Consider the following 142,886-nt stretch of genomic DNA (forward strand, 5'->3'; position numbering starts at 1 on the left):
AATAACAATACTGTACTACCAATTACAGATGCAGTTTACTGGTGAAGCCTTGGGCTGCGTTAACACAGGCAGCCCAAATGATCTTTTTCCCAATTACTGGCAAAATATCTGATCTGGTCAAAAGACCAAATTAGTGGAAAAAAGATCACCTGTTTGTTAGTTTTGCTCTGCTCAGTGTAAAATTTCACTCTGATTCCATTTGAAAGAATTTCACGCACCGCTCACGCCGAGAACACTTGATTTAAGTGGCCTACTCTTTACGCGTCAAGCTAAAATTACATGTCCAGGGTAGCAGGTAAAAATACCTACTGTTTTCCTGACGCACTAGTGTCTCTCCCCAGTTAGTCAGTTCACCTGTTTGTTAGCGAACACAAGCAGCACAGCGTCTCTCAGCTCGTCCTCAGCCAGCATCCTTGTCAGCTCCTCCCGCGCCTCGTTCACTCTCTCCCTATCGTTACTGTCCACCACAAAGATCAGACCTGAGAGTAGCAGAGGGAGAGAAAGGATGGAGGGTGAGGAAAATATGAACATTTACCCGGGACAGTCTCAACTTCACTGTTTCTGACTTTGAGATGGTGCTGAGGGGGTTCTGGTGATAGTGTCCACTCACCTTGGGTGTTCTGGAAGTAGTGCCGCCACAGAGGCCTGATCTTGTCCTGACCGCCCACATCCCACACTGTGAAGCTGATGTTCTTGTATTCTACCGTCTCAACGTTAAAACCTGAGAGCGAGAAAGATCAGTTACATCAGCAATCTAAGACACTAACATTCTAAGAGGCTGTGTGAGATGACATATCAGCAATCCCAAACAGGCAAGCTAAGTCACTCCCTTAACACAAATGTCTGTATGAAATGTCTTTGCCCGAATGTAGCTGCAAATTAAAATGTATATTTTAATAAAATACAAAAAGTGAATGAACATCTACTGGAATATGAAATGCCATCAGCCTTGTGTTACATTCCTATAACGCAACATTTATTTCAGGGGGGGCTGTAAAGCTCCATTCATTCCTATATTTAAAAGTCACTTAATCCCTATGACAACAGCCACACTGCAGGACGTTGCCTGCCTGCGGGAGCTCTGCAGCTGATGTAGGTAGGCTACACAGTGCCCGACCCACGTCTCCTAATGAAATCCATGTACAGGCAGACTGTTGGCCTTAACAGGGGCCCACTCATTGCTTCAGAGCCTGAGGGCAGCTCACGGCAGCTACTCTGGGCATGTGGGCAGTGATCAGGGTTCGGATGAGATGGGGACATTCATTTCCACTCCCCTACAACTAAACAAACAGGAGCCTAGATCTCATGAAAATCACATGGAGCAAGTTATTGGAGGAATATTGGGGAGCATTTCAGGAGGGGTTTGTACCTAGGTGAGGGGGTGTGTGATGACAAGGAGTAAAAGGGATAAGGCTAAGCTACTCACCGATGGTAGGGATTGTGGTGACGATCTCTCCCAGTTTGAGCTTGTACAGGATGGTGGTCTTGCCGGCAGCATCCAGCCCCACCATCAGAATCCGCATCTCTTTTTTACCAAAGAGATTCTTAAACAGGCCTGCAAACATGTTCCCCATCTTGGCTAATCTGGAGGAAGGGAGACAGAACCCAAAATGGTTAAGCTAGTAGTCGTAAAACATTCATTATGCCTAACACCAGGCTAAACCGGCCGTGTGTGTGTGTGTTCACGTGTTCGGTAACACAAAAGCTCGCTGACGTATGTGAGCAGTGTGGATGAAAAGATTCATTAACATGAAAACGTTGAAATATTCTGCACTGCTCCCGCATACAATGTGGGTGGTGTCGGATCGGTGTAAAAAAATACATTTTTTATGAATCAATTTATAAATGTATATAGAAGGTACCCATCCTTGGTAGTTTCATTAAGATTTTTGACCTGTGAGGGTAATAATGTCAGGCTAAACTTCCTTATCGCTGATAAAGGGCAACCACAGAGATTAAATTCATGAGCGGGAGAAAAAGTGCTGAGAAAAGCATTCAGTCACTGTCTGTGTTTATTTTGCGTCTTAACAATGGGCCCTCACAGCAGCGCCTCTGGGTCTCACACCACACACGAGCAGGACTTGGCTGATGGGGCTGCAGGTCGGTGTTGTTCTGACTGGCAGGCAACTGTTTACTCATAGCCAGGAGCAGAGAAGTGGATCACATGACTGGCAGAGCACTGACCAGAGACACGATCCAGGGGTAGAGGCTGGTTACAACATAGCATCACCTGAACACGTATTGCCCAACACCCACCAGGCAAGAACACAAACAGGCTCTGTAACAGCAGCCACAACGATTAGAATGTAATAGCCTAGTCAGTCCCAAATAGAAGCCTACATACATGTCTAACACAACACCATAACTAATTCATGTTTTTTAAACTTAACTTTCTCACTGTTGAAATGTGTTTCTAAATGTACACGGGTCTTTCCATCAATTTGGTGTCTTTTGAGAAGTGTAACTTTCACCTAATTTCAATTTAATGAAAAAATAAAAATCCTCCCTCAAGAGTTTTAATAGTGCCTATTACGTGCAAAATAAAGTAACAGGGTTGATGATTTCTTCTGACATCAACCATAAAATTTGGGGCGGCAGGCAGCCTAGTGGTTAGAGCGTTGGACAGGTTGCAAGAAAGATCGAATCCCCGAGCTCAAAAGGTAAAAATCTGTCGTTCTGACCCTGAACAAGGCAGTTAACCCACTGTTCCTAGGCCATCATTGAATATTATAATTAGTTCTTAACTGACTTACCTAGTTAAATAATGGTTTAATAAAAAATATATATATATAATACTATCCACTTGTGACAGGGAAACTGTCACAGAAACATTTGTTCAACCGGGAGGGGCAATTGAATGCAAGCTTCACACAAAAAAAATACATTGTTACAACATTTCTAGTCTATGGGTAACAGGGTTGACATGTAATGCTCGACCCACTCAGTTTTGCACCACAAAATTGACAAAAAGAGTAGAATCAGCTCATCTGCTTTTACTCTAAGATATTACTATTAGATGTTCAATGTTTTAAAAGACAGTGTCACCATATTAAAACGAGAGTTCAGTTCACATAACAGGGTTGACATACATACATACTTAAATGAATCACATAAATAATCATCTTCAGAAATAACTGTCTAGCAACAAACTGACTAGGGTTTTACAATGATGCTGAACCTTGGAGAAGTTTAGGGATTAAGTGGGTTAAAATCTTCATAGAAGTGAGAGTTGACAGAGGGACGTCAAAATGCTGCATTTTGGCACTTTAGCAGATTGATTGAATTGTCCATGTTGTCTATAATATTAAAGGGCACCACATTTAAAACAGCCTTTTAAAATCCAATATTGGTACACAATTTCTACTTAAAATATCGAAGGGCACTCTTTCATGGAATGACCCACAAATGTATCAATTGTTAACTTTCATTTTGAATTAGGCAAATTCATTGCAATAACAATCCTTCCTGTTATTCAGTATATTGCCAAGCACATTGCAGAATCATGTGATTTAAGACACGGCTTATGATGAAACAGGCTCACTACATCAGAAAAATAGTGTATCTAAACACCATGACAAAAACAGATTCATATTTGAGACAAGTTAGCGGTCTTAATACAAACTGGACAAGAGTAGGGGACAATGGGACCGCATTATAAAAGACCCATACAAGTGTTGTAGGTGAAACGAAGAGCATGCAGTCTGAGCTCAAGTAAAAGCACACAATGAGGCCAGTGATGTGGCGAATATAGGTCAGCGCTCAGAAGAACCAGAGTACTAGAGGCTGGATATGGGAGAGGTAACAACACACCTGTAAGCAGAGACACACTGCTGAATTAACCAGGAGAGAGACAGGGAAACAATGATCCTGTCAGGGCAAATAGGCTATTGAACACTCAGGTCTTTCTCCAAAGGACAGGAATGACTTTAAAATAATGGAACACTATGACCTTGAGCAAATCCCTCCAACTAACACATGGCTACAAATGATAGCATAGGATAACACCAACACAGTATTATTACACTCCTTCAAGACAATTGTGTTGCAAATGGTATACAAATGAACATAATTCATAAAGGTGTTCTTTGGTGAAAACATGCTGAAGCCATTTAAATATGACACACGCCTTGGCACTTCTGAAATAAACTACACAATAACCGTAGGCAAACAAAAGCTAGGAGGGGTGTGATTTGAGTTCTAACATCATGAACACAGGGAGTTGTCAGTTTCACAAAGTGCCTTCCTGGATTCAGAATGTGACAACGAATCTAGCTCTAGCCAACAGGCATTCCACAGAGGGGAGTTCCAGAACTAGAAAAGCTCATAGCTTGCAGATTTCTAATGACATCACAACAATGGCAGCTCATTTGAATCAGGATTGTCCACCCTGTTCCTCAACTAAAGCAAAGAGGAAGTGCTCTGAATGCATCCTCCTCTGAGGAAACAGGAATAACAGGGGAGGGGTATGGGAGGCCAGCAGCAAGTCATCAGAGAGTAGTTAAGTGAATTTATCACAGTATGCATGTGATATAGGCTGCCTGAGGTGGAGTTTTTTGGGGTGCATTGGCAGTCAGTGTTAAGGGGTTCTAAAAGAGGTGCCAGTTACCAAGAGATGCTCATAAAAATGTCAAAAGAGCCCATGTGGATTAATAATTGACATGCCAAATGACAAGGGGGTGGAACATGTGATGTACAGCCTACTACATGCAGTACACACATTAATATTGAGGGAACACTAGGGGCATCAAGGGGGCTCACTTTCTGGTTGGACAGGCAAATAGTGGACATTTTTCTTTTAAGTCTAGCAATGTTTTTCCATAAGGGAAAGTTAGGTATGCTGGGGTTAACCTGCTCCACCGGTTGTTTGATCAGCCCCTCATCAGGACCTGAACAAAGTATGAAAATCTGCCAGATTCCTGGAGAACTGTTTGAAAATGGAAATGTATGGAAGACAGAGACATGGGTGTCAGTCATAAATAACACAAAGATGTGTATAGCTTTGCATGCATCTCACACACTATTTTGCTTCAGTTGTATGTCCATTAAAATGATTTGGGCCTAACATAAGGGTTTAGCTAGTTAGCTACATTAATTTGTAACACTAGCTAGTGACTAACCATGTGTGACGGGTTCAGTTTGAAGACTGACAACAGTTTCCAAAACCAAATCTAACCATCCAATACCAACAGTTACGCTAGGTAAAGCTTCCCGGCACAGTTTAGTTACCCAGCTAGAAGGCCGTAGAGACCACCAAGTCACCTTACCGTTTAACCCACATGCTGGTTAACTACATTCATTTAGAGAGGTGTTTAACGTTGGTTAGCTAGTTAAGCCGCGGACGACTCAAATCTCAATCCACGTAAATTAACGTTACGCAGTCAGAAAATAGGCGTAGCTAGCTAGCTAACGTCAATTTTGCGAAGCGGCTCGACATAATGCCTCCAAATAGGAGGAAGCTGAATGTCCAATCACAATGACCAGCGAATACTTACTAACACAATTTCAGTAAAATTAGCGGAATAATGTTCTCACGACTTTTACAGGTCGTGAGAATATAATGCCGGGCGAGCTAGCTAACGTTAACTAGCTATTGACGGCAGATGATCCTCGTTTGGTTTGAGTCTACGCAGGGGGATTCGTTGTCAAAGCTTGCGTTCAACCCGAAAGCAAATAAGCAATCGTTTGCATTCCAGATCCTGAAAATAAAAAAATACTACGAATTACATATATTATATTGCTACGTTGTATACATGTTTTACCTTTTAGTGGCGGTTTCTCGATCTTTCTTTTACGCTCCTATTCACCGCTAACAACAAAATGGCGTCTTTCACAAGTGTCAAGAAAGCCGCGTCATGGACGTTGCACATCGTAAGATCGTCACCAATCATGTTATCCATGCAAGTTACAAAAACGTACCCTGCTGCTGCGGGCCAATCGATGAAACAACATTTAATGTTGAGGGCGGAGATTTACAGAAGGCCCTCCTCCAGTTTGCCCTACAAACTGAAAGACCAGTCAAGCTTCCCGTAGGATCAAGCATCCCCGCCTCTTCCCCGCCCCATATTTCCGACTTCAATGGAAACCGAAATTTGCCACTGGCCCAACCCATCATCATTGGGGAGGATAGAAAACAAAACAAACCGGTTGCAATGGTTCAATCCAGAAGAAAAAAACGTCCGGAAAATACAGGACCATGGGTGTGTATAGACTTATGTTGGATATGGCAAGCAAGTTCTGCCTTATATGCCTTATAGCTAGGCCACTTACCCATAATGTCATAGAGATCATCATCTCAATCAATAAGCAACAGCCTACAATTTACATTTCTGATCAAAGAATTCCAGCCTGTTTCTGTCATTCATATTTTAGTTAAACAGCCTGAAAGAGTCAGAGCCAACACCATAGAAATAGGAATTATAATACAAATTAAGTAATTTAATGGGATCTCTATGGCCAACACTAACATGCAAGGTCTACAATGACAGCTCGGTCTATAGGGCCAACATGTAGGTAAACTGGAGTTGGGGGGCCCCTGGAGGTGGGCAGAGGGGAGAAGTGGGTTGCGAAGTTCAAGGTGCATCAGGGTTCAAGCGTTCATCAAGGTTGTTGGGGTCATCGTTAAAGGCTCACAGTGTGTGTTGTTCATATTACATCCACTAGATGGGGCCGTCTCCATGCTGCAGTCATAATGTCCCAATAAATCCAAGCCAATAGTTTCCGTTTCGTGCTTCCTTTCCATAAATCAACCACTCTGAAATTATAGACATATGCCTATGTGAGTGCAATATCATCAGTTGGAAGTTTGTCCACCTTTCTTGTGTTTGTGCTCATGGTTAGCTAATTCAGGTGGTTGTCCGGTTCCCTCAGTTATGCAGGTGTCACACTGAGCAGACAGCTAGATCTTTGATTACCCATTCATCCACATGGTGATTGTAAACCAGAGTTGTTGTTGTTGCTGTTGGACATGAAGTGAATAAAAGGGATTTTATATGAAAATGGTCTATGGACTGAGACATCATGGGTGGTAGGCAGCTATATCTACAGGTGTCATGAAGCACAGAATATCATTTAATTAGGGGGTATAAGCCTTGAGATGCATTACATTCAAATAAAAGCTTATTGTTGATGTTTGTCTGTATGTGTTGTTGTACAGTAATTACTTATTCACCGTGACTAGGCAGTGGGCATGCCACTTGTTATTAGTTTGTGTGTTGTCTAGGGCTGTCTATCCCACAATGTGTTCCTTCTCCTTGCAGGTGTTTGGTCAAGCGCCCACATGAGCATAAATATATTACAAAATAAAGATGTAATTCGTTTGAGTACAAAAACGTATTTATAGAGGTTGTTCCTTGCTGCTATGAAACAGTAAGTAAGAATCAAAGAAAAAAACACTGTTATGTAGAGAAAATTAGATTGGAGCCTTGGTGGTTTGTAACCATTATGACCAAAATTAAAATAGAGTTATCAAGAAGGAGACAGACCATCAGCGAGTCTTTGCTGGCAATGGAAAATAGTCAGCAAGCAATGGTGGAGATTCAACTGTATAAAAGTATGTATTGCTTAATAGATGCCTATGTAATCCTATACCTATAATCCAAGATCCATTTTTGCAATAACAAGTGTATCTACATCTTTGTATTTGTAGGCTATGTCTACCTTCTCAGGCAGCTACAGAACTTATTAAAGGAGCACACTTGGTTATAGTCAGCCACATCCTATAGCCTATAGTTATTCTGGTATATGCCCATACACTTGCCACTGGTGTATCCCCCATAAACATGGCACAGTAGATCTGTCAGTGGGTAGAATGAAAATGCACCAGCAAGTTTGAATATGTGGCACAATAATGACAAAACCCAGACGAATGCTCATCACAGCCAGGTAGATTTGCTACCTGTCACTGCCATCTAAGTGGGGGGCGTTTCCATGGTTGGGGCGGGACGACAAGGGAGTCCAATGGGCGTGTGGCACGATGATGCGCTCCCCAGAGGCCTTGCCTCCCTTGGGACCGCGCCTGCCGCAGTGGACCGAAGTTTGTGTGGGCCACTTAGGAGGTGAGCCTGCCAGACGGCACAGACTTTCCCAGTGCAGAATCAGCGAGATGAAGAGCAGCGTCGACCCGTCATCATGTGCTCTAGGCTCCCAAGGACTGCCTGCCTACTGCGACTCATTGAGCTCTGTATCCTCCTCTCGCACACTGCAGCATATTTTGGGTCAGCCACAACTCTTTTACTGTTTTGTCTCTGAAGATTTATGGTCTTTTCCTTACTTCTAACATATACAGCAGATCGATGTCTGTAGGAAATAATGCATGTGATGCGACGTACATTGCCTGCCTATATGATGGAAGCCCAGCGTTCCATGACTATCGTGCGCAATTACGCACGAAACCATAATGTAGGACTGTAAATGTTGACTTGTTTGGATGTTCAAGTCCACAGAGATTACTTATGATTGCATTTTTCTGCTATCTAAAAGTAAACAAAGTAGGCTAGTTTCCAAGGCTGTGTGACAATTTTTCAAATAGGCCTACATCCTTATGACACCTCTACAAATTGTAATAATATTATTGATAATTATGAATTTGCCAAATACGTCTCAGAGCAGAATATTTGAATATTTAAGATATCCTTTGTATGATATATGACTTGCTGAGAGTGTGAATGGTTTCTCACGGTCTCTTGACCTCTCGAGTTTGGCACTACCTCAATTCTCTCACTTTTTGGCAATAGTCGAAATTTGTATGAGGGAGCGAATTTCATGCATAAACAGATTTGTTTTAATATTTTATTTTAAAATTAGAATCCTACACTCAGTTTCCTTTTTAACATTATTATGTGGTTTTATTAGGCACATGTGGGTAGGACAGACGAAGTCAAATATAGGCCGATATGTGCGTAATTTTACTTTGGAAGCAAATTTAGACATTTTGATATGACGTTTATACTTAATTGCGCGTATACCTATGTATAGTGTGTTGTTAAAAGCTTGTAGTCAGCAAAAACGATACCTAATTGTTTCTATTTATAGGCTATGGCTCTATAAACAAAATGTAATTGTTATGGACACATGTTATAGAAATGACTCTGGAACAACATGTTTTCTTTATTCCCAGGAACACCAGAACGTTGGGTATTATTTATAGGTATTATAGGTTTATAGGTTTATATTTTCTTGATAAGATTATTTATATGACATTTTCCTTTTGAATTTGGTAACGTCAGTGATAACTATATCGCACTGAATGTATACATTTGTCTCCTTTGAAAGGCTGACAGGCCGAGAGCCCTTGGTCTTTTTGCCTGCCCCGTTCTCCAATGAACCCCCAACGGGAAAAGCTCACCTAAAACAATGCGAGCAGATGACACTGGCCCGTAGGCAGAAACGACTGTGTCGCCGTGAGCCGGGTTTGGCGGAGACGCTGCGTGAATCAGTGCGCCTCAGCCTCTTGGAGTGCCGCTATCAATTCCGGAACGAGCGCTGGAACTGTAGCTTGGACGGCCGCGGAAGTCTTCTGAAAAGAGGTGCAATAATATGTCATCAATTCACAGAGTTCCATGTATTTACACACAGAGAGATATTAGGGAAATATTTCCATCTGGAGGGACGCATCATGGGAAGCAAGTAAACAGGCCTAATAGCTTAGACTGATGTTGTGTTGTGAATATCGTAAGGTTCAAATTACTACTTCATGGTGCAAAGGATTTCTCAAGTGCAACAATGCAATCGATTGAAAATGTAAGTATATTGAATTGATAAATTGACTGTTGTGGGGGTAGGTGAGTGATCTCAAAATAATGAGCCAGGCTAAACTCTAGTCTATAGCCTACAACAACAAAAAACTCCACCCCTTATAAAATCATTTTAGAGCATGCTTATGCTATCAGCACGAAGAGCCATGAACAGGTCAGCATGGAGTTAATTAAGGGCTGAAGAGCCAAAAAGCCCGGTGCGGCGGGGCCTACGAGGGCCCAGTGGTTATTTATATCTCGGAAACCCGCCCAGTTACCAGAGGAAAAGGGCGGCGTGATTACTCACTTTCATCTGGGGGGGAAAAATCCTTCCTAGTCAAAATAAGAGTTAATTGGATTAAAATACATCATAGCGATGTCTCTGGGCTAAGCAAATAAGTGCGAAACCAAACCACCGGGAACAGTCAGCAGACGAATCATGACACAACTCTTTAAATGGAACACTGGAGTAGAAACATGGGAGTAGAATGTAACCAAAATATGTATCTCGTGAGCTTGGATGATAGTCTAGACTTTGCATGTCTGGGCCTAGCCAATTTACGTGGAGTAAACAACATTTACATTTTTTTTATTGTAGACTATTATTAATTGTTGATGTCATTTGTCTATTCCAGGCTTCAAGGAGACGGCCTTTCTTCTTGCGGTGTCTTCAGCGGCATTGTCCCACGCACTAGCAAAAGCTTGCAGCTCAGGCCGAATGGAGAGGTGCACGTGCGATGACTCCCCAGGAATACAGCATCGCGAGGCATGGCAGTGGGGTGTCTGCGGTGACAACTTGAAATACAGCACCAAATTTCTCAAGAAATTCTTGGGCCAGAAGAGGGTCAGCAAAGACCTGAGGGCGCAGATCGACTCCCACAACATTAACGTTGGAATCCGGGTGAGTGAGTGAGTGTTGACATGTGCATAAACTCAAGCAAAACAACAAGAAGCCCATTAAGCATTTGTGAGTGACACTATTGTGGCATAAGTACATTTTTTCAAAAGAGAAAGGTGTAAGCCTATGCCAGTAGTGAGTAGTTTCCTCCCAAGCATCATAAACATATCAGCCAATAACAGCTCAATTTTAGACCTACCAGCAAAAGACAACCCCAACACTGCTTACCATACAATGCACTCTTCAAACAGAGGCAGCAGGGACTGTGTGACTTTACCAGGTCTCGTACTGACTCCTTGCCCATATATCTCATCCAGTGCCAGAAGTCCACTCCCCCTGCATGGTGTCTCCCTTCCTGTAGCCCTGGTGGATAGATAGCTACTGGGCCTGGGCTGGTTGAGGCTGAGGGAGGCAGCAAGTACCAGGGATAGGAGAGGAGACAGACTGCTGTCAGATCCCTGTAGCCAGGTGTTCCAAGGCAGGCATGATAAAGCTTGCTGTGCGGGCCCACAGAAAATTAAAGGTTTCCCGTCAGAGAGAACAATTATAACTGTTGCCTCTTTTAATATACGAGCAAGCATTTTTTCCACTTACTGTATGGCGCTGAACTGTGCTCTTCTCCATAAATCCACAATGTTCATACGGTAACACTATGTGTGTATTTCTGTGTAGCTTAGAAACAGCCAGCCCCAAGGCTCTTCCCCTTTACCTTTCAAACTGAGGCAGCAGGCCCTTCAGAGACGAGAGGGAGAGAGAGCGAGGGAGAGATAAAAACAACAGGATGAACTGAAGTAGTCTATCTTATCTTATCTTTATTGAGTGTGGTGTTTTCCTCACCTTCCACCTATCTGGCTCAGTAGAGACCCGGAGGTGGTTGTTTTTTCACAACACCCCCCCTCTAACCCTCATCCCTCAGTAATGTTCTGAGATGCCCCTGAGGGGTTCATACCTGTGTAGGGCGGAACTCGGCAGAACTCTTCAACCCTGAAGTAGCCCCTGGGTCTCCCCCTCCCCGTAAGGATGACCCCCATGCCGCATGACCTGTCTCTGGCCCCCACCCAGTTAGAGTCTCTCTGGCTGAGTGCCTCAGCGCTGGTACCCCCACCCCACCACCACCAAGCTCAGTGAACTTTTGAACGAAGGCAGGACACCATCCTTTGGCCTTCTAACCCAAACTCTCTAACTATTTAAGCTTTTTAAACTCTTATGATCGTTTTCCGTGCACACACACACACACACACGCACACACACACAAAGAACAAGGTGGAAAGATTCTGCTGTCTGTCTGTGATGCCTGTCTCTAATGCCCCAGGCTTCATAGGAGAAAGAGAGGAGAGAAGCAGTGAGAAAGAGCTAGTTTCAACACATTGAAAAAACGAATCCGCAGGCGCTGTCTAAATGCGAGACGCCAGGTGAATGAAATACTGCATGCCGAACAGTCTCCCTAATCCATCATCTCAACCGTTCATACTGAGTTAAACTAAATGATGACTAGCCCCATACCATCTGACCCCCGCCCCACCAACCCACCCTGCAGGAAACTGTCCAGATGTATTTATTTATATATATAAAAAACTTTATTTAACCAGGTAGTCCAGTTGAGAACAAGTTCTCATTTACAACTGCGACCGGGCCAAGATAAAGCAAAGCAGTGCGACAAAAACAACAACACAGAGTTACACAAACAAACAAACAGTCAATAACACAATATAAAAATCTATGTACATTGTGTGCAAATGTGGAAGAGTAGGGAGGTAAAGGCAATAAATAGGCCATAGAGGCTAAATAATAACAATTTAGCATTAACACTGGAGTGATAGATGTGCAGATGATGATGTGCAAGTAGAGATACTGGGGTGCAAAAGAGCAAGAGGATAAGTAACAATATGGGGATGAGGTAGTTGGGTGTGCTATTTACAGATGGGCTGTGTACAGGTACAGTGATCGGTAAGCTGCTCTGACAGCTGATGCTTAAAGTTAGAGAGGGAGATATAAGACTCCAGCTTCAGTGATTTTTGCAATTCGTTCCAGTCATTGGCAGCAGAGAACTGGAAGGAAAGGTGGCCAAAGGAAGTGTTGGCTTTGGGGATGACCAGTGAAATATACCTGCTGGTGCACGTGCTACGGGTGGGTGTTGTTATGGTGACCAGTGAGCTGAGATAAGGCGGTGCTTTACCTAGCAAAGACTTATAGATGACCTGGAGCCAGTGGGTTTGGGGACGAATATGTAGTGAGGGCCAGCCAACGAGAGCATACAGGTCACAGTGGTGGGTAGTACAGTGGGGCAAAAAAGTATTTAGTCAGCCACCAATTGTGGAAATTGGAGAACTTAAATACACTTAAAAAGATGAGAGGCCTGTAATTTTCATCATAGGTGCACTTCAACTATGACAGACAAAATTAGGAAAAGAAATCCAGAAAATCACATTGTAGGATTTTCAATGAATTTATTTGCAAATTATGGTGGAAAATAAGTATTTGGTCAATAACAAAAGTTTATCTCAATACTTTGTTATATACCCTTTGTTGGCAATGACAGAGGTCAAACGTTTTCTGTAAGTCTTCACAAGGTTTTCACACACTATTGCTGGTATTTTGGCCCATTCCTCCATGCAGATCTCCTCTAGAGCAGTGATGTTTTGGGGCTGTTGCTGGGCAACACGGACTTTCAACTCCCTCCAAAGATTTTCTATGGGGTTGAGATCTGGAGACTGGCTAGGCCACTCCAGGACCTTGAAATGCTTCTTACGAAGCCACTCCTTCGTTGCCCGGGCGGTTTGTTTGGGATCATTGCCATGCTGAAAGACCCAGCCACGTTTCATCTTCAATGCCCTTGCTGATGGAAGGAGGTTTTCACTCAAAATCTCACGATACATGGCCCCATTCATTCTTTCCTTTATACGGATCAGTCGTCCTGGTCCCTTTGCAGAAAAACAGCCCCAAAGCATGATGTTTCCACCACCATGCTTCACAGTAGGTATGGTGTTCTGTGGATGCAACTCAGCATTCTTTGTCCTCTAAACACGACGAGTTGAGTTTTTACCAAAAAGTTATATTTTGCTTTCATCTGACCATATGACATTCTCCCAATCTTCTTCTGGATCATCCAAATGCTCTCTAGCAAACTTCAGACGGGCCTGGACATGTACTGGCTTAAGCAGGGGGACATGTCTGGCACTGCAGGATTTGAGTCCCTGGCGGCATAGTGTGTTACTGATGGTAGGCTTTGTTACTTTGGTCCCAGCTCTCTGCAGGTCATTCACTAGGTCCCCCTGTGTGGTTCTGGGATTTTTGCTCACTGTTCTTGTGATCATTTTGACCCCACGGGGTGAGATCTATTTTCCACCATAATTTGCAAATAAATTCATTAAAAATCCTACAATGTGATTTTCTGGATTTTTTTTCTCATTTTGTCTGTCATAGTTGAAGTGTACCTATGATGAAAATTACAGGCCTCTGTCATCTTTTTAAGTGTATTTAAGTTCTCCAATGGGAGAACTTGCACAATTGGTGGCTGACTAAATACTTTTTTTGCCCCACTGTATATGGGGCTTTGGTGACAAAACGGATGGTTTCCAGTTTGCTGAGTAGAGTGTCGGAGGCTATCTTGTAAATGACATCGCTTAAGTCAAGGAAAATAGGAAGCCAATTCTAGATTTCATTTTGGATTGGAGATGCTTAATGTGAGTCTGGAAGGAGAGTTTACAGTCTAACCAGACACCTAAGGTATTTGTAGTTGTCCACATATTCTAAGTCAGAACCGTCCAGAGTAGCAATGCTAGTCGGGAAGGAGGGTGCGGGCAGCAATCGGTTGAAGAGCATGCACTTAATTTTACTAGCATTTAAAAGCAGTTGGAGGCCATGGAAGGAGTGTTGTATGGCATTGAAGCTCGGCACCAACGATAGGCACCAATGATAAGAGCCCAGCTAATGAATCAGACTGAATAAACTGACATCTCACTCTCTTCCCCTCCCTCCTCATCACCCTCCTTTCCCCCCTCCTTCCTTTTCAGGCAGTGAAGAGTGGCCTGAAGACTACCTGTAAGTGTCACGGCGTCTCCGGTTCCTGTGCCGTGCGGACCTGCTGGAAGCAGCTGTCCCCGTTCCACGACACCGGGCAGCTGCTCAAGTTCCGCTACGACACGGCCGTGCGTGTGCTGAGTGTTACCAACGAGGCCACCGGGGAGACGGAGCTGGCGGGGGCGCGTCGCCACGGCCAGAGCCACCGGTCCACTGACCTGGTGTTCCTGGAGGACTCCCCCAGCTTCTGCAGGCCGTCACGCTACTCTCCCGGCACGGCCGGACGCTCCTGTGCCAAGGACACCAGCTGCCAGAGCCTTTGCTGCGGGCGCGGCTACAACACGGCCATGCACCTCACCACCCTCTCCTGCCACTGTCAGGTGCGCTGGTGCTGCCATGTAGAGTGCCAGACCTGTGTCAGGGAGGAGGAAGTGTACACCTGCAAAAATACCTGAAAAGGGGGAGAGAGAGAGAAAAAGATGGGGAGAGGAAAACGGCAACACACTGAGAGAACATTCAAAATGGCAGGGCTAGAACCACTCAGACATTACTCTTGATAAATTGAAGGGTTTGACTTTTAAACATACCCTTACCTGCCTGTTCTGAACTGATAACTGTTTTGGGAAGCATGGGAATGGAACAAGGTCATAATGTTGTTGGTAGTTTGCCACTTGTTGGAATCGAACATGCGCTGTCTCCTCAGATGAGGCAGTATCAAGACCACTTTCTGCTTTGCTCTTACTGAATGCACTGACATCACAGACCGTAAGTGAGAGGGAGAGAGGGTTGCCTTGCTGGACAGTTATGGGCAGGGAATGGGCTCTTCACAAGGTACTGGAATGAACAGTAGGTCGCCATCATTATTTGGCAACATCATCTCCGTGGGAGCGCTGACAGTTCCATTGGTCCTGTCCTCTTGTCGGTCTGTTCCTTAGTCAGTTTGTCTAACTGCTACTATGCTGTAGTGCTTATATCAAGATTTAGAGCATTTCCAAAGCGCCAGAAAATGCCAAAAAGGAATCTAGAGCCTCTTGACTTCTGTCTCCGTCTGCCTGGCTGTCTCATTTGCTGTTTGCTGGTCTCTTTATTTGCTGTGAGAGCAGTCTAAGGGTTCATTCAATAGAAAAATGAAGCACTTATGTTGGCCATGTTATGTATAGTACTTTACTCCTTTGCTTTAAGGTGAGAAATGTATCTGGGTTAATACTGATATCCACCACACACCTTAAAAAGTCCCATTGAATCACTGGATGTCTGAACATGGAATGTTAGTGCCGGTTGCCTATAATCATAGCTAGTTAGTATGTAATTTATGACTAAATGCAGTCATAGGGTTATTGTGTGGTAAAGTAGACCTGTTGTCTCTTGTGAGAATGTCTATGATAATACTACATGTTTGACATTGTTAATACAGTAAAGGAAAAATTCTAAGGAAATTGCACTCAAACTAAGGGAAACTCCAAACACTGTACATAAAAACGGTTATGCAAAGTTCTTCTCTTGCTCACACTGTAAAGAACTTTGCTCTATTTTTTATTTATAAGTGGGCATGTCTGCACGCACTGTGCTGTACTTTCAAGTGTGTTCCCCTGACCAAATCAAACAGTTTTCTCTACAGTCTAATTCAGGCACATCTTTGTTCTCTAATGTCTTTGAAATGGCCCAATCATGCTGCTTGTTTTCTCAATTACCAATCAGAGAAAATAGCCGTATTTGACTCCGCCATTCCTCCAGCTCTCCATGCCAGACCTCTGTGTCTGTCCGTGGGTTAGGGTTGAAGGTCCATATCTGCCCCTAGGGCTTTTAGGCACCCATTTATGTTTCCAATATTTTACAATCGTTTCAGTTCCCTGTGCCAGTGTTTATTTTCTTGTTTATGCAGAGATACAGAGTTATGTACATGGATATAACTCATATCAGGCTCAAAGCATATTAGACAGTGGAATCGTATATATCTCTACCTCATCAGGTCTTTGGGCAATTATCATAATGATTTATTTGCCTTGCAAATACTTCCTTGTGTCTGTCATGAAACTAAAGTCAAACTTTTAGATCAATGTACAATTCCTTTAAACTTGGTCATAGCTGTATACTGTATCAATATTATTTACATTGTGACATACTGTATATTCTTATTTAAAAGCAATTAAAATAAATCAACATATACATTTGTAAAAAAAAATATTTGTCTCCATTTAATAGTTACTATAAGTAATGATCATGCTTGTTACCTGTTTCTATATGTGACTTTCTTGTCTTAAAATGAAAGAATGGGAGCTTTGTGGCAGTAACTTCTCTTTCTTTCATCCTGATCAATTTCTGTCTCCCTTTCCCTATCTCTGTATGTCTCTCACACACACACGCACGCACGCACGCACGCACACACGCACGCACACACACACACACACACACACACCAATCACAGAATCACAGTCACAAAAGCCACGGCCATACACCTGCCTTGAGCTCCACACACGAGCAGTCTCTCTCCAGCAAAACCACTTCCTGATTGTGCTGCCCTGCCCTCCTTTTCATCTGAAAGGACTGTGGTCTCAGTGCATCACTCTCAACCACCAACTGCCCAACACATGCAGGGGGAGGAGAGCAGCACGCACACATACAGGTGTTCTGCCTCTGGCACAACAGGCCAGCCATGATGACAACAATAATGATGATGATGTCAAAGATGATGATGCAGAAGAATGTTGTCTACAGAATGTTTTTTTCTCCCTTTGACCTCAATATACAGTGCGCCCCTCAAAGGGCAAAAGGTCATATGTAACACTGATGATTAGAAATGAAATATTCATACCTGTGAGAGAAGGCTCTCCACTGAGAACCAAATCACACAGAGGCTTATTGTTTGAGATATTGCTACATTTACAGTGTGTTGTGACCTGGAGCTTTTGATGTTTATCTCTGATCACAGTGATTAGACATGAGCCTTCTCTGCTCCAACATAATGAGCTCTGCTCTATTAAAACATCCAACAGGTCACAGGTTGACACGAGCAGACTGCTGGCTCATATAGGACCCCACCTAATGACTGTTTATCAATATTTACCCTTATTACATAAAATAAGAGGGGGGTGAAGAGGGAGAGAGAGTGGGAGAGAAAGGACGGGAACGCAAGGACAAGACGGAAGGATGTGTCGTTGACTTGCGAGCCGGACGAGGGGAGAAAGAGAGATATGGAGAGAAACATAAACAGAGAGAAGTCGATGGAAGGATGAGACGCGGGGGATCGTTTGGAGCCCAGGAGGCTGATCTCCTGCTGCTGCTGTTGTTGTTTTATAATGAACTCCTAAAGCCTTCATTTCCCCCAATGCCCTGAGTGGAGGGGGTTGCTGAGTCCACTGCTATCTTCTCACGCACAAGCCCCCAAGGACAGGACTGAGGCAGCTCAGAGTTGGGAGTCTGGGGAGCTTCAGATGGGGTGGTAACATACATGTGTGTGTGATTGTGTTTCTATGTGCAGACTGAAAGGTGAGGGAAGATAATTGTTTTTGCATATGTGTGTGTGTGTGCACCTGTGGTTAGCATAATGAGAGTGGTGTGCGTGTGTGTTTATAGTCCCAGTGTTCATGTGCGGGTGTGTGAGGGTGGCCAGGAAGGCTGGATGTGCTCAAACTCTTCACTGTCATCCTGAAACACAACAGAGGCGTGAATGACATACACAATGTAGGGTGACGGTGGCAGTAACACTATCCGCCTTGTGTCTCTGTTGGCCGGGTTCAGTGGGTGGTGACTATGCTGGGCTGGGCTGTGGAAATGTGTCATGCTCTAATGGATGAAGATGAATTGAGCTCTGAGCCTGGACATTTTGATGCATGCATTTGTATGATACATTTGCGTTGCTTAGCGAATGCCCTTATCCATAGCAACATACATAACTTTCAGGTTTATATATTACTTATTTGTACAAGTACAACAGATGTTAACTGGAGTGTAGCGGGTTAGGTAGCTAGGTACCTTGCTCCAGGATACATACATTCATATAGCAAGGTCCCCTCCTATAATTTGAACCCTCGGGTCAAAAGTCTAGTCTCTGTCACATTTCCTTCTCTAAGGAGAGGGTACTGCAGGATAGCATCAGTATGTATTCCCAAACCACCAAACCAGGCCACACCCTCCCCAGCCCTGGCAAAATGGAAGTGATGAAGGGATGAACAGAGCGATGGATTGGGTGAAGGAGAGAGGGAGAGAGAGAGAGAGGGTTGGGGAATACGGCATGGGGTAGGAATTTGGAATGTGAAATGACTAATGCAATTGCTCAACCCACAACAAGAACATACAATGCCTAGAGCCATGACAGGGCTGAGTGCGTACCTCTATGGAGGGGCCTACCACTGAAGTATAGGTGGCTGGATGGGGAGTTATTTCTGGTGGTTGACTGGGAGTCTGTTGATGATTCTGGATATAAATAGGTGTTAGGGTAACTTGTGCTGTAGCATGGGTGTCAGCAGAGGAGACATGGGCATTTTACTGATGACCTTTGAGGCAAAAGTGAGCTCTACTGAAGGTTCTACAGGTAGAACTCATGAAAGTCCTACTATGCTGTGTTTGTGTTTTGTATAACTCTGAGTTTTCTGACACTGTTTTCTGACACGGTCATGTCTCAGACAGTGCAGCTTCCCGTGCAGGGTTGAAGTAGCACCCCGAGAGAGACCATGTGGTGCATCGGAGACCGAGCCAAGGCCTCAGAGACAAGTACACAGAGGAGAGAAACTTAAAGAGACAGTAGATATGATGCAGGACAGGTGACAACTGCTTTAGTGAATTCATTTCACACACCGAAGATGCCAGCCATCCCCTCAGCCGGTGTTCGCCCCCCAACCCCCTCCTCAACGTTTTGTTGCTGAGAATTTTCCTTCACAGCAGGAAATGCAAATGTGTAGTGCATTCAAGGTTGAACTTTCTTTGAAAGTTTGTAATTTCCACTTAAAAAATGTCAGACTTGATTTGCCCGAACAAAAAATGCATCAACCCCTACAAAAAATGTCCATTAATTATAATCCAAATTTCCTGTTGCTGCAGGATTATTTTCCTGCTGGAGCAAACTTGCACAAATTAAGATCCTACATTTGTAAGCTCTTGGCAATCCCTTCCTTCATGTCTGAGGGCTGCTGAGGGCTGGGAAACTGGTGGGGGAGGCTGTTCCCATGAGCCCCATGGCTGCAGTGGAGGAACACCTGAAGCACCAACACAGCTGTTTGCTCTGCAGCTAAGGTGATAGGAGACCACAATAAGCCCCCTTATACGTCCCTATCTGACTCTCCCTGTCTCCCACTTTCTCTCAGCTCCATGATGTGCACACACAAATACAAAGAAGCACAATACACACACACACTACACTGACTCTCACACAAAACCCATACACATTCACATACACGCGCATACCGACATAACCACACACATTTTTACACTAATCATATGCTGCTGCTACTCTGTTCTTTATTTTACTCTTATTATAATATATAATCTGATATCTGGATGCCTAGTCACTTTACCCTGCCTTCATGTACATATCTACCTCAAATACCTCTGCACATTGATCTGGTACTGGTACTCCCCGTATATATCTCCATTCTTGTGTATTTCATTCTTCTTGTGTTACTATTTTTCAACTTTGCATCGTTGTAAGAAAGCATTTCACAGTTAAGTCTACACCTGTTGTATTCGATGCATGTGACAAATCAAATTTGACACACACACACACACACAGCAGTGTAGGCCTGACCTCCATTACAAGCACAAACAAAGTTTTCCCAGATCAACAAAGTCCAGAACAGGAAAATAGAGATAAGGTCCAGAGCTCTGTGTTCTCAACACATTACATCTGGTGCTGCTATGAACTCATATGTTTATTCATACTGTATGGGATATTTACATTCATGTGGTATCACCTGAAATTCTATTTGATTGTAAAACTAAGATTTTTTGTTGTTGTTGAAAGATGACCTTTTGTACAGATGTAGGATCTTTATATGAACCAGTTTGCTACAGCAGGAAAATAATCCTGCAGCAACAGGACATGTGAATTATTATGTGGATTTTAATTAATGGACATTTTTTGTAAGGGTTGATACATTTTTTGTTAGGGCAAATCAAGTCTGACATTTTAAAGTGGAAAATACAAACTTTAGAATACTTTTTTAACCTTGAATAAACTATAAATTTGCATTTCCTGCTGTGTGGGAAAATTCTTAGCAACAAAAGAGTGATCAAATTAAGATCCTATATCTGTAAAATCAAACCTCTAAATTATTGGATAATAATCAAATATGTGGACACATAAGTGTTAGTTCGAAACCAATTCCCCAATTCATTCATTTCAGTATCACAATTAAAGTATTCATCAATCTATCATCTATCTTTTCTTTTGACTTCCTCAAAACCACATTTTAAGACTCATTGACACATATGACTTGATGATGAGAGTGTGATTAAACCCTTGTGCATGACTGTGGATAGGAAGCTGTCACTGTGTAATGCTACTGGAAGGCAGGGGAAGCCCGGTGAGGAGCCCGGTGAAGAGAGCAGAGTGCAGCGAGACATCATGTCATCCAGTCATGGGGGTGGACATGATCTCTCATCCTCACTGAGACAGCACATGCTCCGGGGTCTAGGTGTCACCACTCCTAGGTGGTATGGCCACAGGGCTGTGTGTGTGTGTGTGTGTGTGTGTGAGGCTGACAGCTGCATGATCCACGCTCCCTGTGCTCTCTCAGGCCAGAAAGGCAGCAGGTAGAGGGGGGCGAGAGAAGGAGAGAGAAGGGGAGAGTGAGAATGAGAGACTCACCAGTATCTTCAGGGCAGTCATTTCACCACCTCCTATCTCTGGGTGGGCGCGCCCCTCTCACCCCTCTCACCTCTACACACTGCTGTGCTCCATTACAGCCAAAGAGCAGAAACAAATGCAGGTCGAACCTCTCTCCTTGGTCCACATAGACACAGAGACCTTATGAATTCTCCCTCTCTTTTTTGACAGGTACTCATCTGCTTTCATTCAACCTCTCATCACGGCTTCAAAGACAAACTGATAATTTCCCTCAGGAGAATGAGAAGATCAGTTGCCTTCCAAAAAATGACTGGTATCCAAACATCGTTGCCCTGAAGCAATTTAGCTCGTCATAATTGGGCTCTTCATTTTGTCTCTCCGGGGCTATGATTGTAGAGTTATAATGTATTATTTTGCCTGAGAAGGATCGTTCAGTGCATTAAATATAAGTGATTTAATAACATATCATTTTCCCTTTATGTTTAAAACAAAGGCATAGGGGACTCATTCAGTGGGACGGGTGAGTTCCTCCACCTAACAACAGTGCTGCTGCCATGGTGTCTAGCCAGGAGAGGGAGACTGATCCGGCTCAAAATCCTCTCTAGTTCCAGGAAACTGCTTTTGACGGCCCCAGGGATCCAGCGCTGGCATCAGAAAATAGGGTGTCTTACTGGTGGTTCAGAAAAGATGCCACACACACAGGGCTAAACATCTCCACCATCCATCTTCACACTAGACCTATCCTGATAACCTCAACAACAAACCCTAATTCAACCCTACCTACACAGTTCTTCTTTGTCTCTTTCCCTATAGGTGGGTCCAGTGACTGATGTACCTGAATGTAACAGAATAGGGGAGTTTAGCAGGAGCGGGGTTGAAATGGACACATGATGATGACTTGGTCAATCAGAGTGAAGCGAGCATGCTCCACACCTGGAGTCTAGGTGTCAGTATCTGCCTGTGGTGCTCAGGTGTGTGTGTGTGTGGGGGGGGGGGGGGGGGGGGGACCGGTAAACTCAGCTCCTCCTTTCTCCAGGGCTGAAAGATAGAGGACAAACAGTGAGGACCCTACGACCTCAGAAGGGAGGCAAATACGCCTCACATAATCTGCCAAAGGGCTCGTAGGGGCCCTTCCTCTCCTTCTCTACTTGTCTGAGCTACATGTTAAATCCTAACATATCCCACCACTGCACTGGGGAGGTGTTATGACAACCGAAAATGGTGAGCAGCAAGAGCAAGAAGTGGCTTGAACATGAATCATGTTTTTTGACATGTGGGGGTGGGTTAAAACAGGCCTCTGTTGAGAAGCAAGTAGCCTGGAGAGACAAGTGTCAACCATCAACCAACAGGCCCAGCAAACCATCTCTCTCATGATAGGTCGGTTGTGCTATGTGGGGTAAACAATAACACATTATAGAGACAATAAGAGCCAATTTCCCTGAACATATAGTATCTGTCAATGGAACACCTGCACTTGTTTGGCTGCTCTGCTCATACCCTCATGCATCCCCAGTCGTAGGCTGATGGAGCGTGGGAGAGAGAGAGAGAGCTGATGTGAGGTGTGGTTTTGTAGGGGTGCCAGGGATAGCCCCAGGATGATTCTCTCTTCTGGATCACTAAGGATCCATTGTTAACATCTCAGGGGGGGGGGGGGGACACCACTCAGTAGCAGCATAATTCTGAGAAATCAAACCACGTCTGTTTCACACACTCATTGAAAGGGAGAGAGAATTTGATGGGCAGCTTAACAAACCATCTGACACTTTACCTCATCCTCATTCATCCTGGGTGCCGCCATTTGTGACTTCTCCCAATCTCATCTGTCCGTGGAAAGTTTGATATCATTATTGTTGGTCTGTCTGTATCCGCGGGCAGAGGAGGGAATCCAGGATGGACAGACAGGTGTATTCCGACACCAATCTGTGGAAAAAGGGATAATTAGACAAAGCCAGGGTGAGCTGACAAAACTTTGCCTGGAGACGTCTTCTCATTAAGTCTTTCCAGTTACATGCGTCTCCCCGTCAACAGATGAGCCCTGATTGGATTGTGGGGAGAGGATGTTTTTTGTGGGAACAGAAAGAACACTGTCTGTGATTCAGATTAAAGGTAAGATATATGACATGTAAAAAGCTGAGAATATCAATCAATCAAATGTATTTATAAAGCCCTTGTTACATCAGCTGATGTCACAAAGTACTGTACAGAAACCCAGCCTAAAACCCCAAACAGCAAGCAAAACAGGTGTAGAAGCACAGTGGCTAGGAAAAACTCCCTAGAAAGGCCAGAACATAGGAAGAAACCTAGAGAGGAAGGCTATAAGGGGTGGCCAGTCCTCTTCAGGCTGTGTCAGGTAGAGATTATTACAGAACATGGCCAAGATGTTCAAATGTTCATACATGACCAACAGGGTCAAATAATAATAATCACAGTGGTTGTCGAGGGTGCAACAGGTCAGCACCTCAGGAGTAAATGTCAGTTGGCTTTTCAGAGTATCTCTACCGCTCCTGCTGTCTCTAGAGAGTTGAAAACAGCAGGTCTGGGACATGGTAGCACGTCCGGTGAACAGGTCAGGGTTCCATAGCCGCAGGCAGAACAGTTGAAACTGGAGCAGCAGCACAACCAGGTGGACTGGGGACAGTAAGGAGTCATCAGGCCAGGTAGTCCTGAGGCATGGTCCAAGGGTTCAGGTCTTCCCAGAGAGAGAAAGAACGAAAGAAAGAAAGAGAGAAAGAGCGAAAAAGAGAAAAAGAGAGAGAATTGGAGAGAGCATACTTAAATTCACACAGGACACCGGATAAGACAGGAGAATTACTGCAGATATAACAGACTGACCCTAACCCCTCGACACATAAACTACTGCAGCATAAATACTGGAGGTTGAGACAGGAGGGGTCGGGAGACACTGTGGCCCCATCTGAAAATACCCCTGGACAGGGCCAAACAGGCAGGATATAACCCCACACACTTTGCCAAAGCACAGCCCCCCACACCACTAGAGGGATATCTTCAACCACCAATTTACCATCCTGAGACAAGGCCGAGTATAGCCCACGAATATCTCCCCCACGGGTCAACCCAAGGGGGGACGCCAACCCGGACAGGAAGATCACGTCAGTGACTCAACCCACTCAAGTGGCACACCCCTCCTAGGGATGGCATGGAAGAGCACCAGTAAACCAGTGACTCAGCCTCTGTAATAGGATTAGAGGCAGAGAATCCCAGTGGAGAGAGGGGAACCGGCCAGGCAGAGACAGCAAGGGCGGTTCGTTGCTCCAGTGCCTTTCCGTTCACCTTCACAGATCAAATTAACCAAAATAGATACATGATTTAAAAGCATCACTCAAATCTAGAAAGCTCACTTTCACTTCATAAATGTAGGCTATTATCATTCCATATTTTGGTGGTGAAAGGTAAGAGAGAAAACATGAATATGGTTTAAATTACACTAACTTTAAATCATTTTATTTAGGATTTTCCTAAATTTCCGCTTCTACATTGTTTGATTGGAGCTGTCGAACTACCTGTACCTGCCTCGTAGTGTCGCTGCAGCAGTTCTTTGGCTTTAATCACTCGGTGGAGCTTCCGTTATTCCATTTCCGTACACAAATCTTCTCAACTGATGACGTGTGCTTTGCACAAAAATCCACTTGTTTTCAGTTTCACAATAAAACCGGATAAAGGTATTCCTCTATAAACCGAGGGTATTTTTGTGTGGATTGTGTCTTGAAACATAAAGGAAAATGGAAACATTGTACCATCAAACAAATAAGTGAGTGTTTCTGTTCTCTTTCAAAAAAAATTAAGACAGCTAACGTAGCTCAATTGCCTTACGATATACCGCGTTACTGTAACTAGCTGGCTAGCTAATAACATTTCATGACAAAGATAGTTTTAACTAACCCCTTCCATTAGTGGTCATGATCTATTAGCTAGCCAACCAGCTAATAGATAGCCATAGATCGATGACCAACAATATTAAACTATCACTACTGTAACGGTACGCCGCGTTCAAACCAACTGGGAACTCAGAAATATTTGACTAAAGTGAATTCAAAACTAATAGGAACTCGTAAAAAAAACTAGCTCTGACTTGGAAACATCGTTTTGAACAGTCATCCAAGTCGGAAACTCATATTTTTAGAGTTCCGACTTTCTGACCTAAAGATCACTGACGTCATGATTTTACCTTGTTTCGCCCCCCAAACCCGAGTTCCTAGTAGTCTTGAAAGCACCATTAATTCACTGTCTGGAGTTTACGTATCTAGCGTGTGTATTACATTGCCACATGCCATTGTATAGTTCCTTGTCTATTCAATAGACCTTTATCTAACATTACGTTTCCATAGAGCTTCCATATAGACCTCTGCTTAATATTTACGGTAGCCTAGGAATAATTATATATCTTTACTCTCTGTCCTCTTTGATCAGGCAAATACAGGAGGTGCAGTCGCTCATGGGACGCCTGGAGAACACAGATCGTCAGTCTGTCCACTGTGAGTTCACTCTTTCTAAATAATGGATCTTCTGCATTCAATTAATGTTGCAAGTGTCAACCTTTGTTCCACCATCCATCGTATCTACATTGTACAAAAATAGAAATGCAACATGTAAAGTGTTGGTCAAATGTTTCATGAGCTGAAATGAAATATCCCAGAAATGTTCCATATGCACAAAAAGCTTATTTCTCAAAAATGTGTTTACATCCCTGTTAGTGAGCATTTTTCCTTTGCCAAGATAATCCATCCACCCAACAGATGTGGCATATCAAGAAGCTGATTAAACAGCGTGATCATTACACAGGTGCACCTTGTGCTGGGGTCAAAAAAAGGTTACTCTAAAATGTGCAGTTTTGTCACACAAGGCCACAGAAGTCTCAAGTTTTGAGGGAGCGTGCAATTGGCATGCTGACTGCAGGACTGTCCAACAGAGCTAATGCCAATTGAATGTTTATTTCTCTACAATAAGCTGCCTCCAACGTCGTTTACAGAATTTGGCAGTACGTCCAACTGGCCTCACAACCACAGACCACATGTAACCAGGCCAGCCCAGGACCTTCACATCTGGCTTCTTCACCTGCGGGATTGTCTGAGCCCAGCCACCCAGACAGCTGATGAAACTGTGGGTTTGCACAACCGCAGAATTTCTGCACAAGCTGTCAGAAACCGTATCAGGGAAGCTCATCTGCGTGCTCGTCGCTCTCACCAGGGTCTTGACCTGACTGCAGATCTGCGTTGTAACCGACTTCAGTGGGCAAATGCTCACCTTCTATGGCCACTGGCATGCTGGAGAAGTGTGCTCTTCACGGATTAATCCTGGTTTCAGCTGTACTGGGCAGATTGCAGACAGTGTGTTTGCGTTGTGTTTGCGAGCGGTTTGTTGATGTCAACGTTGTAAGGCATAAGCTACGGACAACGAGCACAATTGCATTTTATTGATGGCAATTTGAATGCACAGAGATACTGTGACGAGTTCCCGAGGCCCATTGTGCCATTCATCCGCCGCCATCACTTCATGTTTCAGCATGATAATGCACAACCCCATGCCGCAAGGATCTGTTCACATTTCCTGGAAGCTGAAAATGTCCCAGTTCTTCCATGGCCTGCATACTCAGCAGACACGTCACCCATTGAGCATGTTTGGGATGCTCTGGATCGATGTGTACGACAGCGCATTCCAGCCAATATCCAGCAACTTCTCACAGTCATTGAAGAGAAGTGGGACCACAATCAACAGCCTGATCAACTCTTTATTCGCGCTGCATTAAGAAAATGGTGGCCAGATACTGACTGGTTTTATGATCCAGGCCCCTACCTTTTTTTTTACGGTATCTGTGACCAACAAATGCATATCTGTATTCCCAGTCATGTGAAATCCATAGATGAGGGCCTAATGAATTTATTTAATTTCACTGATTTCCTTATGAACTGTAACTCAGTAAAATATTTAAAATTGTTGCGTTTTTATATTTTTGTTAATTATAAATTTGGAATTTACAACTAGGCAGTATTTACATATTTTCCCCTTCTCCAGTGTTGTGCAGCCCTTTGAGCCAAGATGTGCCCTCCCTACTGATTGTTTTGGGCGGCGGGCAGGGCGGGCAATGTTCTGTGAGCCAGGCTGGTGCCAGGGCAGGAAGCATAGGGGTGGCGACTGGGAAGAGGGACGACTGGGAAGTCTTCTCTAAAGATAATGGTGGCAGCCAGTCGGCCGCCCAGTCGTGACAATGACATCATCTCGCATGTTAGAGGGTGGAAGGAAGCAGCAGGCGTCCGAGCGAGGAGTCACTCAGTCAGGACGGGAGAGGGCTGGGGACAAGATGGTGCTAGTCCTTTTAAAGGGCAGATAAAAGCTTCCCACAAGCCTAGTGCTGCTGTCACCTTGGAATCAAACGCTATCTAGAATCTCAGCAGTCTGAGAATGAAACGGGTGTAACGATAGATATCTGACTTCAAATAAGAATCAGTGGCTGATTTGTCTTCATGAAGAGATCATGTACAAGGCCCTTTGTTTCAATGTGGATTAACTTCCTCTGCGAAGTTTGAGGAAATAACACATTTGCTTTCATCCCTCTCTTGGATTCACCTGAAACCGTGGGGCTGTATTCCATGGTAGCATGGAATGGGGAAACTAACTACAGTGTGACAAACCACTGACATCATCTGTCTTGTCTGATTTGTTAGAATGAAAGTAACTTTAACATTTTATTTTGAATAAGATTGGCCTATTTTGGGAGTGAAACAACTGTTCAGGGTGTGTTTAATTGTGTGTGTGCTCTCCAGTGTTGGAGAACGAGCTGCAGGCCAGAATCGACCAGATCTTCAGCCATTTGGAACGTCTGGAAATCCTGGCTAGCAAAGAACCGACAAACCGGCGTCAGAACGCCAAACTGTGAGTACTCATAAACTGCATCGGTGACCCAAATACACCAGAGATGGCATGGCGATGAATGTTTCATAAAGATGGGTGGGATTGGGACGAGGTCGCAAGCTAGATGAAACAGGCAGTGTGTTTCTCATCCCCTGTGGCGACGCGGCTCTGTGAAAACATTCCCTCGGAAGCCCCGTCATCACCGGCATTCCTGCCGTGTTGGGCAAGGCGTCACTTCAGAGCCGGGTAAACAGGCCCCAGGGGACAAACTGCTGCGCCCCGTCCCACAGCTCTCCTCTGATCTCAGGACAGCTACAGTACGCTTGGGCCGCAGGGCTGAGCCACGAGCAGGTGATGCTCAGGAGGAGAGAGGGGTGGAGGGAGACAGGCCCTCAGGTGTTTCAGCCAGGTGGAGAAGAGGAGAAGTCAGATTGGGAAGAAGGCAGGCATGTTGACTTATCTTAGTGATGATGATAGAAAGCTTTTATTGAGAGCTAGAAGACATCCATACAGTGCATACCAAGGGAGATGTCATGAGTTAGTGAAGAAGGAGTGACTGAACCACAGTCCTGGAATGCTGGATGGAGCTGGAGGCAAAGGCTGCCATTTCTACCCTCTGAAATTTCCTCTGCCATTATTCGGCTGGGGGGGTAAGAAGAATGTGGTCTCTGTCTGTGTCCCCTCCGCAGGCGGGTAGACCAGCTGAAGTATGATGTTCAGCACCTCCAGACGGCACTGAGGAACTTCCAGCACCGTCGCTACTCACGAGAGACCCAGGACCGAGAGAGGGAGGAGCTCATGAGTCGTACCTTCACCACCAACGTCAGTAGTAGTGGCCCACTCATCTCCCAAGTAGCACTACAGTAATGTCTGCAGTCATGTAATGATAACCTAAAACATGCATACTAACTCTGCTTGACACACCACAACTGGTGTAACATGGGCAATTAAACCTAAACACATTTATTAGGGGAACATTGTTGAGATGTTACCGGTATTGTCCCCTACAGGATTCAGACACCTCCATCCCCATAGACGAGACGTTGCAGTTAAACTCCAACCTGAACAACGCACACCGAGGCATGGACGACCTCCTGGGCAGCGGCAGCAGCATCCTCACCGGACTCCGGGACCAGAGGGGCACGCTCAAGGTGTGTGTTTCCCCTTACAAATCACATTTCATTTGTCACATGCTTCGTAAACCGCAGGTGTAGACGAACAGTGAAATGCTTACATATGGGCCTTTCCCAACAATGCAGAGCGAGAAAATATACAGAGAATGAATACACAATGAGTAACGATAACTTGGCTATATACACGGGGTACCAGTACTGAGTTGATGTGCAGGGGTACGATGTAATTGAGGTAGATATGTACATATAGGTAGGGGTAAAGTGATGAGGCTACAGGATAGATAATGAGCACTAGCAGCAGCGTATGTGATGAGTCGAAAGAGTGCAAAATGCTGATAGTCCTGGTAGCTATTTGGTTAACTATTTAGCATTCTTATGGCTTGGTGGTAGAAGCTGTTCAGGGTCCTGTTGGTTCCAGACTTGGTGCATCGGTACCGCTTGCCGTGCGGTAGGAGAAATAAGTCTATCACTTGGGGGGCTGGAGTCTTTGACAATTTTTAGGGCCTTCCTCTGACACCGCCTGGTATAGAGGTCCTGGATGGCAGGGAGCTCGGCCCCAGTGATGTGCTGGGCCGTACGCACTACCCTTCGTAGTGGATGCCAAGCAGTTGCCATACCAAGCGGTGATGCAGCAAGTCAAGATGCTCTCAATGGTGCAGCTGTAGAACTTTTTGAGGATCTGTTTTTTTTTGTTGTTGACACTTTGCCAAGGAACACTGACCGTGACACGGCAGGGCAGGTCCCTGTCGACGGTATCCCAGAGAGAGGAATCAGTATTCCAAAACAAACCCCCGGTTTCTGTCCTCTGTAACGATCACTATGTGTAGTAGAAGTGTGTGGTGCTGGTCGTCAGCAGCAGGCTAAGTACATATTTCTAGGGAGGAGAAGAGATGGTGTTCCTGGTGAAGGCTGCTGTAGGCCTCCTGTTATCAGGGCGTCTGGTGATCAGATGGGCTGGCCGTGAGAAACAGCTGAGGGACAGACCGGGAGGACAGAATGGCTGGGTGTGGTTCCTCAGACAGCCTCTCCCTAATCAGTTGAGTAGAGCTTTGTCATGACCAGGCTAAATGCAGGTTATGATACGACTGTGTATACAGTATTCCCACAAACAGCAATGAAGCAGAATACCCATTAATAACTAACTTCAGCTTGTTCTTCAGGAAACAACAGCACAATCAATGGAACTTCAGCAGCTAATGTTTGATGTCTTTTCTCTCCTCGGTCTTCCCTAAATCCAGGGGACCCACAAGAAGATGCTGGATGTGGCCAACATGCTGGGTCTGTCCAACACGGTGATGAGGCTGATCGAGAAGAGGGCCACCCAGGATAAGTTCATCATGATTGGAGGGATGCTGCTCACCTGTGTGGTCATGTTCCTGGTGGTCAAGTACCTGGGCTGACCATGACCGCAACTGCAACCACAGTTTTGCGTTGGTCTTGGACAACGAGGAATTATCCGTCTTTTAATTTCCATGGGTTTTTGTCACCCACTTCTATTTCAACCACTCTTTGTTTGCACCAGGTAAATGGGTGTTAAGCAAGACACATACACTGAGTGTACAACACATTAAGGATGCCTTCCTAATGTGAGTTGCACCTTTTGCCCTCGGAACAGCCTCAATTCATCTGGGCATGGACTCTGCAAGGTATTGAAAGCGGTCCACAGGGATGCTGGCCCATGTTGATTCCAATGCCTCCCACAGTTGTCAAGTTGGCTGGATGTCCCTTGGACGGTGGACCATTAGTGACACACACGGGAAGCTGATGAGCGTAAAAAACAGCGTTGCAGTTCTTGACACTAACCAGTGCGCCTGGCACCTACTAGCATACCCTGTTCAAAGGCACTCTTTTGTCTTGCCCATTCAGAGTGGCACACATATACAATCCATGTCTCAAGGCTTACATTTTTTAATTTTTTATCCATATCCTCCATTTATACTGATTGAAGTGGATTTAACAAGTGACATCAATAAGGGATCATAGCTTTCACCTGGTCAGCCTGTTATGGAAAGAGCAGGCGTCCTTAATGTTTTTGCACTCAGTGTCTATACTTTAATTTGACTTCAAACTGAACAGCGTGGAACCTTGCATCCATAACTCCAGCTCGCTGACACCTGCCACTCATCTCGGCAGTCATCCACCTGACGGCCTGTGTGTGAAGCCGTAGGTGGGTGAGATAGCCAGTCATGAAATGTTCTCTACCTTATTTCAAACGAATTCTCCTTCAAGGTCCATTTCCTTGCCTTCGTCTCCCCTATAATGAGTTCTCCATTGCCTTGTGGGTGCTTTCATCTTCACCATCTATTTGAAGCATTATTTGGCTGTTTGCTCTTTTTCCCAAAATGGACAGAAAAAAAAGTTATCTGGAAATGGATGAAAAGCTGATGTTGCACCTCATCACACATCCGAATGACACTGCCTGGAGAATACTTATGTCAGATGAACCAATACATGTATGTAGCCCAGGGAGGAAGAGGGCAGTTAACAGGGACCTGTGCACAAGCTACAGACCGATTTAGTAAGAACAAAAACACAAAAGTGATGAAATATTCTGCTTGTCGTGTTTTGAGAAACTATCTATACAAGGTGTATTGTCGTCACACTTTCAAAATGTAAATTGTCTGGACATTTGCTTGGCCGTAGTCTCACTATGTTAGTGCAACCAAGGTTCAAATTGTAATTCTCTGAAGATCAAAAATTAAACATTTTAAAAACAACTGGTCTTAAATCTGTCTCTGAAGTGTACATTATATTCCATGTAATCTAGCAATTAAATTCGGTATGGGTCAAAACTAACAATGGATATAAAGCATACCCCATAGTTTAAATAATTATCTTGCTTAAAATGTCAGATCCTGTCATACAATATGGAGTTTAAATTTACAACAGTCAAGCTAAGAGGGTTTTCCTTCCACTGTTTGAAATCAAATTACTTTCAAGACTTTAGTACTTGAGGGGACCTATCCGGAGTGTGCACAGGAACCCCTACCATCACATCTGACATGTTAGTAATTTAGCAGACACGCTTATTCAGAACCACACAGTCCCGAGTGCATATTTTCATACAATCCATTTTTCACATTTACTTCAAATACAATCCTGGGAGCAATAAGCATGTAATGTTGCAGCAGGTAGATAAACTATGGATTAAAAGTTTTACGCTGAAATTAGACGGTCTGACTCCTGGTCTTGATGAACAGCTAGCTGTAAGTGAGGCTACATAAAACTTACTGAGCTCTGGCGCCATCTAGTGACAGCTCAGCAATCCATAACCTTCAGAAGAGTCAAAACAGATGTAAAATCCTCTAGACTTGTCCTCTAGTCTAAAAAGGGCTGCATGCAACATGCAGACATCTCAAGAAGCTTGTGCTGAGAATGAGAAATTCATTTTCGTTTCAGGAGCCGTTTGCCACAGTAAGTAACGAATGCATGTTTGTGCTGGTATCTGTTACTATAACGTACCATACTGGAAGTACCCAAACTGGACTTTTTCCCTATGTATTGCTCACAACCCTTACTCATACCACTACTTCACTCTTCACCAGCTAAACATAGTTACGACAGACAGACATGTAGCAACTCAAAACTCTTTATTTGCTGACGCATCATATTTAAAAAAGACATACCATTGCTGCCTCTTACAGGGCAGTCCCGTCACCCAATCCTTCCTATACAGGATAATAGTTCAGAAAATGTCTTGATAAAGTATTCTTGTCCATCTTCGTTCCTTCAGTTATTATTATTTTTTTTTTACAGTAGCAACAAACCTCTAGAATGTTATTGGGGTTAACTACAGCAATTTTATTTACATTGAGCAAAAATTACACAAGAGGAAAAACATTTTGAGGAGCATTTTGGAAAATAATTTAGAAACAAAAAAAATACAATTATTGCAGTATACTACAATCATACATTTGTTACATGATGCGAAAGCAGCATCTTGATGTACAGATTTCAGTGCAAGTCATTTCGAAATACAACCACTACCACTTGGAACAACATGACCTTTAACCCTACAGCACTAAGAGGGTGTGACCCCCCCCCCCCCCTCCCCCCACAGTACCTCCAATAAAACATGAGCTTTGCCCAACCTCTTATCGGTGTTCCCCCACCAGTGACCATTTTAATTTCCTTATGGGTAACATTTCATTAGTCAGTAATAAAGAACATCCCTTATATGCCCATCATATTAGAGGGATACTTCACATTGCTCAGTGATCTATGTACACTATACCGTATTACAAATTGTTGGTGAATATTACGGGTCATGAATAGAGCAAGTAGTCATGTGAGAACATTAGATATTAATGACAACAGAATTCAGGCAGTAGACTAGAGCCACCAGATTACATTACAAAGTCAAGGCTGTTTCCAGTCATGGATGTCACCCTAAACCCCCTCTTGTCCCCATCTCCCCTTTCCTTTAACACCATCCTGCTTATGGCTTCAGCCACTGCGTCTCTTTGGCTGTAAAAACAAAGAAGAACAATGACAGCAACAATCAGTTATAAACTGTGGGACAAAAAAAATACTCCAGAGGTTTCTGATTCTATTTTTTCTTTTTTTTTAAACTGGGTTCCCATTCAAAACAAACTGCCGTCTTAGATTTGAGGTTGCCTCAAACCCTCCTCCACCCTGTCCAGAAACCTCAGGGTGAATGTCAGTCAACTGTTAGGAGGGGTCCATTCAAAGAGCCCACAGTAAATGTCTGTTGTTTACCTCTGCACAGGCAGCATATCACAGCACCTCTGTCTGGCCATTGGTCTAATGGTGGCCATTTTGATGATATTCTCATAATCACCTGCTGCCACTACACCTCCCTCTCTCCATGTTAACTCAGATGTTTAACCAGGCCTGCTCTGGCCAAAACACCCTCCTCTGATGTGGACACATGGCTCTAGTGAAGGTCTTTCTCAGGAGCCGTGGTTAGGGGGGTGCTGGAGGTCCTGCCCTGAGAAAATGGGGTGCAGGAAGGGGTGGAGCTGCAGTGCGGCTGCCGCAGCGGCGTTAGTGTGCCGGGGGGCGAACAGCGTTGGGTAGAGGGATGAGTGTGGTATGTGGTGGAGGGCTAAGGGGCTGTGGTGATGAAGTGCTGAGGCTGGGATAATGTGTATGGGCTGGCCAGAGAGGAAGGCCGTGTGGTGGGCAGGGATCAGTCCAGCGTGTCCCACTCCCAACTGGTGGCCCAGAGTGTGGCCTAGAGAGTGTCCCAGGTGAGACAGGGAGATGGGGGTGAGGTGGTGCTGGGGGATGTGGTGGACCTGGGCTAACTGGGGGTGTGGGTGGGGTCCGTGTGGGTGGATGCCCATGGCTGCAGCCTGAGCAGCATGGTGCTGCTGGATGAGGTGTTGTACTGTGGTGAGGGAGGTAGCCGAGGCTGCAGACACAGCAGGCTGGTGGATCTGGATCATCTGCTGCTGGGGGGGAGGGGGTGCCGGCTGCAGATGGTTCGCTGCTGCAGCCATGTTCGCTGCAGCCTGTGCTGCTGCGGCTGAGGGGAAGGTCTTGATGTGCTTGGCCAGGAGCTGCTGCTGGATGTGCTGCTGGGCAGCCTGCTGCAGCTTGCCGTACTTCTCCATCTCCTCTGGGGTGAAGGTGATGGGCTGGCTCTCCAGCGGGGCCAGACCGTCCTCCTCTGCCTCCATGCCCATGTCCTCTTCCTCCAGGCTGGGCGGGGGGTAGTTGGGGTAGGCGTGCATGGGGGGAGGCTGCTGCTGCATGTCGGGCATGTGGGGCTCCATCATGGGGTTCTGGGAGGGGTCCTGTCCCGGCTCGCCCTGGTATGGGGGCATCAGCATGGAGGGCTCCTGATGGAACAGCGGCCGGGGCTCATGAAGAACCCTTGTGTCCAGGGTGAGGTGGCGGGCCTCCTGAACTACTACTACCGTCTCCTCCACTTTCTTATGAGCTGGTTGAGGGGGAGGCGGTGGGGGGAACTCCCGGATGGGCTCCATCAGGATGACCTCTGCCCCAGCATCTGAACCTTTCCCTGCTGATGACTTCTCTCCACCATCGGGCCGGGTCAGGGGGATCGCAGGGAATTTCTTCCCTGCCTGCAGCTTACCGAACAGGGGCAGCATGGACTTATTGCCCAGAGCTGGAGGCAGTTTGGGCCCAAAGTAGCCCGATGGTGGGTCCTTGATCTTGGCGCCAGTCTTAGTCCCTGTGGTTGGGACATCAGATCCCTTCCTGGACTGGATCTTATCCAGAAGCTGGCGGGCGGTGAAGTGTGAGGAAGAGTTCCTCTGGTCTCCTCCTCCTTCTCCCCGGGACCCCCCTGCCCTCTGGCTCTGGGAGCTGCTGTTGCGGTTTGGGGCTCGTGATGAGGCAGAGCGGGGGGACTGGGAGCGGTAGATGCAGGAGCGGTTGAAGTCTCGACGCCGTGTGGCGCTGTCTGCCCGGCCCCTGTGGCCCCCCCGGCCTCCCCGACCCCGGTGAGGGGAGCCCTTGGTGGAGCTGGAGGAGCGGCTGGCTGAGCTGTGACTGCGGCTGTAGCTGCGTCTCCATGACCTGGCGCTGCTGCTGCGGCTCCTGCTGCTAGAGCTCCGGGAGCTGCTCCGGTGCCGCCGCTGGTGCCTCTTCCTGCGGCTGTGGCTGCGTGAGCGGGAGCGAGAGTCCTCCGAGGACGAGGATGAGTAGTGACGTCTTCTGGAGCGCCGCCGCCCGCAGCTTCCCCGTCGATCGTACTCGGAGTCAGAGGAGCGTTTAGAGTGTCTCCGGTGGCGCCCCCCGTCACTGTCGTCACTGTAACTGTCTGAGTAGCTGCGGCTGCGCCGGCTGTAGGCGCTCGAAGAGCGCTCTGAGCTGCTGGAGTCTGACTGGCTACGGGAGGCCTGGCCGCGGTGCCGCCGCCGGCTGCTCCCTCGCCCGTCTCCCCGACGTGACGAGTGGCTTCGGGAGCGGCCAGAGTCCTCGCTCTGGTGTCGGCGCCCCTCCCGGGGCGTGGACCTACGGCGGCTGGATCGGGAAGCAGAGCCTCCACCTCCTTCCTCCTCACTCTCACTGCTGGGTGGTCTGCCTGGCCCGGGGCTCTTCTGGGCCGAGGAGGAGCAGGAAGCGCTGGGTGGGGCGCTGGGGTCTGTCTTCAGACGCTTGGTGCCGTTGTGCTCCTCAGAGGGCTTGGCCTCGTCAGAACCTTTCCCTGCCCCACCTTCCTCTGCCCCGGACTTCTGAAGTGCTTCTTTGGCTGGTCGTTTCCTCTTCCCAGGTTCCGTTCCTGTTGGTGCTGGTGCTGGGGGAGCACTAGAAACCGTTGCGGCTACTGCTTTTTCCTCTTTAGGCTTTTCCTTATCACCACCACCTCCTTCTTCCCCCTCCTCACCTTTGTTTTTGCTCTTCTTTCGTTTGTGTTTTTTCTTCTTTTTGGTTTTCTCTCCTAGGATCTCAGTTTCCGCGTCCCCGTCCACTATGGCTCCCTTCTCTTTTTCTTTGCGCTTGGAGCCTTTGCCAGATTTCTTATGCTTCTTCTTTTTCTTCTTTTTCTTCTTCTTGGCTCCGCTTGTGCTACTCTGTAGCTTTTGCTCCTCAGTCTCCCCTTGGGAACCCTCTGTTTTTATGGAGGGCTGCTCCTTACCAGTGTTGTCAGTGCTGGGCCCAGGGGTGGTGGTGGTGGTGGCAGCATTCCCCTCATTGACTGCAGCAGCTGCCTCAGGATTGGTTTTTTTCTCAGCTCCTTCACCAGCGGGCTTGGAGGACTTGGCTGCTCGTCCAGCACGGGCCCCTTTGTTGCGGGACAGTTTGAAGTCGAAGTACAGGGGGTTGCAGCTGTAAGAGAGGGCGGGCTGAGCCTTGGTAAAATCCAGCAGCTCCGAGGGCCACTGCAGAGTGGTGCTCTCGTCTTTGCTCAGGACCAGGAAGAAGGGACCGGTGGGGATTTTGGGGCCCAAGTTGGGCTCTGGGACTGGGAGTGGGGCCTCCTGCTTGTTGTCTGGTTCTAGCGTGGGGGCCCTTGTGGGAGGAGGGTCTGTGAAGCTGGCAGAGACCTCTTCAGTCTTCAGTTTAGGTGATGTGGGAGTAGGAGTGGGCTCTGTGACTGTGGGAGTAGGACTGGGCTCTGTGACTGGAGCTGCAGGAGTTCTCTCTGGCTCCTCTGATTTGCACTCAGTAGCTTTTGGCTGTGTCTGCTCAGAAACCTCTGCTACCAACTTGTTTTCCTTCTCTTCTTCATCTTCTTCTTCTTGCTCCCTGATCTCACACTGGTCTGTGGCCTTCATGAACACCAGGAACTGGAAGCGGGGTTTGACTCTGCAGTGAGTTGGTGGGATGTAGTGGTAGTACTCAGGCTCCTGGCCGGCCCAGCCTTCTTCCTTCTTCATCATCATCTTCAGCTTGTTGAGAGTGGAGGCTAGGGATGCGCCATCATCCTCTTCCTCTGGTTGTTCTTGATGTAGTTGCTCCTCCTGCTGCTCCTCCTCCTCTTCTGGCCCTGCTGTTCCATTCCCCCCTCCTCCTCCCTTGGGGCTCTCGGTGCTGCAGCCGGAGGTCTCCTCCTGTCTCGCGGCCTTCTCCCCTCCCTCCTCCTGTCCACCCCCCTCCTCCTCGTCATCCTGATGGAGTTTAGCGAACACTGCTGCGACCGTCTCCAGCTTCACCGGGGGTTTCTTGGCGAAGGAGAAGGACACGCTGACCTTGGAGGCCCCGGCCGGGGATGAGCTGCTCTTCCCCAGGGAGAAGCTGACAGTGGGGGCTGGTTTGGGGGAGGCCTGACCCCCACTGCTCTTCTCCTCCCCTGACAAGCCCTCCATGGCAGTGTCTGCAGGGGGGACATACTCAGGGGTTACAGCACTCCCCTCTTCACCCTTCTCCCCGTCTACTGCCACGGTGGTGGGTTTGAACATGGGACCACTTCCCGGGGTACTGAAACACAACAATAAAGAACATATTAAAGTAAACTGTTTAATGTGTTGTGTTTTATCCAGAACACATTTTTTATAATAATTTTTCTTTGCATATACATCTGCATTCCTGCACTGATAGAAAGCTGCCACACAGCTATTAGACTGTTAAACAGCCATCACAGGCACATTAGAGGCTGCAGCCTATAGGCATTGACTAGGAATCACTGGCCACTTTAAGGAATGGAACTTTAATAATGTTTACATATTTGGCATTACTCATATGTATATACTGTATTCTATGGTATCTTAGTCTGTTCCGCTCTGACATCGCTCATCCATATGTATATGGTCTTAATTCATTCCTACTAAGATGTGTGTGTATTGGGTATACGTTGTGTCATTTGCTAGATATTACTGCACTGTCGGAGCACAAGCATTTCGCTACACCCGCAATAACATCTGCTAACCTAATCACGTGTATGTGACCAATAAAATCAAATGTGATATTATTCATTATTGGGTTACAGCCTCCACTTCAGCCAGTAGAGGGCGGTTGAGTCTGCAGTATATACTGTAGCATGTGCTCACCGGTTCTGCTGTTTCCTCTGCTCAGCCAGCTCATGCAGCCTGCGTAGCATCTTCTCCTGCTTCTTCCCACCCTTCCGGGAGCGTGATGACACGTTTCTCGCGAACTCCCTCTGCTTCAGCTCCTTAAGCCTCTGCAGCAGCACGGGTCAGATGGAGAAGAAGAGGGATGAGGGAGAGAAAGAAAACAGCTAAGGATTTCTGCATCTACATTAAGGGCAATGGTGCAGCAACACCATTCAACAAAACCATTTCATATCTGCAAAGCCCTCTCCACCGAGACAGGCTCCTTACACTTGTTTCTGGAGGGTCTGGGATTTAAGGCTCGGTTTCTCTAAGCTCGTGTACACGGTGACAGGAATACCAGTGTGTGGAGGGCTGTAGCAGCGTGGGGGTCAGCGGAGGTACTCCTCACCTGCTTATGAGCGTGGTCGTACGAGTTGATGTGGTTGTCAAACTCTTGGTGCTTCTGGTACTGTTTCTCACACAGCTCACAGTAAAAGTTGGCCCGCAGGTCTTCCAGGGCTTTGGCGATGGCCTTCTCCTTTTCCACCTGGTCCTGTTGTTGGGGTCAAGGAGGGCAGGGGGTGGAGACAGGAGATGTGAGTGACATTGATACAGATTAGAGATGAAAAGATGAAATAAGATCAGAGCCAGTATAATCTGGTCTGTATTATCCTATCATAGGGCTTGGTACTGGTTGAGTAATCCACAGGAAATGCTATGGTTGTTTATCATGGAGGTTAAAAAGTTCAATAACTGAAAGAAATCACAAGGTAACAAATTTAAGTGTACAAGGATTGTGCTCGCAGGTTGTTGTTTATACAGGGCATTCGGAAAGTATTCAGACCTCTTCCCCTTTTCCAAATTTTATTACATTACAGCCTTATTCTAAAATGGATAAAATAATTGTTTCCCCCTCAATCTACACACAATTCCCCATAATGACAAAGCGAAAACAGTTTTATTTTTACACAATAATTAAAAACAGAAATATCTTATTTACAACATCCTTGAGATGTTTCTACAACTTGATTGGAGTCTACCTGTGGTAAATTCAATTGATTGGACATGATTTGGAAAACTATATAAAAGGTCCCACAGTTGACAGTGCATGATGTCAAAGGAATTGTCCATAGAGCTCCGAGACAGGATTGTGTCGAGGCACAGATCTGGGGAACGGTACCAAAAAACGATCCCTTAGAAAAACAGTGTCCTCCATCATTCTTAAATGGAAGAAGTTTGAAACCACCAAGACTCTTCCTAGAGTCAATATATAGCCTAGTGGTTAGAGTGTTGGGCCAGTAACCGAAAGGTAGCTGGATCGAATCCCCAAGCTGACAAGGTAAAATTCTGTTGTTCTGCCCTGAACAAGGCAGCTTAACCCACTGTTCCCCAGGCGCCGAAGACGTGGATGTCGACACATTGGGTTAAATGTGGGAGACACATTTCAGTTGAATGTGTTTAGTTGTACAAGATTCTCTGGTCTGATGAAACCAAGATTGAACATCTGGCCTGAAAGCCAATTGTCACATCTGGAGGAAGCCTGGCAGCATCAATCTGTGGGGACGTTTTACAGCAGCAGGAGGGATCGAGGTGCAGAAATAAGTTTCTGGAGACCTGCTCCTACAAGACAGTGACCCGAAGCACACAACCAAGTCAATGCAGGAGTGGCTTCGGGACAAGTCTGTCAGGTTGTCCTTGATTGGCCCAGCCAGAGCATCTCTGGAGACCTGAAAATAGCTGTGGAGCAATTCAACCTGACAGAGCTTGAGAGGATCTGCAGAGAAGAATGGGATAAACTCCCCAAATACAGGTGTGCCAAGTTTGAAGCGTCATACCCAAGAAGACTCGAGGCTGTAAACGCTGCCAAAGGTGCTTCAAAAAAAGGGTTTGAAATAAATTGTTACATTTTTTTCTGAATTTGCAAACATTTCTAAAAACATGTTTTTGATTGTCGTTAAGGGGTAGATTATGAGGGACATAAAAAACAAAAAATCTATTTTAGAATAAAGTAACAAAATGAGGAAAAAGCCAAGGGGTCTGAATACTTTCCAAATGCACTGCATATGTCATTTCTGCAGATATACCGGTAACACGCTAAAATAAATTATTTGGCACATGCATGACAGTATGAGCATTCCAGTAGCTCCATTGACTGAGCATCTGTCTGTCTGTCTCATATATTAAGAATCTCACACCAGCACAGACAGCAACTCCTCACATGAAGTCATCCAATTTTCTCCACTAGAAAGAAGCGCATGGGAGTGGGAGATGAGGAACAGGAGAAGCTCTATGATTCTCCAAGGCCGATTTTACTGCACCGACACACAGAACGGCAGCAGAATCCTAACAAGACAAGGCTATGAGTCACTGGCACAGGAGAAAAACAAGAAGGTATGCAAATGCAGGAAACGGGGTCACCTTGAAGCGAAGGAACAAATGCTAATGAGAGATTGTTGAAACGAGGACCTTGAGAAGAGAGGCGTATGTATGGCTGGATTGAGTTGGCTAGTAAGAAGAGTCTCACCTTGTATTTCTGCTGTAATTCCTCTGTGACTTCCTTCTCCACCTCCAGCACTTTCCTCTTCTCTGTAGCATCTTCGGCAACATCCAACTACACACACAATATGTAAGTTAACAAACTCGCTAAGAACAAACTAAAATAAAACTCACAAATACACAGACCCATTTTAGAATACAAAATGTAGAACATGGATATTTTGCGAGCCACTGACTGTGTCTTACCTCCATCTCCATGCGTCCCATCCCCATGACATCATATTTAAGGATGATGGGCACAGGGTCGGTGCGTCCTGGGGGGAGAGAGACAGAGAGAGGGGGAGGTGAGGCTCTGACACTGGGACGAGGGGACAGCTCGGGGACAGCCTGCTTTTAGAGCACAGGGTGCTGGGGTTAGAGAATATTGCCTTGAAGTGCAAAGAGACCAGAAAAGCTACAGTGAACCAAACACCAGCCATTCTCACAGCTTACCATAGCCACCAGGCACAGCACAGCTTAAGTACCCTGACTACTTCTCAGCTGGGTTCTCTTTCTAGAAAGACGCATCCAAATTGCTGCACTGATCCTAGTTCTAAGAGGTAACCAGCAGAGGCCATATGAGCAGTTCAGAGACGTCCATTTGGATAAGGGAGGGGAGAGGAAAAGGAAATGGAGGGATAAAGTATGCTGGACAAAAACGGAGAGGCAAGGACAGGGTTTAAGCCTGTATCTGTCGCAGTCTCTCTGTGTCTCCCTCCAGTCTCTACTACTGAGCGTAGCCTCTCTCTCCCCTCCCTCCTCCAGTACAGCAGTCCTGTTCAACAAGAACGCCAAGTTTACCAAGGACAATACTGCCAGAGGGGCTGGCTGACGCAGCTGCTACAGATTACTGAGCAGAACACCACTGCGACAACATAGTACAGCCTCCCCATCACCCAGCTCTGAACAGCCCAGTGACTGACCCCACAACCCCCTGTACTGTCCCATAGGAGACCCAGCCTCAGCTCCCCCTCTACCCCAGGCCTCTCATCATGGCCCTGGCCTAACAGGCTCTCCCCCGCTTTCCCTCAGTCTACTTAAGCCATGTTACGTAAGCTGTGAAAAGAGCTAGATCAGAAGGAAATTAACTTTAGAAAAATAAATGAACCAACCAAAAACAACCAGAAAACAGAATGAAACAGAAAAATATCAAAACTATGTTGGAGATTTGACACGTAATTGCTTAATCCACTCATAATCAGCCAAACGAAGCAGAGAGAGAGAGTAAATAAAGGACAAGCACTGAACTACAGCGGAGTGACGTCACAGGCCAGGAATCGCCATGGTGACATTGCAGGGGAGGGGATACTTACCTGAGAAAATAGGGTATGGGGTGGGGTTGGACAGACAGGGGTTCTCAAAACAAAAAAGGCACAAAACAGAATTTGGACTAGTCTGCTGCAGCAGTGGCTGTTGGTTGGCAGCCAGATTCACAGTAAATCAGATAAGAGTCCAATCAGCACTTCAGTTTGGTTTCAGTTTTTTTTCTCTCTCCTTACTCAAGATTACGTTATTATCCTCTTGGTCGATTTTAGACTCAGTTTATACCCTTGGGCAAGAGCTATTATTAACATTTTAAAGATGCTTGTCTTTAGTTAACAGGGCTAGGAATTAACAAATCCACAATCGGAAACAAATAATGACTAACTATTATTTCCACATAGCACAACCTATTAGCGATTATAAACTGGGTGGTTCGAGCCCTGAATGCTGATTGGCTGAAAGCCGTGGTTATCAGACCTTATACCACGGGTATAACAAAATATTTATTTTTACTGTTCTAAATACATTGGCAACCAGTTTATAATAGCAATAAGGCACCTTGGGGGTTTGTGGTATATGGATAACATACCACGGCTAACAGCTGTATCTAGGAACTCTGTGTTGCGTCGTAACTAAGAACAGCCCTTAGCCGCGGTATTTTTGCCATATACTACACCCCCTCGTGCCTTATTGCTTAATTCTAATCCACATGCCCCTCTACCTCACTAGTGAGGAGAATAGACTGTAGTCTCATTCTGAAACTAAAAGAGCAGGTTTGGTTTGCATCTTAAATCATGTGATAACTAATAATGTAGGGCAGTAACGACATCAGCGGTCTGATCGCATAAAACCAGACATATTAAAAGGGGCTAGTGATAACACAGTGACTACAGTCTTCTATTGCAATGGAAGCCAGCGTGATAATCAGCATTGGCATAACAGGGCAGCAGCATAGGCTTACATACCTAATGTATTCATTAGTGCCAGAATACAGATGTGAGACTAATTAATTCCTAGCCCATGGGGGGAAAAAAACCAACCCAAATTTAATTTGAATCCTCTCTGTTAACATCTGTCTGTTCTCTGAATTGTTATTGTTCTCTGAATTGTTCTTGTATCATTGTTATGGTCACAGCCCAATGGTATAATCCTAATTCTTAAATTATAGCCGTATGTGGATCAAATAAGGGCCTGTCTGGACTCCAAACCCCACTACAGTGTCTGTCTGCCGGTTGGACACATTAAGGCATGGTCTCATACTAACTCTTTCAGACAATTTATGACCTGAAAATGTGGTCGCGGCACCGTATGGCGGGGTGTGACACAATTGCCAAATTGAGCTTCGTACCACATCGCCGTGCGCCCCTCAAATTTTGTAACAATGTGGAGGGCTCCGTATAGCTCCGCGTTGACCTGATTGGTTGACAGTAGGTGGGAGGTCCTGTATAAAACACAAACTCACATCCTTGACAACAGCTCTGCGCTGCTCCCTGAAGCGCAAGAAGTATCAACGCCCTGACTTCTGCAGAGGCCGTTTCACCATAAATGCTGCACAGTCAATGCAGACGTCCAAATGACAATGCAGCGCCTTTCACCCTAGGCGATCCGGAGCCTGCTGGTTTTCTGTTCTACCTGATAATTAATTGCACCCAGGTCTAAAATCAGTCCCTAATTAGAGGGGAACAATGAAAACACAGTGGAACTAGCGTCGAGGTCGAGAGTAGAGCTTGATGGACCTAGACTATTAGAGTGAATATTAAGCAGTCCAACCACAAGGGGGACTGCTTGAGACCAGCCCAGAGACAGACAGACAGGCCACTGCAGTAAAGCTCTCCACCAATGGACCAGTTCACTGAGAACACGGGGGAGGAGTCACAATCCAGGCACCTAATCTTCATGAAATACGATTTTTTTTTTTTTTTACAATTACAGAAGATGTCCCCAACTATAACCATTTTTAAAAACACAGTGACAATACCTTCAGCATTACCCATTCCAGTGGACAACAAAGGCACCGGACAAAAAAGTGTGCATCTAAATGACAGTGTGAATCACAAGGTAAAAAAAAAAATATTTAAAAAATAACTGAAAACAAAATGAGAATGTTTCTAAGAGTAATGTAGATGTATATATGATAATATACAAGCAGCAGAATGAGTACTAATACTGATAGAGAATTGAAAGCCTATGTAGCATTGGTGCTCTGATGACGGGAAAACAACAAATGAAAGAAATGAGAGGGAAAAAAACAAAACAAAATAAAAACAATTCAATCGGGGGGAAAAATAACATTTACCACTAAGTTTACCATCAGCACAACATGGGCAGGATCAAATCGCTGTAAAAAAGAAACACCAATTGGTTAAGCAGGAAGATTCGAGGCACATAGAGAAGGGCGGATGGGGTGGGGATGGGAGTTGGAAGGGAGGGGTCGGGGGTGGGGGGGTTAAAAGCCCTCCTCTCCTCTCTTCACTCTTGGCCCTCTGGGTGCTTACAGGGATCTCCTCTCACCACCACACTCTCTCACCCACCATCCCAGTCCTGGGTCTTTCTACCCCAATATCCCATGGGTGCCTGGACCCCCTGTTCCTCTCTCCTGTACGCCTATATCTGTGGTAAGTAACCCACAGGACCCCTCACTTTTCCTTCACCCTACCCCAAAGACTGAGAGCTAGAGCCAGCAGCTGGCTTCGATAACATCCCCATCAGATAAGCGCTCTGGGGGAGTTGAGTTGGACTCTGTTCTTCAGGGTAGGGGATGATTGTTTAAACAGCTGAATCTGAGGACAGATCCACTTGGAACAGGGCGAGGTTCCCTGTCCGGCTGTCCTACAGATCATGCTTTAAATGTAGTGTGTTAAAATATCTATCGCATCTGCTAGAATAAAGAGGAATTACCATGCCTCATTTGATACGAGCATGCAACCAATCAGCTGCCCCTGACAACAGAACACCACTCGACACACAGCCACCATTCTCCCCTCTGTCAGCCTCACAGACAGATGTTTGTCTTGTCAGCCTGGTAAGCCTAGATTCCCCCAAATCCCCTCACTGTCCCACTGTCAGCAAGCTCAGTTTGGGACATGCTTACCCCCAGGATGGTGAACATAGACAGAAAGGTACCTGAAAAAGTGGGCCACAGGGCTTTGAGCAGTGCTTAGGAGACTTGGTCTAGCACTAAGTGTGCAACAACAGGAAAATAACAGTCAAATTACTATTTAGAGTTGAATTTTAAGTACTCCATGGAGCATATGAAGGGTACTTTGAGTGTAGCACGGTAGCCTATACAGAGCACTGCTTAAATCCCCAGATGACTGACACAGTCGAGGCAGGCAGGGTAGAACCTCTGGGACAGACATGCTGTGCGGGGGGGAAGGCCAAAGGGAGAGGGGTGATGGGTGTGTGTGACATTGGTGGACATGGGAGGGAGGGGCAGACACATTTTGGGTGCAGGAGGGGGGAGTGAGGTTCTCCCTGTAAGTTTTCCCTAGGGCCCCCGTCCGTGACTGACACACACAAATTCACACGTCTCAGTCCCACATGACAACCGCTCGCATACATACAGTACACACTCACTCCACAGGTTTGAAGGTAAATACAGGCAGGTGGGGGAAAAGGGGGCTACTCTGCAAGCCATTCAAAAGACTGAGCCGTGGTCACAGCCAATCAGAACCCCCAACCATGGCAGCCACAGACACTCAAAGGGAAAAACACAAATCTAAAGAGACTTGGAGCTGGTGATTCTACAGGATGTGATGCAATCTTTGGTTACTAGGATCTACCTTGATTTTAATTGGATTTCGGTTGGGTTTTTCGTACTTGGAATCAAAGCACTGTAGGTACTTGTGAGCAGATTGTGAAAAGTGAAATAATAGTTTAGTGGTTTATAAAGACAAGAGGAAGCCGAGAGAGGCCAGTATTAGCCTACGTTGTAAAGGGGGGGTGTTACATTGAGGTAAATTGTAGAGAGTGGGAGAAACACACACACTTATACGCACACATACAGAGGGAATCCAACAAACCTTACCTAAAAAAGGGGCAAAAAGAACAAAAGAAGAAATAAGAACAGAGTCAATACAGTGAAAACTCAAAGCACAGGGGAAACATTGCTATCAAGTCAAAAATGCTTCTGTTCTGACAGGAGGGGAGAGAACGAGTATAATCCTGTATTTTTATTAGAATATGATCCCACAGATTCATTCCATAGTGATGTGATGGCGTGATACGGTGATTGTGTTATAAGTCCACTCTGGAGTAAAGTAGATGACCATATTTTGTCGGGTTCAGACACAGGACCATTCATATAAACAACAATTGGACATGCAGGCAGGCTAATTGCCACAAACAAGACTCATCTACCCACAGAGCAGAGGCCACTGCTTACATAACCACACTGTACTGACACCATGCAAACAGCAACACAAGAGCTACACTCAACCAATTTAAATATTTGACAGAGTCATTTAGCAGACGCTCTTATCCAGAGCAAATTACAGGAGCAATTGGGGTTAACTGCCTTGCTCAAGGGCACAGATAGTCGGCTCAGGGATTCGAAACGGAAACCTTTCAGTTACTGGCCTAACGCTCTTAACCAAAATGGCTACCTGCCGCTTAGGTCATAAGCCGGAAACGTTTACAGATTATCACCTCAAAACACACAAATACAACCCCCTTTATTCGCTAGATTACTGACAGACAGCAGGTCCATTTTTAAAATGCATATTTAAAAACAAAACACCCTGTCCTGTCTGTCTGTCTCAATCCTGTTATCAATGCATCAGAGTCATGGGTTGCCGCAGTGCTTTCACACACTCACAGACAGGTAGTTCCTAATGTGTCCTGTAGGAGGTCCTGGACTGTAGGGCCTCTGGCTGCTAGCTGGTAACAGAGAAGTGGATTGAAAGCCCTACATGTCCATGAGCAGAGGAGAGGAGAGAGCGCAGAAATACCAGGAACTCCTGCCAACCTCCTTGCAACCAGCCCCTGGCATGAGCCTCAATCCACCATTCCTCATGGGACAGAGTCGAGACCATCAGCAGCAAGCAAGACGCCACGCAACGGCTGTGTCCTCTTCAAGGCCAGAGATGATGAGTCGTTGACACAAGTGTAAAAACCTCTTCAAAAAGCTTCTCAGCATACGAGAGCGTTGTTGGTATTACATTTACCGTGGCTGCTGTGTGTGTGGCATTACTCTGTGTGACTGTTGTGTTTAGCACAGTGCTGCCAAATGGGAGGGTGGGACAGATCCCCAGCTAGATGAGCCATGGCTAAACACTACAGACAGAAAAGCAGACAATAACAGAATGCAGTGTGCCCTGCGCTACATACACTACTCGCCTCCTTTAAAACAAATAGCCAGCTGACCTGACTGACGCATGTCTTAACTCAGTGCAGATCCTCATGTTGCACCAGAGGCTACTACTGCAGGGAGGCTGGCAGTCTACAGTTGCATAAGCAGCATTGTAACGGCATCCTCCTCTAAAAGCAAGTATAAAAACAAGGTTCTCTAACACGGGCCTATTTATCCACTTAGTAAGACATTAAGATGCAAATGTAGCATTCGACACAATGTTACAATCACCTGCTCAGGGTGTCAGACTGAGCAAGAGGACCCAGTAGTGTACGGTTTTGAGAGGGAGAAGGCATCCAGGCACTGTGTCCTGGTTGAAAACAAGACAGTGTGTTAGGAGATAGAGAATGAGCAGACTGGGACGTTTCCCATTAGCGTGTTGTAATGCAGCCCAGATGCTTCCTGCTGGGTGGGTAGGGAAAGGCTGGTGTGACTAAGGGAACAGGGCGAGAGAGAGGAACGATGGAGGGATGAGAAAAGGCTGGGTGAAAGACGGGTCTGGGTTGTGTAGCTAGCTCTGGGCGGAAACAAATGAGAGTGAAAGGGGTTGGATGAAGAGGTTAAGAAGAGGTTACTTCCCCTGGACTCAGACCCTGGACTCAGCCCCATGAAGTAGACACACCCACTCTAAACCAATTCTCAATAGACGACATGGACCAACCAGCCTGCCAACTATGACATCATTCAAAGCTGAATGATGTCTACACTACATAGGGCTCTACAGTGCGACCATTTTACTCGCATAGGCACCTAAAAATGTTGTTGTGCGACCTGGAACTTTCATTTCGAGGCACCAGTGCGCCTAGAAAAATGTACGATTCTAGCTTAATAACCCAAAATATTTTGCATTGTGCTCCAAAATGTATTCGCGTGCGCTTACATTTTTACAACTTAGGCGCACACGGGCTCCTTGTAAAAAAGGTCAGCGTAGAGACTTGCTATTCATTACCCGCTTATAGAGAGAGGGGAAGGAGAGGGAGAGCCGGGGAGACGTGAGATGGAGAGAAAGAGGACAGGTGCGAGTATGAGAGAGGGGAGGGGCAGATACTGAGTGAGCGAGGGAAGAGAATGTAGCATAGCAGGCAGGAGTTGAGTGTAGAGAAGCCAGGGCGCTGCACCACTAGGACCAAGCAAATGAGGCTGTGAGCTGAGCTGAACTAAAGAGGTTGAGGTGGCCTAAGCCCCACCCACACAAACACAGCTCTCTCCAGCCAGCCTATGCTGGCCTGCCAATCCCTGCCTATAGAGGAAAAACAGCATGGACCACAGCCAACAGCTCTGCATCCTGCACCGAGTGTTGCTGCTGCATGATATTCTGAAGGCTGTTTTCAGACCAAGACAGTCCTACACACAGACACAGACATGAAAGCTTGTACTAGCACAGAAGCGCAGACAGATAACATGCAAACACGTGTTTGGGCTGCCTAATGAAAGTTCACCTGGACATTACAGGTCAAAGAGAGGAGGAACTGCAGAGACAGACACTGAGTGCATTGGCTGTACGGTCTTGTCTGTCACTACTAAACTCAGAGGCCTTTATGCTCAAACCCTTGCCAGCCAACTAAAAACACCATCTGACATGAGCTGTGGTCAATCAGTGCACACAATATGCATCAATACAATTCATTCAAATAAGTTAATAGTGAATTACCATAGAAACCCTGAAATAACAGAAAACCAGTGTAACCCCTAAAGTAACCCAACCAGATTAGCTTTAAATTAATATAAATAAAGTGCCAGTTAACAGGGAGAGATCAATAACAGAAATGGAGGGAGTGAGATTAACCGTTTTTAAATCTAACCAACATATTGACTGAATTACTTTGACTGAGTACTGGGGAGGCATAGGTGATTATATATATATATATATATATATATATATATATATATATATATATATATATATATATGATTATATTATACATAGCTAGATACAGACCACATCAGTTACAGTAACTTTGCAATCGTCTACGAGCACATATCCAACCCTACAGCGACTTGTATCACTGTACTAATCCCCACAGCTATGAAGCCCAGACATTCTAGAAACGGAGGTGAAATTCCAAACATGACACAGGTGTTCAAAGGCAAACTAACTTGACTCTTGATCAGTGGAACATCTGAGAATCAGACCTGGACTCTGTCTGCTACACACTTCAGTGGAACCAAGCAGGGTACACACAGGCATTCCACCATCAGACTGTCTTTTTTGGAGGAGAATGAACAGCAGCTCCCATTGGCTGAGGGCAGTGTGTCTCAAGGGAGCTTGTGAGCATCAGTGCGAGTGTGTGTGGGGTGGGCATGCATTCTTCATCCCCTTGAATTATTATTTTTTTTTTAATTAACTGGCCCACTTTAGTCAAATCTGCTCTAGGCTAAATGCATCATGGGAAGGGAACAGCAGTGGCGCAAAGAACAAACACCACCCCCCTCCTCCTCCTCCCTCTGCCCCGCCCATCCTGTCCCAGGGTGCATTACGCTATCCTTTCTACACCTAGTTCTGGCGAAGACCAGGGCAAGACCGACAGGGACAACTGTACCGGGTCATGCACTAAATACTCTGATCCTTGCCATCTACCATAAGAGGAAGACAGAGATCAGAAAAAGTACAGAAAATAGAAAGGAAACAGTTGAAAAGAAAAAAAAGTACAAAATAAAACCTGGAGAAAGGTGAGGCAAAGAGGAGGAGTACTGAGAGGAGAAGAGACGGTATTAGCACACATTTGAGAAAGGAGTATAGAGAGAGAGAGAAAGAGAAAGAGAGAGAGGTGAGTGTCTTCTTACCCTGCATGGTTTTGCCCAGTCCTTGCCCCAGCTTCCAGCCATGTTTCTGAAGCAGCCGGTGCCCAATGTTATCCTGGCAGACAGAACAGAGGAGAAAAAGACCAAAAACATTCCAATAATAAGAAAAGCTTTTCCCGTGGGCACGGGTCACAAACACATACAGGACTACTACCAAATCATCACCACCTCCTACACCATGTGACATCAGTGTCTTCCAGCACTGGGGGGAGGTGAGAAGGGAGGGGAGGGAGGGAGTGTGTAGTCTCTGAACTAACATCCTTATGGCCACACCGAGGGGTAGAGAAGGAGCCTACCCTAACAGGAACTGATTAAAACCTCTAAAGCTTACAAACTGGGGATGAAGCGTCCCATGTTCTACTCGTTGTTGTAACAGAGAATATCAGCTGTCTGGGAGGTACGAAGGGGAGGGAGGAAGAGGAGAAAGGAGACGGTAATATATGTATCACACGCGTATACATATATGAACCGCTATAGAGCGAGATCTATCGCACACAGACAAATGGAACAAAAACGAGGTATGGAAATCTTGCGTTAACAGAAAGAGGACCAGAACCTCCAAGCTTGTTGTGATTCCATAACCAAGACAGAGGGTAGCGCCACGGAAAAAATGCAGCCGTCACGAGAGAAATACAGCGAGAGAGGGGGAAAGAAAGAGAGAGCGAGAAAGTGCTAGGAGGGCCTTGGGTTACCATTACAAGGCCCAGGGTTGAGAGTGTGTATGACTGTGTAGGAGAGAGGAAGACATCAGGTGAGTGACTGAGACTTATAACGCTATGGGTCGGCAGTAAAAACAAAGTGAAAAGCAAGACTGTCGCACCACCACAAGCTACAGCACATCATCAAGCACAAAGAAAACAGAAACAATGAGATTTAAAAAATACATTTTCAAATTGTAAAAAGAAAGTTGCATTTCAGTTGTGATTATAACTATTCCAAGCTTTTCTACTACCATTCACCAGGGTGCTGCAATCTACCAAAAACATACAAACCAACCCCCAAAAAAGGATATTTATAATCACAAAGAGAGTAGATGTCAAATTTCAAACAGAAAACCAAGTGGGAGGGATTGAAACCAAACAGTAAAACAGCATGCATCTTTTTGTTGGAGTTGAACAAAAAGAGACGGTGTTAGTACTGGACTGTATATGATGATGCATATACAGAAGGGCAGGGTCAACAGAAGGCCTACAGACCAATGGTGTTAGTCTGAGATGGGCTCAAGCACAGAGGTGATGGTTGGACAGAGTCATAGTAGATTGTCTTGACAGAGAGAGGGCAGTGGAAGTGGATGGAGATGTAAGGGTGGTGGTGGGGTGGGGAAGTATGGGTTAGTGCATGTGGAAGGGGTAGTGGTTGTCACACACAGAACATGCTGCATCTCCGCCCATCTGCCTTTGTCACAGATGGATTTTAATCAATTTTATCGAGTCCCTGTGGTATTTCAACCCAAACTAGTACCCCCCCTCCCCCTGTATAACTAAGTAAACGCTCCCCGCTTGCTTATCGTTAACAAAAATATCATTACCTAATTGGTTTGTTTTAAGTGTGTCACATAAAATATTGTTGAAATGGCAACTCCCCTCCAAAGCCACCGACAATCTCCCTCATATACAGGATTTGTTGTAGAGCCTTGCTGATAAAATACCCAAATATTTGTTTTCCTACCTTACCCCAGGGAAAAGTTGAACTGCACCACTTCCTTGCTCTGTTTGGTTGGTGTTTTTTTCTCCTTGTCTAATTCCAGACAGGAACACCCAGTAGAACAGAGCCTGGGAATGGGGGATATATGAGCTGTATCTGTGTCAGATATGCTAGAGAGAGGGATCGCATGTGTACTTATAATAACTGGGGATATACATCACCTAGCATGGTGTCACCATATAAACATGTTCATGCTGGTTGCTAGACACATCAAGTCAAAGCAGACATAAATAAAAGAGGGGCTGGAGGACTACAATTCCCATGATCCTCTGCAGCCTCGTCGCTCTGCACTGCAGATGGTGCTGCAGTGGGCTCCTCCCTGCTCTCATTGACAAAGAGATCCTGGGGATGCTTTTAGTTCTAACCGCTGTAGCTGCCTGCAACAACCCACACTGAAAGACAAGCACTGGCTGAGCAGAGTAGTAGTTGATCTAATAGCACCTCTCAGGGGTGGTAGTGGGGGAAATCAAATGTAAGCCAATAGTCTGTAACCCTCCCCCATAATAACTCTAGCTGCATCTGTAAATTAGAATGAGGAAAACCAGGTGGGGCTGGTGATGGGGAGAAACTTCAGTCCAAAATGGCTGAGACTGATCGATGAGCCAATCAGAATGGACTGAGCAGAGTGTGAGGGCGGAGATGAGGCGCAGGCTGTGTGCTGAACAACAGTTGAATGAATGCACTAAATGAAGAAGAACACAGACAGACGGACGGACGATGAAAAGCAACGACGGCGAGTTCCAACAGCAGTGCAAGTGGAGTGAAGGCATTTCCATACGAACCTGGCTTTAAAATACTGGGCTGTCAAAAGAACAGTCACACGTGACACAATGTAAGAAACCGGCCAGTCACTAACGCTTTCAACTGCAATTTGTTTTAGAGTTTTTTCTTATTAAAAGAGCTAAAATCTTTATTTTGCCCTAAAAAATTTTTATAAAACACTGTACACAAAACAGAAATGTGGTAACTAGGCACGTCAATAAACTCACTGATTTAATGATTACTGTTAATATAGGAGAAATAAAAAGAAAATGTTATCCAAACAAGAGAAATCCACACCGAGTGTTGGTAGGGAGGGTAATGTGCATTGTGCTGTCACTGACACAGTGCATGGGAGGGGGAGGTGGAGGGAGGGTAAAAACCAAATAGATGGGGGTAAAGGAAGGAAGAGGTATACAGGGGGCACCATACCAGGAACCTGTGTGCGTCTTCAAACCTAGTGATGCTGACGGTGTAATTTTCTGTGTGTAGTAGAAGCTGGCTGTGTGTGAGCCTCACACTGGGGTTCAGAAGCCCCTTGCGTTATATGGGAGGTTTTTAATAGGGATTACTGCACCATCAGTGTCTTATGCCTTAACCCACAGAACAGACAGCACGCTAATCCACTTAACCAGAAATGAATGTCCAAAAAAAGATCAACCAAAACTTGGGTCATATTTAATATGATTATCTCTGTATGAGTGAGTGTCCCCCTGTGGAATGTGTGTTTTTACAGGAGTCTTGTGGAGCCGGGTCTGTTGGACAGAGCAGGGGGGCAGCTCTCCTCTTCCTTGTAAAGCTCTATTTCCAGCTCCGCTGTCCTTGGCGCTCTGTCTGTCTGCCTTGCACGCTCACATTCCTCCCTGCTGAGGCTCAGATAGGTGTGACTAAATGGAAACAACAGCCCCTGCATGGGCCTCAAGGGACTCAGGCCAAATAGAACAGACACCTTCCAACCAAGGCCCTGCACTCTTAGAACCACCATATTGGAGAGCAGTTGTTACCTAACCTTGGGTCTGTTCAGTTGACCTTGAGGAGTTGTGACTTAACCGGTGGACAGACTTGGTCAGGATCATTGGATCCATTACAATCAATGACCTTAAAAACATCTAACTGACCTCGTCAGTCTGCCTCCTGCAGTGTTGGAGCTGGTGCTAAATAGAGATGGAGCCCTAGGCGGGGTCAGGGTTGTAAAGGGGACGAGTGACTGACGGCAGATGACCTTTCCCTTGGTAATCTTCCAGGGGTTCATTTTCCCAAATGAAGGCTGGGAGGTGGTGGGAGAGTAACACTAACACATCACAGAGCAGAGAAAAGACACAGCTGGTGCCTGAGCAACAGCACAGTAGTCTGCGTATAATTGTGTGTTCCTCTAGGCTCTGTGTGTGTGTGTGTGTGTGTGTGTGTGTGTGGGCGAGCGAGCGAGCAATGTTGTTGCGCGTGTGGGTGGCAGTGAAAAAACACCTATACAAGGTTGATCATTGCAAAGACACCTACAGCTCTGTTGATACATGGATGTGAACAACAACATAGCCTTTAAGCAGTTGGTACATCGTCACAGTCTGTCAGACCCACCTCATGTTGATGATGTCAGCACCTGGACCCAGAGCAGAGAGACACCAAATAGCTGTTAGCACCCGTGATAACATACTGAGGGTGGGCAGGGGGTCAGTGTGTTACTGCAGTCGTACTGCACCATGAGAGTGTACTGTATGACCTTTGACCTGTCATACATCCCTGGGCATGTGCGTTTCCTTCTAATCTGACTGAGGTTTGATTCTAACTGAATATTGTTGCCAGTGGTGCTGTGATGTAGCAGACCCTGACTTGGTGCAGTGTCTCAGTAGCCAAAGGTAAAAGGCCGGAAAGCATCATGTGAAATGGCACGGTGTGAAATCAATCTTCTCTCTTAAGTTCGAGGCCAGCACAGTTTGTGCACAGGTGTTTTTTAAATTGAGTTTGCTCTTGTGTGTGTGAACGTGTGTGAACGTGTGTGTCTGAGGCTGCCCACTGGATCTCTCTCTCAGGGCCAGGGATTTGGAGGAGGGAACAGGGGTAGGGGACATTGGAGAAATGGGAGAGGGGAGGTGAAAAGGTGTTGTGATTAGGACAGAATGTGAGAGAGCTAGTACCGAATGATACCAAGTTAACACATGCAATGCAAAAAAACATTGTTAGAGAAAGAGCGAGAGAACAGAGGGGAAAGACAGAGAGAAAACGGATCCCAGTAAAGTACCACAGACCTCTAGCTGCCTACAGATCAGAACACACACACGGGTGGCAGGGGAGGGGCACAGAGAGGTGCGGGAGCTGCACACACAGCCAGCTCCGTGACGTGAGACACGCTGACAACTGTCACTGCCCCCGTCATCCCAGAGCCATGACACTGCTGCTGGAGTGTGAGTGTGTGTGTGTGTGTGTGTGGGGGGGGGGCAGCTGATGTTGGTGAGTGTGTTACAGCCTTTTGAAAATCAGACAAACCTAAGTGGAACTGTGAACTTTCAAAGCTGATCAACTGCAATTTCACTGAAATTAAAAAAAAGTTGTGTGTGTGTGTGTGTGTGTGTGTGTGTGTGTAATACGCATTATGTGAGCGCATGCGTCTGTGGTTGTAGTGACAGTCCTCTCTCTCTCCACGTGTGTCAGGAGCTGTAGTGCTACAGCCCGGCTCTCAGCACCCCTCCATAGACAATAGCGCAGGAGCAACAGAGCCACTTTACCCAGGTAGGCAGGCCACCTCTCCTGCTCTCCTCTCCACTCCTCTCTACCGCCCACCCACAGTGGGCTCCTGAGCCAGTGTGTGGGTTGGTGCTACGTGGCTCAGCTTAGTTTGGTCAATCCGCCCACCATGACAACCCATCAGGGTCTATATATGAGTCATATGAAGACCTATGGTGAAATGGTCAGGGCCAGACAGGAGTTTATCCCTCACATTTCATAAAGGAAGCCTTTTTAGCATGGCTTAGTAATGCTTTCAGAGCAGCAGGATAACAACAGAGCTAGGAGAAGGACAGACTGACCTTGCTGTTACCGCTGTTGTTACTGCTGCTGTCTATGTGCCTCACAACAGAACAGACACAGGATTATTTACACCAGAGTGCCTGGCTGCATAATTTGGCTGTTACAGCTACATGCTTAAGGCTAGCTCTCAACGTCTAGAGGTATAGTTGTGTGGGTGTGTGGCGTTTCGATGTAGACTGGCTGTATATAGTTTAAAACAAAAGCCTAAAAACCCTCCTCGTACCTACTTGTAAGTAAAGCTTTATTTATCAATGTAGCTGGAACTCTCGCCATGAACTCTCAATGCAGCTGGGCTAAGATACTGTTCTGCTGTGCCTTGAGATGCTCAGAATCAGATCAATAGTTGCAGTCAGAGGACATCCACTATGCCCTGAGGAGGAGAGGGGATAGAGGTTGTGGAGACAAGAGTGGAGTTCAGGCCTGCTCTCCGTGGTGCTTCAGAGAGAGACACGGAGAGAAAGGGGGAGGGAGAGATGGAAGGGGGAGTGAGAGAAAAGAGCTGCCTGCGATATTATCCATGTGCCTCGTCAGCGAAAAATGCAGTCCCAGTTGCACAAGCACCATGCCAGCACAGAATGACAGAGGGTACTGTACACCGAATCACTGTGTCGTAGAGAGAGAGAAAGAATTGTTTGAACATAGGTGCATGAAAGGAACAGAGAGGAGATGGATTGAGAGAGAGCAGAAAGACAGAGCGATGTGAAGACAGAAAGAGTGATACAGAGACAGTAAGAGAAGCGTTACAAGGAAACCCTAAAAAGATGGGAGTAGGAAAGCAGAGCGTGCAAATACAAACCGGGTCATTGCTGCTTAGCTAATAGGGGCCAATTCGCTGCAGGAGAGAAATGTCGAACACCCCAAGTTGTGTACAATACTGTAATGTTCTGAGATAACGGTCCTATATACACACAAACACAGAGTACACAAACTCCACACACACAAATACTAAACATACACTTCCATCTCCAAGCCTACACCTTTTCTCTTCTCTTGATGTGGAGTGGATAAGGCACTGAGTCCCTTTCCTTTACCAAATCAGGTCAGAGCAGAACAATCAGACCACATCTGATTCCCCTGTACCCCCCCCCCCCCCCCACCCACCCCAGTGTGTGTGTGTGTTGTGAACATGTATGCGAGTATGCAATTGTGTGCTACGCTTCCAATCTTGTTAGCCCAGAGAGTATTAGATTTGATTTTATTCATCAACAGGACCCCTCATGAGTATATCCATCTCATGATAGTGTTTCAGTGGCTAGGGTACTAGCAAGCCACAATTAACTATGGGAGAGTGTGTGTGTGCGTGTTGTAGAGGGGGCTAGAGAGGTTTGTACAAATGGCCTTTATTGCTAAATAGCCACGGTGTAATTTAGCACCGAGGGCAAGGGAGGCAAACAGGGATTAGCAATCTTCCACTACTAAACTCATGGACCTCTCGCTTCCCTAGAGGACATACACAAACACCATTTTACTGTACACTGCCCTTTTAACAGAGTGATTGGAAGGTATTTAAACTATAGACTGGTAACAGTGCCTTGTCCACTCCACTCTAACAATCCGGTGAACTAGTGCCTGGATGACTGAAAACGGGCTAAAAAAGACAGATGCATATTCAGAGTTAAGATCTACAATTAAAGTCAAATATAATCATGAATAATAATGAAAAAATAATCCTGTTCATCCAGCTAAGAGCTATCACACAGGAAATGGCACAGGAAGCAGAGGGCTTGGGAAGGGAGGGGGTATACAGTGATTCTACTGATTGGGTAGGGAGAATGGGTTGTCAAGGGAACACTGGACGTGTATCACACAGGCAGTACAGGGTGAAGGAAGGGGGCAAGGCTCTTATTCCTCTCTCTCTGGACCAATCATCCATTCTCTCACACACACAGTTTCAAGTTGGGCTTGTCCTAAAGGGTGCAGGGGTGAAGGATGCGGCCTTACCGATTCTATGGGCTTGTCCAGGGACGCCTGCTCCAGCTCCAACTGGCCCTCTTCATACTGGTCAAAGTGATTTCCCCCCTAGGAGAGAAGACATGGGGACAGAGGGTTAGACACCAGACAGCTAACACACAAAGAGACAGAGAGACAGCGCGAGACAGCGCGCGAGAGAGAGAGAGACAGCGCGCGAGAGAGAGAGAGACAGCGCGCGAGAGAGAGAGAGACAGCGCGCGAGAGAGAGACAGCGCGCGAGAGAGAGACAGCGCGCGAGAGAGAGAGAGACAGCGCGCGAGAGAGAGAGAGACAGCGCGCGAGAGAGAGAGAGACAGCGCGCGAGAGAGAGAGAGACAGCGCGCGAGAGAGAGACAGCAGTGAAAAGCCAGAGGGAACAACAACCAAAGGAAAATGGAACAGTCTGCAAAAGAGAAACTCCTGTTTCTGTGTTCTCTTAATGGAAGTGAAACCATTTCACCTCCCAAGAGGCTAAAACATTTCAAAACCACACAGAAACCACACACAATCAAAAGGGGATGAAATGGACATGTTAAAACACATATAGATGCCTACCAAAGACACATATTAATGCACGCACACACACTATTGAGATAAGGTTCTTCACTGCCTAAGTTTGACAGTTGAAGAGCACCATATCTTACAAGACAGATGGAAACCTAACGTTCACCCTGAGTGGTTAAGCCGGTTACAGTGGTACAGAATAATAGGCTAGAGTGTGTGTGTGTAGCTAGATCACCACAACATTTCAAATGCCATGAGGTCAGTGCAGAGATCTAACCCATTTCACTTCACTGTCTGCAATGAGGGGGAACAAATTGGAGAGCTAGAATTAATTGAATTATTTGTATTTTTCAGGGCAGCAGGATGCAAAAACGATGCATCCCATTTGTATGAGACAGGGTCCTTGACCTGAGGACGACATCACGAGACGAGTAATGAGCGTGCACTCCTTCCAGACGGTGGGTGTTCTATACAGTCTCTGTTCCCAGACAAGACACATTACCCCTCAAAGCAGAGGCAGCAGAATGGCACGTGAAGGTCACCTTGGAAAGCAGATGAGATTCCTCTTTGACCTTCAACCTGCTGAGACTGAATGACTGGAAGACACAAGGCAATGTTCTTTCAATGTGTTCAATTAGACTGACTGATAGCCACTGTTCCAGTGTGTTCAATAATACAGAGATCCGGAGCCCCATATCCCTTTGCTCTGAGTATATTTAAGGCTTGGGTCGTGCTGCGGTACTGACTTTATCAAATGGGTTTAGACGACTGAGGTAGGGCTATAAGCTGACCTTTTGTTACCAGGAGCATGTGTGCGCCTAAGTTAAAAAATGTTGGCACACCCAGAAAGATGTAGAAACACAATGACAAATATTTGAGTAAAATCGCAGCACTGTAGAGCCCTGTGGGGCTTATGGAGTTTAACACAGAACCTCAGAGGAGGAGCCATTTCTATTACCTTTTTATTACAGAACATCAAGCCGAAGTGGGTTAGAACCTGCGGGATGTCTTCTGATGCGTTCTGAAGTCTGTAGAGGCGGCCGCCAGCAGCAGTGACTGTCTACCCACCTACTGAGTCTACTACCGCTTCATCTTTACAACTGGGGGATCCACTGAAGAACACAGATACTAGCCTAACTACAATAGATCACGGTATTGTAGCTCAAACCTTCAGTGCAAATCCAGGATTAAATTCAAACGGATCACCTGTTCCCTTATTTCTACCCAGACAACATGATTTATACCACAGTAAAGCTTTACATGAGATACAAGGATGACACTAGCCTGACCGATTTAAAAACGGGTACAAACAACCCTCAAACCGCTGTCCGAGCCCATATTAAAACGGGTACAAACAACCCTCAAACCGCTGTCCGAGCCCATATTAAAACGGGTACAAACAACCCTCAAACCGCTGTCCGAGCCCATATTAAAACGGGTACAAACAACCCTCAAAACGCTGTCCGAGCCCATATTAAAACGGGTACAAACAACCCTCAAAACGCTGTCCGGGCCCATATTAACTGAGAGTAACTGAGGGTTTCCGCAACCACCGCCTACACTGAAATGGATGCTTACCTCGAATGACCCTACATTAGGGAGGTCTGCTGCTTAGACCGAGTCTGGTGGTAGAGACATGAAATAAGAGAGACTAGGTGGCTGCTCTGAATACAGAGCAGTATGCTCTGCATAGTGTTATAACATGCAACATGCCTGAGCCCCAATGACAATTTAGTCTGAATCAATGTGCTTTCTATGAGATGGGTGGGATGAGACAATGTCTGTGTACACAGGCTGAAGTTAGACCGACTGTCAGTGGATCTCTGGGTGTTCCATGTGCAGTGCAGTGTTGCTTGGCAGCAGGCTCTTGTGTAGACCAGGAGAGAAACACCTGGCGAATACTGAGCGACTGGGTATCCTGGACTAGAGATAGTTACATATATTTTGATATTATTTTTGACAATACATCTACAATATTGCAATATTATTTTTGCACTAGTTGGCTGTACCTGCACTAAAACTCCAATAAAAAATATATATAATAATTGAAATTGCAATACATATAGAATCACAATACATATTGTATCGGCACATAGGCTAAGTATTGTGATAATGTCATATCGGGAGGTCAATTCCCAGCCCTACTAAGTAGCGTAACATACATACATCATCATCTAACAAGAGTTAACAAGCATCATAAATTCACTCTTAGTTTCAATCCAATGGAGCAACTTTTTAGCCACATGACTCAGAAGAACAGTTGTGCTTCCACACTCACAAGCAGACCCCATCTTCCACGCACTGGAACATATGGCCTGCCCTAGGGCTCCCCACCAGAGAGACAACACTCTCAGCAAGAGCCAGTAAGGCAGCCATACATGGGCTCTGAGGTCCCCACTGGGACACACAAATCCTGGATGAGGCGTCTCTGCACCCTGATCACGTCATCAAGCCGTTGAAAAGTGCAGACGGCTTCATTGTAAATCAAACACGAAACATTTCATTTTCCTCTCAAAAACCCAAGTGCTGCAGATTTTGCATGACAAACATGGGTCACTCGGGGCATGAATGCCCAGTCTCATTGTCCTTGCTCATCAAGCCACCTCCCCAATTCCCCCTCATATTCTTTAATGAAAGGGGGAAAAGCTGGCCTCAGCAGCATCTGAGGAATGAGCTCCGACCAGAGAAGGCAGATTGGTAAGTGCCACACTTCCCACCGGGGTCTGTATTCCCCAGAACCATTCAAGCCCATAAGCCCAGTATCACATATCATCCAACCACCACAGAGCTGATCAGGTAGGGGAGTATTGGAGGTACGATAGACAGCTTGTCTACATTCATAAAAGAACAATTAAAACCCCTCATTATTTCTGGGAAATCAAGCCAACAACTGCATCAAGGGAGAGTGTTGTAGTGTTGAGGTAGTGGGAGAAAATAACAGACTGGGTGTCTGGGCACAACTAGGAGAAACCCACTATGATGGAACCCAGGACAGCAGAAAGTTCACAAATTCTTAAAAACCCAGAGTGTTTGGAGAGACAATAGATTGTGGAAATACAGAATGCTCCAGAGGGAATGAAGGCAGCAGAGTGTGAACACTGACTGCGACAGTTTGAGACGGAGCAGTATCACGGCAGCAGATTGGTTTGGCTCTGGCTGTGTGAGGCTGGGCCGACCTCACGCCTCTGTCTTCTGCTCCTCACAGGAGGTAGCGTGGTGTGAGGAGGCGTGGTGTTTGATTGGGCCTCTGGCTGGCAGACTGCATGCTGGGAACAGCTGGTCTGTGGCAGTCTTCACTGGGCTCTGAGGCCACACAACAGACTGTGTGTGCTGGTGCTGCCTCTCCTAGTCCTAACCCCACCCCCCAGCAGCTGCACAGGATGCCCAGCCACAGACACAGATCTGTAGACACCATGAGAGTGGCCAGTGGCTGTCCACACTAAAACAAAATAATATTCTTGAAGTGCTGTTTCTGGTCCAGAGAAGCTGACAACCATGCTGAGCACTAGGTAACCTACAGTTTGGAAATAGAAATCTCCTGTAATTTCCTTGTTCTGCATTCTTGATCTGGTATTTTAGCTTGGATCATTCAATCAGGTCTTGGGTGAGGGCAGCGTTAAAGAGCACCCAAAAGCAAATAGAAAACTTCCCGTCCAAAAATAGGTGCTGCCATCACTTAGAAAAATAAGCCCCTAGTCTCATTTGTCAAAATATCTCACTTAAGGGCTGCTAAAAACACTTAGGGAATGTATCAAGTTAGACATGGCTTAAATAAAAACTAAATTGATCACAGGCTTATAAATATCAAAACACCTCAAAGAACAAAAATGGATAAAAACAGGGCAGTTAGCATAACATGTTCTAAGCCTCATTAGGAGAGCAGAATTCTGCTGGGTTCAGGAACGCAAGAAGAAAATCAGTATGAACCACAAACAGCTTTTCATAACAAGCATGAGACAGGGGCATGACTGATGTGTCATTTTTGCAGACGGTTAGATTTGCTTGCAAGGGCATGTGAGAGCAGAGCAGGGAGATTTAGGAGAGTTAATGGGAAACGTTCAACATTCAATTGCGCAGTGTAACCTGCGGCGACAACCCCCCAAACTCTACCTTCTCTCACACCCTGCAAAAGAGAAGTGTTGGCATGAATATTTAAGAAACATCTTGAGCTAAATTCATTCATTCACCAAATAGGCCGCAGGTATTTGAGATGGAAGTATGCCACAGACATTCATTGGAGGACTGAAGGGCAAGACATAATTCATCACAGACACAGTCAATAAAAAAAAGTCAATGTAGGCTATATCAAAGCCCACCATTTAATCATGTTCTGTATCACGGACACCTTATATTTGCAGAGTTATATTACATTGGGACCTAGCAACTAGCGAGCATTACTGACTGTGGCAGGACTCTTTTGGAAACATTCGCTCTCTAACAATGAGAACTCAATGAACAGAAAACACTACGCAGTGTACGATAAACTGGTAGAATACATCTATGGCCCTGCTTTATATAGCCTAGTAGTGGACTTTACTATAGGGTGGTGACAGAGCAACACATTTGACAAGAGTTTGAGCGTTTCCTATGGTCAAGGACAAGTGTGAGTAGCAGACAACCAAAGCTGCTTGTGGGTAGACGGCTCCAGCTGACCACAAATACAAGCATAAGCCCAGACCAGTGCCAACACCAACTAAAGTAGGGTAAAGTAAAACAACACAGCCATGAAGGCAAGCAGATCTTTTACCAGAACTTTGGGCAGCGCTAACCCAAGGGAATTAGTTTGAAAGGTATGTAGGTTATCCCAATTTGACGCAATGTAACATGATCATTGCAGTGGTAGGATGCCAAAATATAAGAAACTGGCACAGGATGTGCACATTTTTGACAGTGGCACACAATGCAGCACAACTTGTCCCAATCTCTCAAACTCTTAGCTACTTTGACAACCATGACTGAAGACCAATGTTCCCTCTAAGCTGCGCATGCGTGCAGTAGTCAGAGCATGCAGCTCCCCCAGGACTGCATGCAGAAATATCTGCCCACAGAGAGAAGCACGAGTTGGAACTTAACTTTCTAGAGCAGTGGTCACCAACAGGTCGATCGCGATTTCCAAGGCATTCCTAGTAGATCGCCAAACATTTCTGAAAAAAACCCAACGATAAAGCCTTGTGTTCTTATTCATTTTTGTTTTGTTGTCTCGGGCTGTACAATACAGCTGCCCTGCGCACCGGGTAGGTGAACTGTTGCCATTTTGAACCATTTCATGTGTCAAAGTACAAACTCTGCCTTCCCGACGGGCCCAGAGAGCAAATCAAGTGCACTATAGGCCTAACGCTGGCCAATCGGATGGCTCAGATGACCATGTCTGCAGAGACGTAGCAGGCATAAAAAAAAGCTACAGCAAAGTTGATACTATACGATTTCAAAATGTTTAAAACCATGACTAGAGAGAAACTATCAATGAATACAGCAAAGAGCTGCCGTTTTCATGAGTGAGTTCATGTTCAAGTTCTTACTCAGCACTATCAACATGTTGTATTTAACACTTTTAAGCCATAAAATGAAGTTTTTCCTATTTCCACTCAGCGCTACAACAAGTACTGCAGCAGTAATGAATGAGTTGGAATATGTATCTATGGGCTTGCGTTGTTGTTATTAGCGGTTTGGGTCTTTTTTAATATCAAGGAATATTTCACTTTCTCAGTTCATAGGAGTAACAACATGAATTTGTGCATGAGGCAAAAACAATGGGGTGTGACTCAAGTTGCGCTATCAGCTGGTAGACAGTGTCACTTTTTGGTCAGTGGAGGAAAGGGAAAGCGGAGGGATGTTGAGAGGCAGACCCTCAGTTTGCTTCTTTCTCCCTCCACTGAGATTGACCAGATTGCAGGTACCATCAGCAGAGTAAAATAAAAAGCAAATTATTTAAATGTAAGCTCACTCATCTGTGCTTGACAAGTAATCTATTACCGACCGATGTGATCATGTAGCCTACCTCTATTTTTTTATATATATTCTTTTTAAATGGCCCCAACAAGAACAATGCACTGGCAGGGAAATTCAAGTAAAGCCAATATGTGGTGATAATGTATTGGGCCTATAGCTTATGGCACAAGCCTCATTGCTACAGTACTGTTTTTAACCAGTTAATTTCGCAAGGGTTTAATTTTAAGTCATGTTAGATCTCAGGTTGCATTTTGACTCAAAGTGATCTTGTCTCAGAAAAGGTTGGTGACCACTGTTCTAGAGTTTTCCCTGTTAACACTATCAACATTTCCCTTTACTGTGGCAAATGTGTTTGAATCAATGCAATAGCCACTTTCAATTCAACATACCAAAACAAACTATGCAAGAGATTTTGTTGTAGGCAGAATGCATCGGAGTAGGATTCTATTGCATTAACACACACTACTCCGCCCGTACTCTACACAGACCGGTGCAGCATAAACAATCAGAGCTGCAGTAGGCCTATATGCAATTAGACCATTGACATATGGATCTGTGCCATTTATGTCTTAAAGGGGCACTATTGTATTTTGAGACAGGCTTGAATAAGCTAAGTAGCCAATAGGCAGAGGGTAGCATAACTTGTCTAATGATCTGTAATAATGGTATGGGAATAATAATGTATTTTGTAAAGTGGTTTCTTGGATCAAACAACATTTTCAGTCACCTCCTTGTCTGAAGCACAAGTTGATAAACAGGTTAATGTCAAGCCTTGTATATCTATTTTCAAAAGTCTCATGGAATTAAGGCCTACAATGAACCCCAGACATTGGCTGCTACTGTAGGCTGAATGATAGAACAGCTATTTCCATGTAAAAATGTTATGGGATGCCATTGTTTTGATGGTAGGCCACTCTGGTAGGCCTACATTATGATCAAATAGCCATAGTAGCCTACATTGCCACTGTTACATTTTTTAATTTAAAGCAGGTACAGCCTCAGTGTTCACAGTAAACATGTACGGGATTGCACAGAATTTTCACAAAGTTCAAGTTTCCGCTCAGCAGACCTGAAATTTGCTCAGAGCTTAAAAACATTTTAGGGAACATTGCTGAAGACCACAACATAATCACTGACATTTTCTATTCTAAATACTCTATGTATTCACTAGCAACGGTGGCCGAAATTACACACTGGAAGACCAACAGATTATAAGGGTGACGTCAGTCACAGACAGAAACTGGACAGGACACCAACCCCATCCCGTCTTGGGTTTCAGACAAGCTAAGCAATAAGCCAACTAATCTGAATACATTCATTACATATGGTGAGGTTAATAGTTAGTGTTGTGGTGCTGCCAACAATACAGTTACATTTGTAGCCCATTAGATGTAACATGCCAAGAAATGCGTGAACTAGTTGGCATAACTGGTAAATCTGACATCAGCAGAACAGAAGCAAAACACATACCCAGCAATGTCGAGCAACTGAGAAGGGAATCCGCTGACCTTATATGTACCCTACTAGTAATTAACAAAAGCGAACACATTGTGGGTGCAGGATTCACCAACAAGCGGCGTAGTAGCTAACTAGCTGCAAACGATACATGTAGTTAGCGCTAACATTACACATATTATTCTCAACTCGCCCGAATGTTGCACAGCCAGGTAGGGGGTATGTAGTTCCATGGATGGTGGCTACAGTACAGTAGAACCCATGTTTTCTACTTACGAGCTCTGACTTTGCTAATAGCTACAATGAGGAATGTTACTATGACTGTGATGTGTTTGTCCCACCTAGCAAGCTAATTTAAGATGAATGCACTAACTGGAAATGGCTCTGAATAAGACCGTCTGTTAAATGTACATTGTCATTGTTGTCATTGTCAGCACCAACAATGTGACAGCTAGCCAGCCAACTAATGTTAGCTAGCTCGATGTAGTTAGCTTATTTCCCCAAGGTCACTCGGTTCACTTTGTCAAAATTACTAATATTATTTTGTATCCACTAACCACGTGCTAAAGAATTGGTAGTTGTGGGTTCAATCCATTGCTCGCTGGCCAAGACGAGCTCGACAGCAATGCAACTCGTCGAACACTGGACTATCAAGTTGCTGCTAACTAGCCTAGCTAGCATACCTTTGAACCTATTACAGATTCCTGATTCGTTTCAAAATGTGTTACGGTGCACAATTATTATATTGATATTATTTACACTATATTGTGTTTAGTTGCTAAATATTTGATTAACATTACCTGGAAATCACGTTCTTCGTTGAACCTAGAAAATCTGTCAGCCATTTTCTGTACGCAGCAGCTTCTTTCGTCTCTCTGAACGCTGGACTTGGAAACGCCTACTGAGTTACCAACAAAGCAACTGTCCAATTGTAACTCGCAAATGCTTTGATTGACGTATACTTTGAAACAATGTAGCACATTTGTAAAACAGTGTAACTTATTGTTATTAAGCGTGCCCAAGCATATTGGCTGGTTCCTAAACCAGCAACGGCCAACCTCATATGACAATCTAGGTCATTTAGTTTAGACTACATTTATACCCCACACAAATGCCCACTCATGTACACTTGGTAAGATTAGAAATATTATTATTTTACTTTCAGCTGTCGAAAGAGAGCAGTAAGCTAGCTAGCTATACATTACATTATTACTATGTTATTACAGCTCAATGGGAGACAACGCATTTCCACAAGCTCTACCTGGATAACAATTAAGCTAGGTTCCCATGCCATCTCGTGGCCATACATTAAATAGCTCCAAGCCCACACATATCAAACAGCATTTAATTGTCACATGCTTCAAAAACAACAGGTGTAGCCTAACAGTGAAATACTTACAAAAAAAAGCACCACAAGATGAATAAATACCCAATGATACAGAAGCTCGGATATATATATTGGGTACCAGTACCGAGTCAATGTGCAGGGGTATGAGGAAATTGAGGTAAATATGTACATATAGTTGTGTGTACGTGTTATGTGTGAGTGAGAGGTGATGCAGACAGTCAAGATGCTCTCAGTGGTGCAGCTGTATAAGTTTTTGAGGATCTGAGGGCCCATGTCAAATCTTTTCAGACTCCTGAGGGAGAAGACGCGTTGTCGTGCCCTCTTCGACTATGTTTGGACTATGATAGGTCCTTAGTGATGTGGACGCTGAGGAACTTCAAGCTCTTGGCCTGTTCCACTACAGCCCCATCGATGTGAATGAGGCGTGTTCGGCCCTCCATTTCCTGTAGTCCACGATCAACTCCTTTGTCTTGCCATTGTTGAGGGAGAGGTTGTTGTCCTGGCACCACTCTGCCAGGTCTCTGACCTCCTCAACATAGACAGAGAAAAAAGCTGAGAAAATATGTTTTTGCGCAAAATGGTACGCAGCATCATCTGAATATGTGTGCAACAAAAGTTCAACATTCACCTTCTGCTATTTCTGTTAAGTTCCACTTTGATCACACCGACTGCATCATTGCATTCTGGTACACCAGAATTACATACATTTCCAATTAAATGCTGCGTTTGCCTTGCAGCATTGCATTGCATTGGCAGTTGAAGTGCGTTTGGTGTGGTGCATAAGTTGAAATCTATGTGTTAAACTGTATGCATAGACGGTTTGACAGGAATGGTAGCAGAAGGTGAATGTTGAACTTTCGTTGCATACATATCCAGATGATGCTGCATACTATTTTGCGCAATGATGCCGTCGGTGTGTTCAAAGCATTATACACATACAGTTTGACACATAAGTTTGATAAATCCAACATATGCACCATACAGCACACACTGCAACTGCCTCCAACACAATGCTGCAAGGCAAATTAAGCATTCCCCTGGAAACTAATGTGTTTCTGGTGTACCAAAATGCAAAGATGCTGTTGGTGTGATCGATGCGTTAGCATCATTGCATTTTGGTACACCAGAAGTACATTTGTTTCCAGTGGAATGCTTAATTTGCCATTAATTTCCAAAAGAACGCTGCGTTGACATGCAGCATTGCCTTGCAGAGGCCGTTGCAGTGCGTTCTGTGTCGTTGGATTTATCGAATATATGCATCAAACTGTATGGTAGTGGGCTTGACAGAAATGGTAGCAGAAGGTGAATGTTGACCTTTTATTGGACACATATCCAGATGCTGCGTACCATTTTCTGTAATGAACCTGTAGGTGTGATCAAGGCATTAGGCCTATATACAGTTGAAGTCGGAAGTTTACATACACTTAGGTTTGAGTCATTAAAACTTGTTTGTCAACCACTTCTTGTTAACAAACTATAGTTTTGGCAAGTCGGTTAGGACATCTACTCTGTGCATGACACAAGTCATTTTTCCAACAATTGTTTACAAACAGATTATTTCACTTATAATTCACTGTATCACAATTCCTGTGGGTCAGAAGCTTACATACACAAAGTTGACTGTGCCTTTAAACAGCTTGGAAAATTCCATAAAATGATTTCATGGCTTTAGAAGCTTCTGATAGGCTAATTGACATGATTTGAGTCAATTGGAGGTGTACCTGTGGATGTATTTCAAGGCCTACCTTCAAACTCAATGCCTCTTTGCTTGACATCATGGGAAAATCCAAAGAAATCAGCCCAAAATTGTAGACCTCCACAAGTCTGGTTCATCCTTGGGAGCAATTTCCAAACGCCTGAAGGTACCACGTTCATCTGTACAAACAATAGTATGCTAGTATAAACACCATGGGACCAGGCAGCCGTCATACCGCTCAGGAAGGAGACACATTCTGTCTCCTAGAGATGAACGTACTTTGGTGCGACAAGTGTAAATCAATCCCAGAACAACAGCAAAGGACCTTCTGAAGATGCTGGAGGAAACAGGTATAAAATTATCTATATCCATGGTAAAACGAGTGTTATATTAACATAACCTGAAAGGCAGCTCGGTAAGGAAGAAGCCACTGCTCCAAAACGGCCATAAAAAAAGCCAGACTACGGTTTGCAACTGCACATGGGGACAAAGATTATACTTTTTGGAGAAATGTCCTCTGGTCTGATGAAACAAATATAGAACTGTTTGGCCATAATGACCGTCGTTATGTTAGGAGGAAAAAGGGGGAGGCTTGCAAGCCGAGGAACACCATCCCAACCGTGAAACACAGGGGTGGCAGCATCATGTTGTGGGGTGCTTTGATATGGGAGGGACTGGTGCACTTCACAAAATAGATGACATCATGAGGGAGGATAATTATGTGGATATATTGAAGCAACATCTCAGATATCAGTCAGGAAGTTATAGCTTGGTTGCAAATTGGTCTTCCAAATGGACAATGACCCCAAGCATACTTCCAAAGTTGTGGCAAAATGGCTTAAGGACAACAAAGTCAAGGTATTGGAGTGGCCATCACAAAGCCCTGACCTCAATCCTATACAAAATTTGTGGGCAGAACTGAAATAGCGTGTGCGAGCAAGGAGGCCTACAAACCTGACTCAGTTACACCAGCTCTGTCATCAGGAATGGGCCAAAATACACCCAACTTATTGTGGGAAGCTTGTGGAAGGCTGCTTGAAACATTTGACCCAAGTTAAACAATTTAAAGGCAATGCTACCAAATAGCTATTGAGTGTATGTAAACTTCTGACCCAATGGGAATGTGATTAAATAGATAAAAGCTGAAATAAATCATTCTCACTACTATTATTTTGACATTTCACATTCTTAAAATAAAGTGGTGATCCTAACTGACCTAAAACAGGGAATTTTTACTAGGATTAAATGTCAGGAATTGTGAAAAACTGAGTTGAAATGTATTTGGCTAAGGTGTATGTAAACTTCCGATTTCAACTGTATCATGGTGGCAAGGCATATGACAGGGATCATCTACTAGATTCAGCCTCGGGATGATTTTTTCTTGAGAGGATGGTCGGGAGGCGTAACATAACTACAAATCATTTGTAGACTGCAAATTGACTGCAAGAAGCCCCCCAAAATATGTTTGACTAAAACATAATAATTTCAAACCTTTTTTACATTTGTATATGATCACATCGTGTCTCTCTGTTACGTGTGGAAATACTTTAGAACAGGTTTCTTAATTGAAAATCACTTTTTTTACAGTATTTTATGTCCAACAATGAAAATTCCACCCGCCAAAAAATTTATAAATATGTACAGTACAAGTCAAAAGTTTGGACACACCTACTCATTCAAGGGTTTTTCTTTATTTTTACTATTTTCTACATTGTAGAATAATAGTGAAGAAAACAAAACTATGAAATGACATATGTTATCATGTAGTAACAAAAAAAGTGTTAAATCAAAATATGTTTGAGATTCTTCAAAGTAGCAACCCTTTGCCTTGATGACAGCTTTGCACATTCTTGGCATTCTCTCAACCAGTTTAACCTGGAATGCTTTTCCAACAGTCTTGAAAGAATTCCCACACATGCTGAGCACTTGTTGGCTGCTTTTCCTTCACTCTGCGGTCCAACTTATCCCAAACCACCTCAGTTGGGTTGAGGGTGATTGTGGAGGCCAGTTCATCTGATGCAGCACTACTTCTTGGTCAAATAGCTCTTACACAGCCTGGAGGTGTGTTGGGTCATTGTCCTGTTGAAAAACAAATGATAGTCCCAATCAACGCAAACCAGATCATCCGCTCACCTACTCTGCGTCTCACAAAGACACGGCGGTTGGAACCAAAAATCTCAAATGGACAGATTTCCACCGGTCTAATGTTCATTGCTCATGTTTCTTGGCCCAAGCAAGTCTCTTCTTATTATTGGTGTCCTTTAGTAGTGGTTTCTTTGCAGCAATTTGACCATGAAGGCCTGATTCACAGTATCCTCTGAGCAGTTGATGTTGAGTTGTGTCTGTTACTTGAACTCTGTGAAGCATTTATTTGGGCTGCAATTTCTGAGGCTGGCAACTCTAATGAACTTATCCTCTGCAGCAGAGGTAACTCTGGGTCTTCCTTTCCTGTGGTGGTTCTCATGAAAGCCAGTTTCATCATAGTGCTTAATGGTTTTTGCAACTGCACTTAAAGAAACTTTCAAAGTTCTTGAAATGTTCTGCATTGACTGACCTTCATGTCTTAACGTAATGATGGACTGTCATTTCTCTGTGGTTATTTGAGCTGTTCTTGCCATATTATTGACTTGGTATTTTACCAAATAGGGCTATCTTCTGTATACCACCCCTACCTTGGCACAACACAACTGATTGGCTCAAATGCAATAAGAAGGAAAGAAATAACTAACATATTTTACTTTTAACAAGGCACACCTATTAATTGAAATGCATTCCAGGTGACTACCTCCTGAAGCTGGTTGAGAGAATGCCAAGAGTGTGCAAAGCTGTCATCAAGGCAAAGGGTGGCAACTTTGAAGAATCTCAAATATAAATTATATTTTGATTTGTTTAACCTTTTTTTGGTTACTTTCAGGTTCGATATAACTAAGTTGAGAAAAGTTGTGCCTACATTGTGAAAACATTTAGACTACGTTTAGACAGGCAGCCCAATTCAGATTTTTTTGAATCGGATCGCATTTGAAAAAAATCTGATTAGAAAAGATGTGATTGGTGAGAAAATACATATGAGTGGAAAAAAATATCAGATTTGGGCTGCCTGTTTAAACGCAGCCTTGATGTTTACTAAAGTAATTGTACACAAGAACCACACACTTCCTACATTCAAACCTAACTTCGAAAACGATCTTGTACTTTCGATTTTCAGATCTACACCCCTCCGATGACGCAATTTTCAACGACATTTTTAGCGAACTGTGTAGATGCTGAAAACAGCCGACGCCTTTTATCAATTGTAAAAACAACAGACCTGAACAAAGGTAAGTCAATATGAACTATAAAGATATTATAATTGAATATGTCCACAAGATTAATAACTTTCTTAGAAAATGGGTTGAAGTACATTTGAAATGGCGGAGGAAAAGGAGGTGAAGTGAAGTCGCGTCAACATTTTTCTCGACCATAGCATAATGATCATTTTTATTTAACGACTTAACGTTAATTACTTAATAACTTCTTAGTTGTTACATTTAAGATAACAAATGACCCAGGTAGATGTTATGCACGAAGTTGCCACATAGGCTATTACAGTAGATATGGCCATATATTACAGTACAGTACACGGCCTGTTGACGATAGTATCTTCTGACCGGGGTGCTTTGTTAAGAGGAGCCAACGCTTGCTGCAAACATGAACACGTATCGCTTGCAGAACGTTTTTTGGAAACATAAGGAACGTGTCTTCCAGATCAGAGAGAAATAACCTTTTGTTCTCATAAAACAAAAGTTTAAATTACTACACACCTTTATTGGGTTAGTGTTCCCACACGCCCAAATATATCTCCAATATACATCACTTGTTTATGGAAGACATAGGTGGCCACCTGGGTTAATTAGCTATATAATGCGCTCCGAACACGTGTGTAAGTGTAACTGGGGAGGAAGTGTAGTTCCTCAACTGGAGGCTTGCACAGCTTGTGGATCTGTGCAAAACGCTACAGTAAGTGTATATTTTTTTTATTTGAAGGATTCTTTCTCGGTGATATGAAAGACAACGGGCAAATCAAATTGTATTTTTTCACAAACACATGGTTAGGAGATGTTAATGCGAATGTAGCGAAATGCTTGTGCTTCTAGTTCCGACCATGCAGTAATATCCAACGAGTAATCTAACCTAACAATTTCACAACAATTACCTAATACACACAAGTGTAAAAGAATTAATAAGAATGTGTTCATAAAAAAAATATATGAATCAGTGATGGAATAGAACGGCATAGGCAACATGCAGTGGATGGTATAGAGTACAGTATATACATATGAGATGAGTAATATAGGATATGTAAACATATAAAAGTGGCATTGTTTAAAGTGGCTAGTGATACATTACACCAAGATGGCAAGATGCAGTAGATGGTATAGAGTACAGTATATACATATGAGATGAGTAATGTAGGGTATGTAAACATTATATGAAGTGGCATTGTTTAAAGTGGCTAGTGATACATTTAGTACATAAATGTTTAACTTTTAACATTTTTAACATATCAACATATGTTTCAAAAACCGGTTGGAAAGTCATGATTGTTGACTTTTTTAAACTTTAAAACACAGCATCGGAATTGTATACTGAACAAAAATATAAACGCAACATGCAACAATTTCAAAGATTTTACTGAGTTACAGTTTATATAAGGAAATAGTCAATTGAAATAAATTCCTTAGGCACTAATCTATGGATTTCACATGACTGAGAATACAGATATGCATCAGTTTGTCATAAGGAGGGGTTTGGAACACAAAACCAGTCAGTGTCTGGTGTGACCACCATTTGCCTCATGCAGCACGACACATCTCCTTCTCATAGAGTTGATCAGGCTGCTGATTGTGGGCTGTGGAATGTTGTCTCACTCCTCTTCAATGGCTGTGCGAAGTTGCTGGATATTGTCCAGAACTGGAACACGCTGTCGTACACGTCGATCCAGAGCATCCCAAACATGCTCAATGGGTGACATGTCTGGTGAGTATGCAGGCCATGGAAGAACTGGGACATTTTCAGCTTCCAGGAATTGTGTACAGATCCTTGTGACATTGGGCTGTGCATTATCATGCTGAAACATGAGGTGATGGCGGCGAATGAATGGCACAACAATTGTCCTCAGGACCTCCTCACGGTATCTCTGCGCATTCAAATTGCCATACATAAAATGCAATTGTGTTCTTTGTCTGTAGTTTATGCCTGCCCATAACGCCACCATTTGTCAATCTGTTCCCAACGTTGACATCAGCAAACTACTCGCCCACACAACGCCATACACGTGGTCTGCGGTTATGAGGCTGGTTGGACATTCTTCAAAATTCTCTAAAATTATGTTGGAGGCAGCTTATGGTAGAGAAATGAACATTCAATTATCTGGCAACAGCTCTGGTTGATAGTGCTGCAGTCAGAATTGCACGCTCCCTCAAAACTTGGGTTTATCATGCTAGCAGTTTAATTTAGTCTTGTAGGCTATTTTTGGACAAGTTGCTGAATTTGATAAGCCAATTGGCCTATCAACCCTCTATCAGTTGTCTGTACAGGGTCTGCTGTCACTCTTCCAGTATGCAATATATAGGCTTTGGCAGTATACCGTATATACCAATACAGCAGAGAAATTGAGTCTCACGCTTTAACGCTCTAAGTTGTTGTTGAAATGAATCCACTATGCTGTTTACTTTCTGCATATACATACGTTATATCGCTGATTCTACTTTTATAAACACCTGCAGTCAACTTGGGCAATTCTCTAGGCAATAAAGCAGATTGCGTTCTTCATTTCACCTCTCACATTATTTTACATTATGAAGCTCACTGGTAGTCCCGTCACATGTTGCCTTTTGAGTCACTCACTGTTGTGCAGCATACACAATAGCATAGTTACAGTATTGAATTCACAACTAAATGTTTGCAGCTAGATATAACTATTAAGTTAACTGTCTAAAATGTGCTAAATGCTCTGAGGTTGTGTATTTGGATAGCTGACATAGTAGCTAGTTATCTACCAAGCTTCACTCCATTGATCTTCGTGGGTGGAGTGGGATTTTTGGAGTAGGGAAAATATTTTTGTAATATGATTTCCTTGCCGGGCCCACTCTCATTCACAAGGGGGCGATAGCAACGTTTTTTCATTTTGTGACTTTCCTTGCTAGTAGTAGCTAGCTGGCAGCCACTGAGAACTGGAGACTGCATCCAAGATGTCCAACTGTTGTTTTCAATGTAGATCTACTCATGTTCACATACGCCGATTCATGGACCATGTATACCTCGGTTGCATCCGATTTATACAGCCAACATCTCTTACGCACAGGGAGCAGCCATGACGTCATCACGTCATCCAAAAACATGGCAGACATTGGATGAATATAACATTTTAATATCTTTGGCTGTGAGTGATGGAAAAAGCCTCAACTACAATTATTTGAATAATGCAATTAATGATTTGTGGACAAAGGTGATGACTGAAGTATCTCATTAGGAATTTTCTAATCTGACTTCTCTATGTGGCCATCTATGGAAATTCTCTTTCTGGGCCAGGCATCAGTTAAACTGCAGTACAGAAGCAAAACTGGAGGAACCTTTTCGAAACCGTGTTTTAAGACTGGAATCCTGGCCCTGGGCTGCCTGGCTAGCTGGCTTTAACCTGGCTAAAAACATAACAAGCTCGCTAGCCTTTGTGAAATAATCAGATTTATTATAAAGCAAATATGCCCTGGAAAATATTCTTATACATGCCGATGTAACCTGAAACATGATCCCAGTTTGATATGCTGCTTGTATATTCACTCCCATATCAGCTACAAATAGACCATCATCATGTTGGGAGAAAAAAAGCACATGGCTAGCTAGTTGACTACAGCAGGTTCTACCATTTCATAATAATAACTAGTTATTACTGTAGTTATTACTTTTAAACTAAATACCTTTTTGGGTTGATTCTTGTTGTTTGGTTTAACTGTTTGAATAGTCGCTGAGATTATATTTGGTTATCGATGCAAAATAGGTTACTTTGATGCAAGGATAGGCATTTTACATTTTTCACATCTATTCGCGTTTTTTTTAGAGTACTGAAATGTAACACAAGGCCTACCCTGGAAAGAAATATCCACATATTTATCAATAATTTATCATAACTATTACAGATAACAAATCCTAATTGCTAAATTGCCCCATATACAGTACCAATCAAAAGTTTGGACACACCTACTCATTCCAAAGTTGTTTTATTTTCTACATTGTAGAATAATAGTGAAGATGTTAAAACTATAAAATAACACATATGGACTCATGTAGGAACCAAAAAAAGGTTAAACAAATCAAAATATATTTGAGATTCTTCAAAGTAGCCACCCTTTGCCTTGATGACAGCTTTGCACACACTTGGCATTCTCTCAACCAGCTTCATGAGTTAGTCACAAATGCACAGTTGTACAACCAGCTTCATGAGGTAGTCACAAATGCACATGTACAAATGGAACACTAGAGTCAAAGCAAATTAACATTGTCTTCAAGACAAAATAAATAAAGCAATTGAGACAAAATGTAACCGTGACCCCTGGTTAAAGAACAAGCTTTGACGTCTGTTCAAGGACTAGAGTAGCCTATATTTCCTATAGGTCAGATCAAGGAGCCAAGCGACAACACTGCCCCCACTGCGGAAGGAGTGATACAGCGTGTCTTCATTTTCAGGTAGTAAAAAAAGTAAGTAAAATGCCAGAGCCTATTGTGCCGAAAAATTATATTGCAACACCCCCCGAATCGCACGTCTGCGTAGAGCCCGTAGTAAGCGGTTAGCTTTTTGCAATCAAGCTCCTCTTGGTAACAAGATAATCCCCTCCTGGATCAAGAGGCTTGCTGTCTAATATTCATTTTTTTTGCGTGCAACAAACAGTGAGTAACATTTTTGAGTTACTTGTGTAACTGTATGACCTGGGATGTCTGTCCTCCAAATAAATTATGTAAAAGGTTTGCATGTTAGCATTTAGCTAGCATTTGCTATGGGATTGTACATATGCTTGTTAGCATTGATAACCTTCTGATTGAAAATAGCGCCCCTTGTGTGTTTTAGTGCCGGTATTACGGGATGGCACAAAGTCGGTATCATGGCACAAGGTCAGTATGGGGGGGTTATACTTGCCTAACATATGGAATTGTTGGATCATGGATCATTTGGCTATTTGATTTAAGGACCCTGTAGGTATAAATTAAATATATATTTGCAAAGTATTTGATAAAATATAGAATTTGCCCTTAGAGACGCATTCAATGACACGTTCATAAATGGCAAAACAGACAGTCAAAATGTATCCTAAGGAATAAGGTTTTGAAGTGTCTGTCCTATATCTGAGATAGAAGAAAGCTCAGATTTCTTATTTTTTAAATATATTTTTTAACACATTTAACCCATTCATTTTTTGAACTGGTAACTTTAGACGAGTCCTGTGACACTTGTGGGGGTCGTGGAACAAAACAGAGAGCAGCATCAGTGAAGATTAAAAAGTGAGTATACTGCGCCCACTGAAAAGAATAGTGGTTATACAGCATATAGCCCCCACTACACCACTGGGCTAAAGTCTTCCACTCAGTGACCAGACGCGAACCTGATGAAATGACAAAGAGAAGCAATGTCCTTCTAATGCATCAATGTCTGATGCATTATTAGCACCTGTCACGTTGTTCGAAACAATGATGGTCGGACCAAGGCGCAGCGTACGTAGAGTTCCACATATTTTAATGAATAAAGTGAAACTTAAGCAAATACAAAACAATAAAGAATAAACAAACCGTGACGACAATTCAGTGCTAACAGGCAACTAAACATAAACAATATCCCATAACCCACAGACGGGAAAAATGCTACTTAAGTATGATCCCCAATTAGAGACAATGATAACCAGCTGCCTCTAATTGGGAATTATACAAATCACCAACATAGAAAATCAAACCTAGAACCCCACATAGAAAATATAAACTAGATTTTTTTTAAAAAACCTAGTCACGCCCTGACCTACTCTACCATAGAAAATACAGGTTTTCTATGGTCAGGACGTGACAGAACCAGAGTAAATAGGTGTTGTCTTTCTGGCGTGTGAAGGATGTGTTTCTATGCACAGAGGCCTTCACCCCCTCTGATACCCAGCCTTATTCACTCATTGAGACATTCATTTTGGATTCCCATGAGTTTCTTGAGTTTCCCATGAATGAATGCCTCTTAACAGTGCTCTGTGAGGGACTGGGGGGCCCAGAAGTACTGGCAGGTATCCAGGAATGGCGGAGGCGTACTGGTGTGTTAAATTATCCAGGTCCTGCAGGAGATGGAGCCCTCGGCTGTTCTTACTCAAGCCTCTGGTATTCTGCTAATCTGAGTGGGCGGTATATGAGTCAGTGGTCATTGTGTGTCTGTGTGTATCCATCCTGAATCTTTTCAGCAGTTCCATCTGCAGCCATTCCTCTACTTGTTCCTTTCTTTGTTGTATCCTCTACAGTCTACATTCACTCCCCCAGAATCTAGCCACCATTTTTGGATCCCCTTTCCACCCCTCCTCCCGTTCTTGTCCTTTCTGCCCCCACATTCTCTCACTCCTCCACCAAGATTCCAACTGTCCCCCACCCCTCTGCTCACTGAGTATCATGCTCATGTTTTTCATGCATGTGTTTTTGATAGGGAGTCGAGAGGTCCTCAAACACAGTTACATTGTCACATTGACAGTTAGACAGGGGCCTACATTGTTATAACAAAGTTGTTACATTGCTGTAATAACACAACATAGAGAAACAAAAAACTGAATCTGCACAGTTTACCAAATACTGAGTACAGCTAGGGGAGGACTTACTTTATATATCACAATGACTGGTCCCTATGGTCAGAGTGGTTTTCTGGGCTGTGGAGTGCAGCTCTACAACCTATCATTAGCCTGTAGTTCTCATAGTTTAACCTCTTCAAGAGGTTTTTAAGAGGGCAAATGACTTGTGAGTGACCCATCAAGGCCAGAGGATGTAGGCTAATCCCAGGACAGAAAATTATCACCTTCGCTCTGTTTAATGCGATCACAAGTAAAATAAAGCAAGAGTCAAGGGTGATGATAAGTTCATATACTGTAGGCTACATGCTTTAAGCTGTCACTCACTGCTATGATTTGATACAAGAGTTGGCTGTTTGACATGTCCAAATGTGGTCCCTGAGTTTCCTTGCCCTTTAGTGACTCTGTTCTGAGTAATGTGTTGTTCCTCTCAAAAAAAAGAGGAAACCGAAAAAGGAAGTGAGGTTTTCCCCAAACATGTAATCCTCACGAGTCAATCTGATGTTGTTTTATTTATTAAAATGATTATAACAAGGGAAAACAGCAGGGGCTAAAGGTCTGGAGTTCAACACCCATAACTAAAAATTATAGATTATACAGACAGAGGGGATTTGATAGCAGCATCATTGATTTATGGGAGCACATACAGTGGGGCAAAAGTCAGCCACCAATTGTGCAAGTTCTCCCACTTAAAAAGATGAGAGAGGCCTGTAATTTTCATCATAGGTACACTTCAACTATGACAGACAAAATGAGATTTTTTTTTCTCCAGAAAATCACATTGTAGGATTTAATGAATTTATCTGCAAATTATGGTGGAAAATTAGTATTTGGTCACCTACAAACAAGCAGGATTTCTGGCTCTCACAGACCTGTAACTTCTTCTTTAAGAGGCTCCTCTGTCCTCCACTCGTTACCTGTATTAATGGCACCTGTTTGAACTTGTTATCAGTATAAAAGACACCTGTCCACAACCTCAAACAGTCACACTCCAAACTCCACTATGGCCAAGACCAAAGAGCTGTCAAAGGACACCAGAAACAAAATTGTAGACCTGCACCAGGCTGGGAAGACTTAATCTGCAATAGGTAAGCAGCTTGGTTTGAAGAAATCAACTGTGGGAGTAATTATTACGAAATGGAAGACATACAAAACAACTGATAATCTCCCTAGATCTGGGGCTCCACGCAAGATCTCACCCCGTGGGGTCAAAATGATCACAAGAACAGTGAGCAAAAATCCCAGAACCACACGGGGGGACCTAGTGAATGACCTGCAGAGAGCTGGGACCAAAGTAACAAAGCCTACCATTAGTAACACACTACGCCGCCAGGGACTCAAATCCTGCAGTGCCAGACGTGTCCCCCTGCTTAAGCCAGTACATGTCCAGGCCCGTCTGAAGTTTGCTAGAGAGCATTTGGATGATCCAGAAGAAGATTGGGAGAATGTCATATGGTCAGATGAAACCAAAGTAGAACTTTTTGGTAAAAACTCAACTCGTCGTGTTTAGAGGACAAAGAATGCTGAGTTGCATCCAAAGAACACCATACCTACTGTGACACATGGGGGTGGAAACATCATGCTTTGGGGCTGTTTTTCTGCAAAGGGTCCAGGACCACTGATCCGTGTAAAGGAAAGAATGAATGGGGCCATGTATCGTGAGATTTTGAGTGAAAACCTTCCATCAGCAAGGGCATCAAAGATGAAACGTGGCTGGGTCTTTCAGCATGACAATGATCCCAAACAAACCGCCCGGGCAACGAAGGAGAGGCTTCGTAAGAAGCATTTCAAGGTCCTGGAGTGGCCTAGCCAGTCTCCAGATCTCAACCCCATAGAAAATCTTTGGAGGGAGTTGAAAGTCCGTGTTGCCCAGCAACAGCCCCAAAACATCACTATTCTAGAGGAGATCTGCATGGAGGAATGGGCCAAAATACCAGCAACAGTGTGTGAAAACCTTGTGAAGACTTACAGAAAACGTTTGACCTCTGTCATTGCCAACAAAGGGTATATAACAAAGTATTGAGATAAACTTTTGTTATTGACCAAATACTTATTTTCCACCATAATTTGCAAATAAATTCATTCAAAATCCTACAATGTGATTTTCTGGAGAAAAAAAATCTCATTTTGTCTGTCATAGTTGAAGTGTACCTATGATGAAAATTACAGGCCTCTCTCATCTTTTTAGGTGGGAGAACTTGCACAATTGGTGGCTGACTAAATACTTTTTTGCCCCACTGTAACTTTGGCTATATGCAGAACATAACTAGGGTGTTCCTGTGGACATGATTGATGCGACTACTCTGGCCTGATGGGATCAAATGGCTTATTCATGCATCATCGTTTGCTTGATATTAGACCGTGAGTGTGTTTTAAGAGTATATCCCTGAACCCTGACCCCTTTCTGCAGCCCCAACGCAGCACAATGAGAGGCTTAAAGTGTGGCCAAAGAGTATAACATAGTCTAGTACATAACTAACACGTGGCCCCTTGCTTTGGGGAATTAGATCTTCAGGGTTTGTTGTTTTGGGTCCCAAATGAACATTTAAAGAGTTAGACAGGTTAGATTTGGACACTGTTGGGTGCACTTTTTAATAATGTGCTCTAATTTTCCCATTATTTAGGGAGAGTGAAAATGGGACAGAAAGACACTGAGCATAAGTGAGAGAAAGAGAAAGTGCAGAAAGAGCAAGACAGCCCTGCTGCTGCAGGGAAAAGAGGGAGGGGGGATGTGGGGAAGTGAGATGGATTTCCCGTAAATCACCATCAACCAATCACAGCTCCTACCCCGGTTGGCAGTAGGCCAGTGGGATCAAGCGACACCAAGCAACCGAGATACACAGCAAGATCACAGAGTGAAGTAGAGAGAGAGAGAGAGAGAGAGTCGAAAGAGACCTATATTACAGAGCGTGAGTTATCATTTGGAAGGATAGGGGTATTTACTAGCAGAATATTTGACTTTTAGTGAAAAACGGATAACCAGAAGAGACTGCAGACCTGCAATTCGGACCTGCCTCTGTTGGTAGGTCTATGTTTCCTTCCTCAGCGTCTATTTTTCTGTCCAGTTCTTTGTCAAAGGGCCTGTTCTTACTTCCGCCCCACTTGATTTCAGTTGGGGTGTGGTGCTGTGTTTTGGAGGAGGGGTACGTGTGCGGAGCTCTTGCTTTAGCAGGAAGTGATGATCAGTGAATGACGAAGCTGGTGTGCCTGATCAGAGTCTGGGTTAGACAAAGTGTGTGTGGAGGAGGGGAATGAGAGATTGACAGGAAAGTGGAGGAAAGAGTGCATGGAGTGTTTTATTTGAATGGATATACAGGTTCTAAGCGATTTCAAACAATATTTGCATATCCGGGTATAAACATTTACATAGCATTTACCCTGGCAGTCAACCTGAGCTTGGCGTGTCATAAAGGGAACAGGGCACCTGTCTAAGGGAAGATCAAAAGTGAGGGGGAAAGATAAACTCCTGTGAAGTGCTGGCACACTGATGCAACATGCAGCAACCCTAGCTCCACAGCTCTCCGCTTACAGTGCTCACTAAGCGGGCCTAGGTCCAAAGCCTCTCTGGCCTTTCTCTGCTGAATTAAACATGCTCAGATCAGAGGGGTTTTCATTTGAAATACATACTCCATGCTTGATGCACACACAGACACACACACACACACACACACATGATATTCTGTGGAACTGAGGCAGTTCTGTTCCTTGAGCATGCCATGTAGCAGTGTTTACAACACAACTACTTCCTGGTGTTAACTACACAGTTGTAACTGTCAAAACAAGGCCGTGATCGAGTTTCCTGTTTCATTCGCTCACCGCAAAACGTGAAGTTTCAGCAGAGAAGGAGTTGCGATCAAGTTTCTGTGTCAAGCATACACTTCCTCCATGTTGAGAAATGTATATGTTTCAAATCAAATTTTATTGGTCACATGCACCGAATACAACAGGTGTGGTCTTTACCGGGAAATACTTACTTATGAGCCCATTCCCAACAATGCAGAGTTAAAAAGTACAAAAAATATTTACAAGGCAGAGATAAACGATTACTAGATTGACTTGTTTCACTGCCACACAAAGCCGGACATTATTCCATTCTTAGCAGGTGCGAAGTTCAATTGACATGAGGGAGGCTCTTTCCAGAAGTTAACAAGCTATACTGGGGTTTTTGATTACCCAGTCGCTGTCCCAGCAGTCACAAGCTCTGCTCCGCTCTCTGCTAATGGACAGGTGTGAGGATCGCTTAGATCAGCAAGTTGGTTGTTGTGGAGATGTGCTTCAAATGAAGTGCTGTACACTGAGCTGTTTAAGGACGGACCGTTTTGAATAGTCCAGCCAACAGCGAAGTCAGTAAACAGGATAAAACCATGTTTTATTCTGAATTGACATCATTTTCTGTTTCCTTTTCCAGCAGGTGAGAATGGCGGTGAATCAAAGGATCTTTAACTCGACCAGACCATTCTCAGGGTCACCCCAAATAGAGCTGAAGGGGTCTTACCCAAGCCTCCCCAGCCAAGACGACAGGACGAGTGACGAGGAGGGGAAGGAGAGCGAAGGGGACTTCATGGCTTGTTTAAAACCCAGACTAATTCAAGTTCTAACGCAGGGCACAGCAGAACAAGTGGGTGAAGCAGGTCCACTGAACTATCAGAAGAACTCGTTCATAGCCCAGGCTGAATGTGAGTATACTAAGGACGGGCGATACTAGTTTTGATAGGATTAATTACAGAGAGAGAGAGAATGGCACCAAGCTAACACCTGCTGTCTGTGCTTCCCCAGGTGAAACCCAAGACTCCCAGCAGTTCAGCCCTTCCTGCTCCGAACGCTCCTATGTCGGGTCCCCCAACTGCTTAATCAACCGGTATGACCTCACGTATCCCTCCATAACACACTCCATTATCTCTCCTTCCAACTATCTCAATCTTTGGTTTTCTTCTTTAGCTACAAAGCATTAGTAAAACCACTAATGTCTTCTTACAGTTTGGGTTTTCGTGACAGTACTGCATTCACACAGGCATTGCTGTTGTCTTCCACAGGGACTCATCAGAGCACAACAATGTGGCGTGTTCCACCGCCGCCTCCAACCAGGACAAACCAGGCTCCCGGGCCCACTGCTCCCCCAGGAAGAAGCCAAGGAAGAATCAGAAGAGGAAGGAGAAGAAAGAGGAGCAGAGGGAGACAGGGAAGCAGAGACAGAGACGTAGAGTACCTTCTGGTGTCCCTGAGCAGGAGACCCAGACTGGCAGTTCTCCTCAACTGATCCAGACCCAGGTAAGATGAGCACTCTCCCTGTAACATCCTACCGTCAGACACAAAATGGATGACGTTGAACTCTAGTTGAACTTGAAGTGCCTTTCTTATGATTCATAGTCTGTAGTATGAACCGTAGACGGTCTCATATAGTGTTTGAGCTTCTATCAGCAAACATCCTAGCACAAACACTAGCCTTCCAACCGGGAGGAAGTGATTCAGAGAACTCTTGACTGTCTGACAAAGCTTCCTTTCAGGTGTCCATACTAGTCTTGAAGCCTCACCCACATAGATAGTTGTCAGTGTCAGTATCATCACCTGAAGGTGAAAGTTATTTCCTGGCAGACAGTCACCTTTAATCACCTGGTGGTTGGTTTGTCTTTCTCCCCTTTAGGAGGACGCTTCAGAGCCATTAAGTAACATCAGCACTTCCTACAGTAGCAGTATCCCGAGTTTAGAGGCGCATGACACAAGACGCCCCCCTTACCCCCTCCAGGACTGCAACAGGGGCCCCAGCCATTCCCACCCATGCTGGGGCCCCCAGGTGTTTAGCCCCTCCTGCAACCTCTCCACCTATGGGCAGGAGAGTGACTCGGACTCTCCTCTCAGCAGTGTGGGAGACTGTTCGTTAGCCCTAGCAGGGCTCAGGGGCAGTGTCAGTCAGGAGGACCGATGCTACGCAGGTCCCTTCTGCAAAGACGTGGAAAGGCATGTCTGGGAGAAGGAGGGAGAAGTCTCAGAGACTGACACCAACGAGGGCCTGATCTTCAATAAGGTAACTTTCCAGACTGCAGTAGTTGTCGATAAATGCAGTTGTTTACTTGTGGCTTTTTCTGATTCCTCCTTATTCACTCAGCCAATTGTTCCCTCTTATTTCCTATTAGAATATTCAGCCTGTGAATTATGAGTACAGGGAGGGGAAGGACTACAGCCTCTGCAAGTCTATCAACACAGGGTCATACGGGGAAGTGCACAGTGTGCAAGACAACAGAACACACTTCAGATTTTGCGCTAAAAAGGTACAACAGCACTTACACTCTCTGTGTACACTCTCTGTGTACATTATCTGTGTACATTATCTGTGTGTTATCTCTCACTATTGATAACTATTGAACTCTCGTCCCTCTCCTTCCTCCCAGATTCTCCTGAAGAGTTTTAGTAGTGAGGAAGTGGGTACGTGGAGTGCCCTGAAGTCTCCTCGCGTGGTGGAACTCTTCGGAGTGATCAGAGAGGGGCCCTACGTCGTCCTCTTCATGGACCTCAAAGCTGGTGAGCTATACACTATACTGTACCTCGATCTCAGGCAGTGACCTGGATGCTAGTTATGCGCGGGCAAGCTTTTTGTTCACCTGCACCCACCCACAATTGCTAATAACCCATCCGCAACCGCCAGACTATATGTGATAAAGTGACAATCTGAGGCCCGACCCTAACCCGCTAACATAGAAAAATGCTGTAGGCTATAGTCAAAAGACAGTGGAATTATTTTTTGACAGGGGGGTGCAGATTTTCTCCTGATTTTAGATTCTGCTAGTTTCTGCTTATAATTTCTAACATTTTGGTAGACTATTTGTTAGTCAACTTGTCTATAATTAAATAGATGCAGCTTTTCTTCTGTAATTTTATGTTGCCCTCAAAGACTATATTAACCCCTGCTCACCAGATTGTCATGAATCAATAGAATGAATGCTTTAATCTAGTTGACATCGGTAGAGTTTTTCTCTGTCATCTTCTTTCATGGAGCAAAGACGTTTAGGGACCAAAAAATAATTAAAGGGGGAATATTTTATGTGGTTGAAATTCTATCAGCTTTTATGATGCTGATAAAATAGATAGCATCTGTAGAGGTACTAACTGAGCATTTGCATTCTCTCAAGATGCTGATAGAAAGAAATCACATTTCTCCACTCTTGTTCCTGAGTCAGAATTTTGCCTACATTTGGTGAATCATGTTACTGCAAGAAATCCTTAATTTTGCAGGAGTTAATATTAAGGCTATGTGAGGTTATAGACCTACAGTCAGTGTCCAGATTTCAGTTTCCATGTAACCCATCTGAACAGTAGGCTACAGTTCCATTGAACTTCCCTATTTGAAGTCCCTGTCTTGTGACTGTTGAATTTGTATAGTGCCTCACAATCATCACACATTTCCCACTTCACCAAATATTTTCCCAACATTACTTTTCTGGCCGTCCTTTCCCTTTATATTCAACATTTCAAAGCTTTTCTCTTGTTGAATTAAACTCATTTTTGCCTCCGTGGATTGACGTAACCTTAAAATTATTATTATTATTTTTTACAAATTACCCTTTTTTTCTCCCCTATTTCGTGGTATCCAATTGGTAGTTACAGTCTTGTCTCATTGCTACAACTCACGTACGGACTTGGGAGAGGCGAAGGTCGAGAGCCGTGCGTCCTCGGAAACACAACCCAACCAAGCCGCACTGCTTCTTGACACAATGCCCACAATACCCAATCCTGGAAGCCAGCCGCACCAATGTGTCAGAGGAAACACCGTACACCTGGCGACAGTGTGCACTGCGCCCGGCCCGCCACAGGAGTCGCTAGTGTGCGATGGGACAAGGACATCCCTGCCAGCCAAGCCCTCCCCTAACCCAGACGACCTTGGGCCAATTGTGCTTCACCCCATGGGTCTCCCGGTCGCGGCCGGCTCCTACAGAGCCTGGACTAGAACTCAGAATCTCTAGTGACACAGCTAGCACTACGATGCAGTGTCTTAGACCGCTGCACCACTTGGGAGGCCGACGTAAACTTTTTTTTGCCCGTTCCCAAAAGCATGTGGTTATTGGCATGTAGGCTATTTGGCGCTAGTACAGTTAGACCCCTAGGTTTATGCACTAATGCCAGGTAGCCTAAAATAATTAAAGAACATCCTCAGTGTAGCCTATAGATATAAATTGCACAGGAATGACACATTTCTGGATTTTTAAAGGTATTGTTTTCCATTTATTCAACCCGCCAGCCACCCACCCGCCCTTCATCCACACAATATTTAATGACCCTAAACGCGTCCGGTTTATGAGTCAACCAGGGCATCACTACTAGACGCCTCTGTTAGAGTTTCTCGAAGAATGCCTCAGATCACCACAATGATTTTGAGGTGATTTTTCATCACCCACTGACCCCTCCTGTCCTCTTCTCTATTATCTGCTTCTAGGCTCTGTGGGTCAGCTAATTAAAGAGAGGGGTCGGCTACCTGAGGACCTGGCCCTACACTACCACTGTCAGGTCCTTGAGGCGCTGGAACACCTGCTGAAGAGACGAGTGCTGCATCTGGACATAAAGGGTAGGCCGAGACATGAGATAATGAAAAATGACTGACTTATGAACAAAAATACACCAGAAGGTCCATAAAACACACAGTAACTAAATGTCTGGGCATGTAGACTGACTCTGGTGATGACACTAGGCATTTTCAAACTAGGTTTGATTACAGTGTTTGATTACGGTGTTTGATTGCGATGTTTGATTGCGGTGTTTGATTACAGTGTTTGATTATGGCAGCTATTAAAACAGTAATTAAAAGACTTGTGTCTTGACAGTTGACACATGTAAAGAGGAATAGAAGAAGCAGACGTTCAGGTTATTCATATTTTATTTAATATGTTGCCTTGGTGAGAGTAAGTTCTTTCTCGGCTGTTTTTGCAGTTGTTATGTGGAACACAAGAGTCGCAGATCGTGTCTTGATCTCCAGCACCTGTGTTGTGAAACCAGAGCACCACAGGCTGAGAACGCGCCAAGCCGGGAATTTCCCACAGCGTGACTCACCGCTGCTCTTTAGAGGGCGCAAGCGCTCGCCAGCCAGAGAGAGGGAGAGACAGAACTCGAGGAAGAGAGAGAGCGACAGAGCAAAGGATAGACAGTCGGAACCACATGGCTCAGTGCTCAGATGCCACCTGGTGTCAGATAAGCTACACCACAGTCACAGATACAACAGGGAGGTTTTGCCAAATCACCTGCTGCCTGTCTATTATGCTATAAGCCCCAGATTCATTCCTTCCCCAACAGCTGTTTCTTAATAGCCAACATGACTTGGATTTGACTCTCTTTTCCCCCTGGTTACCAGAACCTTGCCCCGTCTGCATAGCTACAGCGCTGCTAAATATGGCCGTCTCATCCCAGGATTATAGAACAACAATAACCAAATCCAGTATATAGCCATAGATTAACATGCCTTCCTGTGTGTGTGCGTGTGTGTGTGTGTGTGTTGCAGCGGACAATGTGTTGCTGTCAGAGGATGGGAGGGACACTTTTCTGTGTGACTTTGGACACTCGGAGAGAATGGACATTGGTGGACAGAGCCTAAGTGCAACCCAAGGAGGTAGCAAAATATGAACTCAAGACCCCACTAGACAAAAAAATAAAGTGTTTGACCTGGTTGTCATGTCTGAATGTATACTCTGTGTATGTGCGTGGAAGCAGATCTGAAGGGGACAGAGACACACATGGCCCCAGAGATTGTGAAAGGGGAAACCCGCGGAGCCAAAGCAGACGTGTGGAGCAGCTGCTGCATGTTACTGCACATGCTCAATGGCTGCCAGCCCTGGACACGATACTACTCCCGCCCACTGTACTTCAAGGTATCCTTCAACACAACAACACCCTGTCTTCATACTTGAGAATGTGACAAGTATGTTTAACTTTTGATGTTTAAAAAAAAAGAAAATCGGAGCCAATATTAGGCCTCCAATTGGATTGATTCTTCATGTCGTGGATTCATTGTTCGTGTGGCTATGGTTACAGATAGCCAATGAACCACCGCCTCTGAGGGAGATCCCGCCCGATTGCAGTCCCTTCACTGCTGATGTCATAAAGGTGGGACTACAGAAGGAGCCAACCAAGAGGGCCTCTGCCTCAGAGCTCAAGGGAAGAGCAGCCAGAGCTCTGAGAGAAGGTGAGGGTGTAGCACCGCCACTGTTTTTAGATCAGTGCTTAGATGTTAAAAACTGTGGCTGTTAACCATGTTCATTTGAATACTGGCTAACAAACCTACTGCCTTTAGATCAGTCCTTAGATGTTATAACTTTGTTATAACTGACTAACAACCCTACTGTGTGTCTTTAGTGGGAGGACTCATAAGCCCCATCAGAGGGTCCTATAAGGAGCCCCTACAGATAGATGACAGCCCCGGCCAGTCTAGCCAGCCCTGGCCTCCCTTCAGCAGAGACACCTGCTCTGAGGAGAACCATAAGCTATTGCTGGAATCCATGAACCCAGGGAGCAGGGAGCTGAACAATGATGAGGAGGAGGAAGGCAGTGAGGCAGACACAGAGGAGACAACCTCACCTCCAGACTCACCTCGCTCTCTACTGACACAACTCCATGAATGGCAAAATCCCAAGATGGCCGACGTCACCTCCAACGTGTCTGAGCTTGAACTGCGCAAACTGGAGAGAGGTAAGGATTGTTGCAACATTCTGATTGTTTGCTGTCTGTCAGTCTGTGTATCTCAGTTTACTTTACTTGATGTATATCCCTGTGTGTCTATATCAACTCAAGTTAACTTCTCTGTTCTTACCGCTCCTCTTCTGTTCGTCTGCAGAGTTCTACCTGACCAGTCTGTCTCAGCTGCACTCAGCAGAAACCCAGGAGCAACTACTGTCCTGCCTGAGCAGCAGTGACTGTTACTCCAACAGGGACTTATGGGACAGAAAGGTAACCCACCATACAAACCTGCCATACCTGACATGTTAGATAATATGAACAGCTGTAGGGTGTGTAATGTGTTTCTGTGGGTTGATATCTGGATCTCTCGGTCACATTATCAACCCATTCACGGTTCTCCCTCTATTTTCCCTGTCTCCCTCCTCCCTGACTACAGGACTCTGGCCGTTGGTCCATCAGCCCAGGTGATGACCTCAGCTCTGGCGTGTTCTCCTACAACAGCCAACCGGACGGACAGATTCTCAGTATGGACTGGCTGGTTCACCAAAGCCACTTGTCTCCACCCCGATGCTTTGAGGGTGAGTGACATCGTTAGCTGACCCTGGAAGGTGCTACAGCTCAGGATATTTAGATAAGAGGATCATGTCATATTGTTTCCCACTGGATAGGATCTCATTCCCATAGAGATATCACTCATGCTGAGAAAGCATGTGCAGTGCACTCATGTTGGCTGTTTCTCTGCACTGTGATTGGCTCAGGAGTGGACGTCTGCATCACGGACGTAAATGGGCAAAGCATCCGGATCCGAGAGAAACGTAGGGTGAAGGTGGGCCACATTGCCACGGGGATCAGCGACCAGGTGAGTGAGGACTCATGGTAGACCCCTGACAACAAGTCATGCACAATCATATTTTCATGTTTATGCTCTTGTCCTTTTCACAGGCGACTACACAGTCCTTCATTACACCACAATAAGTCTTACACCTGTGTGTCTCTCTCCCCCCTAGATCTCTGAGAGGGTGTTCACCATGGAGACTCAGGAGCGGGAGCCAGTGGCCCATGATGAGGAGGTGCAGGACTCTGGCCTCCTGCTCCGCTGTGTCCCTGCTCCTGACTACAGCCAGGCCTGGAGATGGAGGGTCAAGGAGGGGGTGCTGGAGACTCGTGACTGAGCCATCAACTCCCCCCATTCATCAGTAGCAGTCTCATCAAGCATCAGGACTGTAGACTCACTCCTGTACGCCTGTCTCAGTCTATCCTGCTTTTTATCAAACTGTGTGTTATGCATAATCTTCTTAAGGATCGTACCCTTTCTTTCAATTTTTGCCTAAAATGACAACCCATATCTAACTGCCTGTTGCTCAGGACCTGTAGCAAAGATATGCATATTCTTGATACCATTTGAAAGGAAACACTTTGAAGTTTGTGGACATGTCAAATTAATGTAGGAGAATATTAACGACAGAATTTCAACCTTTAGAACCCAGTTCCTACATTTGAATATAAAAATAGATTTTATCAAACAAAACATTTTTATCTCTGGGACCCTCAGGATGACAATTCAGAGCAATATTACTGAATGTAAGTACATTATTTACCTTCAGGGGTGAATGTATCAAACCAAGTGGTGTGATAAGTTTGTTGTTGTGCACTCAAACAATAAATGGTATTTTTTCACTGTAATAGCTGCTGTAAATTGGACAGTGCAGTTAGATTAACAAGAATTTAAGCTTTCTACACATGTAAGACATGTATGTCCTGGAAATGTTACTTACGTCATTCTAGTCACAGCAACAATCGTCCCGGTATAGGGACACCGATCCCATAAAGGGACAAATGTCATGGGTTTCTAATAAATGGATATCCCTGTAAATTACAGGAGCACAGACACACGTGGTCTTTGTGTTCTCTTTAGAGACAATGGTTAATGTAAATAAGCTACAACTGCCTTTTCTCAAAGTACGGTATGAAAAGTCCAACAGTGCTGTAGACCTAGCAAAATTTTATACAGCTGTCCAAATATGACAGCCCTTTTCTGTACTTAGCTAGAGCACACACAACAACAGCACTGAGCCAATAAGATGTTAACATCTCAACCCTGTGTACCTTACAGTAACATGGCATCATGTCATGAAATCAAAGCTCTACTCTGGAGAATTTCATATCCATTTGTTGATCAATAGGAAAGATTCAATCCAACTACTGCATTACTATTAGACACTCTTATGCTTCCAGTTAAGAATTTGTGTATAAGCAGGCAATAGTTTTAAAATCCTATTTTTCACACCCCACAATCTTTCCCCAAATATGTCACAGCTTAAGAAGGATCACAATCCATAAAATGTTTTTATTTTAGGTTCATATTACTAAAACAAACTGTCACTGCAAAAAGATAATTTCAGGGGACAAGAGTTTTACAAAAGATTTATAGAAAAAGTGAAAAATTTGAACAATATCAAAGCAATTTATTGTAGAAATTAAAAAAAGGACAAAGGCACTGACAACTTAAAAGAAATAAGAAAAAGTTCCCTTATTTGTTAACACATTAACAAGGTGTATAAAAAGAGCATTTGATTGTGAAGGATTATGGTATAGTCTACTTTTAAATAGCCCACCATAGAATACAGTACTTTGAACACTATGCTGAGAGAGAGAGGTAAACATCTGTGAGAGGAGGACAGTGCAGTGTGTGTGTGCAGTAGAATTGCGTGCGCACACACACGCGCGTACCTGGAACATCTGTTGATCCTATGATCACACATAGATGCTCACAGACACACACCCCAAAATGCATACTCTAGCAAAGAGATACAATGAAGATGGCTGGAGAGAATGATCAGATAGGAAAAATTAGAGACTCAATGGGAGAATTCCAACAGAAATAAAGCACTGCAGGAAAGCATAGGAGGTTCTCATGGCTAACCTGAGGGGGGTGATTTAATGTCATCAGTTCATGTCATAAGACTTAAGCAACAAAATGTCATGCAGCGACTTGTTTGTTTGTAAGAAATAAAAAATAAATTAATTCAAAGATGTGCCCTGGCCGAGTCTCTATACATCTCTTTCCATCTTTCTCTCCTGTATGTGCGGTCAAGAGCCGCTCACATTTTCAGCGGTGTAGGGAACAGAGGTAAGAAGAACTTTGAATCTGACTTGATCCTTTGCCATGGATGGAGGGCAGGAAAGAGGAGTGGTTGATCAGGTCCAAACGTAGCTGTTTTTCCATTCCCAACTCTAGTTTTCCTCACCTTTCCTTCCCCAGAAACACTTCCCATTTACCCTCACATCAGGTCTGTCTCTACTACCTAGTTCTCCTCCCAGTCTTATGTCCCTCCCTCTTTGTCCTTTCTTCTCTCAGGCTCTCCTCCCCCTCACATCCTGCGGATGACCAGCACAGTGGTAAGAACTCCAGCGAGGAACACCCCCACGGTCTGCCAGGTGGGAGTGCCAAAGTAGGAACGGATTCCCTCCTAAGAATTGGGAAGAGACCATTGTCTTCAACCATCACTACAACTACAAATTCAAAAACACATTTATAAAAAAACATGTATGAAACCTGTAAATCAATTTGGGGAAAGCACATCTACTGATTCCTTACCCAGCCACCCTGCTCCCTAATCCAGTTGATCACATGATCTCGCAGGTAGTCTGTGGCCCAGGTGATAATGGTTCTGATGATGTCGGGGACCTTGGTCAACAGAGCCTGAGGAGAGAATTATAAAATGCAGTACCATTCCAAGCGTTGCAGTTTTCAAAACAGTGAATCTATTCCGACTGAGATGAGCCCCGTTTCCTTTGTCTAACAGAGGACAAGCGAGCAAGAGATTGATTGAGAGAGGAGAGCTAAATAAAACACAACCACTGACAACCCTCACCTTGATGACCAGCCGACAGGCAAAGTAGAAGAGTGCCACCACCCTGCCCCAGTTGAACTTCCCATCAGAGAAGATCTCACAGGCCACTCTCATAAAAACCTCCTGGCTGGGCTGGAGTGCAGTATCATTTATCATACTGAATGGAAAAACAAGAGAGATGCTCTGAGTATTGCACAAACTCCAGAGGTCAATTCAAAGTGAATATCGATTCAAGCAAAGAGCTGGAGTCCCTTTCTAAGTCCTTGGTTTAAGATACCTTTGGAGTTGTGTATTGCCATCCAGCTCATCTCCAATCTGCTGCAGGCACTGGGCCAGTTTCTTGTGGTTGGGGTCACACAGCTCACTCCCGCCCAACTGGGTCTGTAACACTGACAACTGAGTACTGCTGTCAGCATGGCGACGAACCCGCTCGTAGATGAAACTGCGAAGAGAGGGTCACCGGTAAACAACCAGCTAGTATATGTGATCCTTGTCTGATTAATCAGGGTGTAACAAAATTAATTGGTATATACAGCCTGAAACATTGGAGTGCAAAATCTCATAAAATGTTCAGCCAGAATGCTGAATTTTTTTAATATTTAAAAAAAAAAACTTACTCTACAGGTTGTCTGTGCAGTTTGTCCTTCAGACGCTCTAAATTTGAGACAAATATCCACAGGAAAGTATTGTTTACCAGGCTTTTTAGAGTGCTGGTAGGTCAGATGAATGCGAGCAACGTCTGATCTGTGGTTCGCTGACGCTTGGCTATTGTTTACATATTGTGCATGTGTTTACGTCCCATTCGTCAGAAGATTGAAAATACACAACAAAAATACAAGCCAACAGAACCATATACCTACCGGCTCAGTAAAAAGCCTGGTAAACAGGCTTTTTAATGAGGATATTTTGTCTCAAATTTCAAGTGGCTGAAGGACAAACCGCACAGACAACCTGTAGTGTAAAGTTCAAATGTAATGTTATTCAACATTCTGGCTTGTAAAGGAACATTTATGATTTGGACTCCAATGTTTCAGGCTATATGTACCAATTAAATAGTGTATTACAGCCTGATTAAATCAGAGAAATGTGAATAAAGAATAAAGATCAAATTCAGGAGTAAACAAGAAGGTATACTCACTCTGTCAGTAATCTTTTTCCCAGTTCTAGTACCTGATCAGTTCCATTACCTGAGAACACAAAGCAACACTGTAGTGAGAGTACTACCAGAACATAAACCAACAGCAGGTAGAGGCAATTTAAGACCATGCCTATGTCTAGGTAGTCTGGCTAACACTGAACTCTTGAAGTCCTCCTGACTGAGTCACGTAGGTAGCGTCAGCCAGGCTAATGTATGGGTGTCTGTCATATCGAAACTGGGGAGTCATAAATATATTATGTAATGGTCTAAACATGATTGAAATGTGACGCAAAAATATATTTTTGAACAAGTAGGTACTGAAGTATGCAGGTCTCATGACCAGTTCAGTGTGACATGAATTAACGTTAAAGTTAAAACACCAGCTGACTCATTTTCAGAAGTAGACTTCTCAGCTGACATTAGTAACAGTTGGGCTGGCCCAAGATGTACTACAGATAGGTTAGTTGCCAATGATGTTTCTGGAATTACAACCATTAAGAATGAAGTACAACGACTCATTGGACTGCCACACCTGCCCCTACCAGCCCTACAGGAGGGCAGCTCCCAATCAGCCCAGTCCAAGCTCTTCTGTGCCCTAGCACCCCAATGGTGGAACCAGCTTCCCCCTGCCCATCTTCCCAAAAACATCTGAAACACTACCCCTTCAAAGAGTATCTTAAATACCCCCCCCCCCCCCCCCCGCCCACTAACATGCATATTAAACACAGCTAGCTAGCACCCACATACTAGTCTGACGAATCAGTCTGTAATACACTATTAATTGGTATAAACAGCTTGAAACAAATGCCTGCAAAATCTTGTCAATGTTCCTTGCCAGAATGTTGAATAAAATTACATTTAAACTTACTATACCGATTGTCTGTGTGGTTTGTCCTTCATCTTCATTGAGACAAAATATCCCCAGGAAAGTACTGTTAAAAAGACTTTTTAGAGAGCCGGTAGGTATATGGTTCAGTACCAAGGTAAAGGTTGTTTTATATAGGATATTCGCTTCTCTCGCCAATAGCTATTTGAACCAAGCATGCCATGACAATGAAAATATATTCTAAATCAGGGAAGGATGGAGAACAATCCATAGGTTTTTTTTGTGTGAATTTCTCATTTTCTTATCAGATTTCAATCTTCAAAAAGATCTAAGATTAACACACAAAAGGTGTCGATTGTTCTCCATCCTCTGATTCAGAAATAAACGTCACAATACTCCATGTCATGGCATGCTTGGTTCAATAGCTATTGACGAGTGAAAACCGAATATCCAATACAAAACAGAATGTTTGGGGTGTTTATGTATATACCAATTAACTGTTTATTACAGACTAGCACATAACGTTACAGGCTTACAGGCTAGCTTGGTGAGAAAAGAAAACAAGTTAACTATAATGTAGCTTTCCCAGATAGATAGATAGATAGATAGATAGATAGATAACTACCTAGTTATGTGTATGGGCATGTTTCAGAGATGGGATGGCTGGGTGTTATGTTAGCTAGTTAACCAGCTGGCTAGCTCGACGCGGCTGGGTCCAACCGGTAACAAACCTCAATTATTTAACAAGTTAACTAAACTGTGACAAATACTTTAAGTTCCGGCTCACGATAATTCCGATATCAGTGCCACAGTTCCGTATCGATTGTATTTAACATAGTTATGTCACTTACCTGAATCGCCTCCTCCCGACGGCGTAGCCATCTTGTAAAGTTACTAATATTACTTTGAGTCTGCTTCCGCCTGCAGTCATGTGACATATGTTTACAGTAACAGAGGAGTGGCTTCGTGTTGCTCGTTCATGAATGCCAGCTTGTAAAGAACGCAACGCAGAGGGCCGATAACATTTACGAGTAGTCAATTTACAAAACACTAAGAGTATAGCAAGTTTAATCAGCAATGAATACAAATATTTTGACAAATGTAATCCAAGGTTCCGCTTCTGCCTTGCCCTTTATTAAACGTCATATCCTGATCTTCCTGACTTCTGTCCGTTGCGCGCATGCTTAGTTCTCTTTACGACTCGGCTGGCAAAGATGGCGGATGCACAAGTACGTTCCGCAAAACAACGTGGCGAAATGAATGTGCTTCTTTTTAACAAAAAAATAACTAGCATGGCATCGTAGCGTACAATAAATAGCTTTGGTTAAGCGAAGAGCATGCGATTGAAGTATTTCACTGTAGTTTGGTCCCGCAGTTGTTTCGACTATCGCGTTCCGAGGCCCTGTGCTGTGGAGCGCATTGTCGGAGATCCAGCTAGGTCGTTTGCTAACTAGGCCTTTACAACATTGTGCGTATGCTTAATCTGTAGTTGATAATCGAAGTTTACTGATTTATGGCAGAGTTGATAGCTAAAACATGTCATTGCTAGATAAATGTATGCGCGAGAAGCTCAGTCTTAACGTACTGAAAAAGCTATAGCCGTCAGGTTAGTTTTTACGCTAATTTGGCTGGTTTACTAGCCAGATCACTCTTTCGTTGGCCAAACTCAGCGGTCTACTTTCTCAATTTGTATATTCCAAATGTTATGGCTATTGTTTTAGTTACCTAGTTAATTTGCTCTGCTTTTGAGTGCAGCCAGCTCAAACTTTTCTGAACTTTCATAATGGCCAGCTTCATAGTGTAAAGCTGGCTAGTGCACCCTTTCTGATCTGCTTCTCTGTTAAATTAACTTACAATATTTTGTAAACATTAATGCACAGGAGTCACGTCTCTTTTTTTTTTACCTGCAAATGATGTTTTTCTCACGATGGTCTTCCTAGCCTGTGAGGCTCTGACGACACTGCCTAACGGCAACACTGATGCAGTATAGCTTGATGGGTCTTTTCAGATCCACGATGCAGCAAAGGGTTAGTCTCTGCATAGATTATTTTTTGACTTGGGGTTATGTCTTTTCCCCACAGACCGAGAGGGCTTATCAGAAGCAGCCAACCATCTTCCAGAACAAGAAGCGTGTTCTGGTTGGTGAAGGTGGCAAGGAGGCCAAGGAGAAGCTCCCACGCTACCACAAGAGCGTTGGTCTAGGCTTCAAAACCCCAAGAGAGGTGATGTACCCAACGACCTAAACTATCGTAAAACTACAGTTGTGCTCCTTATGGGCAGTATGATTTAATTGTTTTTTTGAGTACAGCCTTGTCTGAGGTGTCAATTAGCTTGTATGGTTAACTGCTCTTTAAAGCTGCAAATGATGTTTTTCTCACGATGGTCTTCCAAGCCTGAGGCTCTGACGACACTGCCAAATGGCAACACTGATGCAGTTATAGGAGTGCTTTGGCCATCTATACTGAACAAAACATAGATGTACGGTTATGCTCCAACGTTTCATGAGTAGAAATAAAAGGCCCCAGAAATGTTCCGTATGCACAAAAATATATTTTTTTCTAAAATGTTTGTTTACATCCCTGTTAGTGAAGATATCTCCTTTGGCAATATGATCCATCCACCTGTGGCATATCAAGAAGCTGCTCAAACACTATGATCATTACACAGGAGCACCATGTACATGGCACAATAAAAGGCCCCTCTAAAATGTTCAGTTTTGCCACATGTCTCAAGTTGAGGGAGTGTGCAATTGGCATGCTGACTGCAGGAATGTTCCCCAGAGCTTTTGCCCTAAAATTGATGACAACTCATGAAACAGGAATATTTCTGTCTAAAGCCCAGTGGGTGGGTCTATGGCCGCTCCCCTGCCCATTCATGTGAAAGCCAAAGATTATGCCCCAATTAATTAAAATGTCTGATTTCATTATGAACTGTAACTTGGGTAATTGTATGTTGGGTTTGTTTTAGAGAACCTAACCTTTTTCCCCCCAACAGGCTATCGATGGTACTTACATTGACAAGAAATGCCCCTTCACTGGGAATGTCTCCATCCGTGGTCGTATCCTCTCCGGTTAGTCTTTAAATTTCCTTGCTGTTCATTGTTTTTGGTTTGGATGTAAAACAGTCATCTTTGGCATTTAGAGCCCTATATGACCACATTCTCACTGAACTACAAATAGTTTTCTCATGATGGTCTTCCAAGCCTTCTGGATATGACAAAGCCTTATGGCATTACTGATGCAATGACCCTAAAACCATGCTCACCCTATTCAATGGTCTACTCCTATCCCTAGATCAGTGCTTAGATGTAGTCTAAGATTGACCACATTGACCTGATTCTGCCTTTTCAGGCGTGGTGACCAAGATGAAGATGCAGAGGACCATCGTCATCAGACGTGACTACCTGCATTACATCCGCAAATACAACCGCTTTGAGAAGAGGCACAAGAACATGTCTGTCCATCTCTCACCTGCCTTCAGGTAAGAGGATTTCTGTCGAGTCTTTTCAACCTCTCTTCTTTGCATGTCTTTTTCTTGCCAGGCTGTATCCAATAATTGGCTGATCGTGCCTAGCTAGTGCCTTTCCTACTGCAAGGGTGGCTGTAACTCACTGTTGCACTACAGTTGAAGTTCTATGAAATCAGATTTGATGTTGGCTGCAAATGATGTTTTTCTCACGATGGTCTTCCAAGCCCATGTGGCGCTGACGACACTGCCTAATGGCTACACTGATGCAGTTTGGCCTACCTATCACATGAGACGGCAGTGGTTTCCATGTTTCTCAATTCCCCTTGCATTATCTTGCTGTTATTCCTAGAAAGCAGTGCCATGGTCGCTTTCGGATTATGCTCCAGTAATTCCCTCTTTTCCCTGCAGAGACGTCTCCGTCGGAGACATTGTTACCGTCGGAGAGTGCCGACCCCTCAGCAAGACAGTCAGGTTCAACGTCCTCAAGGTCACAAAGGCTGCTGGAGCCAAGAAGCAGTTCCAGAAGTTCTAATCTAGGATGTGCAGGAGATGAGACCAATTGGCAGGAAGGCTTTCTAGGCTGACCTGCTCTGAAGTATCTGAAATAAAGAAAATGTTCTGTATCTTGGTCTTCTGGCTTGTCTTTTGTTAAATCATTACGTTTGTACAGTTCAATGGGAAGCCTTTGCCAATTAACTGAAAAGGAGTGCTTTGTTTTGCGTAATAACTGAGTCTGACTTATTGTGTGTTCTGCCGGACAATTCTCTCCGTTGTCCATCCATCAACTGACTCCTATACCACGGCTTTCAGGCAATCAGCATTCAAGACTGGACCCATCCAGTTTATAATTATTTATATACCTTGGTCTCAAAGGTCAAAGATGGATACACAATAGGGACCCCTTGTGGATAACTAAATCTGTCAAGACTCAAGTGTGTGGCCCTGTCCTATGCTTAACCAACAGAGGGTGACAAACACCTAATTTTTAAATCAAAACAAAATGTACTGATGAGATTTGAAGTAATAGCACACTGGCTTCCATCCTGGGACTGGGTGTAGAAAGAGGATATAAAGTATTGTTAGTACCATAACAGTAAACAAATGATTCTCGTCTTATTTAAATCCGATAGACAAAGTAATATTAATATTTATCCTTTAATTCATTCACATTTAGTGTGCCACATTCAGTGGAGGCTGTTTGAGGCAAGTTGATTGTCACCCATGGTCCACACAGCATATTTTCCAAGTCATGGGAGAGATCTGCAGTGGCATGCTACTGAAACTCCCAATGTGAATACAAAGAAACAATATGGAATAAAAAATAAATGCTTTCAGAAATCAAATGTTTCAACTGACAAATACCAGTGGGGATGTTCCCTTTCAAACTGGCAATGTAAGGTTTTTATATTTGGTCTGAATGATGGTATGGAAGTACTTCTCCCACGAGACCGTATACATTTGAACCCAAACAAATTATGTACACAAGTCCTTGGTTGGACTCATTCTAGGGTTGTCTTGTTTTTCAGTTTGTTCCATTGTTTCCTAGGTGTTTTGCTATAGGTCTGTACGCCCAATGGCTTCTGAGATCCAGGAGAAAACATACCCGAACATATGCAATACATGCTAAATTGCCTGCGTGCATCAGCTGAGGCATATGGGGCTTTGATTCTGATATCCAACCCCTCAGTGTCTTTGCATGGGAATGAGAGAGAGAGAGCCCCTCAGCCCCTCCCTCAGGCTGAGCTTCTGTCTACTTTGCTGCCTGGGTCTACCACGGTCTTGGTGTCTGCATTTACATAATGATGTTGAGGTTGCTGCTTTCCCAGTGCCTATGCGAATGTGGACCGTATGGTGGTGACGTGAGTCCAGCTATGGCAGGGGGTTGAGTGGGGCATGTTCTCACATTGTAGACACACTGATGAAGCCAGACCCATAAGTGACCTTGCTAGACAGCATTCATAAGAAGCTTGCAATCCCAAAGAATCCCTGATCCTTGGCCACTGCTTATGCCCACCTCTTATTTGACCTAGTCACGGATTAAGGTCTGGATTCAATTCGTATCGAGGAAGATCTACGTAAATTTAAAGGCAATGTTCCCGCGTTCGCAGAGACTGCATTCATGGTAAACGCGGATCTTCCACGATACAAATTGAATCCAGCCCTAAACCTTCTACCAGACTGTTGTCTGACTGCAGAATCCTGGCACACAATACAGCTTCTCAAGAAAGGTAGTAACATAAATAAATAAATGAAACATGTCTAACAAGGTAGAGTTTCTGTCAACTCCCAAGATTATGGCACATCTGTTCAATGGAAATCATTCTAAATACTGGGCTAAAAAAATAACTACAGGGTCAACTGCATTACTTCATCAGCAAGGCTGGTCTCCAACGCTGGGGTCGTCACGCCGTAGGCCTCCATAGACAGGGGACTGTGTAATGGGGTTAGGATAGGCCCCAGGGGATCTGTGGACCATAGCTCCTCTCACGCACAGACACCCCAGGGAGAGGAAGGAGAGACCTGACCATGACCCCTCAATGATCAAGCTGCTCATGAATCCATACTGAGGGGAGGCAAGAGAGATGAATCATCATATAGTGAGTTTGTTTAGTGAGCATCTGGTTTTGTTCTTTTTAATGCTACTCTGGAACTTGCCGCGTCACTTACAGTGAGGTCCAAAAGTGGATTTGAAATGATACAATGACTACGAGGTTAAAATGCATACTGTCAGATTTAATTTAAGGTTACTTTAATCCATATTGGGTGAACCATGTAGAAATTGCAACCCTTTTGGGAACCAAAAGTACTCTGAAAAATTAACTTACAGTTGAAGTCGGAAGTTTACATACACCTTAGCAAAATACATTTAAACTCCGTTTTTCACAATTCCTGACATTTAATCCTTGTAAAAATTCCCTGTTTTAGGTCAGTTAGGATCACCACTTTATTTTAAGAATGTGAAATGTCAGAATAATAGTAGAGAGAATGATCACATTCCCAGTGGGTCAGAAGTTTACATACACTCAATTAATATTTGGTAGCATTGCCTTTAAATTGTTTAACTTGGGTCAAATGTTTTGGGGAGTCTTCCACAAGCTTCCCACAATAAGTTGGGTGAATTTAGTCCCATTCCTCCTGGCAGAGCTGGTGTAACGGAGTCAGGTTTGTAGGCCTCCTTGCTCGCACAAGCTTTTTCAGTTCTGCCCACAATTTTTTTTATAGGATTGAGGTCAGGGCTTTGTGATGGCCATTCCAATGCCTTGACTTTGTTGTCCTTAAGCCATTTTGCCACAACTTTGGAAGTATGCTTGGGGTCATTGTCCATTTGGAAGACCCGTTTGTGACCAAGCTTTAATTTCCTGACTGATGTCTTGAGATGTTGCTTCAATATATCCACATTTTCCTCCCTCACGATGCCATCTATTTTGTGAAGTCGACCAGTCCCTCCCGCAGCAAAGCACCCCCACAACATGATGCTGTCACACCTGTGCTTCACGGTTGGGATGGTGTTCTTTGGATTGCAAGCCTCCCCTTTTTCCTCCAAACATAACAATGGTCATTATGGCCAAACAGTTCTATTTTTGTTTCATCAGACCAGAGGACATTTCTCCAAAAAGTATGATCTTTGTCCCCATGTGCAGTTGCAAACCGTAGTCTGGCTTTTTTATGGCAGTTTTGACGCAGTGGCTTCTTCCTTGCTGAGCGGCCTTTCAGGTTATGTTGATATAGGACTCGTTTTACTGTGGATATAGATACTTTTGTACCTGTTTTCTCCAGCATCTTCAGAAGGTCCTTTGTTGTTGTTCTGGGATTGATTTGCACTTTTCACAATGAAGCACATTCATCTCTAGGAGACAGAACGCATCTCCTTCCTGAGTGGTATGATGGCTGCGTGATCCCATGGTGTTTATACTTGCGTACTATTGTTTGTACAGATGAATGTGGTACCTTCAGGCGTTTGGAAATTGCTCCCAAGGATGAACCAGACTTGTAGAGGTCTACAGTTTTTTTTTCCTGAGGTCTTGGCTGATTTCTTTTGATTTCCCATGATGTCAAGCAAAGAGGCATTGGGTTTGAAGGTATGGCCTTGAAATACATTCACAGGTACACCTCTAATTGACTCAGATAATGTCAATTAGCCTATCAGAAGATTCTAAAAGTCATGAAATAATTTTCTGGAATTTTCCAAGCTGTTTAAAGGAACAGTCAACTTAGTGCATGTAAACTTCTGACTCACTAGAATTGCGATACAGTGAAATATAAGTGAAATAATCTGTCTGTAAACAATTGTTGGAAAAATGACTTGTGTCATGCACAAAGTAGATGTCCTAACCGACTTGCCAACACTATAGTTTGTGAACAAGAAATTTGGAGAGTGGTTGAAAAACAAGTTTTAAAGACTCCAACCTAAGTGTATGTAAACGTCTGACTTCAACTGTATATGTGTATTAAAGTAGTTAAAAACTTTAGTGTTTGGTCCCATATTCCTAGCACGAAATGACTACATCAAGCTTGTGACAATACAAACTTGTTGGATGCATTTGCAGTTGGTTTTGGTTGTGTTTCAGATTATTTTATGCCCAATAGAAATTGATGGTAAATAATGTATTTTATCATTTTTGAGAAAGTTTATTGTAAATAAGAATAGAATATGTTTCTGGATGTCACCATGATTACGGATAATCCTGAATGAATCGTGAATAACGATGAGTGAGAAAGTTACAGAAGCTCAAAGATCAAACCCCCAAGACATGCGAACCTCTCAACATTACCATTAACAGAGTAGGTTAGCATTTTTGGGGGGGGTATGATATTTATTCCTCTCATTATTCACGATTCATTCAGGGTTATCCATAGTCGTGGTGACATCCGCATGAATGTAGAAGTGTTTAGAAACATATTCTCTAATATTTTAATTAGAAGGGACTCCAAAAAAGTGCTGTAATTTTTAAACGGTTCACCCGATATGGATGACAATACCCTCAAATTGGAGCTCACTACATCACTGACAAATAGTTGTTAGCCTCATTTTTAAAATGGTCACTACGCACCATTGTTTTGGTGTTAGTTGGTGATTTGCTAAGGCAATCAATTGCAAGTAAGGAAATCAGCCCCTGTAGTTTTCTGTGGAGGATGGAGGATTCTGTAACTAAATAGACTTTATAGAGATGGTTTTATTATGAATCATAAACACAGGTCTCAGTCTGATGAGGATAGGTCCATAAATTACAGGAGATCAAAGGTATGTGGAGGTTTTTAAGGTGTGGAACAGTGTCACCACTGTTCTATCCTCATAAAATAGATATAGCTGTTGACCTTTGCAATGCGTTTTGCGAAAGAATACTTGAATATTTGATGATATCATCTTTATAAGGCTTTAAATTAAAATCTCTTTCATAAATACAGCTTGATTTAGTTTCTGTAGTGGATAAAAATACATAGAACCAGGGTACAGTAGCCCACGGTGCACAGATGTCAATTCAACGTCTATCCCACGTTAGTTCAACGTCATTTCATTGAAATGACGTGGGAAGTTACCCATTTCTGATTTTGTGTACATTAACTTTGTATTGCAGGTTTTCTGCCCAAAACGTTGGCAAACAGGGGGAACTCCAGTGACTGATTTCATTATCCTAGGCGCACACAACAATGCAATCAGGCAAGGAAATATTAACTTATGTAACAACTTGAGAAGCAACCACTTGCAGCAGTTCAAAGCATATCAGTTTCATTTATTACATGGCAGTTAAAGCTGTTATGGAGCACGCCTCATTGTTAGTCCATGTTGATACGTGCATCTTGCGCTCACACCTGCCGCAGCTGTTAGTTCAATATCAATGACTCACTGGGGGATCCATATACTTAAATGTAACTCTAAAGTAAATGTTAACAATGCAAAAAGACAGGAAGAAGATGCAGATATTCTATACTGTTCTCGTCTTTTGGTTCCTTCTCAGTCAGAAACTGTTTTCGGTGGGTAGAATGGGACTGAATGATTCTTCTTGTAAGTTTTCAATATTTTGTATAGGTTCAATTAAGATGCCAAACTCTCTAGATGATTTGCTCTCGCTACAATATCATCTCATTTGTATTTTCTTTCATGTCTCAATCTTCACTGTATCATTAGTTAGGTAACCTGACTCATGAGATGTGCCACTTTTTGAGCTGTGAGTAATGTGGCTGTAAGTCTCCACTAAACAAACATCTGCATGGTCTGCCTGCTGGTACTGTACAGTACAGCCCATTCCAGTGGGGATCATTTCCATTTAACACCCTGATGGAGTGGATGTAATTTCTATGTAACATCCTGATGGAGTGGATGTCATTTCTATGTAACATCCTGATGGAGTGGATGTCATTTCTATGTAACATCTTGAAGGAGTGGAGATCATTTCCACGTAACATCCTGAAGAAGTGGGGATCATTTCCATGTAACATCCTGATGGAGTGGAGATCATTTCCATGTAACATCCTGATGGAGTGGATATCATTTATATGTAACACACGGATGGAAAATCTAGCTATTTCTCCAGGTGAGTATATTGTTGAAAGAGGGCCCAGGGCAAACCTGTCCCTGTCCATCTAATTTCTCTGCTAAAGAGCTCAACACTTTCCAGCTGGAAAAGGTCCCAAAAGGTGCAGCTAAGCACTACTGAGAGGGTTAGAAGTGAATGGACCATCAATTACAGGCATGTAGCAGGTTCAGATTAGACTGCCAGGGGGGTGAGAGAGAGCTACTCTAAATGGTGGCATGGCACTGGGCACAGACATCATTTGAACATCTAGTTTTGATATAGATTTTATTGAGTTGTCAGCGAGCGCAAATTCAATGTGAAATCAACAATCATTTTATCCGTGCCATTGGATTTAGGGGGGAGGTACAGGAATCCCTGAAATTCCTTTACATTGATGACTTTTTGCAAAACCAATCAGTTTTCCCCATTGATTCAACGTCATCACATTTATTTTTGTTGTTGAAATAACGTGGAAACATTGTTGATTCAACCAGTTTGTTCCCAGCGGGATGGCACTACAGCAGATCACTACCCTGCATTGCCAGGCTTCCGTTCCTCTCCACAACATTTACTGTCCACCACTTAACAGTCCAGTGCCTTGCAGGTTAACATGTTTACCTAGTGTCACTGAGCATACACACAGGTTTTCTTACTTGTCCATTCAGCAGCAGGGATGTTAGTCTAGAGGGTCATCTCCGTAAGGGTCATGTCTGAAAGTTAAACACAGGCCTTATGGTGTCCCAGCAGGGGTCTGGGCAGGGGGCAGGACAGGAGGGGTCACGGTTCTGCACTGGGCCCTCATCTTGGTTTGTTTTGACATGTCAGCAAGCAGCACACAAACTCTTTTCCAGCAGCGGTGGAGGAGGCCCGATGACTTGAGCAGATGGGAGCAGAGCGGGGTTGTATACCGTAACACAGTGGAACATGGACCCTGGCATCAGCAGCCCCTCAGATGGCGCCCTGCCCTCTGTCAGCAGCCAGCATAGAGGCGGGGGTGGGGAAGGGGCTGAGTCCTCTACTCTACTGGGGTTACCAACACAGAGCTGGCAAGGTACTGCACTCTGAGGTTGCACGTAGGAGGAGGATATTGTCTTACTATGATGCCCTGGTGGCTTATGTATGATTATGTGAATGTTAAGAGTTGATGTAGAGGACTCTCAACATGTGTATGTAATCATACTGGAACATTTGTACTTCTGATATGTATGTTAATGCAGTTTTCATTCTTATCTTTGTTGATGTTTGTCATTCTCTTGAGAAGTTTCAAATCATTAGCAAGTATTTGCTTTGCTGATGTCTAGCTGCACGCTTTTCTGTTTCCAAAGGCAAGTACATTTTCCAGGCTTGGGCGGTCTTCTGGGGCACTGTGGGTCAGCGCCGGGTCACACACCACATCTGGACAACGCATCAGCCCTTCAGATGTGCACAAGGATATCCACTGTCCCTGGATCAAATCAACTACATTTGTGTCCAACAACTTCCTGTTGAAAGACAAGGGTGTCAATAGAATAACAGACGATCATATGCATATCTTACACACTTCTTTATTTTAACTAGGCAAGTCAGTTAAGAACAAATTCATATTTACAATGACAGCCTAGGAACAGTGCCTTAACTGCCTTATTCAGGGGCAAAACAACAGATTTTCCAAGCTTGGTGATTCGATCTAGCAACCTTTTGGTTACTGGCCCAACGCTCTAACCACTAGGTTACCTGCCGCCCCTTAAAAGCAGATGATATAGCATGAGCTGATATAAGTTGTTTGGTGCCAGTGAAAGTAGTTGATGTGCTGATCATTAGCATGTCAGAATACTTGAGGCAAAGGTCAGAGGTGCTGGTCATGTCTTGAGGTGTCTGGTACCAACAACAGCAGTGCATTTACAAGTGTGAGGTCGGCTCCTTAACTGATTTGAATGGGTTTTGCAGATGGGGCTTACCCTTCTCTCATTTCATCAAAATATAATATCCATACCATAAATCAATCTCTGAGTTTTGGTTATGAAATGGCTTGAGTTACATCCATTAAGTGAGCATAAACTTATCAAAGTTTTCATTTCTGTATTCAATGGTAAAGGTTTATTTATAAATCAATGCAAATGAAAATGCAGGGACTTCAAATTAGGTAAATTTACTCTCAAAACAAAGTTACAAGTTTGTTTTGAGCAGTGAGATATTTAATAGAAATGCACAATGATTATACTTCACCTGGTCTGTCAGTGAAAGCTGATAGCTGTTACCAGCTGCTCTTGAAGCTGGCTGATCAGAGACGGGGCATGGGGCCAGCCTCATCCTCTTAACAACTGGCTCCTACTTTCCAGTCAAAGCAGCAGGTCCTAATTCAATATTCCCAGGATCTGCCGTGTCTGCCTGTCAGACCGGACGGATGGCTGGCATGTGTGGGTGTGATGGGCACCTCTGATTTTACACCAGGGTCTCAGATCAAACAGGCGCCGGGGTCAGAGATCAAGGTACAGGGTGTACCCAGCGTCAGCAGACTGGGGTCATGTGTGTGAATCATCCAACATGGCTTTCATCAGAGCATCCCTGGGGTGTGCTCTCAGTGACTGATGGTCATGTAAACCTACTGGAATTTGAGAATCTGAAAACCCATATAATGTGGGCCACATATCTGACTGGCAGAAGGACAGGTTCCATTTTCATTGTTCATGCATTGTGTTCTACAGGTCAGCTCCAATGACTACATAGACAGAATACATCTGAAATGCTACAAATCTGTTTTTCCTTAGGATGTAGTCTGCCACTAAGGCTATGATAAACAGACACTACTATAGATATAACTTTTTGAATGCATATTCATTATCATTCTCCTTTTTACAAAAAAAGACAAAGAAACTAGACAAACCAAAGCCAAAAAAAACACAAACATTTTGTTTCCCTGTTGAATTGGCCCTTGGCTTGAGCTCTGAGCAGGAGGAATTCTCTGTGGCAGATGGTGAGTCATAACCCCTGAGGCCAGCAGCAATGCTACACTCTGGGACCCGGATACCTAATAATGCCCTGTTGAGCTTCTCACCCACAATGTTATCTCATCGCCCTGACCTATTGTGGCACTCACTGGCGGTAATGACAGTGGGGAGACCCAAGCTGTGATCAAGTCTCTCCCCAGAGAGAGACAAGACCCTGGGAACCTGGTAGTAATCAGCACACAGGCCCAATCTCTCCATCTTACCTCAGTGGCATATCTCGTTTCCTATCACAGCACACAGCTAGTCTAGATACTGCTGTTCCTGCTGCTGCTGTTATTTGAGGTCAGCTACCAAAGACTATGCTTTAAGTGGAATCTGTTGAATTCCAATTTTGGGTGTCAGTGTAGATACTTGAGATTGTTTGTAAGGTTTTTGCTGATGCTCAACCTGGTCTCAGAGCATTTGGTATTATTCTTTACGTAAATTAGAGACACTCCATTTAGGGGAAAGGAGGCTACTTTGTCAGTTGTACAACTGAATGCCTTTCGGTTACTGGCCCAACGCTCTATGATATGTTACATTTCGTATGGTATGTAATAATTTGTGGATGTCCATCACCCATAATATGTTACGAGTCACAATTCGTAATATATGTAAACATTTGCAAAATGTACAATATGTTACGAATCTGCAAAACGTACAATATGTTACGAATTTTCTAAAGGTATGATATGTTATGAATTCTAGCTAGGCTAGGAGTTAAGGTTAGGGGTTATGGTTAAGATTAGGGTTAAGTTTAGGATTATGGTTAAAGGGTTAGGGAAGGGTTAGTTAACATGCTAAGTAGTTGCAAAGTAGCTAAAAAGTAGTAAGTCGTTGAAAAGTTGGTAATTATCTAAAATGCTAAAGTTGTCCATGATGAGATTCAAACTCGCAACCTTTGGTTTGCTGGACATTGTCTGGGATGGGATTTGAACTCGCAAACTTTGGGTTGCTTGACATTCCTGTTATACCCCCAACCACCATACTTTTGTTTTTGCTTTAAGTAACCATCTGTCTTATGTAACCATACCAAACGTAACCTATCATACTAATTTGAGTGTCCCAGGTTTACATTTACTATTTTACGACTAGTCTATGAGACCAGGCTGTGATCCTAGATATAGTGGGTGGATTTTGCAGTTTGTTCTGTCTTTTGTTCCTAATGTGTTACACAATACAAATATAGTGTAAATACAGTGCAACCTAACAAAGGAGAGAAAGAAAGAATAGCAGAGAGTAACCACATAACAATAGTGTTTCCCCAAGAACAAAAAGGCTATAGCCCCAAGAGGATATCTGTGTATTCTTACCAAACTATAAATTAGAAGGAAACAGCTGACTGATGCCTTTTAATAAAATGCACACAATGCATACAGTGTCATTACCATGACTGTAAGATATGCCAGTACCCAGGACATTTTCCCAAGATGCCAAAACAAATGGTCATATGTCGGCCAGATACAATCAGTAAAATATGTTAATAAGAAGACGCCATGCTGACCCCAGCATATCTCGATCAGATAGTGACTGTCCCAATGTCCCCATTCCCACCGCTCTCCTATGATCATTAGTCCATCAATTACACTGTTCTCGTTTACAACAAAAACTATAATCCTTCAAACAAGACCCCCAACAAATACAATCACTGAAGTTAATGTTTTAACCATCCACCTTTATAAACATGAATAGAAAATATGATTAGATTCGTTTTTTTTATGAGCAATCCCACGATTCAGCGTCTATTCCACATTGGTTCAATGTAATTTCTTTAAAATGACATTGAAGCAACGTTGATTCAACCAGTGTGTTCCCAGTGGAATCTATCTATGAGAGTCTTTCAACAAACTCAATTGATGAAACTGAATTGTACAAAGAGGCAAAAAGTCACGTTTCAATGGAGGTCCATAAACGAGGTACTTTCTATGGAGAGGAGAAAGAAACTGTATCTTGTTCCTTCAGCAAATTGTAGAGGGAAAGAGTGAACAATAGAGATCAAATGCTGACAGCACACCCAAGTGCTCCCTGAGAACCCTCAGGTTGTGATCCCATCATAGTGACAAAAGAACCATGTGACCATGAAATGGGAAAAAGGGCTTTCTACTTAACCTTGTTTCAGACCAGGCTCAATGAGAACACTGTATCATGGCTCCACTGGGGTAGGGTCAGGAATCTGCTGCAGCTCAGCATTTAATAACACTTCCCAGGTTCTACATGACTCTACAGATATGTATACTAGCACAATAAGTGGGGACTGTGGTGTAGCTGGGTAAAAAATAGATTGATTTGCAGTTCCCATGGTAATGTGGTAAAAAAAAAAAGTATAAGAGTTTGCAGCTGACCACCATGTCTGGTCTGATATTTGCAGTGGCGGTGAGGCAGCAGTCCGTGACATCCCTGCATGCCGGGAATGAGAGCTGTGATCAGGCACTAATTGAGAGAGACGGGGGGTTTCATAAACGTTTGTCTGTTAAGTCATTCTCAGGGGAGGCAGAAAAGTGACAGCAACAGATAGCCTCTGTGCCTCTGTGCAATATTACTGTATTTGTTGCCAGAAGAACATATCTCTCATCAGTCTATATGGTGTGACAGGCTTGAAATAGATGACTGAAAATCTCAAAAGAGCAAACAAGTCACCCATTCTGTGCTATGTTAAAACACACAGTATCTCCTGTTATCTGGAGACAGATAGCATCTCTGGACCCTCAGCAATTCAAAGTACGTATAATGAGGGGTTTCTGGGTATTTTAATGCCCTAGGGGACAGGGAGCTAACACATTTCCATCTCTTTCTTGTATACAAAGAAGAGTATATTAGAGTATGGCACCAAATAAACTGATTTGAGGCAATCATGATAGTTACGGAGATACATTACACACTATGCAGAAATGTTTCCCAAATAGCTTTAAAGTCCCAGTGCTGTCAAAAATGGGATTTTCCTGTGTTTTATATATATTTCCACACTATGAGGTTGAAATAATACTATGAAATTGTGAAAATGCCCTTTTAGTGTAAGAGCTGTTTGAAAAGACTGCCTGAAATTTCAGCCTGTTTTGGTGGGATGGATTTTTGACCTGCCTGTGACATCCCAGGCGGTAAATTAGTTAATAGACCAATAAGAAAGAAAGAGAGTTCCAACCCTCTCTGCCAATAACAGCTAGTTTTCAGTTTTCCCCTCTACACTCAGACCAGTCCCAGACAGTCCTAGCAACATGTTTTGCTTGAAAAATTGCGATTTTGTTTCCTTTTGACCATTTTAATTGAAAACAATCACAGTAAGGTGCTTAATTGTTACCCCAAAATGATTTTGATATTGAGATAAAAACATCTGTATTGGACCTGATCCAGCACTCAGTTATGCTCATTGTAAAGCAAGAGGGCAATTTTTTACGCTGACTCTCAGTCCCAGCAGTAAAAGTGATGAGTGTGTGTTTTATGGGAGGAAACCTGCTTGAAACCAAACCTCAATCCTGTTATCAGCACTTTGGCCCCATGTATCCTCAACCAGCAGCCGAGGTCCAACACACATTTTCCATGGAAATGACAGAACCAGCATATCTGTTCCATACATACATACACTACTAACCCACATCATAGCCAGTCAATTAACCATTATAACATTCCTTTGGAATTTCAACAACTCTCTGATGTCTTCTAGAGCAGAGTCACATCCTGTGCACCGCCAAAAACAGCGGAATCAAACTGTTTGCTTTGTACTTATCAAATGGAAAAAGTGACTCATTTGATGACACAGGGAGTCGGATCCCACCACCGCTGCTTCTACTGCTGCTACACTGCTTCCTACTGAGGTGGCCCCAACGTAAACACTGATCTGTTCAGCAGCAGTGTAAACTCTCCATGGTTGAACTGGTGCACACGCTTCCTGGGGGGTTGATACTACAGAGATAGAGCTCCGTCAGATAGAAGCCTCCTCTTCTTCGTGAAGCTTAAAGCTGCTTTAGGCCTCTCCACTGGCAAACAATTCACTGATACAAATTCAAGCCATGTGTCCTTTTCAATGCCGCGCTGGTGCACGGAAAATTGCACTCGTCCAAACGTATTGTCAACATATTGTGTGCGATGCAGAATGCTTTATGATGTGCTATGACAACATGAGCTAAGTCAAATTCAGTGACACGTATGAAAATGTCACAACGTTCTTGGACTACGCTGACGTATTTTTCACAATTTATTATACATCTATTCATGATTCGTTTTTTTCCCGAATGCACCATTTCATTCTTACCCAGGCCGGATCTCTCTCGAATCCTCTGTCACTCTGATCATAATAAGAGAAGGTTATAAAAGAAAACAGGGACATGCCACAGTGTTATTGTTATGACAGAGGATTCATGAACTGTTTCACCCTTTTTATGTGTCTTAGGGACTCTTTTTCATTTCCTGCTTAAAAACAGCAGATTAATATCTCCCATGGCAGAAACCCAACTGAAACAAACTGACAGATTTCTCTCCCTGCTACTCCAGCCAACAAGGCAATAAATGTTATCTCTCAGTCCCAGTCCCTAAGACTACTAACTAGAGAAACACTAGCCAGGCAGAGAGCGAGAGAACGCATTGCAAGCATAATTGAAGACAATGGTCATGAGAACAGTAGATATGTGTGATTTCTAGCAGCCTGGGGGGAAGTCCCACCCAGGGAGTTGGGAGAGGAAGCAGTGGGGAGGGAGGTCAAAGTTGGGTGCTCACATCCTACTCACAATTTAGCCTGTTATTCCACTCCCTCGTCCCCGCTCACACAGATACACACATAGACAGGACTGTCCTAATGGTGAGAGACTCATCTAAAACAAAGTTTTGTTCTCAATAAGACTTGTTTTCTCTCTATGAGGATGCATATATAAGAGTAAGGTTTGGTTGTAATGGGTCCTGGTTTGGGTCCACTCATGATCGTTTTTGGTCACATACTGTAACTGTACAGATTCTTCTGGTCATCAGAGGTATTATCATAAACTCAGCAAAAAAATAAATGTCCCTTTTTCAGGACCCTGTCTTTCAAAGATCATTTGTGAAAATCCAAATAACTTCACAGATCTTCATTGTAGAGGGTTTAAACACTGTTTCCCATGCTTGTTCAATGAACCATGAACAATGAATGAACATGCACCTGTGGAACGGTCGTTAAGACACTAACAGCTTACAGACAGTAGGCAATTAAGGTCACAGTTATGAAAACTTAGGACACTAAAGAGGCCTTTCTACTGACTCTGAAAAATACCAAAAGAAAGATGCCCAGGGTCCCTGCTCATCTGCGTGAACGTGCCTTAGGCATGCTGCAAGGAGGCATGAGGACTGCAGATGCGGCCAGGGCAATAAATTGACAATGTCCGTACTGTAAGATGCCTAAGACAGCGCCACAGGGAGACATTACGAACAGCTGATCATCCTCGCAGTGGTAGACCACGTGCAACAACACCTGCACAGGATCAGTACATCCGAACATCACACCTGCGGGGCAGATACAGGATGGCAACAACAACTGCCCGAGTTACACCAGGAACGCACAATCCCTCCATCAGTGCTCAGACTGTCCGCAATAGGCTGAGAGAGGCTGGACTGAGGGCTTGTAGGCCTGTTGTAAGGCAGGTCCTCACCAGACATCATCGGCAACAACGTCGCCTATGGGCATAAACCCACCGTCGCTGGACCAGACAGGACTGGCAAAAAGTGCTCTTCACTGACGAGTCGCGGTTTTGTCTCACCAGGGGTGATGGTCAGATTTGCGTTTATCCCCGAAGGAATGAGCGTTACACCGAGGCCTGTACTCTGGAGCGGGATCGATTTGGAGGTGGAGGGTCCGTCATGGTCTGGGGCGGTGTGTCACAGCATCATCGGACTGAGCTTGTTGGTATTGCAGGCAATCTCAACGCTGTCCGTTACAGGGAAGACATCCTCCTCCCAGCCATACTGCTTGTCCTGTGTGTGAATTCCTGCAAGACAGGAATGTCAGTGTTCTGCCATGGCCAGCGAAGAGCCCGGATCTCAATCCCATTGCGCACGCCTGAGACCTGTTGGATTGAAGAGTGAGAGCTAGGGCATTCCCCCCAGAAATGTCTGGGAGCTTGCAGGTGCCTTGTTGGAAGAGTGGGGTAACATCTCACAGCAAGAACTGGCAAATCTGGTGTAGTTCATGAGGAGGAGATGTACTGCAGTACTCAAATGCAGCTGATGACCCCCCCCCCCCTTTGTTCAGGGACACATTATTCCATTTCTGTTAGTCACATGTCTGTGGAACTTGTTCAGTATATGTCTCAGTTGTTGAATCTCATGTTCATGCACATATCTACACATGTTAAGTTTGCTGAAAATTAACACAGTTGACAGTGAGAGGACGTTTATTTTTTGCTGAGTTTATAATGTCACATAGAGCTGGTAAACCAGGATAATTAGCCAAGGCTCTCCTGCTAAGATGGTATTAACAGTGTACAATAGACCATAGATCCAGAAGACAACATGGCGGTGCCAGTAGCAAACACTTTAACACTTTGAAGATTTTAAACCAACAGGCTAAATGGATTAAATCCCAGATCAGCCAAATTTCATGTTTGCTCACTTCTGATTTACTGAAGTTGTAAACAAACGTCTTCTGGACTATTCTGTGTACTATCCCTTATCCTCATATGATTGTCATGCGTTAGTGTTTGTACTGTTTCTGTTATACAGACAGCGTTGTGTTTCTCAGTTTGCATGCATACAGTACATCAGTATCTTCAAGATGCATGCTATGTACACAACCATGTTCCTGAATTTGAACAGATAATAATGACACTCTGGGAAGTTATTTTCATCCTGTCTACAATAACAAAGGGTCACCCCCAGCTGCTAAATACATCTCCAGCATTAAACACTTCTAAACAAATCTATATTTCTAAACAGATTCCCTGATCCCCTAAACAAACATCTTTAGCAGCAGCTTCTTTGGACAAGGCAAGCGTGAAAGTAGATGATAAACAAATATCTTGATGCTTTCCAGAAAACGCCTTCACAGCAGACAATGGTGGGAAATAACAGATTGAAAACAGTAAACACTACTGAACACATAAAAGGACAAGGACTCTCAAAGTCGACACCGCCTCAACTTGAACGCCCTAGCCTCAGTCACTCTTTGTAAAATGCACACGCTGCAAACATATTGGAAACATATCAGAGATACACATGAAGCAAGCCTGTGCCCACGGTAAGGAGGAAATGGGAGAAGAACAGAGAGGAACCCATGCTGACCACAAAGGTCTAATCATAATCAGGAGTCTTCCTGCAGATGTGACCGTGTCCATATGGTCTCACAGCAGGTCTCAGACCTGCCAAGATGAGCCAGGTCTACATCAGACATTCCTTGGCTTGGACCAGCGATGGTTCCGCCAACAGTAGTGATCATCATATCCCCGAGGGGAAACAGTGGATAGGATTTTCGGTACAGACACAAAGGGATGTCAGGGGAGGATGACCCTTTATTCCCACTAATCAGGAGGAGATTGGCTGAGAGGAAGGGCTCCTCCCCGGGCCTAACTTCTGCCCACACTATGATGAGGTTTCCATGTTTGACTTGGCTCAAACTGAAAAACACAAAACTAGGATTGATCGTAATGCTCCTGGCTTGCTACTGACTGAGCACCCTAGCTCATGTGCTCACTCAATGAATTATTTCAATGTATTCTCATTCAATTTGTTTTAAGTCCCTCAACATAGCCAGGGTGCTGGTCACTCTGAACTACTGGAAATTACACTGAACAAAAATGTAAACGCAACATAAAGTAATTTAAAAGATTTTACTGAGTTACAGTTCATATAAGAAAATCTGTGAATTGAAATAAATTCCTTAGGCCCTAATCTATGGATTTTACATGACTAGGAATACAGATATGTGTCTGATGGTCACAGATATCTTAAACAAAAGCTAGGGCGTGGATCAGAAAACCAGTCAGTATCTGGTGTGACCACCATTTGCCTCATGCAGCATGACTCATCTCCTTTACATAGAGTTGATCAGGCTGTTGATTGTAGCCTGTGGGATGTTGTCCCACTCCTCTTAAATGGCTGTGCGAAGTTGCTGGATATTGGCGGGAACTGGAACACACTGTCTTACAAGTCTATCCAGAGCATCCCAAACGTGCTCAATGTGTGACATGTATGGTGAGTATGCAGGCCATGGAGGAACTGGAACATTCTCAGCTTCCAGGAATTGTGTACAGATCCTTGCAACATAGGGCTGTGCATTATCATGGCATGGTTACATGTGGTCTGCGGGTGTGAGGCCTGTTGGACGTACTGCCAAATTATCTAAAATGAATTTGGAGGCGGCTTATGGTAGAGAGATCAACATTCAGATCTCTGGCAACAGCTATGGTGGACATTCCTGCAGTTAGCATGCCAATTGCAAGCTCCCTCAACTTGAGACATCTGTGGAATTGTGTTGTGTGACAAAACTGCCCATTTTAGAATGGCTTTTTATTGTCCCCAGCACAAGGTGCACCTGTGTAATGATCATGCTGTTTAATCAGCTTATTGAAATGCTACACTTGTCAGGTGGATGTATTATCTTAGCCAAAGGAGAAATGCTCACTAACAGGGATGTAAACAAATTTGTGCACAACATTTGAGAGAAATACACTTATTGTGCATATGGAAAATGTCTTGGATCTTTTATTTCAGCTCATAAGACATGGGACCAACACTTTATATGTTGCGTTTATATTTTTGTTCAGTATATTTTCCTACCTCTAGTCATGTTCTGGACTACGCCAGTATGATTGAGCAAGATGTCTTAAAATGAGCTGCTGGGCTGGATTCCAAAAAGAACCGTTGCTTTAGAACCCGTTTGTCCTAGCAATACAGCGATGAAGAATAACCTCTACGTTGCTCCTCTCTATTGTAATACTTAAGTCTGTATTGTAATGACACAGTAGGAAACAAACCCTGGGAAAGACTGTTGTCAGTTTGTCTGTGAGGAAGATCATATCTCAGAGGTGAGAACCAGAAACTGCTGTAGGGATTGTGGTTGTGGTAGAAAACATGTGAAAGTCTGACAAAAAACAGATACGACGCCTGTTTTAAAAGTCTTCATTTAAATGTGAAGAAACCCAGCTCTATTTGCAAAAGCCATCAATGTAGTCTGTTTGTTTTTAACTTTGTGGCAATGTGCCTTATATTTTAGCCTATTTTCTATAAGGTGTTTGTGGTGGCACATATATGATATAGAAAGAGCTAGCAGAGCTACAGAGTAAGTTGCTGCTGCCATTAACCTGGAGATGAATTCACCTTCCAGCAGGACAATAACCTAAAACACAAGGACAAGTCTACAACAGAGTTGCTTACCAAGAAGACAGTGAATGTTCCTGAGTGGCCGAGTTACAGTTTTGACTTAAATCTACTTGAAAATCTATGGCAAGACCTGAAAATGGTTATCTAGCAATGATCAACAACTACATTGACAGAGCTTGAAGAATTTCGAAAATAATAATTGGCAAAGGTTTCATAATCCAGGTATGAAAGCTCTTAAAGACTTACCCAGAAAGAAAGACAGCTGTAATCACTGGCAAAGATGTCTACAAAGTATTGACTCAGTGGTGTGCAAACATATGTAAATTAGATCATTCTGTATTTCATTTTCAATACATTTGCACACAAAGAAATGTGTCATTATGGGGTATTGTGTGAGAAAAAAAACTATATTTATTCCATTCTGAATTCAGGCTGTAACACAACAAAATGTGGAATAAGTCAAGGGGTATGAATACTTTCTGTATATTTAAATTACATTGAAATCAATTTCATGTTCATTAAATTTGGTTTTATTTATCTATTTGGCGACTGTCACATTTTTGGCCTCAATATATTTCTTGAAGTATAGCCTCACATGTGCACAATGATGTGTCAAATCTTGATTTAGTGCAATATTATAGGGTAAGCATTAGAATAAGTCGTCTCCATATTTACAGCCATAGGATCTAATATCTTTCTAGGAGTTGATTCGTCGTCAGTATTGTGGAATAATTATATTGTTAAGGTAAGATTTTAATGGCGAAAGCTGACCCGAGAGCAGCTCTGCCTTTCTTTCCATCCTATTAGTATCGACACATAATTATTTATTTTTTAACCAGGCACGTCAGCTAAGAACAAATTCTTATTTACAATGACGGCCTACCGCGGAACAGCGGGTTAACTACCTTGTTCAGGGGCAGAACGACAGATTTTTACCTTGTCAGCTCGGGATTCGCTCCAGCAACCTTCGGGTTACTGTCCCAATGCTCTGACCACTACGCTACCTGCCACACCCAAATGCCTCAACGACGCACTTTAGCGAACGTTCTCTGCGTGGTGTTTTGGGAAATGTAGTAAAGATGCAACAAATCACATTGTAAATCAGTGTTGTATCATTTACTAATCTCACAAAATAAATACACCTGAAACTTGGCTAGATCTGATACATTCAACAGGCCACATTATGTATCTGTCCCAAAAATATAACAGATCTTCATCCCCCATAAAAAACACTTCCATGCAATAGTATTACTTTGTCAACACAAATTCCATAAGGTAAATAAAGGAAGTGGTTACAATTAGAAGAAGCAAATGGTAGACCTCATATTGTACAAACTGTACATCATCTCTACAGGTTCTGAAGGGGCTTTCTTTGGTGTCTCTCAATGGGAGATGATGACCATGGCTTTTGGGGCAAAACGGTTCACAGACTTGATAGCCGAGCTAAAGCCAAGATGTGTATCTAAGGGTTATTTGACCTGTGCTTTCTTTCTGATGGCTGAAGTTCACGATTTATCCTCAGGCCTGGCCTCAGGCCTGGCCTCACTTTTGACCCAAGGCTGTGAACCCAGTAATGTTATACAAATGTCATGCATCATTGGACTGACATCTCCCATACAAGGCACCAGCGTTTACCCTCCGAACATTGTCCTGGAGGCAGAGAAGAGCAGAGACCCCTTGCAAAATGAACAAAGATATTTTATAGACAAGGTCATGTTCAAAAAAGAAAAAACACACTAGCACAGTGAGGCAATGTTTTCTACTCACAGCAGCTTCCTTTTAGAACTGCTTCCTAAGACTTCTCTCCTTGGTTCCTGCCCGATTACCATTTATTCTTAGAGGTTGCCTGTTCTCCCTCCGTTTTCCCCTGAGCATTTCATGTGAAAACCTCCCAGGAACTAAGTTCAAAATGCTCTCTGAATGTAAATTCAACGCAACAAAAACAGGTCAGCACGGAGAAAAGTCAATGCAAGGTCTTCCCACAGATTTGTCTGAGTGAAAAATCATCCTGTGTCACTCACTGGGGAGTGCTGAACAGCTACAGTTTCTCCATGTATTATCCCCCATGTCTTTCATATCTTTCATCATTGTATTGTTTTGGTTTTATGACCCTCCACGCACCTTCCATTCCAATCACCCTCATCAATCTGGGGCTCCCGAGGGGCGCAGCGGTCTAAGGCACTGCATCTCAGTGCTAGAGGCATCACTACAGACCCTGGTTTGATTCCAGGCTGTATCACAACCGGCTGTGATTGGGAGTCCCATAGGGCGGTGCACAATTGGCCCAGCGTTGTCTGGATTTGGCCGGGGTAGGTCGTCATTGTAAACAAGAATTTCTTGTTAACTGACTTGCCTAGTTAAATAAAGGTAAAAACAAAACATGTCACTTCCAATATTTATGACTTCCAAGATCATTTTATGGTGGCCAGGCTGGAGAAACTAGATCTTGACTAGCTGCCGAGACTCTCTCCTGTCCATGAAGGTTTACTACAGGAATGATGCAATGTGCTTGTGTGCATTGTTACTCAATTGGAAAGAGTTGTCAGCGATTGAAGCTATTGAAGTGACTGGTTTACTGCTCATTTATTGTGTACTATGACCTGATTAGGCCGTGGATTGATCAAAGACAGTGGCAGACTCTCCCATTCCTCTGCAGCAGCCACCTCCCCAAAGGAAACGACCCAAGCGCAGTAAACAGACAGGACAACAAGCTGTGCTGTCTGCTACACCCCACCGCTTTAAAGCTTTAGCAATTCCATGCTGGAATTGTCCCCAGACACAGTGCATTCCTCAGACACTCTGTCCACGTGCGTTGGTCAGGATTCAAGACGGAGTCTGTTACAACTATAGGACCTGGGCCTGTACTCATAATTTAGCTGACCTAGGAACAGGTCCCCCCTTGTCCATATAAGCAGATGATCTAAAAGACTTAACTGATCCTAGATAAGCACTCCTACTCTTAGACGCTTTATGAATAGGGGCCCAGGACCCTGCAGAACACTGACTCTCTGACTGCCCAGTGGACACAAATCTGTTTGTTTGTCAGAGACGGTTCAAATGCAACCAATCTTCTTTCATCATCCCACATAATGGAAATTACTCTACAATTGTGGCACAGTTAACCATATCGTGCAACCTCCATTTTAGTTTTATAGAAATGAGTGGTGCAGGCATGATCTATTCATGAAGTCACATGCAAACAGATGGTGAGAGAGATGATGAAACCATATGGCTGCAACAATGCTCTGTGGGAAGTGTTGTTATTTGGTTCATCATACTGACTTCACAATTTACAAAAACATTGTGGGTTTTGACCGTATCAAGGGCGTTGAGTGAGACACTAAGCAGATACATTTTGTGCGATTCTAACTGGAACAGACATGGTTTTATGATTGCAATAGTGGAATAAAGGCATATTTAGTTTTTTGGATTCCCGGATCCCAGTGCATAATTTATGTCACAGTGAACAGACGGGTCATAGTACTGCTGCCAGAGCAACAAGCTGCTATGGAAACCGGGGGCTTGTGTGTTGTGTGGCTGCTTGTGTCAGAGATCTGTCTTATTGTTCTGCCATCCCCCCTTTAATGACGGCACGCTTTCCCTGGAGGTTTTCACATACAACATCTGTCCTGTGCAGGCCCCTCCTCCCCCACCACAGATCCGCCCCCTCTAGGAAAGGTCAGAGAGGGCACCTCTCTCAATAAAGCCTGGCCACACACACCTGCTGAGAGGGTCAGGGGTTGCCGACCAAGGCATGCACACATTACCCACAACACAGCAGGACTCCAGCCTTTTGTCAACCAATGGAAGGCCTGGGGTTTCCCTCTCTCCCAATGTTCAGGAGAAAGTCATACCCTCTCTCTAGTTCCTGAATGTGCCTTTTACAGTCAATGTAAAATCTTATGGATTATCAACCAATAAAGTCATATGTCAATTTGTTCAATCAATCAATCAATTTTATTTTTAAAGCCCTTTTTACATCAGCAGATGTCACAAAGTGCTATACAGAAACCCAGCCTAAAACCCCAAACAGCAAGCAATGCAGGTGTAGAAGCACAGTGGCTAGGAAAAACTCCCTAGAAAGGCAGGAACCTAGGAAGAAACCTAGAGAGGAACCAGACTCTTTGTTATCGACTAAGGTTCCAGAAAGGTCACTCACAAAAACAAACACAGATCAAAACCATGTTCCACAGAGAATGACTGTGCACTGCTGGAAAGATCTGTTGTCGGGCATTAACAGGGTTTATAGCAAGGAATTCACTTTGAAACTTGTGATGGTTTCAACCATTCTACATGTAAGAGGATTAATTCTCTTAAAGTACTTTCATCTATCAACTTTGAGAAATTGCTACATTTCCATGGGTATTACAAACTACATTTACAAACCGCAAAGCATCTGATTAATCTCTTGTGGTATGTCCACAATGTTCCACTGAAGTGAAAAATGACCATTGAGAGCACTGATAACCTTGGTTTTATGTAGGCTAACTTCACATGGACTTAAAAAAGCACATTCCCTCTATATTTACAGAACACAGAAAGCCCTGCTGCTGAATCCTCCTGTGATTGGTGGATGTGTGTGTGGACATGGACAGGGAGAGGGAGAGGGAGGAAGCCAGGGGGTGCTCCTTGTGGTGTGCCCTGTGGTGTTCCCTGTGGTGTTCCCTGTGAGGTGCTCTGTGGTGTGCCCTGTGCATGGTGTTCTCTCTGTGCTGTCTGCTGCCTCGGAGGACCCTGAAGGAATCAACCTCATCAATCTGGCCCCACATTCCACAATGACTGACAATGGGACTCCACTCTCTCCATGGCAGATGGCTTGCCTTGGGCTGTCCACGCCAAGCTCCCATTGTTTACTACTGGGTTTAAAGCTGCTTGCCGGGACCTTCACTCCTCCCACTTCAGCGCCAAAGAAGGGACATTTAAATGTAGAAGATGAAATATAGGAGTTATATATATAGTAACTCTAACTCTAATATAGTTTTCTCTAACATGTTTAGGGATATGACTTACTTTTTTAGATGAGAAATACTTTTTCAAGTGAAGGAAACGATTGACACAACGCAGGGAGTGTTGCTTTGTGTGGTTTGATTGACATTGTGGAATAGGCTGCAGTCCCACATGGATAGTGCTAAACCTTTATTCCCACGGGAGTCTCTGACACAGTAGGAGACAGGCCAGGCCCCAGCACTAACATGGTTTCAGGTTGTAAGTAGCACCATAGTAAAACATGTGATCCTGACAACACAATGTATCTGTCACCAGACTACAACAGCTACCAATCTATTGATTTTAAGATTCAATACTAGGTTTATAGATTTAATAGATGGAAAACAGGACAGTATGGTGTGCACTACTTTTACTGAATGAAATGTATACCAAAACATCTATTTCCCCCCTCAAACTAGGGTTGTGATGTTGGGATCATACGGCATCATTGCATTTCACTTTGAGGAAGAAGCTCATGCTAAGCCTTTGCTCCAACAACCTCACTTACCCTCACAACCTGAAAATGGAGGGAAGAGACAGCTCCTCTTTGCTTTGTGTCATGGGAGTCCTCAGACGTGCTCACCAAAGGCATCAGAGATGAACCAGCTTTGAGCAACTCTATTCAGCAATTAGCATAAAGCTGCCCCTCTTAAAGGACGCAGAAGTCCCCCTTCTGAACTCTTGTCAGAGGGTTCACTGTGTTTAACACATCTGTTGTGTCCCATGTCTGTGCAGCCCATGGACAGGTCTGTCTAAAGCACACCCTTTATTCTGCTGTGAAAAGAGCTATACGGGCCCCTGATAGATTGCCTTCATTTCAATGAAAATGGCATCCCCCAGTGAAAGAGAATAATGGAGAACCACCACTTCAGCCCCCCCCCCCCCCCCCCCCCCCCCCCCCCCACAGCTTAAGGCCCCAAAGCTCCCTTTAAAACGCTCCTCTTAAACAGTTTGATACGGAGCATAATCACGTAGAGAAAAGAAACCATGTCTGACCAAGTTTTATGTTCTCCCTCTAAAAGCTGCCCCTTATTTTGCGTTAACGTGTCAGCAACTTCAAAGACAACCGTTATGGCGTAGGACATGGGTATCTAAACCCAACTTCAAAGACAACCGTTATGGCGTAGGACATGGGTATCTAAACCCAACTTCAAAGACAACCGTTTTGGCGTAGGACATGGGTATCTAAACCCAACTTCAAAGACAACCGTTATGGCGTAGGACATGGGTATCTAAACCCAACTTCAAAGACAACCGTTATGGCGTAGGACATGGGTATCTAAACCCAACTTCAAAGACAACCGTTATGGCGTAGGACATGGGTATCTAAACCCAACTTCAAAGACAACCGTTATGGCGTAGGACATGGGTATCTAAACCCAACTTCAAAGACAACCGTTATGGCGTAGGACATGGGTATCTAAACCCAACTTCAAAGACAACCGTTATGGCGTAGGACATGGGTATCTAAACCCAACTTCAAAGACAACCGTTATGGCGTAGGACATGGGTATCTAAACCCAACTTCAAAGACAACCGTTATGGCGTAGGACATGGGTATCTAAACCCAAACTACGCAATAGACAGCGATAACATTAAACAAGAAAAACATGTCAACTGTAAGTGTTGACAAAGCATAAATATATACATTTAAAGCCAAAGTTGGTTGTTTGGAGGCTGGGGTTTATTTGTAAAAACACAAAAACACAATAAGCGATAAGGTTTGACAGGTTGATGCTATATTTATTTAATTTAACTGACAACATGATGAAAAGTGATGTCAAGAAACGAATGTTCTGGGACATTGTTTTCATAAGTGCCCGTTGCAATCAGTTGCTTCAAGCTGTCCCACCAGGAAAGTGGCCAAACAAAACCAAACCATGAAACAGTCCAGCACTGTAAACTTTTCTTTAAGTTTTTCCCAAACACATCCAATCATGTGGACTACTATTGTCCATGGTTACGCTCAAACATGTTAACAAATATTGCTATTTATATTTCACTACACATCAGATAGAAATAGCTCTGGTCATAATCCCAGCTACAACTTTCAGATTTATTTTCATACGACAAAGAAGACACTAGTTTGACCGTTCATTTGACAAAATATCTTCATGATGAAATGCCCATTGAGACAAAATGACTCTCATCATCCATCAAATCAAAGTTTATTTGTCACGTGTGCCGAATACAACAGGTGTAGTAGACCTTACAGTGAAATGCTAACTTACAGGCTCTAACAAATAGTGCAAAAAAAGGTATTAGGTGAACAATAAGTAGGTAAAGAAATAAAACAACAGTAAAAAGACAGGCTATATACAGTAGCAAGGCTATAAAAGTAGCGAGGCAACATACAGACACCGGTTAGTCAGGCTGATTGAGGTAGGAAGTACATGTAGATATGGTTAAAGTGACTATGTATATATGATGAACAGAGAGTAGAAGTAGCGTAAAAGAGGGGTTGGCGGGTGGTGGGACACAATGCAGATAGCCCGGTTAGCCAATGTGTGGGAGCACTGGTTGGTTGGCCCAACTGAGGTAAGATGTACATGAATGTATAGTTAAAGTGACTATGCATAGATGATAAACAGAGAGTAGCAGCAGCGTAAAAAGAGCGGTTGGGGGGGTTGGGTGGGGGGCAAACAATGCAAATAGTCCGGGTATCAATATGATTACCTGTTCATGAGTCTTATGGCTTGGGGGTAAAACCGTTGAGGAGCCTTTTTGTCCTAGACTTGGCACTCCGGCACCGCTTGCCATGCGGTAGTAGAGAGAACAGTCTATGACTGGGGTGGCTGGGGTCCTTGACAATTTTTAGGGCCTTCCTCTGCTCTCAACCTGCTCCATTACAGCCCCGTCAATGAGAATGGGGGCGTGCTTGGTCCTCCTTTTCCTGTAGTCCACAAATCATCTCCTTAGACTTGGTTACGTTGAGGGATAGGTTGCTTTTCTGGCACCACCCGGCCAGGACTCTGACCTCCTCCCTATAGGCGGTCTCGTCGTTGTCGGTGATCAGGCCTACCACTGTTGTGTCGTCTGCAAACTTAATGATGGTGTTGGAGTCGTGCCTGGCCATGCAGTCGTGGGTGAACAGGGAGTACAGGAGGGGACTGAGCACGCACCCCTGGGGAGCTCCCGTGTTGAGGATCAGTGTGGCAGATGTGTTGCTACCTATACTCACCACCTGGGGGTGGCCCGTCAGGAAGTCCAGGATCCAGTTGCAGAGGGAGGTGTTTAGTCCCAGGATCCTTAGCTTAGTGTTGAGCTTTGAGGGTACTATGGTGTTGAACGCTGAGCTGTAGTCAATGAATAGCATTCTCACATAAGTGTTCCTTTTGTCCAGGTGGGAAAGGGCCATGTGGAGTACAATAGAGATTGCATCATCTGTGGATCTGTTTGGGCGGTATGCAAATTGAATGGTTCTAGGGTTTCTGGGATAATGGTGTTGATGTGAGCCATTACTAACCTTTCAAAGCACTTTATGGCTGAGTGCTACGGGTTGCCTTTGTGTTCTTGGGCACAGGGACTATGGTGGTCTGCTTGAAACATGTTGGTATTACAGACTCAATCAGGGACATGTTGAAAATGTCAGTGAAGACACCTGCCAGTTTGTCAGCACATGCCCGGAGCACACATTCTGGTAATCTGTCTGGCCCCACAGCCTTGTTTATGTTGACCTGTTTAAAGGTCTTACTCACGTCGGCTACGGAGAGCGTAATCACACAGTCGTCCGGAACAGCTGATGCCCTCATGCATGCCTCAGTGTTGCTTGCCTCGAAGCGAGCATAGAAGTGATTTAGCTTGTCTGGAAGGCTCGTGTCACTGGGCAGATCGCGGCTGTGCTTCTCTTTGTAGTCTGTAATAGTTTGCAAGCCCTGCCACATAAAACGAGCTTCGGAGCCGGTGTAGTATGATTCAATCTTAGCCCTGTATTGACGCTTTGCCTGATGGTTCATCGCAGGGCATAGCAGGATTTCTTGTAAGCACCTTGAAAGCGGTAGCTCTACCCTTTAGCTCACTGCGAATGTTGCCTGTAATCCATAGCTTCTGGTTGGGGTATGTACGTACAGTCACTGTGGGGACGAAGTCCTCGATGCACTTATTGATAAAGCCAGTGACTGATGTGGTGTACTCCTCAATGCCATCGGAAGAATTCCGGAACATATTCCAGTCTTTTTTGCCGTAAGATACGGTTGCAGGATCATTATGTACAAAATAAGTTACAAATAACATGAAAAAAACCCACATAATAGCACAATTGGTTGGGCAGCCGTAAAACTGCTGCCATTTCTTTCGGCGCCATTTTGTAGAGAAGAACATGTCAGTGGTAATAGGTCAGTTAGATCGCTTTGCAGGATGTTTACCAGAGAATGGCAGAGATGTATTAATGGCGAGGACAGTACCAGGATGGGAACACAATGGACAAAACATCTTTATTTATGTGTATGGGTTAGTGCCATTAATAAAGCAACTTAAGTTATGGGTCAAACAACATGAGATAAGGCTTTAGCAAAACAGTAGAAAGTTAACATTTATATTCAATTGATTTTAAGGCATGGCTCCCACATTCTGTAAGCATGTCTTTGCTAGTCTGGATTAAAGACTAATTCAAAAGAGTGTTTAACTGTGAGCATTTCTTCTCTTCTTTTGTTGTAGGGTAACCTGAGCGTTCCACTCTTGCTAGAGACAGTGTAGACCTACTGCTATCAGAGAGGAAACCCAGGCCGGAATCCTGTCCTGTCTCCCCCCACATCCATTTGTCACAGTTAGCCCTTGTTGTGACATTCACTTGAGCCCGTTACATCAGTTCTCGTAGAATCCATCTTGTCACAACAACAACACACTGAATAAAGGGACCCCCTTCAATAAGGTGAGACACCAGTCAATAATCTGCTGATATGGTTATTACAGATAGCTTCAGAAAGCATCATTACTGCATATTAGACAAGTATAACTTTTGTTCTTCTGAATGACAATTTCTTCCAGAAAAAAAGATTGTCATTCATAATGTTCCCTATACAAACATTAAAAAAGAAGGATATGAGTCATTTGACATAACAAATAAAAACATTTAAACAGAGAGCTCTTTTGATTTTCTCATGTTGTGAAGTCCAATAGTGTACTGGTGTATTGAGGACAAATATAGCTCCTCTGTATTGTCTATCTGCTGGAAAGAGCCCCTCTAAATCAAAATGGACAGTTCTGCACCAAGACAATGGGTGCCATTGTTTCCTGCTGAAAGGAGAGCATGTGCTTTGCTTAATGCCGCACTTGCAGCAGCCAACCTCCGGGACAACTTCTACATTCAGTCTTTGATTAAGGAGCACAGTTAGCCATGGATGACTTCCTCCAAGGTGCCTGGAGGTTGTGGGAAAGGCCCAGTGAGCGAGTGTGGCCTCGATTGGGGCTGGCACTGGTCACAGTGAATGGCTCTGCGGAGGTTAACGATATTGGGGGGTGTCCAACAGAACCAATGGATTCAGTGTGGGGAGATTACATGATTACAGTCTCGGTCACAACTTGTCTTGGGGACAAAAGCGATGGTGTGTGTGGGTTACTGTGGTTGCGTGTGTGTTTACTAATGAGGCCTTAGTGGGGAGCTTTAGCGATCGTACCCTCCCCACCACATCATCAGGTCATATGAGCACAGATGCTCCATGATCTCTCGCTCTCTCCTTGGTCCCCAGGCAGATGTGCCTTGAAAGAAATATGCATTGAAGGGAAAATGACAATGTTTGACGGGATATTTTACTTTGACAAACTTAAGCCGATATAGTTAAATGTTCTGTCAAAAAGGAAGAACCAAAATGTGGGGGGATTGACACTTGAAGATACAGAGGTAGGAATGCAGTAGGCCTATATCCCAGTGAAGGCAAAGCCTGCTCCCCATGATCCATGCTAAGGGGGTGTTAGCTAAACACAGGCTAAACACAGGCTAACCCAGGCTTTACAGTCTAGTCCATTCCCAGACTTCTGGGCTGGCCTGGGCCGGGGTGTTTTTGTTCAGTCTGATCTCAGGCACATCTGTGTTGGGCCGTGTGGCTGGCAGGCTGGGCTGTGACTGTGATTAGCATGGCGCCCGTATGGAGCAGTCTGAGGGGTGAGGGGGCCGCTGCCTTGTGAAGGAGATTACTACACGAGCATAGGCAGGGAGGAGCACCTGCTGCTCTTCTACTCTACAGACTAGCCTACCAGAGACACGGGCTCTCAGAAAAACACCCGGCATCTCCATAAACTAGCACTATCTAATCTGGCTTTGGGACTGTTGTCACCCCTTGCAATGCTGCAAGTCTGGCTCACATACTATTTCATCACAATACATTGCATCTAATTACCTGCAAGGAATTCTTAGTTGACAATTGTGCAATGTCATGGTATAACAAACGTATATATTATAACATTGTTGTGATGGTAGTCTGTGGTTATTAGTGTTTATTCTAGAGAAATTATTATTTTACTCATTTGACTGACCTGCTCCATGGGATCTTTGCTTATAGGTCATTTGATCCGTTCTGTCCAGTCATATAATGGACCATATAGTTGCACCAGGATCTTAACCGAACCTGGTCCTCATTCATGCTCCCTGAGGGAAATCAAAAGGCTTGTAACTTGCAATAATCCTACAGTTTCCCACGGTTACTATGAGGGCTTAGCAGAAGTCTGATTCCCCACAGGGGTCAGATATGCAGTATGTTTTCCTAATACCACGTAGGTAATAAGTCGGAACCATAGCCAAATGTAAAAGCACAAAATACAAACAATACAACGATTCATAATCTATTTACTACTTTCAATTAATAAAAGGAATATTGCATATAATTTGAATCATATATGTTACTTTTATATTTGTCTTTATGTTATTTATAAAGGGTAAACTTAGATAAGCCCCTGTTGCATTCAGTCAATTTGACAGTTAAACAAAATTGTACATTTACATTTCAGTCATTTAGAAGAAGCTCTTATCCAGAGAGACTTAGTTAGATCATTCATCTTAATATAGCTAGGTGGGACAATCACACATCACAGTCATAGTAAGTCGATTTGTCTTCAATAAAGTAGTCATCAGCAAAGTCAGTAAACTTAGATATGCCCCTGTTGTATTCATTAAAGGCTGACAGTTAAACAAGGCCTAGGATAATCCACTTATTATGAGAGGATCAGCTCTGTTAGACCCTCCACAAGGGGTAGACTGCTGCCTTGTGTGATGGCGACATGGTGGTGCTATTGTTTTCCCTCAATGGAGCCGTGCCAGGAATGAACCTCCCTCAGCAGCAAATAGAGCAGAAGATTCCCTCAGCTGACTAGGATGAACAGTCTGGGGAGCAGAAGGCTGTGCGTGTGTGTCTGTCTCTCTGTGTTTGTGTGTTTTTTTGGTCTTACTATCCTTGTGGGGATCAGAAATCCTCACTGGGATAGTAAAACATGGTCCCCAAGAGGACAAAGGTTATATTAGGCTTATGGGTTAGGTTTAGGTTTTGGGTTACAATTAGGGTTATCGTTAGAATTGGGATTAGGATTAGGGGTTAGATTTAGGATTAGGTTTAGGGTTATGGAAAAGGGTAAATAGAATTTTGAATGGAAATAAATTGTAGGTCCCCAAAAGGATAGTAAAACATGTGCTTGGTGTATGTGTTTGTGTGTGTGTGGGTGTATGTGTGTTCACTTGAGTGCAGACGTGTGTGTGTGGGGGACACCTCATTATCATTCTGCTCTGCTGATATTCCAGACTGAGAGACAGACTGGCATTTCTGCCGAGCAGGTTGTATCCTCAACATGTAGCATGTGGCCAGGCCGGCTCTACCCCAGTCATACAGACAGCCAAGCATGATTGCAGTAAGCCTTTTTAACATGTGGTCCTTGGTTTTTGAATGATTAATGGACAATGGCTAATCAGTATTGAGCCATATGCATGTCTTACAGTAAATTATGCATCTCAAGATGGCAGTGGAATAAACACAGTTTAGTATAACAATCACAAATATCAATTTGCCAATGGAGGAGCCAAGAAGTGGTATGTGTCATTTATCACAAAAGGAGAAATGGGAGTAACTTGACATAAATTCTATGTGGGTTCCAACAGGAAATGCAGTCTTAGCATCCCATGTCAGTTCAATTACCAGTTAGTCTTTAGTAATTAGCTAGTCCTCTTTGTGTCGTCTCTCACTGGTTTTCACAAGGCAGTAAAGTAGTTTAACAACCTTACAATCACATCTGCTTTACATTGTCGGGTGGTAGTTCCCCTGGCCTCCCATGGTGCTATCCATTAAACCCTGCTCTCTGCTCAGCGTCTCTGCTTTTGTTTACCCTGGCTAAAAGCTAGGACATGATAGAGGGATGCTACTCTCCAGATTGGGCTCCCGAGTGGCGCAGCAGTCTAAGGCACTGCATCTCAGTGCTAGAGGCGTCCCTACAGACCCTGATTCCAGGCTGTATCACATCCGGCCGTGATTGGGAGTCCCATAGGGCGGCGCACATTTGGCCCGCCGTTGTCTGGGTTAGGGTTTGGCTGGGGTAGGCGTCATTGTAAATAAGAATTTGTTCTTAACTGACTTGCCTAGTAAAATCAAATAAAAATACCTTACAAGGCACAAGCCAGAAGGTTATCAATCAGGAACTGCTTGATAAACACAAACAATGAAATAATATGAATCTTGACATTTAGTCATTTAGCAGATGCTCTTATCCATAGTGATTTACAAGTTAGTGCATTCATCACAGTCAAGTACATTTATCCTCGATAAAGTAGTTATCAGCAAAGGCAGTGCTAGTAGGAAAAGACAAGTGCGAGTGTTGCTGTTTTTTGTATGAAATTAACAATATTTTTTTAAAGCCCGAGTATAGTGAAAAATTAAGTAGACTCCCAAAATGACGAGTGTGTAACTGACACTGTGGAGATGCTTTAAAAGTAGCTGTGAAGCTCTAAATAGAGTACAGATGTAGTATAATATCACTGATTGTGTTGATAATTGTATTATGAAGGAAACAATGATAGAGCTCTGGCAGGGCGAAGGCCCTCGGCATCACACACGTTACAGGCAGGGCCACCGTTGATGTAGACCGTGTCTCCCCTCTGCCTGTTGGGAGCCCCTGGGCCCCTGAGGGTAGGGAAGTTAGGGGCTCACACAGAGTTGGTCATTTCCAAACAGATCATGTATCAGTCCGTTCTGAAGTGTGAGACTCGAAGGCTGATTTAAAAAAAAAAAACCTGTGGTCGGAAGGAGACTGGTAGGAAGACAAGTTACACGGTTCAACGAAGAGAAACTGTTGATGGGGGAAGTCAGGGAGGGGGGCCTCAGTAGCCCATCAAGTTTCATGGTTAGTCTGAACCGAAACCACCTCAGATAAGTTGTTGATACTAATCGAATCTGTAATTGTTCCCATTTCATTTAACATTTACATATTAGTCAGCAAACAATAATTTCCAGAGGGACTTACAGTTAGTGCATTCATCTTAAGGTAGATAGGTGAAACAACCACATATTACAGTCACAGTTAGCAAATGTTTCCTCAATGAAGCAGCTATCAACATAGTCAGTGAGGGCAAGAAAGGCAAGGGTGTTAGTGTTTTTAGAGATTTCACCCACATAACCCACACCGAACCTCAGCTGAGTCTAACCTCAGCAGTTTCCCATCTGAATCTCTCCCAGGCCAGCTCAGCAGTCAGTCCCGTGAGATTCTCACACATTGGCATGCCTGGTCATTTATACAGTATCAGTTCCCAGAGCTCCATTCTTCCACCATAATACGCAGGCAGACTGGGTCCCCAGCCTGCATCTCTTCAGATTGCACATCATACAAAACACAAAGCCCTCCCAGGAACATGGATGTCAATTGAAAACAATCAAAACAAATTCAAAACTTGCCTCTCAGTGTCCCCCCTAGCATCCATAATTAGAACTGTGCAACTAAAGACAGTTGAAGTTCTCACTATTTTCCTATGTCCCTCCCCCTCCCCCATAACCCTATAGTCTTATGAAGGGTAGACTAGATCTCTCCCAGTGTAACCTGTCAATCAGCAGTGGTTCCCAGGACAACATGGGGATAGACAAAGGGGAAGTTATGGGAAGCGTTAGTTAAGTTGAAAGAGTGGAAGTAGGGCAGGGACGAGGGGAGAACAGTGGGAGTCTGAACAGTTATGCAAATGGACTGTGCAGCTCTATAGTTGTGGAAGAGAACACTATGATCACTCTATATAATATACCGGGGACAGGAATTGTATTTTTATTTAACTAGGCAAGTCAGTTAAGAACAAATTCTAATTTACGATGATGGCCTAGGAACAGTGGGTCAACTGCCTTGTTCAGGGGCAGAAAATGTATTTTTACCTTGTCAGTTCAGGGATTCAATCTAGCAACATTACAGTTACTGGCCCAACGCTCTATCCACTAGGCTACCTGCCGTCGAGGAAGCCAGACTTGCTCTGCGGCTGCTCTGATATCAGGACCAGCTGGGGGTCCTGGGTGGACACAGCTCCTGATTACACCCCTTGAAAAGATGTAGATACTAACTTCAAAGCATCGATCCAGTGCTTTTTATCTTGTTGACGTTTTTTACACAAGCAATAGTAGAAACTACCCACTTCAAGAGAATAGCATACAAGTATAATTCACTCTAAGAGCATTCCTTATGGAAGTGACAATGTTAAGTTCAATGTCCTCCTGAAGTTTGAGCTTTTGAATATCAGTGTAAAAGCTGTTATTGTAGAGACCCAGGCTGTACATCCTCTTGAAGTGATGAGGGATCTGAACAGTGATGGTGTGAACATGTTTCAGAGACTTGCCTCAGCCTCATACTGGGCCAATCAAGGAGTCTGGACTCCGGTGGGAAGGTGGTGTTCTCAGGAGGCACAGGTCTGTACCGTGTCACATAGGAGTCTGTACACACAGTGGAGAGCATATGGAGTGGCATTTGTGGCATTTGTGGAAGGGTGGGTAAGCTCTGCACACAGAGATAGCTGGAGCTTGGCAGCATCATCGCTGTTGGGCTTGGCGGTGGCCTCGGCGGTTTGATGCTGTTGCTCATCGCTCTCCTTCTCCTTAGTTTTGGTACTTTGACGAAGCCAACTTCTGATATCCATCGTGGCAGATTAGTTGGTTCAAGCTAGCCAAATGTGAAGCAGCTTCAATGATAAACTTGACCCCGCCCTTAAAAGTCGAAATCAAATATTACAGGCGGAGGTGTATCACGTTATTCACTTAGCCTACCACAAAGATGAGAGAGGAGAAGCGTTTCCCCACGCTTTTTAAGGATAGGTGATACACACACACTGCAGCACACCCTGCCTATTATATAGGGACATAAAACTAAAAGTGAGGTTGCTAAAGTTTGAAGTGAAGGGGCAGAAGCCCCCTTTAGCCCCCTCGTCGAGCTGGACCGGTCATAATAGTTCATAGACATTTCCGTGAGAACAACTGCTCTCGAGATCCTCCCTTGTCACTCTAGCGCAGCCACCCTCATTCCAGACACTGTCTGCGATCCAGTAACCTTTTGTAAGACAAATTAATGGTTGAAATTCCCCAAAAACAAAAATGTATTCAAAAAAACCCCACACATTTATGGTTCAATTTGATGTTTAAAAATAGACCGGTTTTCATGTTTTTAACAGTTATTTTGATCAATCTCATCCATTTCAACTTCTAATGAAAATGTTTCTGTTATTAATTTAAAGTGTTGTGTTTCTGTCATACTCAGAGGAAGAGTAATTGACAATTGAGCTAATCTGACATAGCCTACTGCAGGGCCATGGACAGACGTGTGGAGCGACAGGTGCCAAAATAAAAAGGGACTTGCATGACCACTGCATGACCACTGCATGACCACTGCATGCAGGTCAGATGACTGTGCACTCGGGGTGGGGGGTATTTTCTGAGATTGAAGAGCTCATGAAATTAGCTAGATTGATGTGCAATTCGTTACATTAAAAATAAAACAAAAAACGCAAAGGGACTCAAAATAGGATTACTAAATAATTCATAAAATTACTCAAATCCACCGAGCTGAGAGGGTGCTTTTTCAAAGGAGTGCACAAGGGCAGGTTCTCAGGCACTGGTTGAGCCCTATCTGTGCACATGCCTGGCCTACTGGTATGACCTAAGATGGCTGCTGTTATTGGAGATTTGGCTACCAGTGCCATAATCTGACTTTTAACTCAGTTTCAATTGCTTCATCTGATTTTACCAGGCAAGTCAGTTAAGAACAAATTCTTATTTACAATGACGGCCTAGGAACTGTGGGTTAACTGCCTGTTCAGGGGCAGAACGACAGATTTGTACCTTGTCAGCTCGGGGATTTGAAATTGCAACCATTCAGTTACTAGTCCAACGCTCTAACCACTTGGCTACCCTGCCTAGGTACATTCTCAACATGGTATAGAGAAATTGAACAAATGTTGTATTTATAAGGGTAAATATGCGTTTGTATTTTTCAGTTATAGTGGCAAACTATGGGTACTATAATTTGACAAAGAAAGTGCCCAATATAGGGCACAAGTTGAAGTATTTTAATCGAGGTGTCTCTTGAGAAATACAGTCTATCCTCTAGGGCAGGAGAATTAAAATCTTACCCTACGAGGTCTAGACTACTGATGGTTTTCTGTTCTACCTGATAAGTGTGTCCCAGTTATAAATCAGTCCTTGATTAGAGGGAGAGAGTGAAAAAAAGCAGTGGAACTGGCTTCAAGGTCTATATTTGAATTTGAGGGCTCTAGGGGTTTAGTGGAACCTCTACTACATAGACATCTCCTTTAGAAGGGGTGCCAGAGTACTGTTGGTGCCTGAGGGCTATTGAATGCAATGACAGTGGGCTACGACAATGTAAAAAAATCTAGCTATCGGAGTCAGATTTACTCTATAGCTAGATTTCGCTCTCTCCATAAATCTATCTCTGTGACAAATTTGGTGCTATTAACACAATGTTCACGATTGACTCAAATTGTTCAGCTTATATTTAATTCCTCCATATTTACACAGAAATCATAGCAAATTGTGAGGGTTTTGTTGGTAACTACTTCCTTGACAAAGTCCTAACATTTTAGAAGGATCAAATAAAATGCTTTTAAAATGATGATGTTTTTATGTTGCCACTTTTATGGTTAAAGAGATAGTTCACCCAAATGACAAAATTACACATTGGTTTCCTTACCCTGTGAGCTGTCTATGGACAAGGTATGATAGCAAAATTATATATTGGTTTCCTTACCCTGTGAGCTGTCTATGGACAAGGTATGATATCAAAATGATATATTGGTTTCCTTACCCTGTGAGCTGTCTATGGACAAGGTATGACAGCAAAATGACATATTGGTTTCCTTACCCTGTGAGCTGTCTATGGACAAGGTATGACAGCAATCCATATTTTGGTTTTGTTTACTTGGCCACTGTTTCAAATGCTAACTTTTTACTCATACTTTATAGCGTGGATCAGAGTACCAAATGCTCCAGGATCCGGATATATGTGAAAACACCCTGGGCCTCCCGAGTGGCGCAGTGGTCTAAGGCACTGCATCGCAATGCTAGCTGTGCCACTAGAGATCCTGGTTCGAGTCCAGGCTTTGCCGCAGCCGGCGGAGACCCATGGTTTCGTCGTCCAGGTTAGGGGAGGATTTTACCCATTGCACACTAGCGACCCCTGTGGCGGTGCAGGGCACGCTGACATGGTATGGTAATTTCTCTGACACATTGGTGCAGCTGGCTTTGGAGAAGCAGTGCGGCTTGGCTGAGTTGTGTGGCAGCGATGGGACAAGACTGTAACTACCAATTGGATACCACGAAAAAGGGGTAAAGATAGCGCCCTAAATGGGTCACCGTGTCTGTCCATGAAGTATCATGGTGTTTTGATAAACCACTGTTTCTTACAACAAAGTCTTTCAAGTGAGAGTTGTTGAAAAGCTTCCAAATTTGGGCTCCGGGACAGTGAGAATGATCATTAAGTAGTCTAATGTTAGATCATCAAATACTTTTGATAATCTATTAAATGTTTGAAGACATACAACATACCGTACTTAATGGCTGTAATAGATCAGACTGGGAAAACCATCCACCCAAAAAATATATATATATTTTTTCTAAACTCGACAGTCTAAACACACCTATACAGTAGCTGGCTCTGGTTCCCACATAGGCATGCAGCATTGGGCCATTTGAATGAGAATAGGCCTGATGAGAGCACTGGGCAGTAATGCTTGAGTCCTTAATGGAATCCAGTCATCACAGTGACATGTTGCATTATCCTTTGGATCTCCCATTGTGAAGACCCAGCAAGGTAGCTAGTGGCCGGCTGGGGACAAAACGACACTGTACAGGTTGAAGAAAAGCCATTCATTCCAACAGAGACCACTTGTCTTCAGGCCCTATCTGCCACAGCCAGCACCCACACAGTTCAAATGAATCCTTTCCAACTTTCTCATCACTTATAGTTCCATGAGAATAAAATATAAATTACATTTGTCAACGGGTATTAGAAGTTCTGACGATTACAGAACAATTACAACTATGGATGCTGTAATAAATCTCTTTATTCTCACTTTTCTCCCTCTTTCTAACTATTTCCAAATATCACAATAATTGTAGCAGTAATGCAGCAGTAACTTCGGGATGAGAGGCTGTTTGGGGTGTAATTGAGTCATCAAAATGTTTTCACTCTGCCCAACATGGGTACCATAGCAATATGTTAGTGTTGCAAGCCGAATGGAAGAGTTTAACCCAGGCCTTTATGGCAGAACAGGATGGATGGAGTCAGTTGAACATGCCTGGACATGTCAGAGTGTAACCTGACCTGGAGCTGTATTCGATTGGTCATCTAATCCACTGTCATAGTACTGTAATCAATTAGATTAGCTGGAAATAAAGCACAAGCCGCCCACAACAACTGCAACTGGCAACCACACATGGCACCCACTGCCAACGCATGCAGAAAATGACTTCCAAAAATCTAGAAATATTCTGGCATGTCCAAAGAATTTAATGTATAAGTCAAACTTGTTTTAAAACAAAAATAATTCACATCTGCCTAATAGCCTGCATGCAAGTTTAAGTGTTGAACATTGAGAAAGTGGTAGATACACAATATATACAAAAGTTCAAATGAGTGGATTTGGCTATTTCAGCCACACCCGTTGCTGACAGGTGTATCAAATCGAGCAGACAGCCATGCAATCTCCATAGACAGACATTGGCAGTAGGGCCTTACTGAAGAGCTTAGAGACTTTCAACGTGGCACCGTCATAGGATGCCACCTTTCAAACAAATCAGTTTGTCCAATTTCTGCCCTGCTAGAGCTGCCCCGGTCAAATGTAAGTGCTGTTATTGTGAAGTGGAAACATCTAGTCTGTCCTCAGTTGCAACACTCACTATCGAGTTCTAAACTGCCTCTGGAAGCAACATCAGCACAAGAACTGTTCATCAGGAGCTACTTGAAATGGGTTTCCATGGCCGAGCAGCCTAAGATACCAAGCATTGGCTGGGGTGGTGTAAAACTCACCACCATTGGATTCTGGATCAGTGGAAACGCGTTCTCTGGAGTGATGAATCATGCTTCACCATCTGGGTTTGGTAGATCCTAGGAGAACACTACCTGCCCGAATGTATAGGGCCAAGTCTAGGACAAAAAGGCTTCTCAACAGTTTTTACCCCCAAGCCATAATTCTTCTGAACATGTAACCAATGGTTACATTGTGTGCCCCCCCCCCAACCCCTCTTTTACGCTGCTGCTACTCTCTGTTTATCTTATATGCATAGTCACTTTAACCATACATCCATGTACATACTACCTCAATTGGCCCGACCAACCAGTGCTAACTGGGCTATCTGCATTGTGTCCCACCACCCACCAACCCCTCCTTTTACGCCAATGCTACTCTCTGTTCATCATATATGCATAGTCACTTTAACAATACACACACACGCACGCACGCACGCACGCACGCACGCACGCACGCACACACACACACACACACACACACACACACACACACACACACACACACACACACACACACACACACACACACACACACACACACACACACACACACACACACACACACACACAAACAGGCAACGGCAGACGCAAACAGGCCATGGGGGCCCTTTCATCAGTCCTGTCTGACTGACTGAGGGCTGCCTGGCACCTGCTAAACCCTACCCACCATAAACCCTACACACACACACACCTATTTTTCACACTATTGGTTAGAGCCTGTAAGTAAGCATTTTGCTGTTGTATTCGGCGCACGTGACAAATAAACTTTGATTTGATTTGAACTGTAATGGTCTGGGGCTGTTTTTCATGGTTCGAGCTAGGCCCCTTAGTTCCAGTGAAGGGAAATCTTAACTCTACAGCATACAATGACATTCTAGATGATTCTGTGCTTCCAACTTTGTGGCAACAGTTTGGGGAAGGCCCTTTCATGTTTCAGCATGACAATGCCTCCGTGCACAAAGCGAGGTCCATACAGAAATGGTTTGTCGAGATCGGTGTGGAAGAACTTGACTGGCCTGCACAGAGTCCTGATCTCAACCCCATCGAACACCTTTGGGAGGAATTGGAACGCCGACTGCGAGCCAGGCCTAATCACTCAACATCAGTGCCAGACCTCACTAATGCTCTTGTAGCTGAATGGAAGCAAGTCCTCGCAGCAATGTTCCAACATCTAGTGGAAAGTCTTCCCAGAAGAGTGGAGGCTGTTATAGCAGCAAATGGGGGACCAACTCCATATTAATGTCCATGATTTTGGAATGAGATGATCAACGAGCAGGTGTCCACATACTTTTGGTCATATAGTGTATCTTAGACTTATAACTGCAAAAAAGTAAATATGCTTTAGAATATTAGTTATACAATGAGTGTACAAAACATTAGGAACACCTGCTCTTTCCATGACATAGACTGACCCGATGAATCCAGGTGAAAGCTATGATCCCTTATTAATGTCACTTGTTAAATCCACTTCAATCAGTGTAGATAAAGGTTAAAGAAGGATTTTTAAGCCTTGAGACAATTGCGACATGGACTGTGTATGTGTGCCATTCAGAGGGTGGAAGTGCCTTTTGAACAGGGTATGGTAGTAGGTGCCAGGCACACTGGTTTAAGTGTGTCAAGACCTGCAACTCTGCTAGGTTTTTCACGCTCAATAGTTTCCCATGTGTCTCAAGAATGGTCCACCACCCAAAGGACATCCAGCCAACTTGACACAACTGTGGCAAGCATTTGTTTATTTCAATTTGATTTTATTCACCTTTATTTAACCAGGTAAGCTAGTTGAGAACAAGTTCTCATTTACAACTGCGACCTGGCCAAGATAAAGCAAAGCAGTGCAACCCAAACAACAACACAGAGTTACACATGGAATAAACAAGCGTACAGTCAATAACACAATAGAACAAAAAAGAAAGTCTATATACAGTGTGTGCAAATGGCATGAGGAGGTAAGGCAAAAAATAGGCCTTACCCTCTCACGCCATTTGCACACACTGTATATAGACTTTTTTTTTTCTATTGTGTTATTGACTGTACGCTTGTTTATTCCATTGAGTCAACATGTCCCAGCATCCCTGTGGAACACTTTTGACACCTTGTAGAGTCCATGCCCCAACAAATTGAGGCTGTTTTGAGGGCAAAATGTGGTGCAATGCAATATTAGGAAGGTGTTCCTAATGTTTAGTACACTCAGTGTAGTATGCCTATATAATATGTGACAGTGAATGTTTGTTTCTCTCTCTCAGAGAAGGCATGTGGGCCTTGGCCAGAGAACCAGTAAATGAGAAACGGGCAGCAGGAGAAGCCCCTGCCTCTGCTTACTCTCCCAGCATGGACACACTAGCACTGATAGGATTACAGGTCACACCAGAAGTGAGAGCCAGGGGACTGGTCGGCCCCTCAGAAGTGGGTTTCAATTTCCTTGCCCCCATGCAACATTAGAGGATGCTCTCCGCAGGATCATAAGAGGCAGAATGGCTCACTGCTTGACAGACAAATAAATAGAGCCTGTTTTTCTATATCGGTCCACAATACACAGATAGAGTTTCCATCAAGTTGAATAGAACCGCTCCAAAGATACATACTTGGGTAGATTTCTCTGTAAAGTAGGCCATAAGTCAGGTCTGGGTCTGGGACACTCCCTCTGTGGGATAGTAGTGTTTTCCTGATTACCCAGCAGAGAACAGAAAGACACTCTATCAGCAGGGTGTATGAGCAGGTCTATGTCAAGAAACAATGAATCAAAGGCAGGAAAATATGGCTTTTATCACTGCGGCTACTTGCAAAATATGTCGATCCATTTTTCAAAGAGACCGAAAGAGAGAAGAAGACAAGAAGACAGAGGAGTGGTTTGAGAAGGTCTTCCTGTCAGACTCAGAGCTGTGTTCATTTCCGCTTATTGGTACCATATTCAGGAACAACAGCATGACCGTGACACAAGGCTTACAGGAGGCTTAACATTTTCCAGACCTCACAGCGAATCCAGAGGTACAGAGAGCTCATAAAATAAATACAGCACACAATTCATTCAATAAAAGGCAGGGATGCATTCAATTGTGGTCAACTAGAACACTGGTATAGTTATATTCACACAATTATACTTTCCAAGACATATTCAGTTTTCAGTTCTTTTCGAAGTGTGCAATTCCTTTGACAATAAGTCGAAGTCTATGGCCAAGTCTAAGCATGTGATTGATTGATGATCTCCTCAAGAGACCTTGAATTTTTCCACATTTTGTTACGTTACAGCCTTATTCCAAAATCTACAGACAATATCCCATAAAGACAAAGCAAAAACAGGTTTAGGATTTTTAGCAAATTTAAAAACAGAAATACCTTATTTACAGAAGTATTCTGACCCTTAGCTATGAGACTTGAAATTGAGCACAGGTGCATCCTGTTTCCATTGATCGTCAGGGAGGTGACCAAGAATCAAATGGTCACTCTGACAGAGCTCTAGAGGTCCTCTGTGGAGATGGGAGAACATTCCAGAAGGACAACCATCTCTGCAGCACTCCACCAATCAGGCCTTTATGGTAGAGTGGTCAGACGGAAGCCACTCCTCAGTAAAAGGCACATGACAGCCTGCTTGGAATTTGCCAAAAGGCACCTAAAGACTCTCAGACCATGAGAAACAAGATTTTCTGGTCTGATGAAACCAAGATTTAACTCTTTGGCCTGAATGCTAAGCGTCACGTCTGGAAGAAACCTGGCACCATCCCTACAGTGAAGCATGGTGGTTGTAGCATCATGCTGTGGGGATGTTTTTCAGCAGCAGGGACTGGGAGACTAGTCACGATCGAGGGAAATATGAACAGAGCAAAGTACAAAGAGATCCTTGATAAAAACCTGCTCCAGAGTGCTCAGACTGGGGTGAAGGTTTACCTTCCAACAGGACAATGACCCTAAGCACACAGCTGAGACAATGCAGGAGTGGCTTCGGGACAAGTCTCTGAATGTCCTTGAGTGGCCCAGCCAGAACCCAGACTTGAACCCAAATTAACATCTCTGGAGAGACCTGAAAATAGCTGTGCAGCATCTCTCCCCTTCCAACCTGACAGAGCTTGAGAGGATCTGCAGAGAAGAATGGGAGAAACTCCCCAAATACAGGTGTGCCAAGCTTGTAACGTCATACCCAAGAAGACTCGATGCTGTAATCGCTGCCAAAGTTGCTTCAACATAGTACTGAGTAAAGGGTCTGAATACTTACATAAATGTAATATTTCAGTTTTTTATTTTTATAAATTTGCAAAAATGTCTAAAACCCAGTTTTCGCTTTGTCATTATGGGGTATTGTGTCTAGTTTGATGAGGAATTTTAAAAAAAAATCAATTTTAGAATAAGGCTGTAATGTAACAAAGTGTGGGAAAAGTAAAGGGGTCTGAATACTTTTCGAAGGCACTGTACGTGTCTGTTTATAGTCAAGAGCATCACATTTTGTCAAATGCTGGAGGGGATGAGAAGCGAAGATGTAAATTAAATAAATTGAAAATACGTGTACAGGATTTTCCCAGAGCGATATCCAACCTCTTTACCATGTACAGATGCTTCCTATGGACGCACAGAGCAAGGTGAAACTGTATGTAGTCAGTCTCAACAGTGAGTGTGCAATCTTTCAGCACTGAGTCGATGTGTTTTGTAAGTTTCAGTGATGAGAACAAGGCCTTAACAATAAGTGGTCTGACAGAGACATTTTTGTGGCT

At 44.0% G+C, this 142,886-nt stretch overlaps 7 protein-coding genes and 3 non-coding genes across 55 annotated transcripts in view; 7 read left to right on the forward strand and 3 right to left on the reverse strand.

Moving 5' to 3' along the window:
* The window catches only part of LOC110538221 (ADP-ribosylation factor 2), a 9,436-nt gene extending 3,463 nt beyond the window's left edge, over positions 1–5,973 (reverse strand). Inside the window, exons 1-4 of the mRNA XM_021624891.3 lie at positions 5,760–5,973; positions 1,427–1,584; positions 611–721; positions 355–479 (exon numbers count right to left, since the gene is read on the reverse strand). Of these exons, the coding sequence (XP_021480566.1) occupies positions 355–479; positions 611–721; positions 1,427–1,574 (384 nt within the window). The 5' untranslated portion in view covers positions 1,575–1,584; positions 5,760–5,973. The remainder of the gene's footprint in view (positions 1–354; positions 480–610; positions 722–1,426; positions 1,585–5,759) is intronic.
* Positions 5,974–8,010: 2,037 nt separating this feature from the next.
* On the forward strand, positions 8,011–16,831 carry LOC110538222 (protein Wnt-9b). The gene is made up of 4 exons (XM_021624892.3): positions 8,011–8,213; positions 9,271–9,524; positions 10,367–10,632; positions 14,643–16,831. The coding sequence occupies exons 1-4, from the start codon at positions 8,128–8,130 to the stop codon at positions 15,102–15,104; spliced, it is 1,068 nt and encodes a 355-aa protein (XP_021480567.1). The 5' UTR covers positions 8,011–8,127; the 3' UTR covers positions 15,105–16,831.
* Positions 16,832–24,977: 8,146 nt separating this feature from the next.
* LOC110538226 (Golgi SNAP receptor complex member 2) lies at positions 24,978–32,158 on the forward strand. Its single transcript, XM_021624910.3, has 6 exons — positions 24,978–25,199; positions 25,859–25,923; positions 28,210–28,318; positions 28,987–29,119; positions 29,308–29,448; positions 30,669–32,158. Exons 1-6 carry the CDS (start codon positions 25,171–25,173, stop codon positions 30,828–30,830), a joined length of 639 nt encoding a protein of 212 aa, XP_021480585.1. The 5' UTR covers positions 24,978–25,170; the 3' UTR covers positions 30,831–32,158.
* An 845-nt stretch (positions 32,159–33,003) lies between these two features.
* On the reverse strand, positions 33,004–67,040 carry LOC110538223 (G patch domain-containing protein 8). Of its 16 annotated transcripts, none has more exons than XM_021624909.3 (11): positions 66,951–67,040; positions 58,234–58,311; positions 54,847–54,868; positions 53,295–53,313; positions 50,791–50,863; positions 44,953–44,994; positions 41,601–41,668; positions 41,383–41,469; positions 39,268–39,411; positions 38,856–38,986; positions 33,004–38,286 (listed from the first exon to the last, which is right to left on the reverse strand). In XM_021624909.3, exons 7-11 carry the CDS (start codon positions 41,625–41,627, stop codon positions 34,344–34,346), a joined length of 4,332 nt encoding a protein of 1,443 aa, XP_021480584.3. In that variant the 5' UTR covers positions 41,628–41,668; positions 44,953–44,994; positions 50,791–50,863; positions 53,295–53,313; positions 54,847–54,868; positions 58,234–58,311; positions 66,951–67,040; the 3' UTR covers positions 33,004–34,343. The 16 variants fall into 16 exon arrangements, with proteins under 16 accessions (XP_021480584.3, XP_090049418.1, XP_021480580.3 ...); XM_090193292.1 differs by having other exon boundaries at positions 44,953–46,683; XM_021624905.3 differs by lacking the exon at positions 54,847–54,868 and adding an exon at positions 57,089–57,124.
* Positions 67,041–72,238: 5,198 nt separating this feature from the next.
* LOC110538227 (mitogen-activated protein kinase kinase kinase 14) lies at positions 72,239–92,711 on the forward strand. Of its 25 annotated transcripts, none has more exons than XM_021624915.3 (18): positions 72,385–72,511; positions 77,296–77,339; positions 77,660–77,726; positions 83,436–83,703; positions 83,804–83,885; positions 84,061–84,295; positions 84,669–85,049; positions 85,159–85,293; positions 85,414–85,543; positions 87,453–87,581; positions 88,509–88,616; positions 88,715–88,875; positions 89,039–89,189; positions 89,360–89,692; positions 89,838–89,950; positions 90,117–90,258; positions 90,439–90,539; positions 90,688–91,570. In XM_021624915.3, the coding sequence occupies exons 4-18, from the start codon at positions 83,445–83,447 to the stop codon at positions 90,850–90,852; spliced, it is 2,625 nt and encodes an 874-aa protein (XP_021480590.3). In that variant the 5' UTR covers positions 72,385–72,511; positions 77,296–77,339; positions 77,660–77,726; positions 83,436–83,444; the 3' UTR covers positions 90,853–91,570. The 25 variants fall into 25 exon arrangements, 12 of the variants coding, with proteins under 12 accessions (XP_021480589.3, XP_090049423.1, XP_021480590.3 ...); XM_090193298.1 differs by having other exon boundaries at positions 88,718–88,875; XM_090193295.1 differs by having other exon boundaries at positions 83,439–83,703.
* On the reverse strand, positions 92,008–97,535 carry LOC110538228 (apoptosis regulator BAX). Of its 7 annotated transcripts, none has more exons than XM_021624918.3 (7): positions 96,350–96,485; positions 95,546–95,616; positions 94,673–94,721; positions 93,812–93,976; positions 93,556–93,691; positions 93,279–93,383; positions 92,008–93,150 (listed from the first exon to the last, which is right to left on the reverse strand). In XM_021624918.3, the coding sequence occupies exons 1-7, from the start codon at positions 96,427–96,429 to the stop codon at positions 93,052–93,054; spliced, it is 705 nt and encodes a 234-aa protein (XP_021480593.1). In that variant the 5' UTR covers positions 96,430–96,485; the 3' UTR covers positions 92,008–93,051. The 7 variants fall into 7 exon arrangements, with proteins under 7 accessions (XP_021480593.1, XP_021480594.1, XP_090049430.1 ...); XM_021624919.3 differs by having other exon boundaries at positions 95,546–95,604; positions 96,350–96,463; XM_090193304.1 differs by having other exon boundaries at positions 95,541–95,604; positions 96,350–96,414.
* LOC110538230 (small ribosomal subunit protein uS17) lies at positions 96,455–99,589 on the forward strand. The gene is made up of 5 exons (XM_021624921.3): positions 96,455–96,727; positions 97,580–97,720; positions 98,493–98,568; positions 98,849–98,978; positions 99,375–99,589. The coding sequence occupies exons 1-5, from the start codon at positions 96,713–96,715 to the stop codon at positions 99,496–99,498; spliced, it is 486 nt and encodes a 161-aa protein (XP_021480596.1). The 5' UTR covers positions 96,455–96,712; the 3' UTR covers positions 99,499–99,589.
* LOC118937916 (small nucleolar RNA SNORD35) lies at positions 97,404–97,487 on the forward strand. Its single transcript, XR_005035325.1, has one exon. It is a non-coding gene; the product is annotated as a small nucleolar RNA SNORD35 (small nucleolar RNA).
* LOC118937915 (small nucleolar RNA SNORD35) lies at positions 97,856–97,937 on the forward strand. The gene has a single exon (XR_005035324.1). It is a non-coding gene; the product is annotated as a small nucleolar RNA SNORD35 (small nucleolar RNA).
* On the forward strand, positions 99,156–99,239 carry LOC118937918 (small nucleolar RNA SNORD35). The gene has a single exon (XR_005035327.1). It is a non-coding gene; the product is annotated as a small nucleolar RNA SNORD35 (small nucleolar RNA).
* Positions 99,590–142,886: the final 43,297 nt, after the last annotated feature.

This window comes from Oncorhynchus mykiss, chromosome 12 (genome assembly GCF_057628025.1).
Source record: "Oncorhynchus mykiss isolate SJ-2025 chromosome 12, ASM5762802v1, whole genome shotgun sequence".
Classification (NCBI taxonomy): domain Eukaryota; kingdom Metazoa; phylum Chordata; class Actinopteri; order Salmoniformes; family Salmonidae; genus Oncorhynchus; species Oncorhynchus mykiss.

What these genes read in the sequence shown, in the direction of transcription:
- LOC110538222 (XM_021624892.3), top strand. Translation starts at nt 8,128, where the DNA reads ATGTGCTCTAGGCTCCCAAGGACTGCCTGCCTACTGCGACTCATTGAG. An exon ending in CACACTGCAGCATATTTTGG is followed by an intron (nt 8,214 to 9,270) that starts GTCAGCCACAAC and finishes CTCCTTTGAAAG; the next exon opens with GCTGACAGGCCGAGAGCCCT. An exon ending in ACATTAACGTTGGAATCCGG is followed by an intron (nt 10,633 to 14,642) that starts GTGAGTGAGTGA and finishes CTTCCTTTTCAG; the next exon opens with GCAGTGAAGAGTGGCCTGAA.
- LOC110538226 (XM_021624910.3), top strand. Translation starts at nt 25,171, where the DNA reads ATGGAAACATTGTACCATCAAACAAATAA. An exon ending in AGATCGTCAGTCTGTCCACT is followed by an intron (nt 25,924 to 28,209) that starts GTGAGTTCACTC and finishes TGTGCTCTCCAG; the next exon opens with TGTTGGAGAACGAGCTGCAG. An exon ending in ACCAGAGGGGCACGCTCAAG is followed by an intron (nt 29,449 to 30,668) that starts GTGTGTGTTTCC and finishes CCCTAAATCCAG; the next exon opens with GGGACCCACAAGAAGATGCT.
- LOC110538223 (XM_036938286.2), bottom strand. Translation starts at nt 51,067, where the DNA reads ATGTTAGTTCAGAGACTACACACTCCCTCCCTCCCCTCCCTTCTCACC. An exon ending in TGGGACGCATGGAGATGGAG is followed by an intron (nt 41,470 to 41,600) that starts GTAAGACACAGT and finishes TTGTGTGTGTAG; the next exon opens with TTGGATGTTGCCGAAGATGC. An exon ending in ACGACCACGCTCATAAGCAG is followed by an intron (nt 38,987 to 39,267) that starts GTGAGGAGTACC and finishes GTGCTGCTGCAG; the next exon opens with AGGCTTAAGGAGCTGAAGCA.
- LOC110538227 (XM_021624914.3), top strand. Translation starts at nt 83,445, where the DNA reads ATGGCGGTGAATCAAAGGATCTTTAACTCGACCAGACCATTCTCAGGG. An exon ending in TCCACCCCGATGCTTTGAGG is followed by an intron (nt 90,259 to 90,438) that starts GTGAGTGACATC and finishes TGATTGGCTCAG; the next exon opens with GAGTGGACGTCTGCATCACG. An exon ending in CCACGGGGATCAGCGACCAG is followed by an intron (nt 90,540 to 90,687) that starts GTGAGTGAGGAC and finishes TCTCCCCCCTAG; the next exon opens with ATCTCTGAGAGGGTGTTCAC.
- LOC110538228 (XM_021624918.3), bottom strand. Translation starts at nt 96,429, where the DNA reads ATGACTGCAGGCGGAAGCAGACTCAAAGTAATATTAGTAACTTTACAA. An exon ending in GGCAATACACAACTCCAAAG is followed by an intron (nt 93,692 to 93,811) that starts GTATCTTAAACC and finishes TTTTCCATTCAG; the next exon opens with TATGATAAATGATACTGCAC. An exon ending in CCTGTCGGCTGGTCATCAAG is followed by an intron (nt 93,384 to 93,555) that starts GTGAGGGTTGTC and finishes TTCTCTCCTCAG; the next exon opens with GCTCTGTTGACCAAGGTCCC.
- LOC110538230 (XM_021624921.3), top strand. An exon ending in GCTTCAAAACCCCAAGAGAG is followed by an intron (nt 97,721 to 98,492) that starts GTGATGTACCCA and finishes TCCCCCCAACAG; the next exon opens with GCTATCGATGGTACTTACAT. An exon ending in CCGTGGTCGTATCCTCTCCG is followed by an intron (nt 98,569 to 98,848) that starts GTTAGTCTTTAA and finishes CTGCCTTTTCAG; the next exon opens with GCGTGGTGACCAAGATGAAG.